General features: G+C 35.9%; 2 protein-coding genes across 2 annotated transcripts; one reads left to right on the top strand and one right to left on the bottom strand.

Moving 5' to 3' along the window:
* Positions 1–19,318: 19,318 nt before the first annotated feature.
* On the bottom strand, positions 19,319–63,941 carry CAPS2 (calcyphosine 2). Its single transcript, XM_080811371.1, has 17 exons — positions 63,839–63,941; positions 61,299–61,348; positions 59,339–59,384; positions 59,122–59,247; positions 56,623–56,796; positions 51,697–51,819; positions 48,776–48,843; positions 45,869–45,988; positions 41,550–41,624; positions 40,580–40,675; positions 40,398–40,491; positions 36,354–36,472; positions 34,847–34,923; positions 32,888–33,042; positions 29,322–29,441; positions 26,691–26,787; positions 19,319–20,836 (listed from the first exon to the last, which is right to left on the bottom strand). The coding sequence occupies exons 1-17, from the start codon at positions 63,917–63,919 to the stop codon at positions 20,661–20,663; spliced, it is 1,797 nt and encodes a 598-aa protein (XP_080667497.1). The 5' UTR covers positions 63,920–63,941; the 3' UTR covers positions 19,319–20,660.
* Positions 63,942–74,687: 10,746 nt separating this feature from the next.
* Positions 74,688–105,492, top strand: GLIPR1L1 (GLIPR1 like 1; the record flags this gene model as incomplete). The annotated part of the gene is made up of 5 exons (XM_080810209.1): positions 74,688–74,864; positions 91,133–91,378; positions 94,789–94,889; positions 103,688–103,760; positions 105,307–105,492. The coding sequence occupies 5 exons, from the start codon at positions 74,688–74,690 to the stop codon at positions 105,490–105,492; spliced, it is 783 nt and encodes a 260-aa protein (XP_080666335.1).
* Positions 105,493–108,884: the final 3,392 nt, after the last annotated feature.

Raw genomic sequence — 108,884 nt, 5'->3', positions numbered from 1 at the left:
TGGAGTAAATATAGGCAGGGTAAATATAATATGGCTATTTATATGCATCTATAGAGCATAGAAAACTAATTTATGGCAATAAAAATCAGAACATAGTGGTCAGCATGAAGCATGGGACAGGTGATCAACAGGAAGGGAGGAGCAAGGGACTTTCTCTGAAGATGAGCTAAACTATAGAATAATTGGGATGTTAGTCACATGGATTTACATATTTTCCAACTGATCAAATAGTACTCTTGACATCTGTACATTTCACTCTAGGTAAATTATAGCTCAATTTTAAAATTTTATGAAAACTATCTGCACTAAAATGAAATAGTTCAAAAAGAAAAAAGGAAAACAAATTGGAAAAAATTGCAACCTATGAATAGGTCAAAATCTTAACTATCAAACAATATTTGGGGATCGATAGGAAAAGGTCCTACCTTAGTAGAAAATTAAGGAAAAATAATATAAAGATGTATTTTTCCAAATAATAAAATAAAATAACAAAAAAGTACATGAAAAATAGTAAACTCCTTTAGTAACCAAAGAAATGTAATTTTAGATCATAGTGATATAATTTTTCACCTTTCACATGAGTTCTTTTATTAGAAATGTCGTAAAAGTTCATATACCAACACTTTCCCTATAGTGGACCCTCAAATAGTCAGGGAATGATTAAAATAATATTTGTTTAATTTAAAGAGTCTGCATTTTGAATTAAATAATATTGAATACCAAATTATACACATAATTTAAGTAAGAGGAATACATCTTAAAGGTAATAAAACAGATATCAAATTATATAGGAGGAAATTAAAACTAGCAGAAGTGTGAATTTCAGAGTTTTTGTTATGTTGGCAAGCAAGAATTCTTGTCTCCTCAAAAGTCCTTCTAGCTGGATTAAGGAAAAAATTGACATGACACAGATTAACAGGACAAAATAAAATTTAATAGATGTATGCATGGGGAATCCACATAGACATAGAAATTCCAAAGACAGTCAGGGGAAATGAGGTATATATGCCATTCTGAACTGAAGAGAACAAGGTAGGGGTCTGGGACTTCAGAAGAAAGGAACGTACTTCACAGGCAATAAGAAGAGGAGATGTTTGGTAATTAGATATTTACCCTACCATACAGATGGGTCACTCAGATAAAATTTATCTTTGTTAATAACCCTTATTCTGAGAAAGACTCCAAATCTAGGTGCTTCTGTGTGACTAAGGGAGGGACAAAAGTTTCTCTTGTGCCATAAGGACATTATGGAAAATACAGCTATAAAACTTTTTTTAATGAAATTAGTGAAGAAGGACATGAATAACAGAAGTTAAAATATGTTACAAAGACTGTCCATAACAGATCCCTGTATTTATTTTAATTTAGTTTGTAGTGAAGACATCAGTGTAAATAAAAATGAAAATGTGGACTATCCAGTTACTAATATTTAAACAATTGGGTTTACACATTGAAGAAAAATAGAATATGTGTGTGTGTGTGTCTATAAATTGCAGGAGAATTAATATTATAAAAGTAGTAGAAGAAATTATAAGTTAATATTGGTAAAGATATTTCCTAAGTAAAACCCAAAACCAAAGAAAAATATTGACAGATTCTATTTCTTTCTTTTTTTTTTTTAAGATTTTATTTATTCATTTGACAGACAGAGATCACAAGTAGGCAGAGAGAGAGGAGGAAGCAGGCCCCCTGCTGAGCAGAGAGCCCAATGCAGGGCTCGATCCCAGGACCCTGAGATCATGACCTGAGCCGAAGGCAGAGGCTTTAACCCACTGAGCCACCCAGGTGCCCTGACAGATCTATTTCTTACAAACTAAAGACTCCCTAAAACAAAATAAATCATAAATAAATTTAAAATTTCATCAAAGTTCTGGGAAAAATCTTCTACCATGTATTACTGGCCAAGATTACTATCCAGAATACACACACACACACACACACACACACACAGATCCTAAAGTTAATTTTAAAAAAATAGAAATAATGGACAGGATATATGCAGACAAGTCTCAAAGGATAATCACAAATATCTACACAAATATATACAAAAAGATGTTCAACCCGACTAGTTATAAGAAAAAAAGCAAATTAAAAGGAATTATTTTCATAAGTTTGACAAGAATTATAGTGATAACATTAGCCTTGACATAGAACTGAAGAATAGTACTTTTGTACATTCTTAGTGGGAATACAAATTGTAGAAACCATTCTGGAGAATGAGTTGACACTCTAACAAAATAAAATCATGCATCTCCTTTGACTCAGCAGTTCTACTTCTAAAAAACAATTCAAAAGAACTATCCACTAAAATACACAATGATTTCTTTGTTGTAGTACAATGATTTCTTTGTTGTAGTAGTGAAAATTGGAAACAGAAATATCCATCAATAAATTATTTATATTAAAGTGCCTGAGTGGCTCAGTGCGTTAAGCATCTGACTCTTGATTTCGCCTCAGGTCATGATCTCTGGGTCATGAGATCAAGCCCCTCATTGGGCTCCACACTGGGCATGGAGCTTGCTTAAGTTTCTCGCTCTTCTTCTCCCTCTATGCCTCTCCACCATCCCTCCTCCCTCTCTTAAAAAAATAATAATGTTGTAGTGTATTACATGGCTATTGGAATGAATGAGAGAGAATTTTGTGAATTTGTACAAACCCCAACCCTAACTCTATAAAAATGAAATTTATAAGATGCAAAAACTAAAAGTTGAAGTATCCATTTCCATCTGATAGAAATCCCAAAAAGAGAAAAATAAGTAAGTACATAGAGAAGGAAGAACTGAAGATACAGCAGAATAAATTTTTGTGACTAAAAAAAGATACATACCCTCAGTTGAGAAACCTCATAAAGTACAGAGCGGGATAGAAGAAAATAAACCAATACATATTTATATGTAGTACAGAAATAATTAAAAGCATTGGATACAAAGGGAAATTCTCAATATCTCTAGAGTAAAAACAGTACGCTTAAATTTGAATCATTGACCTAAGGTTTCTAAACAGTAACATGAGACGTAAAAAGACAAAAGACTAGCATATCATATAATGGATGAAGTATGGACTCTGTTGTAAACAGTGTTGAAATACTTGGTTGCAATATGGAAAACACAATGTACTATGTACTATGTGAAATAATGCTACATATTTTACACTGACACCCATAAGAAATTTATGGAGGGTGTGGATTAGAAAGATATAAAGCAAGCACAAAATAGACAAAAAGCACATGAGAATGGGACCATAGAGGGAGATGAAGGACACAAAACTATGAAAATGAATATTTGTCATACATTCACTGATAACGTACCAAGAAATATACATCAGTTTAATCAGTGCCCTTGAGATCCTCCTCAAATTACAATATTCAGCATGGGCAAGGCCATAGTGAAACAAGCATTCATGTATACTACTGCTAGATGATAACTTTTCTGGACCTAAACTCCAATCTGTGTTTTTGGAATATATAGTAACCTAGTCAGTTCCCGAATGCGTAATAACGGACAGGAGCAGTTTTACCACTCTTGACTAGCAAGGCCACTTTTAACCACCTCTGTCTTAACCTTTGTCTACTTTCTAAGATATTTCTATTTTATGCATCCAGCAGATCTTTACTGAGCTCTATTTACATACCACAAACTCTTAGAATTTATCCCTGTCCTGTATTGATCCCCCTTCCACTTCTCTGATTGCTCCATTATTTTATTTTTTAAAATTTTAATCTACCCCTAAACCTCATAATCACTAAAACTATACCATTCTATTTTTGTCTAAAATACTCTTTAGATTAATCCTCTATTCTCCTAGTTTCTTCATCTTGTCAGTTTACAAATCCAAATCTATTTTTTTAAATCTGGACATTGACACTTTCATATCATTCTACTACTTCAGACTCAAATATAAATCAATTGAATCTCATCATCTTCCCCCCAAAATCATCTCTAATTGCCAATTACTATTGTCTTTCCTGAACACTTAAAAGAAATTTCATATATTTGTTTTGTTCTTCTCTTCCCTTCCTCAATCATATCAATCAATTCCCATAAATCCATATTAGTTTCCTATTGCTATTGTAACAAATCACTACTAACTGGCTTAAAACAATACAAATTTATTATCTTACAGACCTGGAGGACAAAAGTCTGAAATGGGTCTTACTGGGCTAAAATAAAGGTGTCAGTGGGGCTGCATTCCTTGCTTCTTCTAGGGAAGAATCCTTCCTTTTTCTCCGTCCTTCCTTTTCTTTCCTTTTTCCTTTTTTCTTTCCCTTTCTTTCTCTCCTCTCCTCTCCTTCCTTCTGCCTTTTCTGTCTTCTAGAGGGTGACCACATTCCTAGGCTCATGGTCCCCTTCCATCTTCAAAGCCCACAAAGGTTGGTTGTCTTTTTTATGGTGCCATTTCTCTGGTTCTCTTTTTTTCTGTCTCCTTCCTCCTCGATGACTCTTGTGCACATACTGAACCCCCAGGATAAACCAGAATAATTTCCTGGTACAGCTGATTAGGTCCTCAACCATAATTTCCGCTTGCCATGTAGCAATCACAGGTTCTGGGGATTGGATTTGAATATCTTTGTGGACCCATTATTCTATCCACCACAAAATTCAATCCATATTAATTCAAATATCCACCCCCCTTTTTTATTTTCTCCATATTTCATTATTTCGGACCAATCCCCTGGAAAATCCTTTTCCTTCCAAACCCTTCTAGGATTCCCCACTAGGTATCTTGCCTGCATTCACACCAAGTCATGTTTTTAAGCATTTACCTGTACCATTATCCTAGTTCTTATGTCAAAATGTTCTTTTTCAGACTAGGTCACATCATCTTTAAGTATCCACCATAAACCCCCCCCTCCCCTCTCAAAACAGTTGTGAAATTGTCTAAGACAATTTAATCTATCTTTTTAAAAATCCAATAAATATTTGATGCTTAAATGATTGAATAAATTCAGACCTTGTTTAATAGATACAGAGACTTTATTGTACCTAGGAGAGAACAGTATCTTTTAAAAGTAAAAATTAAACAGTCCATCCTAGGGTTAGTATTTATTACCTTGTTATCACTACCCCTTCCCCTTCCCTGCCCACACTAGCAAACCACTGAGAATAGCCCCAAGTGTTACTTTGTCCTTTCCTGCTGGATTTAAACTCAATAATTCCAGGTTAAGCCTCATCTTGATACCCTCAAAAACCCAATTTGGCAATTTCTATTATCATCTGCCTGTACCCAGTGACTTTAGCAAACCTCCTTTCCTGAGGCCACTGCCTGTCTTTTTAGAAAGATTCCTTTTTCAGTTGCTCCAAACTCACAGTCTTTTCCAACTGGCTTGCACTCAGTTTCTTCTGGAAATGACTACCGGTCTTTCAGGCTACATAAAAAATATAATTCCTTAAATTCCAGAATTTCTCGTAAAACCTTTCTTTTATTTCACCATTCAAGGCCATAGCAGGCCAAATTACTGCTACATGGTTATTAATAAAATCATGATATTAGTTTATCTGAAGATAATTTGATCACTTTCACTGACAAGGAAGGCAGGGACTATAATTCAATATCCAATAACATTTGAAGAAGGAAGTATTTCTTCACAAAGCTTTCTGGATGAAAAGTGCTGTATAATTTCAAAATAACAGAATCATTTTGGCAACAGAGGAAATGAGCTTCAAGGATTCTGGGCTATGTCTTTCCTCTGATGCATTTTTAGAGATTTCCCTGAGGAAGAAAAGCCTTAGGTGGGGGGGAAACCAGTGTTGATGTAATTGTTGATTTAAAAAAATAAATAAATAGTTCTAACAAAGCAACCAGGATCTAAGACACTGTGAGTGGAAGAGCAAAACATTTGGGGGGACTTAAATGTTACGCGTGCTGAGGTGCCAAGTGCCGTTCAGCAATTCACACGTATTTGCTGTTGTCTAGAGGTTGAAGAGATGAACATCATGGAAACCAAATAGAGAAAAGGTAAACTCCTGTTTCGGGGTCTTAATTGGTTGTATCTGACCCAGAAGAAAGAACTATGGAGCCATAAAGTAAGTCATCTTGTCACTGTTTGAAGTAATTATAAGCTACTTCCTTTCCTCTGTTGAACAACCCAACTACCCTACCCCCACACCGCTCTTATCCATTGTCATGCAGGATTATTTCCGATGGATAATGAACTGTTCTGTGTCCCTAATCTTTCTCCCAGGACCTCTTCAAAGTTTTTCCACACAGATGAGAGTCTTCCAATGGAGCCAGAGGACTAAGCCAAAGCAGCATTTCATAAGTGTAAATTTTCTTTCACATACGCCGTGTTATCATTAACATGTGTATAAATTTTGCTTCCTACTTCAATTGTATCTGAGTTTGTATGAATGTAAGATGTATGAAATTGTTTACCAACCATTGAAAATTGATGATACTGGAAAACAGGCCTCGATTAGTTATGACTTTCAGTATCGTCATAAGACTCTTTCCTGGAAGTTATTTCTTTTCCCCCTGTCCAGGGGAATGTACATGTATATATTGAGAGATTGTGGAGGTAACATTCCCCCTGATTCCCTAATTCTACCTCCTGACCTCTACTTTTCCATCTGCCTATAAAATTTGATCTTCATTTGGGGTGCCTGGGTGGCTCAGTGGGTTAAAGCCTCTGCCTTCAGCTCAGGTCCTGATCCCAGGGTCCTGGGATTGAGCCCTGCATCAAGCCCTGCAGAGCTCTCTGCTCAGCGGGGAGCCTGCTTCCCTTCCTCTCTCTCTGCCTGCCTCTCTGCCTACTTGTGATCTCTATTTGTCAAACAAATAAATTAAAATCTTTAAAAAAAATTGATCTTCATTTAAGACTATTTATCTCATACCATGCTTGTTAAGCTCATTTTATTTACTGTAGACTTTCAGACCTGGCTCGGAGTCCTTTTCTACCATACTTCTACAATTCTTGGAGATTTCAGTGTTTACATAACAAACAAAAAAATCATATTCTAGTTTCAAATTTCCTAGACCTCTTTCACCTTACCCTTTCCTCCTCTGCACTGAAGCCCTTTTCCAAGGGATAGGCCTTTAAAAGGTCACTCACAACCTCAAAGTTCTGCATTCCAAACATCGTAAACAAATTCTTGGTTTTTAACCTCTCTCATCCTTTCCTTCCCATCAGATATGCACAAGAATCACGATTAACCCTCCAGTCTCAGCTCTCCCATTGCCTTTGAATTTATCAGTTTCATCCTAGTCTACTTCCTTTCTCGCTGACAAGGTCTTTCATCTGAAGTTCATCATCATCAGTTACCTCCTAAACATAAATCCTTGAGTAGTAAGAGCTACCCTTTTCTGTTTCTGCATTTTGGAAGTTAAGAATACTAGAGAAAAAGCCGTTAGTTCTTTGATCTTGCATGACTATGAATTCATGGTTTCCAAACTTGACTAAGACCTCAGCCTCATGTCAGTACTCTTGCTTGTCCAAATCAGTTCCCTCCAACTTCCCCTCAAAACCTATTCAGCCCTTGCTCCCCTCAAACCTCTTCTCCTCTCAGACTGGACTCCTTCATTCTCAGATTTCAGCCTCCTACTTCATACTTCAATCAAGAAAACAAAGGTTCTCTCCTCCAACTTCCTACATCCTTTCTCAGAAAATTCATTATCCATGTTAATAACTCAAGATCATTTTTATTGAAAGTGAAAAACAAAGTGCCTGTATTTATGTTATTCTCAATCATTTGAGAGGTCCTAACCCATTTAATGGCTTAGAACATGAAAATAGAGTAGATCTGGCCTGAATAACTACAGACAACAGGTGCTGTAGTCTATGTATTCCTGTCTCAGTGGGAGCCAGATGAAACATTACCTGGTTCTCCATTTATTATAAATTATATACATACTTTAAATTCTGACACAGTACAATTGGACTGCTAAAAATGCAAGCTCAAAGACTGTGCCACTTTCAAGATGAAAAAGATAGTGCATCTTTGATCACTGCAATGGAGAGAGAGCTGCTGAGACTTCATTCTTTGGAATTCACCTCTTCAGAGTCTCACTTTCATCAAGGCACTATCTGCTGGTATTGTTTACAGCTCAGGAACACCACAGTCGTTGTCTTGGAGGTCTGGGCTCTGCACCTACAAACTATCCAAACCAACTTCTTGCAACGTTTGAGAGAAAATAGTCAGCGAGACATTTGAAATTACCTTCCTCCAATAAAAGAACTCAGTGTCATTAATCTTCAAATGTAGACTTTCAGACCTGGCTCAGAGTCTTTTTCTACCATACTTCTACAATTCTTTATCACAAGCTGGAGAACTTGTGATTATTTAACGAATTGTTTGTACTTCCAGATTGAGAAGGTACAAAGCTAGTGCAGATGGCTTTGCTTTTGAAAAGACTTGTTGAAAACTGTAAGCTTTCAGCTAAGTTTCCAGTTTACCAAGCCTCAATATTTCTTTCCTTTCTGAAATATGAAGTACAACAGCCTTCTATAAGTAGAAAAAAGTTTAAGACAGCAGTATGTTCCATTTCATAGTTCTGAATTTTTTTCCAAAACTATATTTTCCCTTCATTTCCCCTGTATTTTCCCTTCAGAAGCAGTGCATTTACATTGACTAATCTGGATTACTTCATGAGTGGGAAATGCATCCTTCTTCAACTATCTGGCAGCCAGCAAAAACAACAGATTCCAGTGTGAGGCAAATTTTAGGTTTCACCTTCATAAAAAAACAAGGATTTGTCCAAAATATTGGCAGTTAGGGTAAAAGCTTATGTTGAGGTTCCCCCCAAAATGTTGGTTAAATCCTGTAGATCTTGACATTTTCCTGTATTCAACACAAAATGTTATTCTCAAGGCAACCTTCATCAACCCCAGCCCTTTTTTCTTCTGGTTGGGATTTTCGTTCTTATTCCAGGTAGACTTTCAACAGCTCAGATAGCTGGACTCATTCCACAATGCCAAGACCTATGCCCCCAGGTCCTTTACTAGGTAGGAGATGCAGCATCTGACCTCGAGATGGCTGAGCACAGAGGAGCCTGATAGGCTCCACACTGAGTCAGGTACCCAGCAGTTTAGCAGTGCCCCCAACAGACATCCAACTCTCCATTGGCACTGACATCTCCTCCTCAGCCTCATAGCCCCAGGTTCACACCTCTGCCCATGCCTACCCTCCTGCTGGCAGCAGCTCCTCCACCAGACTCAGAAACTGCTGGTCGCCTAGCCCCTCTGGGGCCACGCCATGCCGCCATGCCAGCAGAGGCTGAAGCAAACCTCTTTTTGTTCATCATATTTTTAATAACTGAAGTTAAAAATTATTCTCTATATTTCTTTTTTTATAGGACCCCATTTTCATTTCATAAGCAGATATCTTTTCTCTTATCCTTGATATTAACTATACTTTATTTTATTTCTTCTGTTCATTGATGGTCTTTGTTTTCATGTAAGTTTTTTTTTTCCTGTTTTTACCTCTCCTAAACTGTCTTTTCTTTTTTTTTTTTTTTAAGATATTATTTATTTATTTGACAGACAGAGATCACAAGTAGTCAGAGAGGCAGGCAGAGAGAGAGAGAGAGAGGAGGAAGCAGGCTCCCTGCGGAGCAGAGAGCCCGATGCAGGGCTGGATCCCAGGACCCTGGGATCATGACCCGAGCCGAAGGCAGAGGCCCTAACCCACTGAGCCACCCAGGTGCCCCTAAACTGTCTTTTCTTAAATGTCTAGTGATTCTTGGCTGCCCTTTCATTTGTGTAAGTGAGAAGCTAACTGGAAGAAGTGCATTGGTGTGTGTTGGTGGGTGGAGAGTATAAACCTGGCTGTCCAGGATTCTAGAACCTGGGCAGGAGAAGCTACCTGCTATTCTTGCATTTCAGTATGCAGATTTTTGCATCCTACTATTTTTAGCTCCTACACACACCCCCACCTTATCCTGTGCCTATTGTCTCTGAACCCAGATGTTCCTTGGATCAGTTTGTCGGACTAAGCGTGCTATTACTTATGACAGATGTGGGTGCGATAGTCTCCTGACTGCCCAGAAAGTTTAAGGGACCAGGGAAGTTCAATCATGTTGCCAAGTATACCTCATTCCATGTTCTCAGCATTCTGCCAAGCTAATCAGATCAATTCTTATAGGTATTCCATTTCCTGTAGGCGTCTGGAATCCTATTTCTTCTAGTCTGCTAAGACCATTAAATCTCCACCAGCTTGTTGTCTAACTTAAAAAGAAAAAATTCTTTCATCCACTATTCTTCTCTGATTATTTTAATGAAATTTTTCAGGGAAAACTGATGCACAAGGATGGATAATCTGCCAAGTTTAACTGAAAGGGCTCAATAGTTAACTGTTGATATTTCTAAAACATTAGACAATAAGGCTTTCAGTTTCCTCCCCAGGTATAAATCTGACCTAAAGTTTGTTACCTTAATGACAGTTAAAGAAGGGAGTTAAGCCTGCTCACCAGCCCCTTAACTCTCTTCCATACCTATCTTTTGTAGAAGTTGGACATGGGGCTCGATCCAAGGACCCTGAGATCATGACCTGAGCCAAAACCCAAAGTTGGTGGCTTTACCGAGTGTGCCATCCAGGGCACCCCTCCTCCTCCTCGACCTCTCTGGCTTCAACTCTGAGAAGCATTTTCCTCTGATTAGCCACCACCAAAATTGCCAGGACTTCCACAGTTCCTTATATTTTATAATGTGGTTTTTATTTTTATAATAAGACTGTTTCTCACATTAGACACATCATCACATGGGTGTAATGAGTCTGTCATTCATGTGTGCATCCCCTCAGTGGCTGGCACAGCACATGACATGTAGTAAGTACTCGATATGTATTTCTTGAAGGAAAGAACAAAGGAGAACTATGGACTTGCTTAAGGATAAAAAGCAATTAGGCTAAATACTTTCAATTAAGATTAGTGTTTATCTCTAGGTTCAGAATTAGCCAACCATAAGGAACACCAGTGAGACTCTTAATGAAGAAACTAGAATTCAATCATCTAATTGGAAAATAACACTGAAACAGAGACTGTACAAAATAATTGTTTCCGGAGCATGTGTGTGTGCATATTCCTTTTTTCCATTTTTCTGTAGGATAACTTCTTCTTACTGAGTTCTGAAGAAAATACGTCTCAGGACACACAACCAATAAGTCCTACCTTGAAGATGGGAGAAGAGAGCTTGCAAGGAAACAGAGGAAAATGGGGAAACATGAACAAGGCTCCATTGAGAAAAGATCTTTAGTATAAGGAAAGGACAGAATGACATATAAATATGCCATTTATAAGACAGAAGATCAAGATTCAAGAAAAATATGGAGAACAGCAATAATTTAAGAGAATACAGACATGGATATTATAACACTGATATCATACCTTAAAGTATATGAAGAAAACACCTGAATCATAGAGCAAAATTGATAATCAACATAATACAAAGTAGTAACAAATGATCAATCTGAAGTCAATACTGGGATATGTCCTAATAAAGCCTTAAGTTTCAAGAAAAAAAATTAAGAATTCTCTATACTTCAAAAGCAGAAGGAAAGTAAACAGATTACTATCAGGAAACCAAAGTCAAGAGTGCTTTTGACTACCAGACAGTGGAATAACATCTTCAAATGTCTTAAAGAGGAAGTGTATGATCCAAGGCTGCTCTGCCCTCAAGCTGTCCCTATTACATGGTGGCTACAGGAGTTTCTAAGAGATGCTAATTTCCAACAGCCTTTCCACTCCTACATCTTTCTTCAGAAAACAACAGAGTGTGGTACTTAGAACACTAGTAACTCAAGGCTTACAGAGAAATTTGAAGAAACATCTTTCAATGGCTCATAAACTACTCAGTTTAGTGGTATATAAATAATGAGGAACAGATCAAAGAATGGTCATTTAAAGGGGTCAAATGCAGGGGTACCTGGGTAGTGCAGTTGATTGACTCTTGGTTTCAGCTCAGGTAGTGATCTTATGGTTGAGAGATCGAGCCACATGTCAGACTCTGTGCTCAAGGTGGAGTCTGCTTAAGTCTCTCTCTCCTTCTGCCCCTCCCCCTGTACTTGCTCTCTTGTTCACTCTCTCTTGTGCAGGTGCACGTTCTCTCTCTCTCTCTAAAATAAATAAATAAATCTGTAAAGGGATAAAATAGAAATGCCCAGAAGGAAAGAAGTTGGTGTGGATTTTAAATAACTCCATTAATTTTTGGAACAAAATCATACTTTAAAAAATGTCAGTTCTTCATATAGCAATCATAAAGAATGTGACAGGAGAGAAAGGGAAAATAAGACATTTGATTTAATAATGATCCAAACGTATTGAGATGGCTGAAGCAGATATAATTTTATGGATTTTATCGGTCAACAAATATTTATTGTGTATTTATGTGTCAGACACAAAGCCAGGGACGTACTAGAAGATGAAAATAGAGTGACAGACAATTGGAAGTGTCTTTCGCCCTCTCAAGGCAGATATTAGTTGATATAAATGAATATGAGGGTCAAAGTGATACAAAGGATAAACAGGGCTATGGTCCCCAATATTTTCAGCATTAGAGATGAAACCTGAACGTGTGTTTTAAGTTGTTTACAAGAAATTTCAGAAACAGGAAAGCTACCTTCTGAAATATAAAAGGAAAATATAAATGGGAAATGCATCAAAATCCTACCCTCCCTCTGCCTTCCAGCCTTCATTGCCTTAGGTAACTAACTCCACTACAACTTAGTCAAGTGTCATCTTGCCTGGTTCTTCCCTAATTTTTATAGCACATATACAAATACACACCTGCATATGTGCGTGCGTGCGCACATGCACACACACACACACACACACCCCTAGAGTATTATTTCTATATCTGTCCATGCTGCCAATCACTTCTCACACCTAACAGTCACTGACTTCTTCAACTACAGTTTCTGGGACCATAAGGCTTCTTGAGAAAAGAAATCATGTTTTGTTCTACTTTGGACCGTCCGGGCCTAGGAAAACCCCTTTCTTCTCTGTCTCAGTAGAAACTCTCACAAGTCCCCTTTTCCACTTCAGGTGGGCCTATATCCATTACAATCTACTGAAACTCCCTCTAACACACACATGCACACATGCACAAACACACACACTACTCAAAGACAAGTGAGGTTCAGATCCTGAGTTAAGTTCTTGGCATTTCTGCTTCCAACCCTGGGATGGTAAAACAAAAAGCAAGTCTGTCTTCTTGGAATGAGGCTGAAGGTATCATTTATTCTTTTCTGCATCTTATACCAATAAGAACCAAACATAAATGATTATCTCTACAAGTTATCTTGATATCTCTGATATTCTCCGATATTCATCAAAGTCCTTGGTGAAACAGAAGGAATGGACAAATTCTTTCAGCAAGAAAATTATATGATACTTAATCTAAGACAGTGATAGATAAACTTGCTAATTGCCAGAACTAATACAATATAATGAGTAACTTTTGCAAGGGTGAAACAAATGTTCTGTGAAGCTTTGACTTTATATTAGACAGTCCAATTTCATTTATCTTTAATAAAGTATAACTTTGGTTTCTGTGTATCACTCATTCCATCAGATCACTTTCTTACACCCAACTCAGATCATACACTTTCTTCTTTAATGTCTCAAAATGATTTTATAAACTATGGGCCATATTAACTAAAGCTCCTGAATATTTGACAGAATGTTTTTAATATCCTTGCTTTATTCAAATTCTAATTAAGAATTTGTTGTACTGGGGCGCCTGGGTGACTCAGTGGGTTAAAGCTGCTGCCTTCGGCTCAGGTCATGATCCCAGTGTCCTGGGATTGAGCCCCGCATCGGGCTCTCTGCTCAGCAGGGAGCCTGCTTCCTCCCTTCTCTCTGCCTGCCTCTCTGCCTACTTGTGATCTGTCCGTCAAATAAATAAATAAAATCTTTAAAAAAAAAAAAAGAATTTGTTGTACTTACTATTAAAAAGTATATTAAAAAATAACCCCAAAACTTAGCAGCCTAAAGCAAGGTGGCTCTCATTCGGGGTTTGTCCTGTGAATATAGTGAGATGTTAGCTGGGGTTGTAATCAACCCCAGATGTCTCACTCACATGGTAGACAATTGATCCTAGTTAGTTACCAGCTGGAAGCTCAGATTTGTCTGCTGACCAGAGCACTTCATAAAGCCCCTCCACTTTGGCAGTCGCATATAGTCTGACTTTTTACTTAGTGGCTCAAGTCTTGCAACAAGCAATGAAGACACTTTATGGCTCATTTTTGCTTAGTCTGAGAAGTCATACAGCATCACTGCAGCCCCAATTTATTGTTGCAATCAAGTAACAAGTCACCTATACCCAACTAGAGAAGACATACACCCCACCTCTTGATGTGACGTCAAGTTCACTATGTAACAACACTTTATGGGATGAGATATTATTCCAGCCATCTTTGGAAAATACAATCTCTTATTGGATACAAGGCAATTGACTGTCTTAGTGTAGACACCAAAGATATTAAGAATGTTGTCTTATATCTCTATAGTCATAAATTATTAGTCTTCCACATGTACCATCTTCCAATTAATTCCAATAGCAATAAATTTTGTTACTAATCACTCTCTCAACCTGTCACCTTGCTACAAGCTTTGAAGGAAAAGAACTGATAGCCTTAATATAAGATTTTTATTTTCCTGCATGAGCGCTGATGAAGGAAGAGAACTCATCTCTCTTTAAAACAATGGTTCTTATGATGGCCATTTGGGATTAACCAGGAAAAAAAAAAAACAAAGAAAACTCTTCATTAATTTTTTATATCATGCAAAAAACACGGAGGAAATAAATGTATCATATATATGTTACATATGTCTGCTAGACTGTGCTAAGCAATATACCTAAATATATACCCACATCTACATCTCTAAGTATATCCATACTTATATCTATAGCCAATCAGTCTTTCAGTACTCAGTGACATTCAGTAGTTTCCCAAAGTCATACCTAATTTGTAGCAGAGTTCAACTTTTGAAATCAGTATTGGGTAACTTCAAAGCTTGTGCCCTATCCATATCATTTATGTTAAAATATTAACGTACATGCTTTTTCTTGATGTTATGGTCATTTTTATATATCCTCAAAATTACCTTTCCTTGACAACATACATTTTCTTAAGTTCTTCTCCACTAATCTCTTCAACCACTGAATAAGTGTGTAACTTTCATAAGTGAATATAATGATATCCTTGAATTCCAGTCACCTGTTCCATATTGGCTTTCTCATCATTTGAAATTCCTAGGAAACTCAACATACAGTTTTAAAGGTGAGAATCTTTTTATTTATACATAAACTTACTCAGCCATAGCTCAGAAATCCCATCCTAACTTGATAAAAGGAGTACTTAAACACAAGAGACTTTTGACTGTTTTCCCCTTGCATAAAATTTGTCACCAGATAGGTAATTTTTTAATTCAAATCCTTCCAAATAATGTTGCCTTGCTTAGATATCCAAAAACTACACAAATTAGCTCACGTAGGTTACTGAAGAAAGAAATCTGAAAATGTGTATCTGCTAATACATTTTTATAAGCTATACAATCAAATCTCCAAAATTTTTATCGTTTTGGTTTTTTTTTTTTTTTACAAAACATTGGAAATGCCATCTCAATAATATCGTAATAAATCATATGATTTCAGAGGGATGAATTATTATTACCTCCCTGAGACAACACAAAATGTACTTCCATGCTCCACCATGCCTACTTTATACCTGAGTTTTAACAATCATGAAGGAGGGGTGTTTAAATTTTTAGTCTATTACCTCAGGCATTGTGCCATGCCATATTTGGGTCTGTGATGTGATGTCTGATAGAGAATTGTAGCTGCAAACTGACAACTGTATTAGGAATAGCTAATTTAGTTGTGCACAATAGGGGTTTTTTTTAATGGCAGTTAACTGTGATTCCCCCTCGCCACAGCCCCCCAGCCAAAAATTTGAAGTGAGTGAGAATTAGCTACTCTTCCTAACCTTCCTAACTATAATGAAATAAATTTCAGACCAAATTCTGCCACACATACAGACATTTATTAAGCAAGAATTTCTGAGGCAGCTGGGTAGCTGTCACTTAAGCCTCCAAGTCTTGATTTCCACTCAGGTCATGATCTCAGGGTCATGGGATTCAGTCCCACCCTGAGCTCCATGCTCAGCATGGAGCCTGCTTAGGATTCTCTCTCTCCCTCCCCCTGCCCTTCCCCTGCTTACATCCCCATGCGCACGCTCTCTCTCGATCTCTTTCTCTCTCTCAAATAAAATATTTAACAAACAAAATGAGCATTTCTTAGCAAGGAGGCAGGAGGAGATGACACAACCTCATCTGTAAACTTAGTGAAATCCCAGCAGTTCGTCCCCTTGGGAACGCCAACCATCACAATGCACAAAAGATCCCTGGAAGCAGCAGCCCCAGAAGGGGAGGCACCTGGTTACTATACTGTTATAGTTGGGTAACCAGAAGTTCTAATCCACAGGGGTACACAAGACCATTTAGAGATTCAATGATACACTGTTTTTATGGATCAAACCCACTTGTGCTTAGGAGGCTTGTTCTGTAGGATCAAATACTGACTGAGTTCCAGCTAGCTGAAGTGAATATGGTAGCCCCTGGAGTGGTAAGGTCTTGTCGATAAAGTGCTAACTCAAACACCTCCAGTCTGTGCATTCTTTATTAGGGAAACTTACTGCCCCTGTAATTGAAGTTTGCACTAAAGTGCACATTCATACTGTTCAATAGTCTATGCTATAGTGTTTTAAAGCAACAATGTTAAACTGTAAGAACCATAACACTTGTTGCTCAAAATCATATTTACCCAGTTAGCAAATCTTGACTGAACACCTACCACTTGTCAGGCATCCTGCATTAGATACCAGGCTCGTAAAGTGAAGTAAGATATGGTCCTTACCCTTGAAAAGCTTACAAATCGTGGGAAAACATAAGCGAAGTAATAACTATAATATGAAGTGATAAATGCTGGATGAAAGGCTCACACAGGCTGCCTCTGAGATCCAAAGAAGGACAACTGTATCAGACTCAAGAGCTTTTCTGCATTAGCTTTCTAGAAGAGATGGTTCTTGAGCTAGTGTTAGAAAATCAGTAGGAGTTAACTTAGATGTATTAATGGAGGAAAGCATTTCAGACAGAAGCAGCAGAGCAGTTCTGAAGTCACAGAGGTTTGACACCTCACAATCCAGTCTAAAAACAAGAAGTAGCTCAGAATGGCTGGGGAGGGGGGATGAAGAGGGGGGCTGGGGAGGGGGACAAGGAGAGTGGAGTGTGGAGAGGGAGATGAGCTTAGGGAGACCAGATTATTTAGGTTTTATGTGTTAACGTGAGCAGTTTGAACTTCTCTAAAAGGTATGGGATATCATGGAAGGACTTAAGTAATGGAAGTACATTTTAGAAAAATCATTCTAATAGCAACGTGTAGGATGGGTTAAAGTGGGATTGGGGAGGAGGCAGAGTTGATGTGGGGATAATACACATGAAAGGTGGTAAGAGCTTGAGCAAAGGAATAGGCATTGAGAAGAGTGAAAGCAACGGATTCAAAAGTAAGATACCACAGGACTTGAGACAAAGTGGATATACAGCGTGTGAGAAAAATCTAAACTATTGAGAGCCTTGGAAATTTCATGGAATAGTGTCACACAGTAAATACCGTTGACCCTTGAGCAATAAGGATTTGATCTGTGCAGGTCTGCCTACACTCGGAATTTTTTTTATAAACACAGTCCTGAAAATGATTTTAATAACATTTTCTTTTCTCTAGCTTACTTTATTTTGAGAATGCAGTATATAATGTAACATACAAAATATGTGTTAGTTGACTATGTATGTTATTGGTGAGGATTCTGGTCAACAATAGGCTATTAGTACTTAAGTTCTGGGGGAGTCAAAAATTATAGGCAGATTTTCTACCGTACAGGGGATCAGCGACCTTACCTCCATGTTGTTTAATGGTCAACCATCTACATGACTGGCTAAATGAAATCAAGCTCAAAGGAACAGAAGCTGCACTATGACGCACTTATATATGAAGACATTAAAAAAATGTGTTTTCCTTAGAAGTTTATATAACCATAAAGTAAAAATGGAAGGTTATAACAGGACCTTTTCCTCATTATCAGATTCTAACACTTCCCTATCAACCCACTGAATTTTCATTGCCCTTCTCATGCTCAGCTTGTCATTTTGGTTCAGTTCCTTCTACTTCTTTAAATGCTTTAACTGCAGATGTTTGCCCTTGTTGGCCAACCTAGTAGTGACTACATTTTATCACAGTACATATTTTGTTTATTCAAGCATTATAAACCATAATCTCACATAGATATATATGCATGTTAAATAACCTGCAGTAAGCACAGCCTATTAAACACAATTCTCTCCTGAAGTAATTCACAACAAATTTGACTGGAAATCCAAAGTAATTAATAAAATGTGTTTCATAGCATCAAAATTATGTGTTATTTTTTTTTAAGATTTTTTTAAAAAGATTTTATGTATTCATTTGACAGACAGAGATCACAAGTAGGCAGAGAAGCAGGCAGAGAGAGAGGAGGAAGCAGGCTCCCTGCTGAGCAGAGAACCAGATGCGGGACTCGATCCCAGGACCCTGGGATCATGACCCGAGCCAAAAGCAGAGGCTTTAACCCACTGAGCCACCCAGGTGCCCTTATGTGTTATTTTAAGTGACTCTATGTGACTCTACAGTCACTGGTTCATTAAGTACATATGGTCATATACTATAAAATTTAAAAGAGGAACATACACTTTTATCTATATTATGCTCTAGTTGCTCCATTATTCAAATATATATTCTTTCCTAATTAAAATATAACTTAAAATTCCTAAATAGTATCCCTTGTTTTCTAATATAGTTTGAGTTGCCCCAAAAATTCTGTAAAGCATTATTTATAAGAATAGAGACACTAAAATTAATATGTAGAATTCAATAAATAGTATAGCTACTGGGAAAACAACTCTATACCACAAAGACCTCTTGAAGATCTAGAGAATGATAAAATATACTTAGCCATAAAATTCATGTAACATCACTACAACATATAATTTCATATTTAATATTTTAAAGTTAATCAAGAGATATTTTAGACTCCTAAAGACTGTTAAGCATAGAATTTCAAATGTCAGTTATTATGCTGTGGGTGTTTGAAAATGTAACTACGTAATTAAATGCTCCTCTATTAAACTGGGTACTAAATAATAGATTTTATTGTACCAAAATCAAAGAATGCAGACAATAAAGCAAATGCAGAATGATTTATTGTGCCACCAATTAAAATTTAACAAAATACACAAATAACATATTGAATATGTATTTTCTAACTCAACACTGAAATAAAGTGTAAAATAATGAGAAATTAACTATTCCTAAGCTCCTAAGTAGAGAAACTTTTTGCAAACACATATGAATATTCATATTAAGAAGGTGGAGGCTTATTCAAGAGTATGCTGTGACATTAACATGTTAAATCCCAGAAGAATCTTCCCTTTTTTCACAATATGACAGTCTATACATTTTCTGATTATATTCACAAGAAAATATGCTTAACAACATAAGACTGGAAAGGACAATTATAATACATCTAACCATTAAATAATATCTATTCAGAAGAAAATATGTTACTTGTTTAGTATAACAAAAAGAGATGTTTAGAATAACATACATTCATTTTAGGACACAAACATCCTTTTACATTTTGTTAAGAATTACTAAACTATCCCTGAGTCCATACATGGGATAATGCACTTTTTGAGATCTTTATTTAAAAATCTAAGAAAATATTTTCCCTCCCATTTTGTATTGTTTCTAGCTAACAGTAATTCTGTGTAGGTAATAAGGATTCCAGTTAAAAATAGAACAAAAGAACGAACAGAGCTGATCATTTGAATAATTACATCGTGTTCTACTGGACAAGCAACAGCACATAATTTAGAAGAATCCACAAGACAAGTCAGTATTTAAATAAGCATTTGAAGGGTAAGCCTCCATCATTCTAAATATTTATGCTACAGAAAACATCTATACCATGTGGAAAATTTCTCTTGCATATCCTCTAATTCTTTTAATGTTTTCAAATGTTTTAAACAAGCTGAACTATTTGAAGTCTTAGAGGCTTTGGACTCCATTCCAGTTCATCAAATTGAGAACGGTGGCAATCATATTTTGGGGAATGGGTAGCCAAAAAACAATGGACCAGTAACTTGGTTACTATATAGAAACTCTATAGTTTGATACAGATGTAACTTTCCTACGAAGCCTAATCTTAACAATGACCTTTATGGAGGGGAGAGGGATGGGGGGTTGGGTGAGCCTGGTGGTGGGTATTATGGAGGGCACGTATTGCATGGAGCACTGGGTGTGGTGCATAAACAATGAATTCTGGAACACACACACACACAAATAAAATAATTTTTTTTAAAATTGACCTTTAAAACACATCCAAGATAAGTAATGAACCAGCAAGATAGAGCTTTACACGCTTAGAGTCAGGCAAACACTCAGACATGCACATGACCAGATATATACCTCCCTTCAGCTCTTTTTCTGATTCCTCCTACCAGGCTCAACCTGTTTGAGAAAAAAAAAAAAAACAAAAGAAGTCCTAGAAAAATATATTCCAGGGTTTGACCACATTTTACATTCAATTCACCTCGCCTTTAGAAGGCTTAGTGCTGAAGACACACTCATTCTAAAAAAACTAAATCCCCCAAGGAGTACGTACAATATTAACAAAATCTTCATCATGTACTATCCCTATACTTAGACCTTCATAGTAATCTTCAAATTCGCCATAGGTCACTTCATCAGACTTGCTGCAGGCATCTTTTAATGTTTCTAGAAAAGATAATTCGATTTCTTCCTCTGTGGAATGGCCTGTAAGATAGTACCGACTGTGAAACAATCTCCTTAAAACACTAGTAAAATGACTGATGACGATAAAGAAATACTTAATCACCTTATGAAATCTTTTCAAGAATTTCAAATCTTATGTCAAACTACCCTCCAATTTATTCAAGTAAGTTTCTTGCATGAATCAGAATTTAATGGTGGGGCACCTGGGTGGCTCAGTGGGTTTAAAGCCTCTGCCTTCGGCTCGAGTCATGATCTCGGGGTCCTGGGATCGAGCCCCGCATCGGGCTCTCTGCTTGGCGGGGAGCCTGCTTCCCTTCCTCTCTCTCTCTCTGCCTGCCTCTCTGCCTACTTGTGATCTCTGTCAAATAAATAAAATCTTAAAAAATAAATAAATAAATAAATAATAAAAAAATTTTAAAAAGAATTTAATGGTGATGACTTCAATACACATTCAAGGCAACTTTTAAGCCTCTGATCAGATGTGTCTTATAGGTATAAACAAAATAAGAGTCACTACTGTAGATATTCTTTTATATCTTAATGTTTTAGAGGACTCAGCTTTATTCTCATTAGAAATGAGGAAAGAAGAAAACAAGTAAATAATTTCAAAGATTTATAGGCTGTTAACGCAGTAACCCAATGCGTGAAAAACATCCCTATATTCAGGCATTAGTTATTTTATGAATCAGTTACTCATAACTGCAGCTAGAAAATATTACCACAAATAAGATTCAAAGGCCTATGAAAATCTTTGCCGGAAGAATTTTCACCAGATTAAATCACTCTATTTTAATCTCTGACATTAAGTAGGCTATTTCCACTACATCATACTAAATATGATTAATTTCATTCTATAGGAAGATGCTACTGAGAATCAAAAATGTAAAAAAATATAATGCTTCAATTTGTTATTTAAAGAGAGAACATAACTGCTAAGTAAAATAAGTCAGTCAGAGAGACAAATACCATATGATTTTGTTCATATGTGGAATTTAAGAAATAAAACTGATGATCATAGGGGAAGGGAGTGAAAAATGAAATGAAAGAAAAAACAGAGAGGGAGGCAAACTGTAAGAGACTTAGCTATAAGGAACAAACTTGGGGCTGTAGAGGGGGGTGGGGGGCTGGGGTAACTGGGTGATGGGCATTAAGGAGGGAACGTGTTGTAATGAGCACTGGGTGTTGTATGCGACTGATGAGTCACTAAACTCTATCCTAAAACTAACAATACATTATATGTTAACTAACTTTAATTTAAATAAATAAATAAATAAAATCTAAAAGAAAGAAAATTACTCATTTGAACATGCTATACCCGTTAAGATTCCTAACCTTGCGTATTACTGAGATGATTGAGACATTGTAGTCTCCACCCAAGGATCGTGACTGAAAAGTACTTCTAAAAAGAATATTTCACTGAGCTTAATTTGGGAGAAGCAGGTCAATTTTAGCAAATCAGGAAGAATATATTAAACCTGGAAATTTTATATCTCTAGAATCACCCTTTCACAGCCATTTAAATTCAATTAAAATACTGTAAAAGTCCTTAAAACAAAACAAAACACAGGGACACCTGTGGCTCAGTTGGTTAAGCGTCTGCCTTCAGCTCAGGTCAGGATCTCCCAGCATCAGGCTCCTTACTCAGCAGGGACCCTGCTTCTCCCTCTCCCTCTGCTGCTCCCCCTGCTTGTACACTAGCTCTCTTTCTCTCTCTGACAAATAAATAAATAAAATCTTTAAAACAAAACAAAACAAAAAACCAAAGAGGCAACATAAAATATCTGATTCAGCCTTTTAATTCATTTGATTTTTTTTGATTCAGAAAGAGAACAATAAGTTATTTAATTAAGTAGCTTGGGTTATTTTGTGGTCTGTGAAAATGAAGGAGCTATCTCAGGTTCTACCCTACTCACATGGATCTATATCTATTCCCAGGATCCTAGCATGGAGGAGGAAAAAAGACATTCTTTAAGTTTTTAATAAAAGGAATTAAAAGATGAAAGGAAGCTACAAAATATGGTCAGATGATAATCAAAGAAAATAGAGACCCATATACAAAGGCAAAAAGTGTCAGAGAAATCTAAATGACCCTCTAAATCACTCTGAAGCCATGTTGCATTTTAAAATTACAAACTTAAATTGGGAATACCACCCACCCAGGTGGGCAAAATTAGGATAAGAGTTGGATCTTTTTCAAAAAGCAGAAGTTCTCTAAGGGACTTAGATAATAATTCATTGTTAAGGGCCTTTCAAATTAAAAAAAAATGCTTTAGACGTTTGCTGTCTTTTAAAAGTATGTGCAAAATAAAGAAAATGATTATTTTATTTTTAAAAAAGGCTGAATGAACAAGGACTGGATAATTATGCTCTGCAGAAATGGTAATATAAAACAACAGAGTGAATTTGTGATTGAGTGTTAGTCAAGGGTTAAAATTAACCAAAATCTAATATATATAAAAATATATACCTGTTGGCAAAAGAGATTTCCTCCTTTGTTTATCACCCATACTATTTTTTAATGAAAACATTTTTTATTTAAATTTTTGTTTCAAATACTCGAGAATTTTATACCTCCTCTGTATCACCATCCAAGAACTACTTACCTTTTATCATTTTTAACTAACCTTTCTTTCTGTTTACTTGGACACCATGAAGTATTTTATTTTATTTTTTTAAAAGACTTTATGTATTTATTTGTCAGAGAGACAGAGAGAGGGAGAGAGCACAAGCAGGGGGAGCAGCAGGCAGAGGGAGAAGAAGGCTCCTCCCCACTGAGCAGGGAGCCTGACATGGGACTCCATCCTGGGACCGAGGGATCATGACCTGAGCTAAAGGCAGATGCTTAACCAACTGAGCCACCCAGGTGTCCCACCATGAAGTATTTTAATAAACAATGATGATATCTCTACAGAGAAATACATTTGGGACATTTCATTTCTATTAAAGCTGAAAATACCTTTTTCTAATAAGTTATTTAAGTAAAGTAAAAAGAAAGTATTTTCTATAGTAAAATTGTGCTACAAAAGCCTTAATTTGAAATTAATTATAAATTGTAAATAATCTAGGGGCGCCTGGGTGGCTTAGTCAGTTGAGTGTCCAACTCTAGATTTGGCTCTGGTATGATCCTGGAGTCATGACAGGAATCCCGCATTGGGCTCCAAATTTGGAGGGAAGTCTGCTTCTCTCCTTCTCACTCTGTCCCTCCCTTTGCTCACTCTCTCTCTCTCTTTCTCAAATAGATAAATATTTTTTAATTGTAAATAATTTATATTCCAGAGATGGGCATGCGACTAGATTATAATTTGTATTGATAGGTAATATTTTTAAACTTTAAACTTTAAAAAACTAGAATGGGTGTTCTTCTTTTTAAGACTGCTTGTACCTACTAGCTTATCTTCCTTAATGTGAATGCAAAGATGAGATATGGAATTTTGGGTTTTTGGGTTTATCTTTTTTTTTTGAGGTGTTGGAATTTCTTAAACTAATGAAGGCTTATCCAACAAGAACAAAACCCTCACCAACAATTCAATGACATCTAACAAAACTAAAGCTGTTTTAGCAACTTAATTAAGATCGTTAGAAGGGAGAAAACAAAGAGAAAAACAATGTAGGATGTTGAAATCACCTAATTTTGAAATAAAACTATCTTGTTCTTATATTTAGCAAGCTAATTAAGGAAGAAAAGCTGAGAATGACATAGGTTTAAAGAAAAAGATATGCTAAATCCAATTCAATAATGCTAGAAATTTTCTAAGAGCAACTGCAGTTCATTTAAAGTCATTGATAAGCAAATTAAACTATTCTGACCTTAGACTATCAGAAATCGGGAAGCCAGTGATAGTTAGCTTTAATCTTTATAACAAATTGCTGTTTTTTTCACTTCATAATTAAAAGTAATAAATAAACCATTTACAAGGGTTAATGGTGATAAACAAAAGTAATTACAGGGTAACTTCTTTTAATAATAAAAATATCAAAGGAAAATTCTGGAATAGTATTCTATAAGAGTATTTAACAGTATATGATCAAAATCATATATTAGAAAGAAACTTCATAAGATATAAATTACAAATGGTCAAAAAATACAAAAATATGTTTAACCTTCCAAATAACCAGGGAAATGCAAATAAAATTTTTTTTTAGTCTATCAGATTGGCAAAATTCTGTGGTGTTGGGATGACAGTCAGGGAAATGAATTCTCCAACTAATGGCAATATAATCTGGTATAGCCATCTTATAATGCAATTTTAAGTATCAGTTAAAATTTGAAATGTAGATATTCTAGGTATTGAAATTACCACCCCATAGAAAATAGCAGAAAATGAGCCTAAGGAGTCACAAATAAGCATATTCATTGCTTCATTGTTTAGAAATTTAAAGTCTGCCAGTAGGAACCTAACTAGGTAAATTGTAGTGTACTGATTTTTAAAAAGAATAATATGCAGATTAAAAATAAGGTGGCTCAATACAGATTAATATGGCAAGAGCTCCAAAACATATTTTTGAATGTAAAAAGTAAACTACGTACCAAGTGTGTTTAGTGTACCTGTCATGCTAAAAAGAATATATATATATATATATATATATATATATACACACACAAGAAGTATTTGATATTTATAGCACCTATACAGCTATGAAAATTCATAGAGTAAGGACTGAAGTGTATATATATTAAATGATAACATTACCTCTATAGAGGAACGTGTGATGAAAAGAGGAGAGTCACTGTGGCCAAATACTTTCTTCATACTAAGAATGTATTAATAAATCAACTATATAAAAATTAAAGTCAGAAAAAATATAGTACGTAATGAATCTCTAAAATTACAGATCTTCCCTGACTTAACGATAAAGTTGTATCTGATAAACCCATTGTAAACTGAAACTGTCTTAAGCTGAAAATGCTCTCAATTCACCTAACCTAAAACACCATAGCTTAACCTAGCCCACCTTAGTCGTGCCCAGAACACTTACAATTAGCCTACACTTGGGCAAAATCACCTAAGGCAAAGCCCATTTTATAATATAGTATTGAGTATCTCATGTAATTTATCGAATATTGTATATATATGTATATATACTGTATATACATGTATGTATACATACACATATATAATAAAGTATTGAATATCTCATGTAATTTATTGAATACTGTACTGAAAGTGAAAAACAGAATAGCCATATGGGTATAGAATGATTACGTAAGTGTATAGGTTGTTGACCCTCCTGGTCACATGGCCAGCTGGGAGCTGCCTCTTGCTACCGCTGCCCAGCTTCACAAGAGAGTATCAAACTGTGAATGCTAGCCAGGGCGAAGATCAAAATGCAAAATTTGAAGTACAGTTTCTACTAAATGCACATTGTTTTAGTACTGTTGTAAAGTCAGAAAATTGTTAAGTCAAGCCATCCTAAATTGCCTGTATGTATTTGAGATATTTTCTAGATCCTCAAATTTTGATACACATATGTATGCCCGTTATATATATACCACCATTCCCAGAGAAAGACATTCACTTTCTGTCTTGAATCTTCAAGTATACGAAGATACAGTAAAACTAACCCAGAGAACTTGCACATGTAATTATCTGTCCTCTAAATCCATTCTGTCCTAACTCAAATTCCTCATGATCTCCTCAGTAAGAAATAAAAATTCAATCTCATTTCATAAGCATCAAAAAAAAAAAGCATAAACAATAGACCTCAGAATATTTAAATGATGAAGGTCAAATGGCTCTTATGTTTCTGGTTTAAAAAATAAGTGTTTATTTCCTCCCTTAATGGCCCCAAGTCTACACGGTAAGTTAATATAATTTAAGATTTTACTTTTATTAACATTTTAGAAATCTAATGCATTTTGACTCATAATAATTACCTGAAATTACTTGAGGATGCTTCTTTGCACAGTAACATTTTCTTATGTCTGTAATAGGCACACAGCCAGTTTTGTTGAAATCCAATTTCATGAAGGCCTAAATAAAGAAAAAAATGTTATTTTTTTCTATGAAATCATTAGACATGAGAACCCAATTTTCTATTCTGTAGGTTATCCTTAAGCTCTAAAAAGCCAGTTTAAAAGTACTGAACTGCTATAAGAAGGAAGTATTATGAATATAGGAAGTTACTGGAGCAAGATGTTAGGTAAACTGCACTCTCTGCCACCCTGACCTTGAGATAGTAAGCTAACCTCTGTTGCCCTAGCTTTTCTCTTCTCATATTGAAGAGTTGGGTAAAAGACCTTTCTGGTAACTTCCACCTCTAGGATTTATAAGAAACTGATAAATGGCCAAGACAAATTGCCAGGACCATTTTGATTAAAAAAGTGAACATGCAAATATTCATCACTAAATTCAATAAGAAAGTACCGTATTTTTTAAACAGCTTATGTTACTCTATTTCCTGAAATTTAACACCACCTTTTGATATGCCAGTTGTTTTACTGCTCTGCTAAATTCAATGCAATTTTTAGTACTGTAAAATAAAAAAATATTTTACGGGCAAGAGGAATGGGTATATAGAATACACAACCAACCCAAAGCAACAGCCCACATTTCCAAAAGAGTCAAAACTATAATCAAGTTTGTTTATTCACAATAATGTGTTCACAGAAATATGGTACCTTTTATGGGCTGAATCCCCCCCCCCCCATTATACATTGAAGCCCTAACTCCTCCCCTGCTCCAGTGCCTCAGAATACGACTGCTATTGTGGAGATAGGGCCTTTAAAGAGGTAATTTAAGTTAAAATAGATTTGCTAGGGTGGGCTGTAATCCAACATGGCCAGTGTCCTTACAAGAGGAGGAGATGAGGACACAGACGCAGACTGAAGGATGACCATGTGAGCATAGAGGGAAAAGACAGCCAGTCACAAGCGAAGGAGAGAAACCTCAGAAGATACCAAACCTGCTAACATCTTGATCTTGGATTTCAAGCCTCCACAACTGTGAGACAATACATTTCTGTTATTTAAATCACCCAGTCTGTAGTATTTGTTATGGCAGCCCTGGTGAACTAATACAGTACTTTATAACTCTACTTTTATCCTCTTTTCCTAGTATCAAGATTTATGAAGGAGATAACCCTCTAGCTTCTACTCCTGATACATCTGTCACCTGGACATGAAAAGTACAAATAAGAGCAAATTTATAAATTATTATGTGATTAATTCATTTAACATGAAGTTTTTATTGTGTCTTTTGGCCAGTAAAGATTTTGATATTTTCTATTTGAGATTTATACCTCATGTAATTGTTTATACTCTTCTATACACAAAAGCTTTGTTTCAATATTAGATACATACACACAGGTACATATTTGAAAGAGAAAGAAACTACATTGCTCAAAAGTATGCTCTAAAAATGGCCAGCAGAACCTGAGTAAGATGTAGTTTCCTATAAAAATCAGGGCCTCCTGGGGTGCCTGGATGGCTCAGTAGGTTAAGCCTCGATTCTTGATTTGGGCTCAGGTCATGATCTCAGGGCTGTGGATCAAGACTGTATTGGGCTCACTGGGGTGGAGCCTGCTTGAGATTCTCTCTCCTTCTCCCTCTGCCCCTTCCCTCACTCACACATGCCCAAGCATGCTTCTCTCTCTCTCTCTCTCTCTCTCTAAAATAAAGAAGAGAATCTTAAAAAAAAAAAAAAAATCAGGGCTCCTGTTTTTAATTCCAATTTAATAGTCATTTTAACCTTCATTTGAACAGCTAGCTAATATGCATATTATAAAAACCAGAGAAACATCTCTTAGTCATACTCCTAAGATAACATGTATTGAGCCTTGACACTAGAACAGCCACAATGCTAAGAATTTTACAAGTTTAGTCCTTATACCAACTCTATGAGACAAGAAACTAAGGCTCAGAGACATTTAATAATAGATAATCATATAACTAGTTATTTTTGGAGCCAGAAATTTATGGAACTAGTAATGTGTGAACCAAAATTTGATTTCAGATTTTATTTTCCTTTTAAAATCTGTTCCTAAAACAAGGGGACATCTCCGTAGCTCAGGGGTTAGAGCACTGGTCTTGTAAAGTCTGTTCCTAAAACAATTGCATAAATTATTTTGCTTTATCCTGGTAGATTTGTATATGTATGTGTTTGCCTGTATTTTACTAATTCCAAAATTTATTACAGGTGAAGGGATTTAAAACATGTTCAATAATAATCAATAAAGTTGTAAAATAATGAACCCAACACTCTACTAAAAGTAACTATTTCAGGGGTGCTTGCATGGCTCAGTCAGTTAAGCATCTGCCTTCTGCTCAGGTCATGGTCCTGGAGTCCTGTGATGGAGTCCCGCACCAGGTTCCTGGCTCAGCAGGAAATCTGCTTCTCCCTCTGCCCGCCCCCTCACCCCCCCCCCGCCCCCTCACTCCCCACCACCTCCCCCCCCTCCCCTGCTTGTGTACCCCTGCGCATGTGCATGCCTTCTCTCTCAAACAAATTACAAAAATTTTTAAAAACTTTTAAAAGTAACTATTTCAAAGATTATTTAACAAAATTACCTTTCGAACAAATGATTTCCTGTATTCATTCATTTCACCAATAATGGCACGTTTGAATTCTCCATAATCAACCTTGCCACTGTCATTGCCATTCAGAATTTGCCATGCAGACTCAAAATCCTAGACATATTCACAGAGACCACTGTTTCACCTTTTAGTTATATATGACCACAACAAAACTCATCCGAATACTATTTTGTTACTACTTTTGTAGCCCCAGGCAAAGAAGCAGGTTTAACAAGACAATTCCAAAAAGTTACATATAAGCCCAAGCAAAGGCACTAAGAAAACCATTTAAAGGAATTCTGTGGTGGACAGTTCTGTAAAATTCAGGGTCATTTAGGAGTATCAGTGTCACAAATTCTTATTTTAAGTTTGATTCCTTTCGATACAAAAATGCTCACCACTTACTGGAATTTGAACATTTAATTATTTTTAATGTATTATATATTTGACAATTAAAAATTCACTTCAGGTTCTATAGTGCTTGCAATTGGCATTAGGGCCACTAGTGGTATTTCTGCTAGTTGTCATGTTTCAAAGTGCAAAAGATCTAAATGGCTCCAATATTATCCCGCCATTCACACTGAAAGGTGTTATTTTGAGTAAATCCTTATGCCAGTTTGTTGATTTTACCATTGCCACTTACTTCTTTGCAAATGCACAATTTAATAGAATGTTCTAGTCACAGAGTTCCTAATAACAACAACAAAATAATGCAGATGGGGTTTTCTTAAACTCAGGTACATAAATATATTTTCAAAGTTTCGGTCAAGTTGTTAGCTTTAAACAAGATTGTAAATAAGACATCTAGCAAGGTGACTGACAAACAAGGGGACTCAAAAAAGTTCTACTTCCTCCTGCTTTTTTCAATTAAAATTCTAATAAAAACTCAATCTTAAGATGCCCTGCTTCCCCCAATTTTCAATAACCCCTAATTTGTCTGTCATAATGCCTAGCACATGACTAACTTTAAGTGTCTGTAGAATGCGCTCTTAAATTTAAAAATGAGCTTGACCTTTAAAATCTTACATAATACAGATAAAAGATGAATTTGCATGCCCAACTCATGGAATACTAGAATTAAAAGATACCGCTTGAAGCTTAAAAGAAATAATTTTCAAAAATGGAATAATTTACCAAAACGGGCAACAAATTCATGTAAGTCTTTCTAAGATATGGTACAGACTGGAAAATGATAATTCAGTTGAAAAAAACTGAGCTTAAATTTATTGATAGTATCTCTAATAAATTAAGCTACTTAGGGTGCATATCAATTTTTTAAATTTCAGATCAAAGAGAATGACTATGCCTTCCCCAAACTACTTCCACAATTAGACCCAGATTGGTGATTCTTGAGTTCTTATTTCTGCTTATCATTTCATGGGCAGTCTCTAGTGATAGTACAGGGGCAAAAGCAGGGAATATTATTTTTTAAATGGGTAAAAGGGAAGCTTACTCGTATTTTCATAATATATGTTTTCCCTATGCTAGAAGTCTTATATAATTATTTTCGTTTCTATTTCTGACTCCAGGGACAAAAATTTAGCAAATCAACCAAGAAAAGAAGTACTGGTTGATGCAGAAAGAATAAAAGACTGACCTAGATTATCTGGGCACTAGCTCTAACTCAGTTATTAATTACCTGTATGACTGTGGATAAAGACACCAAGGCTTCTAATTTTCTATTGCTGTTTTTACTATATTATTATTATTAAGAGGAAGAAATGAAGTTAGAGGATCTCTAATATGTATCACTAAGTGGGCCACAAGGTTAAACTCAGTAAAAAACACAAAGGACAGGTATGTGACAACAATGATAAACAACATCACACTGGCACAGAATTTTAGTTGAAAAGGCCTATTCCCATGTAATTTTCTCATCTGAGGTTCAAAGTAACTCTGACCACAGGTATTATCTGTAGATTGCCCAAGCAGAGCCTGTCAATCAGAAAAGTTAAAAAAGACCTATGCAAGATCACAGAGCTGAATTAGTGGGTCCAGAACTTGAATCTATATCTCCTAAGTTCAATTCCCAGTGTTCCTTCCACAAGTACACTACATCTTGTGACAAGACTATCTGAAGCAAGAGAGAACAATGCAAGAGAATCTCTGATCTGAAACCCTCAAGGTAGACATGTTTCAAATTTACTTTTAGAAAGAAACCCAAACTTCTTAGCATAGCATGCAAGGCTTCAAGATAATGGACCCCACCAGGCTTATTTCTCCCCATTTTTCTCTTTTCCTTCTTTCCATACATCTGTCCATGTTAACTATGCTGTTTCTTCAGCACTTGCCATATGCAAGGTTCCATTGGAGGTGTTAGACACAGCAGGAAACCAGAAGCACGTTGGTCCCCGTCCTAATGGATCTAACACTCTACTTGCCAGAAAAGCCAGAAAATACTTGTGAAGTGGTATGAAGAAAATAATATGATAAATGGTATAAGAGAGGACCAAGGATCAGATAGGCACTGCTTTAGACAGAAGTGTCAGTATAGTGCTTCCCATAGAGAAAGCCTAAATGATGGAAAATCCAGCCCTGCAAAGGTCTAGTGGAAGATTGCTCACCATACAGGGAACAGGATGTATAAAAGCTCTTGTTGCTTGTTGGGAAGCAGGGGGTTGCTTTTGGCCTTTTGCAATTCTTAAAACAGGCTACACGCCTCCTCCTCCCTTTCATGCCTTCCCATGTGCTTCCCCTTTGTGTGAAATATTCATTGTCTGACCCACGTTCTTCCCCCCTCCCCCTTGCCTGTTTAACTCCTCCTCATCCTTCAGAACTCAGCTCAGTTATGCCCTTCTCCAGGAATCCTACAATCTTCTCTCTTCTTCCCCATAACCTGGCCTGGAATAATCCCATGTGTTCTGTAAGCATTCTCTATTTAACACATATAGTCTTTCATAATCCTTCATCTTTCTTTTCTTCTAATTATGAAGACCTTAAGAGTATAGAGTATGCACTCTCAGAGCTTCAAACAATGCCTACTTATTAGGTTCTATTAAATTATGAGGGAAGAATGAATAATGAGATTAAAATTAACAAGACTTGTCACCTGATGACTAACACTGATTATGAAGCATAAAGAAAGAGACACGTGGGGGCACCTAGGTGGCTCAGTCGGTTAAGCACCCAACTCTTGATTTGGGCTCAGGTCATGATCTCAGGGGTTCAGCACACTGTGCAGACTTTGCTTGAGATTCAATCTCTCCTTCTGCCTGTTCCCTCACTCATTAAATAAATAAAAAAATAAATATGGGTGCCTGGGTGGCTCAGTGGGTTAAAGCCTCTGCCTTCGGCTCAGGTCATGATCCCAGTGACCTGGGATGGAGCCCCGAGTCGGGCTCTCTGCTCAGCGGGGAGCCTGCTTCCCTTCCTCTCTCTCTGTCTGCCTCTCTGTCTACTTGTGATCTCTGTCTGTCAAATAAATAAATAAAATCTTTTTAAAAAAAAAATAAATAAATAAAATCTTTTTTTTTAAAAAGACACACCTGAACTACTAAAATCCCATTAGAAGAGTAAATAATACCATTTAAGAATACTATGTCATTCATCACAGTACCTACATTTTCAGACACTTCTAAGTGAAATACTTGGAGAGTTTGCTTAAAATCTGCCTTATCTAAAAGTCCAGTTCCTTCTTTGTCCAATTGTTGAAGATATTTTGCCAATCCAGTAAAAATACGAACACCTCTTTTGTGTAGCTGTTCTTTTAGTGCATCTGTTTAAGAAGAAGAGAAACAGAAACCAGTTTTTTCTATACACAAATGTATCGGTTCTCTGATAGGAAAATTAAAGTTGATGTAAGTGGTATAAGGGATGTGAATATGCAACTAGATGGTATGTAGGACTGACAAAAGACCTTGAAAAATAGAATGCTTTTAGTCAAGAGTGTTACATACAAAATCGCATGTAAATATACTAGAACTATAGCACCACTGTGTGGTGAAAGTGTTACATAGAAAAATAAGGGATCACTTCATCAGCATGAAAATAATCTACATGTTACAAATAAAATCTGAGTTTTCACTTTCCAGACTTCCTCTTCATCTAATGATCTCGCACCTTTAATCTCTTTCCTCTTTGCTATAATTATAAAATTGACGCCAGGCAAGTCACTCAAAAATAATGAGTTCAAAATTTCTAAAATATCTGAAATCTTCAAATTGTAGCTTACATATTGAACAGCATCAAAGCTTTGCAGTGCTATCTTATACTTACACACTTAAAGCAGCCCCTTTTTTTAGGAATTTTAAGTTATATTCTCAAGCTTCTAGCATTCTCTTTGAAGGTCAGTAATTACACTTAACACAACTTATGCCATTTTTACTTAAGAAAATATAGTTAACTCTACTAAAGCAGTTATTAAATATAATAAAGAACAAATGTCAACAGTGGATTCAACAGTGACAAATATTGGGCTGACCGTGAAAAAACAGAGAAAATGATTTACTAACAATGACATCAAGAATATTGGGAGAGTTCAAACCCCAATCCCAGACAACTTTTAAATCTGTTTCTAGCCTTTTTACTCTCATATCATTTTTAAATGAAAAATCAGGATTTATCAAACTTTATAAATGATAAGTTGATTTCTATGATTATTTGTTTAATGTATGCCTCCCTCTTGACCATGAGAGTCTTCAAAGGAACTGTCTGTCTGAGCCTACTATCCTTCAGTGGTTATAAGACTGGATTCTAGAAACAAAAATCTATAACACATTTTCGCATCCAAAGCCTGCGTGTATATCATTTATTACCACAATAACTCAGGAAAGTTAATAAAATAGGTTATCCCCATTATAAAGATGAAGAAGAAGTGCAAGAGATTTACACAATGTAATTTGTCTATGAATGGCAGAGTCCAAACATCAACCTGGCTCCCAGGCTAGCATTTTTCTCTTTTAAAAGAGGTTGCCATAAATCACTTTGGGACATCACCTCATGCATAAGACAAATATTATATTACAAAATTACTTACATTTTATTCATTTCATGGAGAAAACCCATACTATCTAGTACTTTCTAAAATTCTTAAATTCATAAGTCATATAATACTAGTTAAACAAGATCACTAAAGTGGAAGACATCCTAAAACTATTTTCATTTTTTTTTCAAATTCATCTTCTTTATAAAAATATTTTTAAATGTGTAAATTCATAAAAAGAAGCAAATAAGAAATATAAATCAGTGGGTCACCTGCGTGGCTCAGTCATTAGGCGTCTGCCTTAGGCTCATGTCATGATCCCAGAGTCCTGGGATGGAGCCCCAAGCCCCGCATGGGAATCCCTGCTTAGCAAGAAGCCTGCTTCTCCCTCTCCCACTTCCCCCAGCTAGTGTTCCCTCTCTCACTGTGTCTCTGTCTGTCAAACAAAGAAATAAAATCTTAAAAAAATAAAGAAAAGAAATATAAATTAAGTGCCTTTGTTATAAAACTAAGAAATGTCTGGAAAATACTGCTTTACTGCTTGCAAAGAAAATTGTTGAAAATGAAAACTACTTGAGACAATAGTAATGATACATACCTTGAATGGCCTTTAAAATAAACCTATCGTTGGCTTCTTGACTGGTTAAATTATCCTCAGGCTCCAGAGAATCAGTTCTGTAATTGATATGTTCACAGTGATAAAAATGTATTCTTTTGCAATCTTGAGCACGGAAACTCTAAGCTCTTCCCGATTCTGGACTCGAAGAAACTCAAGAGTTGGAAGAGTGCTTAGAGATTCCCCAAGTCCCAGCTTCGCTGCTATAATTCCCAGAAAAATTAAATATACTAAATCAAGAGCTAATATCTTTAAACCTTCCCAGAACTACCTTTAAACATTACATTCATTTTGTAGCTATTTCAATGTTCTTTTAGAATGATTAAAACTATAAAATTTAAAAGCAGTTTTAACTTTGAAAGTACAAAATACAAAAATGTTATTTTAAAAAGACAGAAAAAAAACTGCATTCATTTGAGTACTACAGTAAATGAAAAAGAAACAGACATCCTTTAGCCAATTTATGGGATGTGGCCTCTAATATAGTACATGAATTATTGTCATTTTGAAATGCATACAGCACCAAGAAACACTCAGCAAGAACAGCATATATACACATATATTCTGTGATTTAAAAATATTTATATTTTATTGATTATATGTGATAATATATCATTACATTTTACTTACATAATTCATATGTAAATACGAATATACATAAAATATATATTATTTATATGTAAGGCTGTGATTGCTATGAATCAAAGCATTTTTAAATGACTTTGAATTTTTTTGAATCACAGAATACATATATTATAAAATACATACTAATAATATATATTGCAACTGATAATGTTCATACATATTATATATAATAAAATACATATAAATTAAATATGTTTTATAATATAGGTATTCATTTAAAAGCATTTTTCGGGGGGAACCTGTGTGGCCCAACTGATTAAGCATCTAACTCTCAAATTCGGCACAGATCATGATCTGAGAGTCTCTCTCCCTCTTCCTTTGACCCTCTCTTCCCCACCCCTAGCTTGCTCTCTCTCTCTAAAAAATATAAATTAATAAAAATTTAAAAATGAAAGCACTTTTGATTCATAGCATTATTTTTTCATTATGCATATCATCAATCAAGGAATACTATAATCATGTGAGAACCATCACATTTTTTAGTGCAAAAAATAAAAAGGCATTACACTAAAATGTGGGAAATGTTATAATATTGTACTATAGCTTACCTTTTAAAATTGACTGCTTTGGTGGCATTTGGCAAAATAAAGGTGTTATAGCACAGGCAAATTAATAACCTTTAACGTAAATGGAACACTTTTGATCTTTATTTAACTATTTCTACACATAAGATGTATTTGAGTACAATATAGAACATGAATTAGACAAATAAAGCTCTGTTTTGTTTTTCAAAAATATAAAGCTTAACTAAAGTCAAAATGCTTTAGGATAGAATATCATCTTACAATAATTAAAAATAGTGTTTTCACTTACTTTCAAAATGACAAATGCATATTTGACTTACTTGAGAGAATCCAAAGCTATCTGATCAATATTAGTGATCCGAAGTATAAGTAATATGTTTTCTTTTATGCTCTCTGGAAGACTGGAATGATCGGAACTCAAAAATGTCAAGTTTGCACCCTAAAGAAATTAACAAATGAATTCTTTAAACTAGAAAGTGTATGAAGAGTGAAATACAACTAACACTAATTTTAAAATTTCGATACTAATTTTAAAATTTTAAAAAATTTGATTCTGATTATATTTGATATGGTATACTTTTATACTGAAAAAAAAAGTATATTTAGAGAATATTTAGAAACCACACAGGCTTCAGCTAATAATATTGAAAAATAAAGGAAATTATTTCCCAATCAATCTCTCAATTAGAATGACATTAGATTTAACAATTGATGTGAAAAAAATAAGAACTCCAATTTTTTATGAGTCAGAGGAAGAAAGGACAAGTTATTTTAATTGAGATTATGACATCCCTGGGACACCTGGGTGGCTCAGTCAGTTAAGCGTCTGCCTTCGGCTCAGGTCATGATCCCAGGGTCCTGGGGTCGAGCCCTGCATCAGGCTCCCTGCTCAGTGGGGAGCCTGCTTCTCTTTCTCCCTCTGCCTGTTCATGCTCTCTCCTGCTCACTCTCTCTCTCAAATAAATAAAATCTTGGGGAAAAAAAAAGAAAAGAAATCATAACGCCTCTAAGTTCAGAAATAGAATTCCTGATTCACAGAAAGATGCACAGCAAATTGATGACCTAATAGATTCATGACCCTCTTACACCTGGTCTTTTGACAACAACCTTCACATAAATGTAAAACTAACTATAACCTAGTTGGAACAGCAAGGTTTTGGTGAAAACATTCTTATCAAAAAATCCCTAATCCAAAGTTATAAAGTGATTATTTTAATTTCTGAGTTGCCCAAATAAGTACGGACAAATAGGGACAAACACAAATTCAAAATAAGGGGCTGAATTACCTCTCTTGAAAATAAGGGGAGAGGTTTCTTTCCTCTCCTTTTTCCTGGAGCATTTACTTAAAAAAATTGTAATAACAATACTCTCTCCATTCTTTAAAATGTGTGTCAATTTTCTTGAAATGATTACATTATGTGATTAAGGAGACTATGTGAGAGGTATAGCAGGGTAGCGCCTGTGAGCATATGTACGTGTGCCCCGCCGTGTGTGTTAGGTGCGTCGAAGAGCTCTGAGTCGGTCCAAAGCAACAGGTACACGCTTGGGAGTGAACCTGTGGGTGCACTTTTATGCATAAGCGTCTGTGGGCTCATGCACATGTGTGGAGGAGTATTAATAATTAATAATTAATATTAATAATTAATGATTATATTATATATGATAATATATATTGTATATAATTAATAATAAATAATTAATAGCTAGCACTAAAATTTCTTGTAGGGAGTATCGGAGAAACACCGTGGTGGGGCATACAGAAGTGAAAAGAGAAGTTCCAGAGTAACAGCTGGAAGGCAGACAAGAACTGCCCCCACCTCCACAAAAAAAGAAAAATAAGCCAAGTATTTCTGCATAAAGAAATGGAAGATGGCGGGAAGAACAAGGGATGGGAGGTGTCAGAAAATGGGAGAGGAGGACCTATACCACAGGAAATGTTTAAGGGACATATTTTTAAAAATAAGAATGTCTAATAATAGGAGCGCCTGGGTGGTTCAGTGGGTTAAAGCCTCTGTCTTCGGCTCAGGTCATGGTCTCAGGGTCCTGGAATCGAGCCCCGCATCAGGCTCTCTGCTCAGCAGGGAGCCTACTTCCTTTCCTCTCTCTCTCTGCCTGCCTCTCTGCCTGCTTGTGATCTCTGTCAAATAAATAAAATCTTTAAAAAAAAATCTTTAAAAGAATGTCTAATAATAAATTATAAGCTGCGAACTCTGCTGCAGTATAAACCTCCCTCTATATTCCCTTCAAAATGTCTGCCACACAAAGGCTCATATGTATGGTGTTGGGGGGGTTTCCCTCTCTTCTTCTTCCCTATTTTTCTTCCTTCATCCTTCCATTCCATTCTCTATCCCTCCTCCCCTCACCCCTCTACCTCATTCTTTCTTGGAAATCATAAAAGGAAGCAGAGTTCTACACCGGGTTCAAGTAATACAGAACAGGTTAGTAAGAATAAGTCATAAACTATACTAAAATTTTCGAGCAGCAGTTCAGAGCTAGAGGTAACTTTAACGTTGGGATAGACACTAAACATTCTATAAACAGGTATGTGAAATGGGATTTGGAGCTGATTTTCTCTAGCTCTCAAGAGGCCAGCCAGAGTGACATATGTCTGGTATATAATCCAAGTTTAAGATGTAAAGTTCTTCCTCATCCCAACTCCTCATGTAACCAGTCACAACATATCTTGATTTTCCCTCCTGAAGACTTTATTTTTTTCTAAAGATTTTATTTATTATTTATTTGACAGACAGAGATCACAAGTAGGCAGAGAGAAAGGAAGGGAATCAGGCTCACTGACGAGCAGAGAACCCAATGTGGGGCTCAATCGCAGGACCCTGGGATCATGACCTGAGCTGGAGGCAAAGCCTTTAACCCACTGAGCCACCCAGGCACCCCCCTCCTGAAGACTTTAAAATTTTTTTCTAATTAGCTTCATAGCCACAGCCACTTGCCTAATTTAGGTTGCTATAACCTCCTTCCTAATTAATAGAATTCAATCCAATCTGGTTCTTTCTTTTAGTCCTCAATCCACTCCCCATTTGTAACCAGAGAGATCTTTCTTTCTAAATCACAAACCTGATGTCAGCTCCCCTCATTCCATCCACCTCTCATCTTTCAATAACTCCCCAATACGTTTTAGATGATTCTTTAATATAAGGCTACTCTTAATAAGCTCTGACTCATCTCTCTTTTTTTTTTAAGATTTTATTTATTTATCAGAGAGAGAGCGAGCGAGCACAGGCAGGGGGATGGGCAGAGGTAGAGGGAGAAGCAGGCTCCCTGCTGAGCAGGAAACCCCATATGGAACTTGATCCCAGGCCTGTGGAATCATGACCTGAGCCAAAGGCAGACATTTAACCAACTGAGCCACCCAGGCGTCCGAACTCTGACTCATTTCTTGCCAACTCTGACCTTGAACTAAAGTTCGGCCAGACTGAAGGACTTCCAAGTCTCCAACTAAGCCGAGCTCTTCCACGCTTCTGTTCTTTCAGTGAGCTGTCTCCTCCCTCTGGAAGCCATTTCCTATCCTCTCCTGTCTACCTATCCCAGCCTACCTAACGCCTTTTCTAGATCAGTATTAGGTGGCACTGTCTCCAGGAAGCTTTCTTCAACCCAACAAAACTGAATCATTGCCCCTCCTATTTGACTGTATTTCCCATTGGACGGTAAGCTCCCTGCAAGTAGGGAATTGATTTAACTTATTCACTGTTCTATCTCCAATGCTTGGCCTATGAGTAGATATTTGTTACATGGATGGTCACTGTGGATAGTGCTAAATTTTATTCATGAGATAATGTGAACATAATAATTTAAGAGCACTACACAAATTGTAGTATTACCTATGATCAACCCATTCGAGGGAATCCTTGTTCTACACCACAAGTCAGGAGTTGTGTGAGGTGGGGAAATCACAAGGCAGAGACGCTAACTATCAGATATGTGACAGCTCCAGAGGCCAAGGATCCCTCCATATAGAGAAGAACATGCATCTACAGGAGATAAGCCTGCATGATGTGGACCATTACTCCCAGGACTATTGAAATAGCCAATTACCCAGTGGTACAGCCTTATCAGGCCTTCAAAAGTACCAAGAGAAAGGCCCTCCCAAACTTCAATACTGCAGAATTGTGAGGGAGGGGTAGAGTGTTACAAGGAATTAATGTGATATGCTTACATTCAGACCACTGGAATCTGGACCTGGGAGGCAGAACCTCCTGGGGAAAGATCAACCATTAGCCCTGCTCTATAAGGAGTAGAGATAATAAATTGAAAACCAGAAACCCTGTTCTTTCTATCCCCCAACACCATCCCACAAAATTTGGTATCTGGCATTAAAACATTGTATACATATACACTTCACTTACAATATAAAAATCGCCAAGTTGGTATTGTTTTCCTTTTCTTCGTCCACACTGATGACTATAAATGTTTTTTTGAATAAAAGGAAGCACACTTGTTCTAGAAGTTAAATGACAAAAATGTGAAGTTATTCAGCTTCTCTCAGAAGTAATCATCTTGAGAGTTGTAACGATGTTTTAGGACATACCTATTTTTCCCAAATTGCCGATATTCATAAATTGTTAGGGACTGGTCATGAGCGAAAAAGAACCCAACCAGCTCTCTGCAGGCATCATGTCCATTTCTAGAAAAATAGAGTGATATTAAAGATTTTCAAACAAGGGTAATTTTCAAATTAAATAATAAACCAGCATTATGTATGTCAAAGAACAGCACAACTCCCTTCGATATGTGGCAATGAGTGAGAGTTATGGGAATCTACAGGGAAACATGGCACGGCTTGCTGAAGTGTCAGTTTAAGTAAGATCTGGATGGAGAAAAAGGCTTTACCTTACGGTGATAGGATATAGATACATTACAATGTAGATTAATATTTTGACATAGACTTTTAAGATAGAGTGAAAGACCTTAAAAAATGCTGACCTTGCAAAAAGCCACTGAAGGATAGATACTTATCTTTGTCAAAGAAAGTTTAAAATCACTGAACAAAAAACTTGATAACTTTTAAAAACATACTTCACCTTTAATACACATAAAGAACATAGTATTGTGTATGATTGGAAGTTTGTAACACAGAGATAACAGATTTGAGAATCATCTTCCTCCTCACTGTCCTTCATCTATCAATAATCTACTATTAATTTAAGCCCTTAAAAGAAAATCAAAGACAGCACCTTACATAAAGGTTAATTTTTAAATCATTTACCATCTTCTAGTAAGTACTACATGTCTTTAAAAAAGTCATTTCTAAGTTTTTTTTTGAAAGCCATTTCAAAATCACTTTTTAGCTAACTTCTAATTCAAATGCCTTATGTATAGGTTCATAGTTCCTATAATTGTTGTAACATATTAGTATATATTTCTAAAAACATTCATTCTAAATTCACATTTTGCATTTAAATGTGACAAACTTAATCAATCTCATTATTGTTATTTCTATTTGAAGAGAACATTGTTTTATAATCATAGGATTAAAAGTTTAATAAAATCACAATTACCTTGATATGATCCTACCATCAAATTGTACTTTATGAGAAAGCATGTTTTCAGTTAATGTAGAATGGGTTCTTATCCTGTTAAGAAATACATTTGTCAATAATGAGTTTAAAGTTTCCTATACTGGATATTGACGTAAATGATAAAGTACAAAAGAGGTTATGCTGATATGTTGAAATATAAAGAATGAAGATGAAGTGATAAACCTCTTTCTTTTTTAGAGTGCTAGCTAACTGAAGCAGACTCAGAGGAAAAAACCCCTGAGATATAGTGTATAATACCCACAATAACTTTTGTGTTGGAATGTATAGTATCCAAGTGCTACACAAGTAAACAGCACATTTGTAACGGGTCCTATTACAGTGCTACCAGGCAGCCATTTCTAACCCTGTTCTCCTTTGCCCCCCTCCAATCATCTAATTTGCTTTTCTAGCCTCTTTCCATTAGAGGTGACTAAGGGACAAAGTTCTGCCAATAATCTTCAAGGGAAGACTTTCTTTTGTCCTGATAAAAGAGTGGCATGGGAATAGTTCTTGCCTGTGAATGTGGCAGGGATATGATGCTCAGAGCCACGGTAGCCATCAGGCAACCATGTCAGAAAGGCCAATAAGATCTTGACGAAGACAGCCCAGAGCTGTGTCATCACTGAACCACTGAACTAAAACCAATGGCAGATGGTTTTATAGGAAAACAAATCCCAACTTGTTTAAGTCACTATCACTCAAATTTTCAGTCATGGGTAGGTGAAAACATGCTTTACCAAAATAACAGAATGGTGGAAAAGGCGCTAGATGAGGTTCTAGCCTCGAATAAGTCTAGCTATAAAGACCTCAGATCAGCTGTGTAAACTTCAGGTGGCACTGAATGATCTCACAGAGATTGCTAGTCCCAAAATTCTGTTTAATAATATGAAGTAAAACCCACAGGTCCACACTTCAGCATCCCATTACTAGGAAACTCCTTTATAATAAGAAATCTGAAGAATTGCTGACGTATCTTTACGCTCCTTCCCAAATAATTTTATGGCACTCCAATAAAGCTGCAGGTATAATGAAACTGTAATAACGTAAATAGTAAGTAAGTGTGTGGGTCATTGGGATCTTAAAAAGCAATACCTCTAAAATCAAGGTCTCTGAAAAATAAGCAGGATACAGACAACAAGAGCCTGTGGACCAAAGGAGTCTGTGAACACAGAGGGGAACCATGAAAGACTTGTCTTCTCAATTCAATTTAATCCATTAGTATTAATGTGTTTATTGAATGCTACTAAATGCCTGAAAAAACTGTAAATGCCAAGAAAATAACAGCAATAATAATAGCTACCATTTATTAAGAACTCCCTAGACACTAGTCATTATTAAAATCACTTTAATGCACATTGGTTCATTCAATGCTTACAGTAACTCCATGAAGTACTATTATCCCATCTTACAAATAAATTTTACAGTCATATAATTAGAGCATGACAGAGCCCAATCTTGCTCATAACCATTACGTTATATTGCTTCTCAAAGGTGAATAGAATTCAATTTAACAGTGATAGGTTGAAGTAATAGCTTCAAGGAGTCTACAGTCCCCTTGAAAAGATAAAAGAAGTAAATAAGACATTTACATTTTAAATGGAAAGTTCTGTGTGAGTGTAAGTAGTGTCAAACACTTCTCTCTACCCCAGCTTTTAACCAATACGAGAATAAGAATCAAACAAGATAAAGACCAAAATATGAATTTTTACTGCTCCTGGCGGGAATGCTAATTTGCAGCAACCACTTTGAAAAACTATTTGGCAGTATTTTTTAAAGCTGAACATATGCATACTAAATGGTTCAGCGATTCTACTTCTAAGTATGTCCTGAGCAGAAATGAGTATATGCGTTCACCAAAAAACACGCACCAAAGTTCATGGAAGCATCATTCTTTTTTTTTTTTTTTCCTTAAGATTTTATTTATTTATTTATTTGACAGACAGAGATCACAAGTAGGCAGAGAGGCAGGCAGAGAGAGAGGAGGAAGACAGGAGGAAGCTCTCTGCCAAGCAGAGAGCCCGATGCAGGGCTCGATCCCAGGACACCAGGATCATGACCTGAGCCAAAGGCAGAGGCTTTAATGCACTGAGCCACCCAGGCGCCCCTCAGGGAAGCATCATTCTTAAAAGGCCAAATGTTCATCAACTTCTGTGAATAAACTGTTGTATTTTGGGCGCCTGGGTGGCTCAGTGGGTTAAGCCGCTGCCTTCGGCTCAGGTCATGATCTCAGGGTCCTGGGATCGAGTCCCACATCGGGCTCTCTGCTCAGCGGGGAGCCTGTTTCCCCCTCTCTCTCTGCCTGCCTCTCTGCCTACTTGTGATCTCTCTCTGTCAAATAAATAAATAAAATCTTTAAAAAAAAAAAAAAACTGTTGTATTTTTATACCATGAAATAGTGTACGGCAATGAGAATAAAAGACAAAGACAAATGATAGGGATGAACTCATGAACATGTTGAAAGAAGTCAGGTACCAAGCGTCCAAATTTTGTGATGTGATTTCAGTAAGTTTATAACAAGGCAGTTACCATCCATGCTATCAGGACAGAAGGGCTAAGCTGGTGTGGTAGAGGAAGTGGACAGTAATTGGGCGGCAGCACAGGGAAGTCGCTGAGGTACTAGTAATGCTCTATTTCTTGATATAGGGACTAAGTATGTGAGTATCGTTCAGTTTGTGGACATTCCTATGCTGTACACTTAAAATGTATACACTTTGTGAACATATATTTTATTTCAATAAAAGCTTACTTTAAAAAAAGACATTTAGATGTGTTAGCTAAATGATAACCCTCTAGAGTTGTTCATATCCTACACCTCAGAACATGTAAATATGTTACAATTACATGGTACTGCAAAAGGGACTTTGCATATGTAATTCAAGACCTTGAGATAAGGGGATTATCTGGAATTATCCAGCTGGATTCAAAGCAATTGCAAGGGTCTTTATGAGAAGAAAGCAGAGGGATATGTTGACTATAGAAGAAGAATGTCAGAGGGGGTGCCTGGGTTGTTCAGTAGTTAAGTGTCTGGCTTCAGCTCAGATCATGATCACAGGGTCCTAGGATAGAGCCCTGTGATGGGCTCCCTGCTCAGTGGAGAGTCTGCTTCTCCCTCTGCCTGACGTTCCCCCTGCTTGTGCTCTCTCTCTCTCTCTCACTCTGTCTGACAAATAAATAAATAAAATCTTTAACAAAAAAAAAAAAAAATGAGCTGCTTAGTGAGAGTGGGTTTCCATTCACTGAGAAAGTTGAAGAAGTTGGACAACCAGTAATCAAATATGTTATAGAAGTGATTCAAGCTCTTGGTAGAAATTTGGTTCCAATGACCTTTAAAGTCCCATCATCTCTGAAATGCCCCTGTTCCTCCCTCTGCTCATGCTCTCGCTCTCTCACTTCCTCTCAAATAAATAAATAAAATCTTTAAAAAAAAAAAAAAAAGGATCAGAGTGATAAAACACAGCTGTTGCAGGGTTTGAACATGCAGGCAGGGGCCTTGAGCCAAGGAATAAAGGAAGCCTCTAGAAGTTGAAAGAGGCAAGGAAATAGATTCTCCCCTGAGGCCTCCAGAAGGAATGCAGCCCTGTCAACACCTTGATTTTAAGCATCTGACCTCCAGAACTGTAAGAGAATAAATTTGTGTTGTTTAAATATTGTTTGTGGTAATTTGTTACAACAACCATAGGAAATTGATACATGATATCTTTGAATATTTAAAGATATGGAAATAGTCTTCCAGAAAACAAGAATGAGACAAAAAAAAATAACGGTTCTAAGAACTTTTCTGCATTTACAGCAGTCTGAGAATATGAAAGAATTGCTGCAGAAACTGGTCGATCTTCTGTCTTTTTAATGCTGAGGCTAGCCATCAACTGCCAGTGAAGTTGTTGAGAAATTTAGGGGGACTGCACCCAAAAACTGTGAAAGTCCAAAGATTTTATAAGTTACAAAGTAAAAGGCAAAATAATAGTAATAATAACCCGTAAGCAATAATAATTTTGAATACGTGATTGGATTCAGTACATATAATTGTCTCCGTTACTATATCTGTATTTTCACATACATTATCTCCTAGGTCGTAACTGTTATTCCTAAATTACTAATAAAAAAGCTGGAGGGTAAAGTTTACCCTATGACTTAAAGTGGCAAAACTGAAATCTAAACTCCAAAACTCCACTTTCCTTTATATGGAAAAAAACAGAAATGAGCCAAAAAAATCTTTTCAGTTAGACATAAAAGTACATTTTTTAAAAATTCACTTATAAGTAGTATATCTTCATTTGGTGTAAGTAAAAGTTTCTTACTTAGTTTCATGTAGTGTTCTTTTCCTAAATCGAAGAGGTGCTGTCTTTGAATCTGGAAAGACAGGAGCGCTTTCTGGTCTCTCAGTGGTTAGGTTTTGTTCTGGATCACTGATTACAGCCCTATATAGGAGAACACAAAATCTGAGAACTCAGTATGATAATGCACTACTCTAGCATTCACATATTTATAAGCAACTGGAAAAGCTCATCTACAAACACAAATTCACACTACTGTCAGAATTATACATTTTCCAGATACTGAATGAATACATTTAATAATTTAAAAATACTGGCCACAAAAAAGTGAATATTCCTATCAAACTCTTTTTCCATAAGTGTTATCTAAAGATATATCGAAATTTTTGAAAGAACTCTGAGGTCCATGTCTCTCTTTTATTATTCTTTAAACAAATAGACACTGTGCTGGTGACTCCTGAATGAAGACATGAGGCAAAGTAAGTAAGCAACCATATGGATTTCTGGGGGGGAAAGCATTCCAAGCAGTGGGGAAAATGTATGCAAAACACCTAACACAGGAGTGAACCTGGTATGTTCCAGAACAGGAAGGAAGCTGAATGGCCGGAGCAGAACAGACAAGGAGAGAAGTAGGAAAAGTAGCCCAAGTTCTAATGGTGGGCAGATGATGTAGGGCTTGGGTAAGCTATATTACTGACCATAATTTTTTAGCACTCCTGATCCACTTCCTTGCTGTGACCTCATTATAGGTGTGCAGTACCAATTTCCCACGCTCTCGCTTTGAGCTTAGCCATTTGACTTGCTTTGCCCAATTATATATAGCTGGATGGCTCTACTGATGCCAACTAAACTAACTCATGTAAGTGTGGGTTGGCTGGGGATCTGTTCATCCAGCATAATCTTGACTAAGTGGCCCAGCTGCAGTTGCAGAGTCATGTTCTTCTTTAGGTCAGTGGGATAACCACGCTGTGTTCTTCTCACAAATATGGCAAAAGCTCAAAAGGTAAGTGGAAACACATAAGGCTTCTTAAGGCCTAAGCTCAGAACGGAGACCACTGCTTTGTTCATATATAACTGGCCAAAGTAAAAAGCAAGAGCCACTTGGCTAAGCCTAGCCTGGACAGTTGATCTGAAGATACAGAGTTCTATTTATTCACTGTAGTTTTAAGCTACTAGGTTTTGTCATAACACATAACCAATACACAGATTTTACTCTAAGATGGGAAATTACTGGAGGGTTTGATCTGCCTCACTTTTTAATAGATGTACTCTGGCCACTGGGTTAAGAATAGAGCAACAAAGGGCAAGTGCAAACACAATGAGTCCAGTTAGAAAGTGACTGAAATAATCCAGGAGAAAGAAGATGATGTGGTGAACAGGGATGATGGCAGCAGAAGGAGTAAATTTATTTTGATGGTAGAACCGAGAGTGACTGCTGAAAACTGAATATGGGATTTGAGAAAAAGAGAGGCATCAAAAGCATCACCAAGATTTTAGGTCTGAAAAACCTAAAGAATGGAGCTACGTTGGAGGAAAATCAAAGAGGATTTGGTCATGGGGGAAGGAGTGAAAGAACTTCCAGGAGCCCAGATTGGCAAATGTGATGTTGGTACCTCAAATCAAGGAAGCGTCAATGTATGAATGCTTTTTAAAGGCATGATACTGGATGAGATCACTTAGAAAGTCAATGTAGAAAAGTCTAAGAATGGAGCCCAATGTACTCCCATGTAATGAAAAGGAACCAGGGGTAGAGATTGAGAAGGAGCAGAAGGAGGAAAACCAGCTAAGTGTTGTGTGTAGGAAGCCAATGGGAAAGAAGAAAGTATTTCAAAGAGGAGAAAGTTTTCAGTAAGAGAGAGATACTGCTGATGGGTCAAGTAAATGAGAACGGAGAAATCACCATTAGTTGGGCAACATGGATGCCACGATGAGTTATCTTACGAGGATATACTGCAGTGGCACGGTGAGGGTAAAAACATCAACAAAATGAGTTCAAGAGATAACAGAAGAGGAACATTGAAGATTGTAAGTATAATTAATTATTTCAAGACAGTTGCTGAAAAACATGCATGTAGAATACCCTTCTGCCACCTAAATAATTTTTTTCAAAGCTAACCATAAATCTTACTTCTTCCTTGAAGACTTTCTAGACTATTTCAGCCTTTTTCTGAAATCCTACAATATTTACATATTATCATGCAATTTTTAGCACAGCAGGTAATTATGCTTTTCCCAGCTTCCTGAGAGTTATGAGACTTCAGGTTAAGTTTTAAATTTTTAACAGTCCCACAGTTCCCAAACTGTGTACCATGTCACTCCAGGGTGCCACAGGGAACTCACAGGGAATATGTGGGATATTTTTAATTTTTGAGGACAATACAGTGACACCTGATATTTGTTGGAGACTACACAACTATTAGCTTAAAGTAATTCACAGTTTCACCAAGATATCATGCTACACTCTTTCAGTGAGGTCAAACGTCTGCAGGGCTGGGTTTTCTACAGTTGCCATGATGAACAGCAAGTGCCATGTGGAATTGAAAGTGAAGTGACAGCATCCTCAACAATTCTAAGGTTGGAGAGATTGTGCCGTGCACCAGAAGGTGCATACAAGCAACTGTGGCTATTTAAGAATGAAGTAAAAATATTTTTCTTTTAATCTAGGCGTATTATTTTTTTGAAATGGCCATTAAGTTGTCATGAAGTAAATACTTAAGTTACTTAGAGAAAAATACTTAACAAAGACAACTGTTGGGTCTTTCTACTGGCTGAGGAATGCTGTAAAAACCCATCACTACAACATTGTGAGTGTAGTGAACGGAGAATGTGTGGGAACCTTGGAGTTAGCCACCTGTTGATTGACTACAGATAAAAAAAATTTAATGAAAACTTTCTGAGTGGTTTCTTTCACTCATTACTACTAACTCTCACCTAGATAAGTGGTCTATCATCACTTGCTCTGCCACAGTCTGTTTCTTCCTCTCTGCAGCCACCATTTCCTGAGAAGAGAAAATTTTAAAAATTTCATTATCCATAAAACAGAACAACACTGTAGTTAACACAAGGACCCTAAGAGATACGTTAAATTTCCAACTTTCTTCTTAAATAGAGATTACTATATCCATCATTAATAAAAACAAATTCCAATTATTTAATATGAAAATACGATGATTTATTTCCTAAAAAATAATGCACTTCAATTTCGGTAGAAATCATCAGAGATTTCCATGCACTGCCTCTGAATTTCACGAAGCCAGAACAGAGGAGGAGGAGACTATGATATCCCCTCCCTGACAGATGCCTTGTAAGAGGCACCTTTACATGCTCCAAGAAGAACACAAACATCAACAAAAAAAGAGTTTGTTCTAAAACTGTTCATAGTAGATGAAGCAAAAATTGAATTGGAATCCTTCAACCCTTTATCAAAAATCTAAAAATAAAAATCTTTCAAAAGCCTCCCATCATTAAAAGGATAATATTTTCTATGCATAATATCCATTGATCAACTTTTCTCAATTACTGGTTTGATTACATTATCTTCACACTGGTTTTTGCTTTTCCAACTCATTTGAAAATACTTTTACTACATTTTAGGTTATATCAAGTTGAAAAATTAGTAATCATTTAATTCCAATTAGATCATAATGTAACTATATTTACTAAAATGTTTCTTTTAAAGAGTAAATAAAAGATGTTAAAAAATTAAGGGGTCAAAATAAAGCTTGCTCTATTTTTACACTGTAAATTACTGTCATCTCCATCAATCACTCCAGTAAATGAAATCAACTACAATATTGTAGCATATGATAGAGACTTTGTAACCTTAAGGACAGCACTCTATTCAAAATGGACACAACATTCAAGTAAGAATGACTAAAGGTGTATCATAGAAACTCCTAAGAAACCTGGAAATTTGGGTGCAATTATTTAAATGTTAGTCTACAACTGAATTTGGCTTTTCGGGGGGAGGGGGTGGTTAGCAGAAATTAAGATACAGTTTACACATCCAAACATGCCCCATATAAATATAGCTCACGTCATTTAACATATAACTCCATCTGATGTTGTCTAGCTCATGACACTTTGTAACGATTTTTGTTTAGTAATAAATTTAAAACAGCAATTAAAAAGTTAAAAAACACATGGTAACTTACAGGCAGAGCAAAGTGTGTTTTATGTCTAAGGGTGATGAAGGTGAACACTGACTAAAATATGAAATTATATACAGAAAAGTTCAGCCAGAACATAGATGTAAAACCCAGAAGCGAGCAGAAGAGGTGAGATTAATGAATAGAGAGCCCATGCAGAAAGCCCACCTTAAGTGTTGACATTTATGGTGGTTTACTGCAGGAAAGGTTAGAACCACCCTCAGGCACATTGATTTTGAGGTCTGTGTAAACATAAAGCAGATTAGAAACGGAAGTCACACGAACACAAAGAATCTAATAATGTTGAAAAATGACAACAAACTAGAAGAGATAGATATGAAAACCAAAGTTTCACTACTTCTGGTGTTCAATTAAGTAGTTAAAAATTAAAGTAAAAAGTTTCCACCTAGAATTAAAAAATTAATCAGTACTAATTTCAAATGCATTGAAAGTTTATTCATATAAACATGTCCTTGAGAAAAAAAAAAAAAGATAAATATGTGCTACCACAATAAAGTAAAATACTTGATGCTGAATTTAGTGAATTAAAGTGATCGTAAGTACAAGAAATCCACTAACACCCAGATGGCTTTGGATGACACCAAGAACATTACCCAATGGGCCTTAAGTATCAATAAAATCCATTTCAAGTATAACTTCAGGAACATATCAAAATAAGCCTTATTTGGGAGACTATTTTGCCTTATAAAGTAGCTTTTAAAATTTTAGTATAATCATGGTAATATTCCTTATTCTATTAAACTTAAATATCTAAATAATAACAGACATAGAAAACAATGTTTATGTTTATGTTGTTTCAGTACAAAAACTAGAACAAATTAGCAACTTGAGCTATCCACAGAAAATCAGTCCATGATCCAGACACTGAATACACATTGCTGCCAACTGAGAACATATTAATTCTGGATGACTGTAATCCAAATAAAATATATATTGACTTTCCACTTGATGATAATGATAATATAGCCATCTAAAGCCACAATGCTTTATTATTATTGGCTATCTAAACCAGGGTTTCCCAACTTTTGAACCACCATGCACTGGCATTTCAACAATCCATTACAAATATGTCTAAGATCTTAATCATCTGGGGATGTCTGGGGTAAGCAGTGGACTCCAACTTGAAGCAGCTTGGTCTGATTGCTCCAGGATGCTATAGAAATGTAATTATCTATTTGTACCAGTTCTGGCCTAAGTGATACTCATCCAAAAATCTAGCTGATTTTGTAAAATACACAATTTAAAGTTAATATTGAGAATCTAGAGTTTTGTTTTCCTTTTTCTAAAAAAAAAAACAAAAAAAAATTATTTTATTCTTCCCCTTTCCCTTAATTTGCTGAAATTTCCCTAGTTTTATTAGCTTATCACTTTCAAAAAATAACTAGGTTACTTTAGGGGTCGGGGTGATGTTAAATAAACCCAGTGACAAAAATAGCAGCCAATTAACATTTAATAGTATAAACTAAATTTTTACAAACTCTCAAAGATTCAAGACTATTTCTCCACAGTAAATATACCAAACATCAACCATTTGTAAAAATGAGGACTCAATTTACATTAGTGAACATCCACCGCAGTCCAAATTCAATTGTTGCAATTATTTATTCAATTTAAGTCTGCAAAATCTTGGAGGGTAAATTAACTCAATGGCTTAACAAGTAAGTAAAGATCCAGTTAACTTACAGCATCAGATTTTTTCACACTACTTTGTGCATTGTAAAGGATGTCTGCATAACCCTGTTGTAAGAGGGCTTTCCTATCCAGAGTGGTAAGACCATCCACGATGGATTCTTCACCTTGTACACACTGTAAGTGAAAGCAACAAATGAATTCTTGAGAGTTTATACTTAGTTCACTTATTTAGCATATTTGTTTTTAACAAAATAGTGTATTAAATAACCTCTGAACACATCAATAGTTATTTGTGTACAACTGTGTATACATAACAATACATAACACTTAACAAGTTATTTGTGTATAACAGTACACGCTCTGATAATCAGATTGTCTATTTGAATGCAGTTCTTCCACCTTCTAGCTAGATGACCGCACTATGCCTCAGTTTACCCATGATAATGGGAATTAAAAGGGGAATTAATAATAGTAACTACTTCACACACACACACACAGAGATGAAATGTCCAACACTTATAAAAGTATCTGACACAAAATAAACATCAGATAAAAAGTAACAACAATCATAACTATTATTGCCCATTTGAGTCTTTGTAAACTTAATAAAAACGGGCATGTTCACTCCTTTGTAAAATGAAATTCAGAAGTACTAAGAGATGGATGTATCCTTTGAGGTAAAGGATCCTTTGAGATCCTAAAGATAAACACAAAAATTTTCTCTGAATATAAGGTGTACTTACATTCTTTTAACAACCACAACAAAAATGCCCTGGTAGGATAGCAACTGCTAAAAACTTAATGGATTTCAAGAGTTTTTCCTCCAGGGTTTATTCTTACTTTAGAGCTTTCTTATAAGGTCACATTCCATATTCATACTCTACTCTGTCTTCGTGACCTTTGATTGTTACATGAAATCTTATTATACATATGTTTATGAATTGTTGCCTGCCTCTACTGCTATAAGCTCCATGAGGGAGGGAACCTTGTCTGTCATTTTTATTTCAATATCCCTGATCCCAGAACAGGACCACACATAGTGAGCACAAGATAAATACTTATTCAACAAGCGAATAATGCATCTTGTATACGTTTTAACTATTGAAGGGCACCTGGGTGGCTCAGTTGGTTAAGGGTCTGCCTTTGACTCAGGTTATGATCTCAGAGTCCTGGGGTCGAGCCCCACTTCCGGCTCCCTGCCCAATAGGGAGCCTGCTTCTCTCTGTCCTGCTCACTCTGCTTGTGCTCTCTCATTGTCTCTCATGTCAAATAAATAAATAACATCTTTTTTTAAAAAATGTATTAACTATTGGGAAATCAATTTATGAGGATACTTTATAATTTTATTTATTTACCTCCTAATATATTTTTTCCTGAATAGTTTTTTATTTTAACGGTCACCAAAAAATGTTTAGCATTATATGAGGTAAATTAAGCAGATTAAATTAACAGATATGTTTAAGTACAAGCAAAGGTCTGCACTATGTTCTGGTTGGAAGAAGCTTTCAAAAGATTTTTATTTTGTTTCAGGTTGTTTTTATCCTTTTACAAAAGGAAAACAGTGACATTTCCACTCAGTATGTCAAATTTAACCTCCCCAACTCAGACTCAGACTTCCTTGTGGTCTCCCCCACACTTCCAATTTCTCAGGCCAAAAACCTTAGAGTCCTCCTCCATCATCCCTTTCTCCTAAGCCTACAACCAATCCATCAGCAAATATTCTCAGCAAATACTCTCAAATATTCAAAATCTTTCCAGAATCTGGCTTCTCATCATGACCACTTCTTATCCAAGTCTGCTGCCTCGGTCCAAGCCATCATCTTCATTCTTCATGCGGATTATTGTGACAGCCTCCTCAAACATCTTTCTGCTTCCAACTTCATCCTATTCTCTGTAAAACCCATCCTCAATGTAGCAAAGTAGCTTTCTGACTCAGAGTAAAAGGCAAGGTCCTCATGTAGTCTACAAGGTCCTGCAGATCCGCCTCCCAGCACCACCCTTAACTCTCTCTCCATCCCTCCCTTGCTCTTCCTCCTCTGACCACACTGTCCTCCTTGATATTTCTTAAATACTCCATGCCCCCTCCTACTTCATGACACTTAGAGTTTATCCTGAGTGACTGGTGCATTACCCTTTTCAGATGTGAGCTGAAACACTACCTAATGGTAAAGATCTTTCCTGGTGAACCTGTACAAACTGCAGTCCCAACTTAAGCCCTGGTCTTCCCAGCGCCTTTCCGTCCTTAGCATTTATCACCACCTGCCAGACTAAATGGTTTGCGTGACTGATTCATTCATTCATTCATTTTTTTCTCACTAAGTCCTTTCATTATGACATATACTCTGTGAGGGCAAAAATGTTTGCCTGTTTTATTCACTGACTTAGTATTTTCTATAAAATTAAAGTTTCATGATTTTCATGTTTTATTTAAAGATGCTTCATTATTTAAAATATAAATTTACATTTTAGGTAAGAATTTGACAACAAGAGATTCATTGGCTTTTTATACTAAATGGAAGGAAAACTCAACAAAGGAAATTTGCCATTCAGACAAGTGAGGGGAACTTTTACTTTACAGTTTGATTGATTATCTGTTGAGTGATATATCAGCTTGACTAGTTGGGGGTTACGGCCTTTGGTTATTGTCCTAGATCCTAAATATTTTTAACTTCAGCTTTTTAATTACTAAAAAGAATCAATTTTCATGTCGTTCCCTGCTTTGTAGAGGGTCTTACATTTTTGATATAAGGGAGCAATTCTATTTCCAAAGATTACTATTCCAGTATTAACTAATATAATTGTAATAGGATTTACTAATAGCTCATTTATACAGCAGTTTTGATTTTCATATGGTATATATCTAAAAAGACATCATATAAGTTGCTTGAACCCATTAAGTACAAAATTATTATGTATGGAAACCAGGGCCTTTTTGTAAAGCTATCAAGACATATGAAGTAATATTTACATACATTTTAAAATCTACATATGTAGATTTTAAAAGCCAAAGTAAAACATAATTTTTCCAGAAGAAAACATGAATATGCTGGCTTCTATAAAACCCTTTATTCATACAAAAAGTAGTCACCAATCATATAGCAAGCTTTACAAGCTTTATTCTTCCCTTAACCAAAAACAAACAAATACCTTCATTTGAAACTATGTCCAAGGAAAACAGTTTTACTTTAAAAAACTAAAGCACCTGGGTGGCTTAGTCAGTTAATCATCCAGCTCTTGATTCCCAGCTGGGTCATGATCTCAGGATTGTGAGATCAAGCCTCTCATCTTGCTCCTCACTGAATGTGGAGCATACTTCAGATTCTCTCTCTGTCTCTACCTCTGCCCCACCATCTGCCCACCAATCTCTCCTCACTCCCAGCCCCTCACCTGTGTGTGCACGTATGTGCACACATGCACCCTCTCACTTAAAAAAAAACAACAACACTTTAAACCATTTTGCGGAAGCAAATAAAACATGAGCTTATAGAAATCTTCGTTCTATTTTTCCCAACATCATTACAATGACTTAAATATCACATCATAGATCCTAGAGCTATCTGCCCAAATGCTAAAGGGCTATGAAATTATCCCATCTAGTATTACAGACATCAGATTATTATACTTGTGTGCATCTATTTGGATCTGGGAAATCTGTCCTAACATAAAAGAGACCAAATAATCCCATAACTTTTGTTACTCCTTCCACTGAACACCATGTGATAGAGTTAGTTCAGGATAGTTCATACACGGATTAAGTAAAACAGCTCATATGCCATACCTACTTATAAATTAATCAGTTCTTTTTACCTATAAAAAAAGTTAAGTAAATACAACAGCAAACTTCCCTGAAAATACATTATTCTTATTAAAAAATTCACTAAATAAAGAATTACATTCAACTATTTTCCCCCTTTACAGCCAGTGGTATCACAAAATATGTTTCCAAACCTTTCATTCTATCATTCAAGGTTGACCTTTACTATATGCTTATGAAAAGCCATTAAATTTATTATAGTGAGTTTGCTCTTATATTCATGATGAATTTACACCTAATTAACATTAAGTAAAAGCATGATTTTAGCAATTCATGTTAAAAAATATCTCTCGGGGCACCTGGGTGGCTCAGTAAGTTAAAGCCTCTGTCTTCGGCTCAGGTCATGATCCCAGGGTCCTGGGGTCGAGCCCCGCGTCGGGCTCTCTGCTCAGCAGTGAGCCTGCTTCCTCCTCTCTCTCTCTCTGCCTGCCTCTCTGCCTACTTGTGATCTCTGTCTATCAAATAAATAAATAAATAATCTTTAAAAAAAAAATCTCTCAACAAGAGCCAGAAGACAATCATGGAGTGACGACAGTTTTGGAATAAAACAGGGTCACTGAAACATCTGAAATCACTTTTCTACTTTAAAAGTTAGACTGTGAGGCAAACAGAGTTCAAGATAGCTGCATGAAAAACAGCTTTTTAATAATGCCTTATTTTCAATCCCAAGTCAAATGGAAAACTCCTTACACAGAGAAGATGACTAGGTCATATGGCTAGAGTTTTCACACTTGAAAATGATAATAATAAACTTTTAGAGTTGTTGTTAAAAACTAGTTAGGGTGCCTGGGTGGCTCAGCCATTTAAGTGTCTGCCTTTGGTTCAGGTCATGATCCCAGAGTCCTAGGATCCAGTCCTAAGAATCTGGGCTCCTTGCTCAGTGGGGAGCCTGTTTTTCCCTCTGCCTGCTGCTCCCCCAGCTTTTTCTCTCTCTCTGACAAATAAATAAATAAAATCTTAAAAAAAAAAAAAAGAAGAAGAAGAAGAAGAAACTAGTTAATGAAAGCAGAATATTTAAAAAGATAGTCCCTAGCACACAGAAATAAATGATAGCTACTATACTTACTATGACTAACAGCAAAACATACAAGACAAAAAGATTTCTGTAATACATGTAATTTTTTAAAAATTTCATCAGAACTTTATAAAGTCTCATACATTACCTTGTCATCTATCTTTTTTCTTGGAGATTGTCGTGTGATCTTTGATTTTGTCTTTTCTGCATTTCTCTGACTATACTGCTTATATCCTTCTTTCATTTCAGTTTCATATTGCTGATATTTTAGTTTATATTTGCTTGTTGGTGCTGGCAAGTTTTCAGGTATTATGTCTTGCTCCTAGATATAAAATAGGAAGTATGTTATCTCTCAGAAAAATCAAAATAATTATTAATTTTCCTTCTTAACAGTTAAGAGGTTTATCATTTATCTTAGCATGTATGCCTAAGAAATAGATCATTATGATCTATGTGCTAAACAGAAGTGATTTTTTTTTTTAATTTATTCGACTGAGAGCGAGCATAAGCAGGGGAAACAGCAGAGTGAGAGGGAGAAACAGGCTCCCCACTGAGCAGGGAAATATCTGTACTTTCCACTCAATTTTGCTATGAACCTAAAACCATTCGAAAAAGTAGTTCATTTAAAAAAAGAAAGAAAGAAAGACAGGATACAAAGATATGTAGCTTTAAAAAAAAAAAGATTTTATTGATTTGAGACAGAGTGAGCATGCGCACGAGTCAGGGGGAGGGGTAAAGGGAGAGGGAAAAGCAGGCTCCCTGCTCAGCAGGAAGCACTAGGCAGGGCTCAATCCCAGGACCCCAGGATCTTGACCTAAACCCAAGGCAGATGCTTAACTGACTGAGTCCCCCAGACACCCCCAGAGGTGATATTTAAAACATTTAGCTGGTCTAGCATCACTGAGCAATCGAAGCAGATGGGATTGCTCATAATGGGCAGTGGCCTTAAAAAGCAGGAAGCCTGCACCAGGTTTCCCTACTAAAGATCAGTCCTCGTTCTAAAATAATTTGGGAAGACAAAAATTAACTTTTCTTTCTTAAGAGTTTTAGATAAGCCTTCTATTCCTGCCCCAGAAAAACTCCACTGACAAGCATTTCTTCCAGAATACTTAAGGAATTAGAGATCAGGAACACTAAGTGCTGGTTGTCATTTGTAGAATTTCAGATATATCACATTCTGGTAGTATTTGGTTCCCTACCACATTCCCATGGGAGTAAGATAACAGAGCCAGTGGATAAGTGAAATCTAAAAAGAGTACTAAGCAAACACAATGACATATATATTGGCCCAAAGGGGGATAGCCACACCAAAGGAGGATGAAGCCAGCATGCCCCTTGAAAACTGTTGATAATATCCAAGCCTAACCTAGAGAAGGAGAAAACGAAGTTTCAGGGTGAAAACTGTAGCATGGTACAGACTAGGGTACTACCGGTGCAATTTATCCAAAATGAGACCAAGGAGAGCATGAATAGAACCAGCTAAGGGTGCCTGGGTGGTTCAGTTGGTTAAGCCTCTGAGTCTTTCCATTCAGGTCATGATCTCAGGGCCTTGAGATCAAGCCCTGCATCAGGCTCTGTGCTAGGCGTGAAGCCTGTTTAGGAGTCTCTCTCCCTCTCCCTCTGCCCCTCCCTTGTACCCCGTGCACACACTCTTTCTGTCTCTCAAAAAAAAAAAAATATATATATATATGTATATGTATATGCATACATATATATACACACATATATGTATATATGTGTCTGTGTATATATATATATATACACACACACACACACAAGTTTAAAAAAATAGAACCAGCTATAGGAGAAAGACTAACAAAGACAGAAAAGCAAGCCCTCCTCGTAGAACACTGGTTAGAACTTGTGTTCATAACACAAAATAAAACACTAAATATTGTTTGAAGTGTAAATATTGTACCAAGGAGATAGTTTGGAATAAGTATAGTTACTTATAGTTACTCCATAGCATACCAGTAGCCCAAAGTATGAGTTAATTTCCAAAAGACAAATCTTATGAAAAGCCATTAAATTTATTATGGTGAGTTTGCTCTTATACTCCTGATGAATTTACACCTAATTAACATTAAATAAAAGCATAACTTTAGCAATTCATGATGTGAAAAAATATCTCTCAACAAGACCCAGAAGACAATCATGGAGTGACGTCAGTTTTGGAATAAAATATGGTCACTGAAACATCTGAAATCACTTTTCTACTTTAAAAGTTAGACTGTGAGGCAAACAGGGTTCAAAACAGCTACCTCAAAAACAGCTAAAAATCAAAAGACAAAATCAAGCAAGATCTGATCTAATAATCTACCATATTTTTTAAATTCCTGGATTTCCTATTAGGATAAACCTGTACTTTACATTTTTAAATTACTATTTAAAAAGACATTTTTTAATTAGACATTTTTATGTCTAATGTCTAATTAGACATTAGACATTTTTTAAATACTATTCCTATGTGAAAAAAATGTAAAACGAAGTAGAATTATTTCACCAACATGATTGTTTGGGATCTTAACATATAAAATACTTAAACTGGACAAAACATGGACTGAACATAATAAAATTTCTGGACTAAATACAGTGCTTAAATGCCCATTATAATTCTGAAAGTTGGTAGTAAGAAATAAATACTAACCAGTTCATTTAGATGATGCTGGGTATGTGATATCTGACATGGTGTGACCCAACTAAGAGCAGAAGATGAATTTGGTGGGTTAAAATGAATATGCGCAGTACTAAGTGGAATATGTGAAAAATCATCCTGAAATAAAATTAAATAATACTTATTATACACTACATGCAATACTGTGTTCAAATGTTTATTATAGTAATAAATACCAGGTAAAAATTACCTCTTCATCAGAGTCAATGAGGCTTCCCAAATCAAGTCGTGGAACCCTGAAAGAAATAATCTATGTGCATCCCATAACTTTTTAAAATGAGGCTTTAATAGTTGCAAATCATATATGCTATAGCTTATATAAAAAGGTACACTAAGGATGCCTGGGTGGCTTAGTCGGTTAAGCATCTGCCTTCCGTTCAGGTCCTGATCCCAGGGTCCTGGAATCGGATCCCAGATCAGGCTCCTTGGTCAGTGGGGAGCCTGCAGATTCCCCCTCTCCCTTTGCTTGCCCCTCCCCCTGCTTGTGCATGCTCTCTCTCTCTCTCTTTCTCTGACAAATAAATAAATAAAATCTTAAAATAAATAAAAAGGTACACTAAAGCCAAAGGTGTGCCGTACCTACCAGCTGTGAAAGGCTTTTCTTAAATACTCAGCAGCTTTTGTGCTGGTTGTTAACAAAGCATTATTAAAAATAAAATTATAAAAAACTAAAAATAAATAAGTTATATTAAAAACAAAGGTAATAAATACTCAAAGTCATCACTTCTTAATGACTTTACCATACTTCATTATTGTCTATGTTCTAGAGGTTATGTACATGTATGGTATTTGTATGGTAATATAATGGTGTGTCTCTCTTTCCAAGTCATGCTCAGTGATACTATACACATAGCTTGGAATCAGCCACAGTGGTATTATTTACTCAAAAACTGGCAAATGCTATAAATTAGGAGCTGATTTATTATTTTTTGATCTCTTAGACTTAAAACAGTCATGGAGAAAATATTAACGGTTCAGATTAAACTTAAAACTGTATCGTATCTGTAACTGTCACATGGTGAATAACAAAAAACTGAGGAAATATTGTCCCAGTATCCTAAACTATTACAGAAGTCAACAAATAGATCACTCATATCACTTTACAATAAGTGAAAAAATCAACCAACATTCACATTGGAACTACACAGGTTCACAGACTGAAACCGTCAATTGGCTACAGATACCAGATTTCAGCAAGAAACAAAGAAAGCATTCTGTGAGGATCAATTGGCTATGTGGAATTTATAAAAAAGAGTTTATACATTTTGTTAGTATTTGTAAATTGCTTACCATATGTCCTCTGTATCAGTAAATTGGTAACCAACTTAAAATATACTTATTTATTTATAATTAACAAGTAAAATTTAAAATAAACTTATAACACACTTTCAGGAAACCAGCTGTTAAATATTTACCAGCACATGACTGACTGTCAGTATATACTGAGTATCTTGCATCAAGAGCTTGCACATACCTTGTACCCCCATTCTTTGGCTAGATGAGCACACAGGTATCTGTTATGTAGAACCACGTGAAATGGCTGATACTTGCCTATTTTTCATCGATAAAAATGCTAATTTCATATGGTCAAGCCTAACAAAGTACTAGGTTTTTAGGTTCTATTTTCTAATAAGCTCTGTAGTCTAAAATACTTGAAAGGATATAAAAGTCATAGCCTTTCAAATCTTAGAAGGCAAAAATGTAAAATATAAAAACATAAATTAATGTGGTCTAGTCCACAAATAAAATAATTTAAAGAAGACTGATAAAATTGTTATATCTGTCAAGATAAGATCAAAGCCACAGATATTTCCCATTAAATTCATTTAACTATCCCAGTTATCAAATCAAATTTTCACATATTTCTTTATTAAATTCATTTAACTGAGTTTTCTAAGTACGACAGGAGTTAAACCTTTTCAGGAAAACGTAAGAATATTAAATAAAATACAAAACAGAAGTATTACCCTCAATCCTATTAACCTACTTTAATTTTGGCATGGCAATTTTCAGGCCATCCATATCCACATCAATTTTTCTATGGTTCACAATCATAACTACATATCAAATTTTGTTTTCTTTTTTTACTTGTTAATATATTATAAATATTTACCCATTTAATTGTTCAAGTGTGAAGAAATGTGACTTACACAGGTAGACTAGGACTCTGGATTGCCCATGATCTGGGAGTCTGTCCTTGCTTTAATTAAAATAAGAAAAGATCAGTACATATATACCCTTTATTTATACTTTAAAAGATAAGCAATGAGTCAATGCAAGAAAGCTGATTACCATTTTCTCAGTAAATGCCATGTAAGAAATATTTATTAAGCCTCTCACTACTGTGCTTGAGACATAGGATGATAAGCAACACAGATCATCTTTATCCTCAGGGTGCTGTCGGCTGGGGAAGACATTCACTCAAACAATAATGTGAGAAAAAAAAACATGTGCTATGCCAGAGCAACTACATATAGCATTTTACCCAACAAGTCTAGGAAATTGAGGAAGCATTTTCAAAAACAAAAAAAGTAACCTTTAAATGGAACTCTGAAGGATGAGTAGGAGTTAGCCAGATAAAGACAGAGGGGAGAAAATTGCTTTAGCCAGGAGGAACAACTCATCCTGCACTGGCCCACACCCAGGAGTTAGCAGCTAAAAAGGCTGAAATCAGGAGTGTGAGAAAGTATTGGTGGCCAGAGCTATTACATAATACAAGTCAAAGACTTTGGACCTCATCCTGAAGGTAATGAGAAAACTGCAGGATTTAAGCAAAGAAGTGACAAATATATACATATACATTTGTAGATGTTCAGTCTCACTTCCAAAAAATTGTGCAAAGATATGAAAATTATAGTGAGCTCAGATACCATACAATAAATATATATAAGTCATAGAAAAATTTCAAGTTAATAAGGCCACTAAACAATTCATGCATCAACACTTCTGCCTTACTTCTGAAATGTTGTCTAACTGGTCATTTCTGTTGTACTGATAGCAAGTACAGAAATTACATTCAAGATTGAGCTTCATCATTCTAACTGATCATAAAAGAGAAAACAAATTCAATTCAGTATGAGCTTTAATATATGACATTAGTTTAAATATTATCCCAATAAAAAGTTAAAAATGTAGAAATGTAAAATCACGAAATGATCAGTTAATTGGAATATATATATTAAGTTGACCCTTGAGCAATGCTGAGGTTAAGGGTGCCAGCTACCTCCTCCATAGAGTCAAAAATCCACGTATAATTTTTAGCTCCCGTCAAACTTTAACTACTATTAGCCTACTGTTGACTGGTAACATAAACAGTTAATTGACACATATTTTGTATGTTATATGTACTATATACTGCATTCTTACAATAAAGTATGCTAGAGAAAATAAATGTTAAGAAAATCATAAGGAAGAGAAAAGACATTTGCAGTACTGTACTGTATTTATTTTAAAAAATCCACATAAAAGCGTGTAGTTCAAACCTGAGTTGTTTGGGGCACCAAGGTGCCCCAAAGATTTTCTTAATTGTATTTGGGAAACATCAGGGTAGATTAGGAAGAAAATCTAAATAGAATATAATTATAGTTGTCATAGTCATGGTCATCACCATGATCATCTCCCAGAAAATGTTTAACAGACTTAAAGACAGTCTTGAAGTCACAGACCTACCTGTTTCAGAATGAGAGTTACCTTTCTTAGCTAATTCTAACAAAACTGCACTACCCAATTCAGAAGAAAAATAAATTATAGCTTACAAATCCCTGGGCCAGAGGTCAGCAAACTATGGCTTAGTTCTGTTTTATAAATAGAGTTTTATTGGAACACAACTATTTATTTATTTATTTATTTATGAACTGTCTATGTGTTCTCATTACAACAGCTGAGTTAAGTGGTTGCAACAGAAACAACAGCCCATAAAGCCAAAAATATCTACTAGCTGCCCCTTTATTTAAAAAGCTGAGTATGGGGAACCTGGGTGGCTCAGACAGCTAAGTGTCTACCTGCTGCTCAGGTCATGATCTCAGGGTCCTGGGATCAAGCCCCACATCAGGCTCCCTGCTCAGTGGGGCATCTGCTTCTCTCTCTCCTGCTACTCTTCCCTCTGCTCACACCCTCTCTCTCTCGCCTTCTAATAAATAAATAAATAAATAAATAATTTTTTTTAAAAAAATGGCAAGGAAATACCTATCACTTTTATGTATTTCTAAACTAAAATTTATATATACCCAATTCTGTGGTGGGAACAGGGACAAAGCAGCTATAACTTCATACTTAATCAATGATATATATACACACAGTGGTGATATTATGAAGGTTATGAAGAATAAAAGTCTTAATAACAGAAGTTCTGATTCTCTTTCTACCTAGCTAATACAAAATGTATACTAATATTCTCTTCTTTCTACTATCCTTATTTCTTTTATTTTCTGCAGATATACATAGATAATCCTTTAAATAAGAATATGAAAACCATAATAATATGCTTGATTTTTTAAAATAAAACTAATTCAAGTAATGACCCACTTTCAGGTCATAATTATCTTCAATTTTGGCCACTCAATTCTTCAAATCCAGAAAATATGGATCCTAAATATTTGTGAGTATAAGTCGTCATAAAAACATGAAGAAAAGAGTCAGAAAATTATTTAATTAATCATCCTATGAAAGCAAAATTATATAGCACACATACTTGTAGCAGCTTCTTTCTTCCAGAGAACGGCTGAGTTTGATTTGTAAGAGAAGCAGCAATTCCTTTAACCTCTAAATCCATTCAAGTTCACGTCTGCAGTATACTTGGAAAAGAGTAAAAAACATACAAAATGATAACTCTTACTCTAATTTTAAGTAAGTCATGCAAACTACATAACACTACTTCATGGAAAGAAATCATGTAGTTAATCATTGTTGCTTCTTTCACCAAAATCAACTTTTTGTGGGTCAATTACATTATGTGGGACAACACTTATGAGGCAAATGCTAGTCTGAATAAGTTTCCTCTGAAGATGTCCATGTCCTAATCACCGGACCCTGTGAATATGTTTACATTACATGACAAAGAGGACTCTTCAGATGTGATTTACGTAAAGGATTTTGAGGTGTGGAAATTATCCTGGATTATCTAGAAGGCCCAGTGTAATTACCAAGGTCTGTATAAAAGGAGGAGCAAGATGATCAGAGTAAGAAAGAGAAGATATAAGAAGGAAAGCACAGGTCAGAAAGGAATGAAGATACTAGAAAGCTGGCTTTGAAAACAGAGGAAGAAGTCATGAGCATTCTCTGCAAGTTAGAAGAATGAATTTTCCCTTGGAGCTTCCTGAAGGAACCAGCCTTGCTGACATCTTGATTTTAGCCCCTGATTTGTAGCCCTGTCATTTGTACTTCTGACCTCCAGAACTGCAAAATAATGAGTTTATGTTGTTTCAGACCATGATGTTTGTAGTGATTTTTTACAGCAGTAATAGGAAACAAATGTTTGTACCTCCCTACCACAAAGTGATGTAAACTTTTTTTCCTTACTCTTTTCTTAAACTTTTATGAGTTTTGATTTTGCTGGAGTAAGCAAATGAAAAAATGTGTTATGCAAGCAGTAGTCTCTGATACAAAGAATAAAATAGAGTGGATGGTCCAATTAGAAATTATGAGGCAACTAGTAAAAATGCATGTAAAAGAATGCTGAAAATAATCAACTTGAACAAAAATGTACAAGTCAAAAATCAGGTGAATATCTCAGTGATACAAATTTTGAAGATTTTATTTTACACTTCAACCTTATATTACTGAGGATATGTTGTTTAACAATTCATACTTTCTTTTTCTATTATTAGACTTGGATTTATTTTAATAGTAAACTTTTTTTCTTACGTTTTAAGGAAAGATAGCACGGCATATTGTCAGCATAGAGTTAGATAGACTGACATTAAAATCCTCATTTTTGACACTTCCCTATAATGTAAGCCTGGGTAAAAACTTAATCTTTCAGAGCCAATTTTTCTAATATGTAAAATGAGTTTAATGTTAGCACCTTTCTCGACTTCCTGTATTAAGTGGAACATGATGATTATTCAATACATGGTAGCCATCACTGTTACTATTAAAATGTAGTTTTACTGCAGGCCCAATGAAATCCTGAAAGATATCCCAGTTCTTCACTAATTTATCTGTATGGCTCCCTCTACCCCATTTCCATAGCCCCCTCCCCTAAACCTCACACCCCAACACTAGATTTCTACTCCAAGTGTAATGTCAGGAAGACTTACCAACCAACAGTAGACATATTCTGAAAACATCACAAATTACTGGATTTAAAAATAATTTGACTTTTTTTCTGAGTTATCTTTCACAAAGAAACAACTTACTGAAGTTGTTATTGCTTTGGCTGGGGGGAGAGAAAGTTGTTGCTTGCTTTTAATCACATCACAAAAGCTGCTGTATTTGCCGTGATGGTTAGCACCCAACAAACCCAAGTTGAAACAGGGATGCTGAGCAATCAGCTAAGTGATTTTCTTCACACATCAACCACACAATTATTTACACCTTAGAAAGTACTGTAGCCATTTCAAATCACTATAGGTCACTTTAAATAATCATGATTCATTTGCAAATAACAAAAACAGCAAAATATAAATCCTCTTTCCAGGACCCCCTAGTCCCTGTACTTCCCCAAGCTTGACAGTCATTACTTTTCACTTGTAATTAACTCTTTTCGTGTCCCTAATAAACTATCAAGTCCACGAAGGTTGGTATCTCATGTCCTTAATATAGTAGATACTTAATAAATATTTTAGCCAATAAAGAAATTAATGCATAGTCAAATACCTGTACACATTTTAAACATATTCTCCGTTTCCTTTCTCTGAACCTAAATATGAAAGGACCACAGCCACATATAAATTCTATCCTCAAACAATAGATAAGGCATTCAAAGCATGACTGGTAGCTATTACCCTTCATGCTATACTGTAAGCGTCATAAAGGCAAGGACTATGGTTTGCTCACCTTGTATCTCAGCACTTAACAGAAAGCCTAGAAAACAGTAGGAACTTAATAAATATTTGTTAAGTAAGTAAATTCAGTCAACTCAGATATGAGTTATTTCAGAACTATGTAGCATACAAATGGTTCACTCCAGTATAACAGGAGTATTCAAAAGGCAACTGTCACATGTGGAACACTCCAGGATCTATAGAATTAGAGCTGTGAGGCTCCTGACACCTTATGTCAAAGAATTTGGACAGGACTGCAGAGATAAAAACAACTCAAACTTCTGACTTTCAAACTAAGGAATCTGAGACCCCAAAATGGGGACATTTGCTTTCCCAAATTATTTACCAGTTATCACTGAGCATGAATTTACACCAGTTTCAGACTTCTTTCTAATACTATACCCTTGCTTGCACAGATCATAAGAGAAGAATTAGCTGCAGAGACTCAAGAACACCAGAAACCTAAACATAGTGGCAAAAGAATCAGAATTTCAAATAAATGGCATGTGAGCGGATCTTTGGAATGCATACCAAAGTCTGTCCTTGTCCTATAGCACAGAATATACAGTTGGGGTATATTGGGAATAAAGGTGGTAGGAGCAGGGAAAAGCACTTCTGAATGGCTGTCTCCACCCAAACTGGTGCCAAGTGGTGAGATTTTACAGTTAGCATGTAATGAATATTGTTGACAAACAGATTGTTGACAAAATATTGTTGACAAAACAGATTCTTTGGTGCTACCAAAAAGAACTGAACTCATCCCCCACTTCCCTCCTTTTTTAAGGATGATTACTTCCGATTGCAATTATCACCACTTCTCTCTTGGTTAGTGATATTAGCGGCTATAATATGCTTACACCAAATCAGAACATAAAGGAAAGCGAAGAGTAAACTGATCCAATCCATCCCATAATCAAGGAGAGGGAAAAGATTTAGTATTTAACCTCTATGCAGGTAAGGACCAAGTTTATCTTGGGCCCCAGGTGATAACAGACCCAAGTATCCAAATGAACCTGATATCATTCTTAATCTCATAGTAATTGTCTGTACATCACTCCCCACGAAGTTAAGATTATACATCAAGGCACCTGCAAAGTACAAGTAATGCTGCGCCCTCTTCCTATCTTAGATTCGTGGATTGGGGTGGGACACACGGGATAGCCAACCTGACTCGACTCAATAAGCTGGGTAAAGAGCAGTTCCACAGTGGGAAGGATGAAAAGGGTACCAACTGGGGCAATTCTACCGAGAAACTCCTGAGACAGCTCCAGACAGGACAAGCTGGAAAGACACAGTTCCCGGTAGACTCCAGAAAGCCCAGGCCCGCGGCTGCAGGTTGCCTAGGAACAGGCGTCCCCACGCTGGGCCGCCAAACTGTCTCCCACTTCCAGGGAAGAGAAGATTGTTGGCCCAAATCTCTCGTTCCTTCCACACCACCTCCTGCCCCATGCTCTGTAGGGTCGTTCCTCCGCCAAACGGGACCGCACCAGAGAACTACCCTGCAAGTGTACTCACCGCAGGGCGGTGCTGAAATCCTTGCAGCGGCCTCTGAGCCTTACCCCCGACTAGTTCTGGGGCGCCTCTAAATCCCGGCGGGGATCTGGAAGAGGACTCATTCATCTGGGCTTCTGCTCAGAGAGAGAGCCAAAACCCGGCCCGGATCCAGACAGCTGTTGTATAATGCTTCATTTAACTGTGTTCTATTTAACATATTTTATATAGCATCTACCAAGAGTTTAGATTCCAGAGAGATGTTATGAGGGGAAGAATTGTGCTGTAATGTTCACTCTCAAGGAACCTGCAATTATTTAAAAAGACAAGACTGCTTTACAATATTATAGAGAGATATATAAATATAGATACATAGATATATAGATATATAGAGAAAAAAATTAAAATACCAATACAACAGAAAGGGAATAAGCCCAGTAATCAGGAAATTTCCATTTTATTCCTTGCTCTCCATGCAATGTCTTTGGTCATCAACTCCAAATCAATGAAAGGAAAGGTCTGGTTTGAGATATTTCTTGGGTTCCACTCCACCGTGATATGCCTGTAACCTTCCTGAATTGCACAGCCAACTGTAATACTCAAAGGAGAACCAAGACCCTCTGACACCTAATGCAGTTCTCCAACCACAAAATCGAGTTGTTTTTCTAATCTAGAGTGTCTTTTCAAAGTTAGCTCCCCTCAAAATGTATATATCTAAATTTGCAGGTTGGAGTCAGTTTTTGAGTAAAAACAGAAATACATTTGCAGTGAGTATAAGGAAATCACTCCTATTTCTTCCCTATATAAAATTCATCCACCCATTTTCCCCACACAGAAAGAAAAACAATATTAAACTGGAAAAATAAAGTAAAAATGAAACAAGAAACTCAACTTCAACTTTTAAAAAGTTTTTAAAGAACTGAAACAATTCTAGTGAGCAACCTACCTTGCCCATTCCACAGATAACTATTCAAGCAAGTAACATGAGGACATTTTCTTGTCCGTTTCTGGTACTTAAGCTTAGTACACCTAAATTGCTCCAGTATTTCTGAATATAGTTCTCTAAGCCTTTAGGAATACATTTTTTAAAAACATTGTCTTAAAACATCTATTACAAAAGCAGTAATATAGGATTATTATTGACTATATAGAAAGAGGAGAAAAACGTTTTCCTTCTACCCTTTGTGGTCTTCCTGCTGGTTTAAGAATGAAACTGACACAAGACAGACTACAGGGAAAGAGACAAGTCAGGTGCACACAGAGGCCCAATAATGAAATTGAGACTTAAAGAAATGACCAAAGCAGGCCGTTTTTATACTTTTCAGACAAAGAGACAATAAATCTGTGAGGAGTTGACAAAACAAAGAAAACTTTGGGACTTTAGTAAATTATTCTAAACAGAATTTGGGCTGGGATAGTATATTAGTGAAAAGTAACAAGTGTTGTTTATGCTGCCTTCTGGGCTCTAAATTTCCTCATTGGTGATAAGGTATAAAAGGTTATCTTTCAGCAGACCAGAGTGTTCTTTTTGCATTGGTCATTTCTTAAGTAACTTTTATTTAAAATAATCAGTTTAACAAAGTGGCACATTTTGGAGTGGCCTGCCTTTGGCCCCTATGTATAAATTGCATTTTTTTGCCCATTTTCAAAACAATCACAAAAGTTCTTTTGTTATTACAGCTAGTTAATTTCTTCATACATAAAACAATACTAAATTATCCACATGTTAACCTATATTATTTGCAGATCTAAAATAATTTGCATTTGAAGGTCATCAAACATCCGTTGAATACCTATTATCTGCAAATGCATCCAGTGTTAGAAAAAGAAAAGTACATAAGCCAACCTAGTATTTATTGTCTTTAAAATTGAGTCTAAAATAGTTGTGGATCATCTAGTATATATATGATGAATAAGATAATTTCTAAAGAAGCTTACAATTGTATACAATATTATTAGAAAGTTAAAGAGGGCTCATTTCCTCATTAATAAATATTTACTGAAGGCACAAGTGTTCAGTAGCTGTCCTAGGGGCTATAGACATAGCAATAAAGCAAATAAAAACCACTGTTTCAGTAAAGGTTAAAATCTGAGGTGACAAACATTGAATAAAATATCATCTCGGGTAGCAATTAATGTAAAGGAAAATACAACAGGTTACTGGATAGACACTGACAGAAAAAGATAACATTGTAGGATCACATATGGGTTTGCTGAAGGGAATTCTGCAGACAAAGGGAATAACAAGTGCAAAAAGCTTGGGGATAGAGCATCCTTGTCAAGCAGATGGATGTGGCTGAGGCCAGTGAGCCAGTGGAGAATGTGGACCAGGAGACAGAGATTAGCCATGGTCAGATTAAATCATGCCTTGTGGGCCAAACCTAGGATTTGGGATTTTATAAGTGTGACAGGAAATCATCAGAGGGTTTTGAAAAGAGGCGAGGCTGAGATATGGTGATTTATCATAAGAAATATATATTTGATCTTCCTCCCTGTTTCTGGCACAGAGCTACTAAAACCCTTGGAATTTTTCTAAATGCTAATAGCAATGAACCTTCTTGTGTTATTTTAGTGAGGTGACTCCTAGAAAGCACCTAAGGATGGAGGCTGGTGGCCAGTGAAGCCAAGCCTGTGATTAGAGTTGGAAGTTTCAGTCCCACCACCCTCAGGCCTCCCAGGAGGTGAAGAGGGGCCAGAGGTTGAATTAATCAATCATGGCCAAGGAGTTACTCAATCATGACTTTGTGGTGATGTCTCCAAAAGTACCTCCAAAGGACAAGGTTCCCAGAGCATTCTGCTTCCAGAGTGCAACATAGAAATTCTACCTGAGTTTCTAGCCTTCAGACTCAAGACTACAACATCAACTCTTATCCCAATCTTCAGCCTGTCAGCTTGCCATACAGATTTTAGGCTTGCCAGCTTCTACAATTGTAGGAGTCAATTTCTTGAAAATCTGTGTGTATGTACCCGTGTGTGTAAAAGGGAGTGGGGTGGGAATTTATGTCTATTAGTTCTGTTTCTCTGGATAACTCTAACACAGAGGAGATAAGAGAAAGAAACTAATAAAATATAGGATCATGAGGTGATTTAATGACAAAAGATCCCTTCTAATTGGAGGACTTTTTAAAAGGAACTAATGATTGGAGTCTGAAAAGATTCATTTATTAATTTGTTCATCAAATATTGAACTCTTTTGAGATGCTGGGTATACAGGAGTAAAAATAATAATAATAAGCAATCCCTACCTCATGGGGCTTACGTTCAAATGAAGGGAGAAATGAAAATGTAAATAAATTACATCTGATATGAGGATAAGAGCTATGGAAAAATATAGGGCAGAAAAAAGGACAATAGGAAGTGATAGGTGTAGGATGGGTAATGTAAAATACCACTCTGAGGTATTTTGAGAAGATGACTTTTGAGCAAATATTTGAAAGAGATGAGAAACTAACAATGTAGTTTTCTGGGAGAAAGAGTAGTAGGCAAAAGAAATGAGCAAATGCCCTGAGGTAGCAGCACCTTCACTTTTTTTTTCTTTTTTAAGATTTTATTTATTTATTTGACAGAGAGAGAGAGATCACAAGTAGGCAGAGAGGCAGGCAGAGAGAGAGAGGAGGAAGCAGTCTCCCCAGTGAGCAGAGAGCCCAATGCGGCCCCATCCCAGGACCCTGAGATCATGACCTGAGCCGAAGGCAGAGGCTTAACCCACTGAGCCACCCAGGTGCCCAGGACCTTCACTTTTTAAAGGAACAATAAAAGGGCCAGAGTATCTGGAGGAAAGAAAAGAAAGGGAAGGAAAATAGATGAGACCAGAAAAGGGTCTCCTTGGTTAGGGCCTTGAAGGAAATAGTGAGGATAGCCTTGGGATTTTGTTTTGACTGCTATAAGAAGCCATCAGTTGGAAGGTTTTGAGCAGAGGAGTGATCTGATTTATATTTAGTAGGATCATTTTGGACACTATGTTGAGAATTAGTATTTAATAGAATGAGGTCCTAGAAATGTTCAATAAATTATTTTCTCAATGCTCAAAAAATATTTTTAAAAATATTTTTTAGTAGTTATTCTTAAATGTATGCATCACTTAACAAAGTCAAAATTAGGGACGCCTGGGTGGCTCAGTGGGTTAAAGCCTCTGCCTTCAGCTCAGGTCATGATCCCAGGGTTCTGGGATTGAGCTCCACATCCGGCTCTCTGCTCGCTGGGGAGCCTGCTTCCTCCTCTCTTTCTCTACCTGCCTCTCTGCCTACTTGTAATCACTTTCTGTCAAATAAATAAAATCTTTAAGAAAAAAAAAAAAAGTCAAAATTACTCCATATTTCTACTCTTCCCCAGAAATCCAAGGACCTTAGAATAGTTCAACTATAATCACTAAGCTCTCCCATCTTCCACATGATTTTTGCCAAGTATTATAGTTCCAACCTGTATTTAAACTCCTTCTTCCTTGAACACTCTTTCTCCAGTAGCCACATACTTCCTTCTTGCATTCCCTTCAAGTATTTGTTAAAAAGTCACCTTCTCAAAGACATCCACACTGATCACCCTATTTGAAATCACAGTCTGCCACCCTCACCTCCACACCCACACCAGTGCTCCCAAACTCCTAAGCCTGATTCATTTTTTCCATAAATATTATCAGGTTTATCATGCTATAGAATTTATTTATCATGTTTGTCATTTATTCTCTCTCTCCTTTCACTAGAATTCCAGAAAGGCAGATTGCTTTGTTTTATTTCTTATGGTTGTAATCCCAAGCATCAGGAAAAACGCCTAAAACATACCAGACACTCAAAGTATTTAAGTGTGCTAAAGATTATATACAATCACTCTGACTGCTGTCTTGAGAATAAATTATAGAAGGTTAGGAGCAGGAGCAGGAAGCTTCACCAGGAAGCTATTGCAATTTTCTACCAAATCAAGGAGTGCCATTTCAAATGCTGAACAGTGGTCATGTTCTGAAAATATAAAGACAAAGACAAAAGAATTTGCAAAGAGACCAAAGCCTCCAAAGTTTGGGGCTTGAGCAATCAAAAGGATGAAGCTGTCATTAACTGAGATAGGGAAATTGTGGAAGGATCCAGATCAGGGTATAGGATATGAAAACCTCAGTTTGGACTGTGTAAATAATGTTAGAGTCACATAGATTATAATTCTCCATCAGCAGAGGCAGACAAATATTTTCTCCACGACTCAATAGAATTTCCATTAGGATCCTTGTATTTTCCCCCAATTTTATAATTTAATTTTCTGCTTTCCTTTTTTTTAAGATTTTGTTTTTCAGTAATCTCTACACCCAACATGGGGCTTGAACTCACAACCCCAAGATCAAGAGTCACATGCTCCACCGACTGAGACAGTGATGCACCCCCTAATTTTCCATTTTCTGTTTTAAAATGGTAACTAGTTGCACCAAACTTGTTTTTTAGTGACAAGATTTATTGACTAGGCTATTCAGTTGATATAAATAAGTATTTACTTAAATTAAATGGCATTGTAAACAACCTTAAATCTTCAAATAAAAGTATTCATTTGAAACACAGAAATACTGGAAAATGTCATTTAATGTCCCACAAAAAAATGCTGGTTTATTATTGTTAGGTCTGTAATCAAAGGAGCGAGACTGACACAAAGCGAAGGTCAAGCAAAGCTTTATTTCACGCCAAGCATCGAGAATCAAACCTACCGTTTGGGGCCGCCTCTTACAGAAAGAGCAACCCCTCCCAGCCTTACAGACTAACTTTTAAAGGGCAAAGGCCATGTGGTTGAGCCTGGCCACACACAGGTGGCCAACGAGATTGTAACACACAGAGAAAGTTGCATAGTCATGCTAGGTCACACACGGGTGGCCAATTGAATAACAATTCACCCTATAGTAGATATTTGAACTATCACCTTGGTCAGATTTGGCGCCCAAAAGGCAGGGCCCACACTCCTTGGTAGCTAGGGAGACAGTATGGGTGTTCCACTCATTGGATGTCTCCACCTGCCCTGACCCGCCCTTGTATTTGGGCTCTGTTACCTGGGACTGGTCCACCATATTTTACTGGTTTCCCGGACTTGCCTTTAAGTAAGTCCCCTGTTGCCGAGGCCGGGGGGGGGGGGGGGGGGTGGGGGGTGGGGGGGGGGGAGTGTCAGTTTAAGTTTTACTGTATAAACAACAAAATGGCTGTTCAACCAGAGATGGAGCCACTCTGGCTAAATAGGCTCTTACATTATTAAATAACAACTGATATAATGGATATAAAATATTAAACCAAATGAAGTTGGTTTGGATCGTAATGTAGGTAAAATAAGATCAAATGTACTCTGCTTTAGTCTTTAGAATGCCCACTAAAGTGATCCTTTCTCATAAGCTTACTTGGTTACTAACCAAACCTTAGGTTTGTTCCAAGTTCAGATATCAACTATGAGATTTTGTCCAGAGGAACTACTTGGCTACCCTTTCTATTTTTATCTTTCTAGGTAATCTGTCTCCAAATGAGAAACCAAACACAAACTATTAAATTATTAAGTGTTTGGCAAAGTAATAATCACACTATGTGGAATATACAAAATGTCTGTTCTTGCTTTATTACCAGTTTCTGGAGATATGGGCAGTATGATGCTGCAGTTTCTTTAAAACAATAAAACTATATATTCAGTCTGTGTAACTAATATACAGGGTTTTGTCCAGGCCTGGTCCGTTTTCAGCATCTAATACATGTTGCCTTTTTACGTAACACTGTGCCCTACGTCTGATCTGGATAGCAATTTAGCCCCCCCCCCCGCCCCCCCGCAGTGATTCTCGATTGGGTCCACGGAAAGCGCCCTGGATGGTTGAAACTGCACCAGAGGGCGACTCACGAAGCCCAGGGCTTTATGATGGGATAATCCTGCTCTTTGTCGTGCCTAGGGTTCTGGCCCCGCCCTCTGGGGGCAACTTGCTGAGCATCAGCGCACTGAGCTCGCTGAGCTCCAGCTTGTGCAGGAGGATGGATCCCTTAGAGAGAGTGGTCCCCAGGGGCCAAGGATGACAGGCTGGCCTAGCCGTTACTGTCCACACATTCAGAGCATCCTTTGCATCTCACCATGGTTCTGAGGAAAAAACTGAGTTGCTTGTGGACTTTAGGTCTCTGTCTGGTAGCCAGTAAATCGTCTGCTAAAGTCCCTGCTATCACAGACCAGCGTTTCAAAGACGAGTGCGTGGAGTCTCATAACGAGTTGCGAGGCAAAGTGTGGCCCCCCGCGGCTGACATGAAACACATGGTGAGACAGAACGGGTCTGGGATCTTTTCTCTCTATTTCATCCTAAGGTATCTCTGGGCGATAAATCTGATGGATTCATTTATATGAATTCAATCTGGGCTTTCACCAGGCAGTTAAGAATCACGTCTTAGCTGGGCTATCCTCCCGGGTAGTGATAGGAGTGGACGAAAAAAGGAAAACCTGAAGCTGTATATTGCCAAAGCTTAGCCCCCTTTGGGGGGGGGGGGGAGGCGGGGAGGCAGGTGGGGGTGGGAGGTGAGGGGTCCGGGAAGGGTGGTGTCTGGGAGTTGCTTGGATTTCATCACTAAGGCTTAATAAATGTACTTTGCAATTTCTCACAACTTTCCCGAACTCGCCCCCTTATTTTGGCTAGCACTTCCCAAACCACAAAACCAAGATACTTCATATAAAAGAAATAGCACAGTGATGGAGATTCTCTTGCCCACTTACCTGTTTTTACATTTTACAAACTCTAGGTTGTTGAAACAGTACTACAGGTGTAGTATTCATTTTTAAGAAATGTTCTGCAAGGATGTAAATAATGAAATCAACACTTGAATAATATCAGATTGCCATTTCCATGAAAAATAATAAATATGTGAAGTTTAATTCCAAAAACATTGAACTGATGGTGTCTTTTGCAGACTCCCATCATATAGACATTAAGCCAAAAAGAGTACTCTACTGAAGAATGACCATGAAAACACTGGACTATTAAAATAATCCATAGAATTCATAATTTTTAAATAAATGCTTGACTATAAATTTTTATCACAAGAAATTTCCCATGCATTTTTTCTTGCTTGTAGATATATCATTATGAAATTATGAACATAAATGTTGACAGCATAGTTTTGTTTATGTGCTATGCAGATGTTGCTACATTGTAAAACATACCTATTTCAGCTTTCTTCCTCTCTATCCAACAGAAAATAAAATGGAAGTATTATAAAATCACAACTCCGGCACTAAAGTTCAAAACTCTGCTATTCTGCTACATGGGAAAGCATTTTTTGAGGGGAAAGAGATTTCAACAATGTTTGGGAAACACTGGATTAAACAAAAATAAACTAATCTCTTTAGTGCAGAATTGTTAAAATATTTTAATATGTAATATGTACTTTAATCTCCAATAGGTTAACATGGTCAATGACATGGATTTGCTATACAGCATTTCCTCTGTATTTATTTGAATATCTTTTTTAAGGACTATCTTATGTCATTAAAATGCTATTTAAATATATGTACCCATTTGTGTGTATATGTAAATATATACATCCTATGTATATGTATGTAAATATATACACATGTACATATGCATATATGTGTGTAAATATATATACACTTTCTTTGTAAACACCTATAGATGTTATGTTCTCCAAAGGAAGCAACAAAAGGATATACATAATATTAATTTAAATTTAAATAACTAGCTGAAGGAGAGCGAAGGAAAGACCAGGGTGGAGAAGACATGAATGGAAACAGTCCTTGTTTGCATTTACCTTGTTTTATGTTTGTAAATGTGTAGAAGCTTTTGTTATTTTTGTACTCTACATTTTCTGATGCTCTCCATTTCTTTGTGCATGTCCATATTTCCACCTGGTATCATTTTCCTTCTGCCTAAATGACATTAACTTATACTTTGGTCTGTTGGTTTTAATCCTATCATTTTGTATATTATAAAAATCTTTGTTTCTCCTTACTCGTTTCTCTATCATGCAATTTTATTAACTGTACATTTTTTCCAGTTGAACTGAAAAATAATTGACATACATCATGGTATAAATTTAAGGCATACAGCATGAGGGTTTGCTTTACATATATTGTGAAATGATTGTCACGGTAGGTTCAGGTAACGTCCATCTTCTCATATAGACAATTACCAAAAGAAAAGAATGAAAGAAGAACAAAAATTTCTCCTTGTGATGAGAACTTCCAGGATTTACTCCGTTAACAACTTTCCTATATACCATATAGCAGGGTTAGTCATAATCATGATTGATGTGATGTGGGTCAAGAAGGAATGATCAAGAAAGAAACCTTGAAATATTTTCAGTGATAAAGCGGTTTTTATTAAAGCACAAGGCCAAACCCATAGGCAGAAAAAGCTGCACTGGGATTGTGAAGAGCAATTGATTATATACTTCTAAATTGGGGGAGCGGAGCTAAAGACAAAGGAAGTTTCCAATAGGGTTTGCATATGTTAAAGAGGATTTACAGGACCCTGGAGGTCTGGCTATTGTCAAGTTAAAGTTTTGCCTCCTCAAAGCATGACCATTAAAACTGTTGTGACGGGACGCCTGGGTGGCTCAGTTGGTTAAGCGGCTGCCTTCGGCTCAGGTCATGATCCCAGCGTCCTGGGATCGAGTCCCACATCGGGCTCCTTGCTCAGCAGGGAGCCTGCTTCTCCCTCTGCCTCTGCCTGCCTCTCTGCCTGCCTGTGCTCGCTCTTTCTGACAAATAAACAAATAAAATCTAAAAAAAAAAAAAACTGTTGTGAGTAGGGCACCTGGGTAGCTCAGTCTTCTGCCTTATGTTCAGGTCCTGATCTCAGGGTCATGGGATTGAGCCCCAGGTAGCAGCTCCCTGATCATTGGGGAGCCTGCTTCAGCCTCTGCCTCTGTTCCTCCCCCAGCTTGTGCGTGCTCTCGCGCGCTCTCTCTCTCTCAAATAAATAAAATCTTTTAAAAAATAAACATAAAACAGTTGTGAGTTTTTTAAGGAATATCATACTCTGTCTCAAATATTCATCAATGGGCTACAGGTTGTAAGGAAAATTTAATTTTATCTGCATTTCTTTGGTTTTCATTCTCATCAACCATGTTGTACATTATATGGATAGCACTTGATTTATAACTGGGAATTTGTACCTAAAGCTTTGTACCTAAAGCTATCTAAAGCTTTCAATCTCCTTAATTTTTGCTAGACATTATCACTATGTGTAGAATTCTAAACTGAACTTTAAAGATGTTACCACAGTGTCTTCTATCTTCTCATACATTATTTGTGATGAGAAATCTGCTGGACCATTTTCTTGGTTCCAAGGTATATCATATGCATTTTTCCTTTGGCAGCTTTTAAGAATTTCTCTTTATCCTTAATTTGGAGCAATCTGATGTGCCCTGGTATCACATTGTTCATGTTTCCTGGGGTCCACTGAACTTTTTGAATCTGCAGATTTTAACCAAAAGAGAAAAATTTGAGCTGTTTTCTACTAAAATATTAGAGACTCCAATTACATGTACATTATACTGTTTGAAGTTTTCCACAGTTCACTGATGCTCTTTTCATTATTTTTTTTTCTCAGTCTTGCTTTCCCTACTAATTTTAACATCTGTGTCAGTCCTGGTTTGATTTTCATTAATTGATTTTTCTTCTCATTTCGAGTTGGTTGTATTTTCTTGCATCTCTGTATGCAGATAATTTCTTCGTTTCTTTTTTTTTTAAAGATTTTATTTATTTATTTGACAGACAGAGATCATAAGTAGGCAGAGAGACAGGCGGGGGGGGGGGGGGAAGCAGGCTCCCTGCTGAGCAGAGAGCCCGCTGCGGGGCTCGATCCCAGGACCCTTGGGATCATGACCTGAGCCGAAGGCCGAGGCTTAACCCACTGAGCCACCCAGGTGCCCCTGCAGATAATTTCTCATCAGATGCCAGATACTGATAATTTTACTTTGTTGGGTGATGGTTATTTTTGTATTTCTGTAAATACTCTGGACTTTTTTCCTGTCATGTATTCATGTTACTGGCATTTTGATCCATTTGAGTCTTGTTTTTAAGATTTGTTGGGCAGGAAAAAAATCAATGGTTTAGGATAGGAATAAATATCTCCCACACTGAAGCCAAGTTCCTTTTGAGTACTCTACACAATTCCCAAAATTATGAGGTTTTCCAGTCTGGCTAGTGAAAAGAGGCACTATTCCCCAGACTAAGTGAACATTAGGTAATATTTCTCTTGTCTTTTTGAGCGATTTCCCTGACCATGGATAGGTTCCTCAAATACATGGGCTTATCAGTACTCTGCTAAATACTCAAGCAGGACCCTCTGAACATCTTTGGAATTCTCTCTCCATGCAGGTCTCTCTTTCCTGGTACTTCTTTGTGGCCTGAAAATTCTCTCACAGCACTAACATGAGGATTACTTTTTTAGTTTCCCTAATCTCAGGGAGCACTGGCTTTTTTTGCCTGGTGTTATGCCTGCTGACATCTGCTTTTGCACATATTTTTTTTCAAGTGGGAAGGTAAATCTGGTCTTGGTGACTCCATCCTGCAGAAACAGAAGTGTTAACTGTGGACTAAATCTTCAACAGGAGATTCTCCTGTCTTCTACTACTGATCACCCAGAAAAACTAAGCACCTCATTTCTCATGTCAATTTCTATATTTATCAGGGGACACTTGGCTGGCTCAGTTGGTAGAGCATGTGGCTGTTAATCTTGGGGTTATTAGTTCAAGCCCCACATTGGATACAGAGATTATTATTTAAGCTTAAAAAAATTTTTTTTCTATATTTATCAGAAAATAGTAGACTACGATGTTATGTTAACAAATAAACCCTGAAAGCTTGCAGGTCTTTTTTTTTTTTAACTTTTTTATTGATATATAACATTGTATTAAAGTGTACAACATGATTTGATATATGTATATATGGTGAAATGATTACAAGTTTAGTTAACGTCCATTACCTCACAGTTACAATTTCTTTTTCTTATGATCAGAATGTTTAAGATCTAATTGCTTAGCAACTTTCAAATATATACTACAGTATGGTTAGGTATAGTCACATCATTATGGTTTAAAATACATCCCCAGAACTTATTTGCCTTAAACCTGGAAGTTCGCACCTTTTGACCTCCTTCACCAATTTCACCCACCCCCATCTCCACCAACCACCAATATGTTCTCTGTATCTATGAGTTTTTTTTATTTAGATTCCACATATAAGTGAGATCATATAGTATTTGTCTTTCACTATCTGACTCATTTCACTTAGTATTAATCTTTAAAGAATATAGGTTTAGTGTATCCCTCACATAAAGTCCAATACTGGTTGGACCATTCTCCACTTCCCCTCTTCTTCATGCAATGCCATCGGCTGTTTATATCTTGGTTCCATCATGCCAACACATGTTTTTCAGAGTCACCATTGAGAAAGCTAGAAGATTATGTAGGTATTTGTATAATCAGACCTGAAGGTGATACATGTCGTTCCCACTCCTATCCCTCTGGGCAGAATTAGTCTGATAACCCTAACATGGTTGCATTAAATGTCTCAAGCACAGACTGCTTTTATGGTCATCAGGTACTTACTTATTTATTATTAATTTATTTATTTATTCTTCCCTCCCAGAAATAGAACAATTCTAGGCCTCCGCCAAAGGATAAAGTCCAATATCTTGTTCAGTTACTGAAGCAAAGTCTTAATATCTCTGAGTGGTAGGCAAAACCCAACAAGGTTGGTTGTGGATACTCTTGACCTAGTGACTATGTCTGTCCTCCACACAAACAATATTCAATAGCAACACAAGACAAGACCACCACACCAAATACGTCTATTCAGAATGTGGGAGAATGGGAGCCACAAAGTAACCATTAGTTCAGAATGATTCTGCAATCTTTAGATAGGAATGAAGACCTACTATAATGGAGTCCAGAAATTTTTTTTTTTATTGGAGGAGGCAGGAGTTCCCTTGTTTGTTATTTTCTGTGGCACCTATATTCTCCCTCTAAATTGTTCTTCATCTGTCATCCTTGGCCAACTTGAATTGGGCATTGGGAAATATGCCATCTTTGAGCCAGAGCCTTTTCAGGTTGCTTTCTGTCCATGGTCATTTAAAGTACCAATAGTCATTTAAAGTACCCAACATTCACAGGTTTTCTCATAACAGGTTTCCGGTATCTTTGGAAATATATCTGTCTCAAAAACTCTGAAGGTCTTTCAGCTGCATGTCTCCAACCAGTTCCAAATACCAATACCCACACTTAAAGACCAGTTAGAGAAATTTTCAAGTCTTTTCTTAGTTTTTCTCACCGTGGTGCTTTTCTTGTTCAGCTTAATGCCAGTTTTCTTGAAACATGAGTTTTGGGGAAATGGATACACTCAATCTGTTCATTTGCTGTGGCACTTTTTAATCAATTAAGAAGATTTCCTTGGAGTCCTATACTTCATCTCTTTGTCCAGAGCTTTTCTAATCACATGAAAGATTTAGGACATGTGTCTCAAAGACTTTTTAATATCTCATATCTTATTATATACTACATAGAAGCAATTTCTTTTCCAATTCTCAAAAGCCCCACATTTTTTTTTTAAGATTTTATTTATTTATTTGATAGGGAAAGAGCACAAGCAGGGGAGTAGCAGGCAGAGGAAAAGGGAGATGAGACTCCTTGCTGAGCAGGGAGCCTGATGAGGGACTCAATTCCAGAACCCTGGGAACATGACCTTAACTGAAGGCATACACTTAACTGAGCTACCCAGGTGCCCCAAAAGCCCCACATTTCTTGATTCTGGCTTTTATTTCTGCTTCCAAACTTGTAGTTATTTTACTCATAAAATAATTTTGTTGAACAAACAATAAAACCAACAAACACTATTGCTTTGTTTTCCACTCTCTGCTTTGAGCTTCAAGTTCAATGGACTCATGGTCTCCCTCCTGAGTTATAGACCACATTTTTTCAGATCTTTTGGCCATGAATCAGATGGATTCCTGCCCATGACATAAGCTGTGTACTGTTTGCCAGCTAACTATTAAATTGCCCATATGATTCAGACAAGTTTTCCATCATTTGTGGGCAAAAGGAAGAAAAAAAATGGAAGCCTACAGTCTCATTGTTTGCTCAATAATTAAATCTTTATTTAGTAAAGATTGTGTGGTTTCAGGGATTTCACCTAACTTGTTCAGATCTGGATTTGATCAGAATAATTTTGATCATTTTCACTGATGTTAGCAGTAACCAAATTTTCATTTCTTCTGAAATAATCAAAACTCTATTAAAATTAAAAGGCAAAGTTATAATGGGTGAATTACAATTTTAAGTATTTTTTTAAATATGTTTTAGTTTAAGTCTTCTTGTATATTTTTATAAATAAAAAATTATTCACCATTCTGGTGTTCATGTCCATCTAGTGATCATTTTATAATACATCATGTGTGTAGCAGTGGAGGGTAATATGTGATGTCCTATAAAATCTGGGCCCGGAGCAGGGATCCTTCTTACCTAGGTCTCAGGGTGGCTTGAGTTTAGATTTTTATTATGGCTTCACTCTACTTCTAGAACTAAGTTTTATGAGGCTAGGTTAGGCTTGGCTGTGGTATAAAATAAATCCTGAAATGTCAATGGCTTAACAAAGTTTAATGCTTTACTGGCACAGGTTGTAGAAAAGGTGAATTAGGATTCAGCCTCTCTTGGGAGTACAAAGGGAGAGCTCCCTACCCCAGCTAGATCATTGACAGGCAGTATGACAAGAGTTCCCAAAGTCATTCATTGGATAATTGCTTTACCAATTTAAAGAATAAATATCTACTGATTCTCTTGCTATTCTAAAGTAAGAGGTTTAGTATCATCTTATTTCCTTCTCATTTCTTCCCCATATTTTTATTGAATTAACATGACTTTTATATTCAGATTGCTGGGGGGGTTTTTTGTTGTTTTTTTTTTAAGGATTTTATTTATTTGACAGACAGAGATCACAAGTAGCAGAGAGAGGAGGAAACAGGCTCCATGCTGAGCAGAGAGCCTGATGTGGGGCTCAATCCCAGGACCCCAGGATCATGACCTGAGCCAAAGCCAGAGGCTTTAACCCATTGAGCCACCCAGGCACCCCCAGATTGCTGTTCTTAACTGCAAATGTTTGTTATGCTAGCAGTGACTAATAACAACACAAATAAATTTTAATGTAGCAAGTGTTGGTGAGGTTATAAAGAAACTGGATACCCACTGATGGTGGGTATGTAAAATTGTGCTGCAGCTATGGGAAACAATATGGAGATTACCCAAGAAATTATACTAGAACTAGATTACCCAAGAAATTATACTAGAACAACCATAAAATCCAGAAATTTCACTTCTAGGTATATACCCCAAAAAACTGAAATCAGGGTCTCGAAGAGATATCTACACTTTGATGTTCAGTGCAGCACTAGATACAGAAACAATCCAAGGATCCATCAACAGATGACTGGGGAAGGAAAATGTGACATATACGTGCAATGGGATATTATTTAGCCTTAAGAAAAGGAAATTTTGCCATCTGTGAAATAAGTCAGTCACAGAAGGACAGATCTGCTGCATGATTCCACATTTGAAGTATCTAAAATAGTCAAATTCATAGAAGCAGAAAATTCAATAGTGCTTGTCAGAGGCTGGGAGGTGATATGATAGAGGTATTGGGGAATGGGGAATTGTTACTCAAAAGGTATAAAGTTTCAGTTATGTAAGATGAATAAGTTTTCGAGATCTGCCTTATAGCATAGTGCCTATAGTTTACAATATGGTATGGGGCACTTAAAATCTTTGAAGAAGGTAGATTCATGTTAAATACTCTTAACACAAAAACAACACCAAGGGGACATAAGGAAATTCTAGGAGGTGTTGGTCATATCTATTACCTGGATTATGGTGATGGTATCATGGGTGTTTGCATATGTCCAAACTCATCAAATTGTACACATTAAATATGTAAAGTTCTTTCTATATCAATGATACCTCAATAAATCTGATTTCAGTATTATTTTTGTTTTTTGCATCATTTCTTATAATCCTTTCAGGAATTTTGAACATTGACAATTATACTATTTTTATTACTCACCATAATTCTTTTTATATTATCCATTTATAGCATAAATTCTGCAGTAGCATACTGACATATCCCAGCATCCTCCTGCCCTCAACGCTATGCACAATATACTGCTTCTTGCCGTACATAGCACAAATAGAAACATCATGATTATACAAGGATTTTTTTTTAGAGATAGTGCAAAAACTCTCCATCACATGAAACCATTACAATTCTCTTTGTTTTTGGTTTATATTTTGAAGAATTTCTTAGTAGGTTTTCTTATTCCTCCTCATGTAGAGGAGCTTCGGTGATATGGATGTAATTCATAATATAAGGATTTTTTTTTAAAGATTTTATTTATTTATTTGAGAGAGAATGAGTGAGAGAGAGCTTGAGAGAGGAGAAGGTCAGAGGGAGAAGCAGACTCCCCAAGGAGCTGGGGGCCCGATGCGGGACTCGATCCTGGAAGTCCGGGATCATGACCTGAGCCGAAGGCAGTCGCTCAACCAACTGAGCCACCCAGGCGCCCGGGATCATGACCTGAGCCGAAGGCAGTCGCTCAACCAACTGAGCCACCCAGGCGCCCACTATATAAGGATTTTTTATCAGAAATGCTTGCAGAAGGGCACCTGGGTGGCTCAGTGGCTTAAAGCCTCTGCCTTCGATTCAGGTCATGACCCCAGGGTCCTGGGATCGAGCCCCGCATTGGGCTCTCTGCTCAACAGGGATCCTGCTTCCCCCTCTCTCTCTGCCTGCCTCTCTGCCTCCTTGTGATCTCTGTCTGTCAAATAAATAAACAAAATCTTTTAAAAAAAATGTTTGCAGAGTGTACTGGAGGTTTAGGTCAGGCAGAAGACAGGTGATTGGGCTCTTTAAAAGTTATGTCTTTAAGAATATCAAATTCTTCTATTAACAAGTTAAGGCAGAATATTACTCGATAAAATTTTTCCTGAACAGCTGAAGACTTAATAGCAATTAAGTGTTAGGTGAAAGTATTGCCAGATCTAAGGGGACATTAGAATACTTTTTTTTCTAGAAAGATGTTTAATTATGTTATTCAATTAGGGGAAAAAATATATAGTCCCTTGCATTCTAAAATGCAAATAAATTTTTTAAATTATACATACACTTAGATAATTATACATATCATGTGTGTTTGAACTGGCTTGAAATACATGTTTTAAATGCATATAATTCCTTAGCTATCAAGTATTAATTCCTATTATTTTAAAGCCACTCTGTTCACCACTTATAATATTAAGACTAAGTCTTAATTAGAATGAGAGAGTAATTTTCTCTTGTACCATACTTTGGAGAGGGGTTGATTTGATACAAGCTCTTCTACATGAAAACTATTGCCGCTTCCAGTCGGCGAACGGGAGAAGAATTAGGCGCAAACAAGTCAGCTGCAGGAGATTGGGAGCAGGGGACAACAGTCAAGAAGACTGCTGCCCTGAGCAACTCCTCAGTCTCGCTTTATTAGATAGAAACAGTAACCAACAGAAGGGTCGATGAAGGTCAAACGTTAGTCATATGCCATGTAGATAAACAAGAAGGAGGGCAGAATATGTCTGTACAAGTAGTATAAAGTGTATAGTTGAACAAGCACATTCAAAGGACTTATCTAAGTAGCCACAGGTGCTCTCCGGGGGGAAAGGGGAGATAACGGAAAAATGAAGCAGGCGGTGTTCCGCCCTGAGTGGGCCGGGCATCCCCAACTGCTCAGCTTCAAGGCCGTATATCATTCTCTTCCCCAGAGGCCTGTTGCAGTATCTGTTTTTCTTAAGGCTGTATCTAAAGGTGCTTGGTAACTAGTAAAATTTCCCGGGGGTTATATTTTAAGTAATACATTGTTCTGAGGGGCAGTTGCAAACTATGTTTTGTTTTGTTTTATTATATTAGTCACAACACAGTACCTTATTAGTTTTTGATGTTGTGTTCCATGATTCATTATTTACATATAACACCCAGTCTCCTTATAACACATGCCCTCCTTAATACCCATCACTGGGCTAATACATCCCCTCATCCCCCTCCCAACTAGAACTATGTTTTAACTAACATACATATTTTTAATATATACCAGATTTAAGGGTGCCTGGGTGCTCAGTTGTTTAAATGTCTGACTTTTGGTTTCAGCTCAAGTCATGATCTCAGGTCATGTGATGGAGCCTTGAATAGGGCTTCACTCTGAGCATGGAGTCAGCTTGAGACACTCTCCCTCTCTCTCTCTGCCCCCCACTTCGAGTGCTCTCTTTCTCTCTCTCTCTCTCTCAAATAAATAAATAAAATCTTAACAAATATATAAATAAAATACATACCAGATTTAAGCTTTTTTTTTTTTGCTTTTAAAATGAAGAAACCTTCCAATGATTCAGGTGAAAGACTAGGATTCTCACAGGCATTAAGAGGAGTTAGGAGAAAACAATTTCAATGTCATCAAATTTTTCATCCAAATCCACAGAAACCCAAGGGAAGTAGCACAACATTTTCAATTTTAATTTCAAAGAATAATCAACCAAAAATCCTACCCAAAGAAAATATACTTCAGGGATTAAGATGAAATTAAATTTTAGTTGAATCTTTAGATTCAGCTAAAATAGGTTGTCATGGGGTGCCTGGGTGGCTCAGTGGGTTAAAGTCTCTGCCTTCGGCTCGGGTCATGATCTCAGGGTCCTGTGATCAAGCCCCATATCGGGCTCTCTGCTCAGTGGGGAGCCTGTTTCCCCACCTCTCTCTCTGCCTGCCTCTCTGCCTACTTGTGATCTCTGTCTGTAAATAAATAAATAAAATCTTTAAAAAAATAAAATAAAATAAAATAAAGTAAGTTGTCATAAGCAGGTCCACTCTAAAAGAATAACTAAGAAAATTTCTTCCAACACTAAGACAATGATGGAACAAGACTCTCAGAATATCAGGGATGAAGAAAGAACAAGGCAAAAAGTAAAAATATGGGTAAATACAGGGGCGCCTGGGTGGTTCAGTGGGTTAAGCCTCTGCCTTCAGCTCAGGTCATGATCTCAGGGTCCTGGGATCGAGCCCTGCATCGGGCTCTTTGCTCATGGGGAAGCCTGCTTCCCCCTCTCTCTATGCCTGCTTCTCTGTCTACTTGTGATCTCTCTCTCTCTCTCTGTGTCAAATAAATAAATAAAATCTTTTAAAAAAATATATGGGTAAATATAACAAAGTGTTTTTCCATTATGTTTTCTAAATTATGTCAATTTTTTTATTTTATAATATTGTTTGACATGGTTCTTAATATATGTACAAGAAATATTTAAAGCAATTAATATTGGTGGAGTGCATGGTAAAGGAACAAAATGGAAGTAATATTTCTATACTTTAGTCAAATTGGTAAAATGCTGACACCAGTAGTTTGCAATAAGTTACATAAATTACGTACTATCTATAGCAACCACTAAAACACACACACACACACACACACACACACACACACTACTAATAAAACACTATGGATAAATCAAAGTAGAATCCTAAATAGTGTTCAAGAAGCTCACAGGAAGGCAGGAAAAGTTAAATAGGAATGAAAAACAAAGAGAGAGGGGGCCTGGGTGACTCAGTTGGTTAAGCAACTGCCTTTAGTTCGGGTCATGCTGCTGGAGTCCCAGGATTGAGTCCTACATCAGACTCCCTGCTCAGCGGGGAGACTCTTTCTCCTGCTGACCTCTCTCCTCTCATGCTGTCTCTCTCTCATTCTCTCTCTCTCAAATGAATAAATAAAACCTTTTTAAAAAAGAAAAAAAGGATAATAAAAATAAACAATAAAATGGTAGGATTTTGCTTTAACTTATCAATAAGTACATTAAATGTAAATGGTATAAATCACATCAATTTAAAAACAATATCAGAATAGGAGCACCTGGGTGGCTCAGTGGGTTAAAGCCTCTGCCTTCAGCTCAGGTCACGATCTCGGGGTCCTGGGATCGAGTCCCACATCAGGCTCTCTGCTCAGCGGGGAGCCTGCTTCACCCTCTCTCTCTCTCTGCCTGTCTCTCTGCCTACTTGCTATCTCTCTCTCTCTGTCACATAAATAAATAAAATCTTTAAAAAAAGATATTAAAAATATATCAGAATGGATTTAAAAGAAAAAAAAAAAAACATGAGCAAACAATATGCTATAACCAAGAAACTCACTTCAAATATAATGATATAGGTAGATTGAAAGCAAAAGGTTAGAGAAAGACATGTCATATAAACGTTAATCAAAAGAAAGCAGGAGTGGCTTTATTAATATCAGATACAGTAGTTTTCAGAGCAAAGAAAAACAGAACAATATTACATAATGATACAACAATCCATCAAAGAAATTTTAATAAAAAGATCGTATGCTCCAAACAACAGACCTTTAGAATATAGGAAGGAAAAACAGTAGAACTGAAAGAAGAAATAGAAAAGTATCCAATTACAAAGGGATATTTCAACACTCTGCTCAAGAAGCAGACAGAAAATTAGCAAGAAGAACTTAATACCATTAACCAACTAGAATCTAACTACATTTATAGAACACTCCACTCAGCAACTAAGTAATACACATTTTTATGAAGTGCCTGTGGAATATTAACCAAGATTGAACATATCTTGAACCATAAAATGAAAACAACAAATTTAAGACAACTGAAATTATATAAAGTATGTCCTCAGAACACAATGAAATCAAACCAGAAATCTATAGCACAACGAAAATAAATTCTTTAGGGGCACCAGGGTGGTTCAGTGGGTTAAGCCTCTGCCTTCGGCTCAGGTCATGATCTCAGGGTCCTGGGATGGAGCCCCACATCAGGCTCTCTGCTCAGCGGGGAGCCTGCTTCCCCTCTCTATCTCTCTCTCTGCCTGCCTCTCTGCCTACTTGTGATCTCTGTCAAATAAATAAATAAATAAAATCTTTAAAAATAAATAAATAAAATAAAAATAAAATCTTTAAAAATAAATAAATAAATTTATTTATTTATTTTATAAATAAAATCTTTAAAAATAAATAAATAAATTCTTTAAACACTTGGAAATTAAACACACATAAATAATCCATGGGTCAAAGAGGAAATCTCAAGGAAAATTTCAAAATATATACTGAAAATACAATATATACTCAAGAGGATGTAGAAAACCTGTATCTGTCATACTTTGCTGGTGGGGAATGTAAAATGTAAAATGTTGCAGCCACTCTAATTTGGTCCTTTTATTCTAAAAAAACACATGTACACTTACCATATGACACAACAATTATCTTCTTATGGCACTTTTTCTTTTTCCTTTTTTCCCAGAAAAAGGAAAACTTAACTGCTACACAAAAACCTGTTCCCACGTGTTCATTGCAGCTTTATTTGTAATAACCTAAACTGGTAAACATCAAAATTTCCATCAATAGGTGAAGGTTAAACAAATTGTGGTATACCCATACTGTGAAATACACTCAGCAATAAGAAGGAATAAACTACAAAAACATGGAACATTATGGACAGATCTCAATGGAATTATGCTGAGTGAAAAAAAGCCAATCTCAAAATGGTCATATTGTGACTGTTTATACAACATTCTTGAAAGGACAAAATTATAGAGATGATGAACACATTAATGATTGCCAGTAATTAGGGATAAGATGGGGGAGTGAGTATGACTTTAAAGCATTAGTAAGAGGGATCATCATGGTGATAGAACAGTTTATTCTGTATCTTGACTGTGGGTGTGATTATTTCAATTTACACATGTGATAAAACTGCATAAAACTACACACATACACACATGAATGCATGTAAAACTACCAAAATGCTAAGGTCTGTTGATTGTACCAATGTGAATTTCTTCATTTTTTTAAAGATTTTATTTATTTATTTGACAGAGAGAGAGAGACCACAAGTAGGCAGAGAGGCAGATGGGGGGCGGGGGGGGGGAAGCAGGCCCCCTGCTGAGCAGAGAGCCCAATGCGGGGCTTGATCCCAGGACCCTGAGATTATGACCTGAGCCGAAGGCAGAGGCTTAACCCATTGAGCCACCCAGGTGCCCCAGTTTCTTCATTTTGATATCATTTTATAGTTACTTAGAACACTATCAGTGGGGAAACCAGACAAAGTTTGCACAGGACCTCTGTGTACTATTTTTGTAAACTCTTGTGTATCTAAAATTAATTTGGAATAAAAATATTTTAAAAAATCATCTTGCGAGGGGCTGGCCCAGATCCTGGAGTTGTAAGTTTAAGCCCCACATTGGGCATAGAGCTTACTTAAATTTAAAAAATTATCTTGCCAATAATACCTACATTAAGACATTGCCACTCTTGTAAAAAGCTGATTCTGGACTCTATTCTGTTTCACTGGGATATTTGTCTATCCATATCTTGTACCAATACCACAATGTCTTTATGTAGATTTGTGATGTCTTGATATCTGGTACAGTAAGTCCTCTAGCCTTGCTTTACTTTTTATAGATTGTCTTAGGTATTGATGATTCTTTGAACTTCCATATAAATTTTGAAATCAATTTCCACCCCTCAAAAAAGCTACTTGGATTTTTTTAGAAATGAATTAAATTATCAATATCCAATCCTTTACCTATATTAAATCTTCCAGTTCATAAATATTTTACATCTATCCATTTAAGTCTTTACAAATCAATCTTAGTGATGTTTTGTACTTTTTAGGGTAGAGATTTTTTATATAATTTATTGGATTTATTCTTATATATTTGTTACGTTTGAAATTATTTGTTTCTGAAATATATATGGAAACACAATTTTGTATATTTTCCTGATATCCGGAAACTGATAATTTCACTTTTTTCCTGTAGTTTTATTTGTGTGTTTATTTGAATTTTCTACATACCTAGTCTTGTTATCTATGAATAATGCTAGATTCCAGTCATTTTACATTTTATGTCTTTTTTTTATGTATTTATAGCTCACATATTTTATTACACCACCTAACTTCCTATATTATTTTAAATAGAAATAATGAGACATCTTGTTTCCCAATCTTGGGGGAAAGCTTTCAATATTTCACCATTATATTTGTGCCTGTTAATAGTGTTTTTTGTTTGTGTTTTGGTTTGGGTAGATATTCTCAATCAAATTAAGGAAATTCTATTCCTGTGTGCCAAGAGGCATTTTCCCTTTTTACTTACAAATGGGTACTTATCTTGCACTTATGGTATATTTGCATGACCTGAATTACTAGACTGTGAACCCTTGACTTAATTTAAATCACATTCGAATATATTTTTTGAGTGCCTCTAGTGTGCTAGGCCATCTGCAAGGTATTGGAAATTCATATAAACTGTCATAGAGTGGGTATTAAATGTTTCTGAAGTAGACTAAAAAGTAGACTAAAAAAATGACTAACTGTAAACATAATACCAAAATATACCAAAATATATATATATTATTAAAACAAATTTAAACAAAATTGGATTGCAATCATTAGAATAGCTTTAATCTAAGCAAATGTGCATAACTCAATTTAAATTGTTTTATCTTTCAGAGTTGGGATGATGGTTTAGCAAAGGTTGCTAAAGCATGGGCAAACAAGTGCAGATTTGAACACAACTCCTGTTTATCAATACCATATGGATGCTATCCAAATTATAAATTTATTGGAGAAAACATCTGGTTCGGTGGATTACACATATTTTCACCAAAATCTGCTATTATTGCTTGGTTTAATGAAACTGCATTTTATGATTATGATAACCTATCATGTTCCAAAGTTTGTGGCCATTATACACAGGTAAATATTTGACATTTTGTTGATTAGTTCTTATTTATGCACCTTTTAACAAAAGACAAATTTTTAAGCATTTTCTTTCGAGTTTCCTTTGAGTATCTAAAAAAGCACTTTCATTTGGAAGATATTTATACTGGGAATAGGTTTCTATATGCTGGAATTTTTGGTTTGTTTGTTTCTTTTGTTTGTTTGTCTTGTTTTTCTGGACTTTAAAAATCTTACTCCACTGTCATCTCATCTGCATTGTTTCCAACAAGAAATCTACTACAATCTTTTCTTTATTCCTTTGTACTTTATGTGTCTTTTGCTCTTTTACAATTCTTCCTTTATTACAAGTCGTGAGCAATTTCATAATAATGCACTGCAGTTTTCTTCATGCTTTTTCTGCTGCAGTTTACTGGGCTTCTTGGGACAGTGGGTCTACAGTTTAAGTCAAATATTGAGAAACGTTTGCCATTATTTCTTCAAATATTTCTGTCATTCTCACTTGCTACTCCCTTCCCAGAGTTGTTACTCATGTAGAAGGCCACTTGAAGTTTTCCATAGTTGACTGATGTTCTCTTTTCTCTTTTCCTGATTTTTTTCTTTTGTGACTAAATTCACATTCATTTAAAATAAATGCTTTATTTTTAAGTTCATTAATTAATAAATAACTGTATCCTGTATGATTAATCTTTCATCTAGGATTTTAATCATATGGAATATAGTTATAATCATTATTTTGATTTTTTCCTTCCTAATTCTAGCATCTAGGTTAGTTGTGGGTTAGTTTCAATGGACTGATTTTCCCTCTTCATTATGGTCCATATTTTCTTGCTTCTTATCATGCTGCTGGGTAAATTTATTATATTCCCAAATTTATAAATTTTGCTTTGTTGAATGATGGATTTATTTATATATCTCTAAATATTCTTTTTTTTTTTTTAAAGATTTTATTTATTTATTTGACAGACAGAGATCACAAGTAGGCAGAGAGGCAGGCAGAGAGAGAGGAGGAAGCAGGTTCCCCGCTGAGCAGAGAGCCCAATGCGGGGCTCGATCCCAGGACTCCGAGATCATGACCTGAGCTGAAGGCAGAGGCTTAAACCACTGAGCCACCCAGGCGCCCCATATATCTCTAAATATTCTTGAACGGTCTTGTGGGATACAGTTATATTATCTAAAATTTTTTTAAATTTTTTTGGTTCTTATAAAGCAAGACTCTTGTGCATACTCTACCAATTCCCCAGAAATTGGTATTTTCCAGTATGGCTAGTAGGAACAGCCTCGAATCCTGGGTCTGTTTAAGTCTTCACATCCTTCCTCTAGTTTTTATAGGTGGTTCTTTCCCAGACCTCGAGTAGTTTCTTCACATACATTCTGATTAATGCTCTGCTGAATTGATGATAATGACTTTCTATAGATCTCTACAGTTGTATCACAGTGAAATTTTCACCTCCCCACTACTGTATTCTCTAAACTCCTGCCTCCTCGGTCTCCCCAAACTCTCAGCTATGCCTCTCAACTGTGTGAATCCATCAAGCATCTGCTGGTTTCCCCAGATGCTTCCTTCCCCCCACCCCGCCCAGCCATGTCGTGAAAACTTTCTCAAAGCAATAATCTGGGACAATTGTATAGCCGGATCCTTTCCCCTCAACTCACAAAGGCCATTATCCTTTTCAAGATACTGGTGTCCAGTAACTTTATTTCACATTATTTCCCCAAGTATTCTCATTATTTTGGTGGGAATTTTTGCTGAGAAGTCGAAGTTGTTTTTAAGCTAAACCAGGCTTAAAAATGGCACTGAACTCCTAGGAAGCTCAATTTAAGCAATAAAAAGGGCTTTCTTCTCCAAACTTACTCATCTATATAAGATGTATTAGTATATAGTGACTTAAAGCAAGTCCTTTTTATCAGAGCCCTGAACAAAGAGATTAGCAACTTCCATGCTCCCCTTCTATTCATTCCTTGCCCAACAAGAGGACACTATAAATCTGGAAACCCTTCTCAGGATAGATGTCTGCAAAGAATATGGTTTGGCTACTGCTAGGAAAATCAAAAGAATGGAATCCAAATATTAGGTGTACTGATAACAAGCAGAATGTAATATCCCTAATATGACATCAAGACTAATTCAAAAGCCTTTATATAATCCTTCATCTCTCTTTTGCTTCAAGTCAAAAGGAACCTGTTTCCAAATACTCCTCCGCTATCATTGCAACATCAGAATTGTAAGCTCACTTCACACTGGCTAATTTACATATATGCTTAAATAATTAGGAATGAGTTCATTCTTTCTACTTGTTCAGCAACTACATCTTGCTTAATGTTCTAAACAAAATGAGCTAAAAATTTCCTGCATTTACTATTTGCCGGCATTCATATTGAAGTTACAACCAATGTTCATGTTGTCACATCTAGTCCCTTTAATGAAAGTAATACATTTAAACCTACACATAGTCAATATTTACTTTTACTATTCTCAAAGCCAAAACAGAATAATAATAACTTAGATATATTAAGCAAATAGAATTTCATGGAGTAGCCATATACTCATGAACCAAATTTTAAAACAGGATTTCTTGGAAAATATATATACTTGCAGTTGTATGGCATATTAACTTTTTGAAACATCCGAAAGAAAAAGGATCTTTTAAGAATCAAGCTTAACCTCACTCTACTAAGTAGGAAACTAGCTCACAACTGATGTCAATCTCTTAAGCCACACACATGGTTAGAAGCAAAACTCATCTCTTCTCTCTTACTCTTCTCTCATCTCTTACCATTATTAAAGAAACAGTAATCTTTTTCACTCTTTTCTCTCTCTCCCCTGTCTAGTTTTCCATAGGAGTCATCCTCCTTTTGATAACTTTGCTATTCTTTGCAACTAGACAAAAATAAAGATATACCATCTCTGTGGCAAGTGTGTTTTGCAGAAGACTCGTTACGTTCTTAATCTCTATCCTTATCTGTCTCTTGTTTACTTAACAAAGGTAAGAATATGGTTAAGACCACAAAATTTAAAACGTGATCATAAGTGAAGTAAAATTTTTCTGAGAAAAAGAAATAAAAGTTTTTATTATTTTCATTTATAGTCTGACTTTAATATCATTTATATAATATGCCCATGGAGGAAATTAAAATACATTTCATAAGTCATCTAGAAAAAAAACATAATTTTGTTTTTATGTTATATCTTCCTTTCAATTTATGAGAACTAACAGTGAGGAAAGCCTACTTAGATAGGCCTCAGGAAAATAGCCTTAACAAAATAATTGTTTTAAAATTAATATTAAAAATTAAGAAAATAAACAGAGTAAATAGTTATGTGCATTCATTTTTGGTAGCATGACAAAGATTATACCTGCTCCCATAATGCATTGTTTGTATAAATTTGTTTTGCATATTTTATTTTAAAATTCTTTTCCTTATAGGTAGTTTGGGCCAATTCATATAAAGTTGGTTGTGCAGTAACAACATGTCCTGAATTTGAGGGATATGAAGCTGCAATGTTCGTATGCAACTATGGACCTGCGTAAGTTATTTTGCTATTAAAAATATTTTAACTTAAAATACATGTTAAGAATTGTTCTCAAAATAGAATAGAACCTTATACTAAAGGGACAAGTATATTTTTAATAAATTTGAAGTCTCTCTCTGTAACGCTACTCAAAAAATACATTAAAATAGAAGGTGGTGAGAGAACATTACCTTATATAAAAAATTATTCCTATTATGAAATACTTAAATTTGAGAATGAAAATTATGGAAGCTGTTTAACTTAAAATAAGAGAATATAAAATACATTGCCCCAGTAATATCTAAATACTTGGAACACAAAATAGGTTGGCAGATGCTTCTCTAATATGACGTAATCGAGATGAGTAAATAATTGAGAATGGCAGTGAAATGCACATTCTTCTAAGAAAAGAATATCATAATTTTTAATTGCCATGCTGATAATTGCATATCTAAATGGAAATACAACATGAGACTAATGGGAGTCCCCAAAAACGAAATTCTGGAACTCTAAGCCCAATAGATCCATACAAGGAAGAAAATAAAAATCAGTTAATAGTCCAACTCTTTTAACAACCAAAATTTTTTTAAAAAATGTACAAAAGTTAAAAACACAGGCAAAGAATAAAATATACATAATTTGCAAAAAGAATCTGAGATATGCCAAAATGGTTATGGAGAAGTACAAATGTGTATATCTCTGTATTTTCTTTGGTTGCCTCTCAATCAGTAACAAAAACAAAAATGACAAATGCATAACTTTAAAATTTCAGGCAAAGTACAGTTTTTATAAATACCAGAGAAATTGCAGAACTACTGAACACATACTTATTACCATCCAAAATAGAATATATAAGGAAAAATAATCCTAAAAAGATAAAAGAGCACTGTTATCTGTGAGATAAATTTAGGCAGAATTGATTTCCTGGAAGAGGCAAGGCCAGAAAAATATTTTAAGAAATATGGCCCAAAACTTTCCAAGCTTAAGGAAAATTATAAACTCACAGAACAAGAAGGCTAACAAATCCCAAGACACAAGAAACATCAAGAAAACTGCACCAACTCACCTTATAATAAAATATTTCAGGGGGCACCCGGGTGGCTCAGTTGGTTAAGCAACTGCCTTTGGCTCAGGTCATGATCCTGGAGTCCTGGGATTGAGTTCTGCATCGGACTGCCTGCTTAGTGGAGGAGTCTGCTTCTCCCTCTGACCCTCGCCCCTCTCATGCTATCTCTCTCTCTCTCTCATTCTCTCTCAAATAAATAAAATCTTTAAAAAAATTTTTTTCAAAAAGAGTAATAATGAGAAAATCTTAAAAGCTGCTGGAGAACTAAGACACATTACATACAGAGGGACAAAGATAAGGATGACAGTAGATTTCTCAGTGGAAATAATGTCAGAGAGAAAACAGCAATATCTTTAAATACTGGAAGAAAAAAAAAACTGTCCACTGAGAATTCTATATCTTTTGAAAATATATTTTAAAATTAAAAGAATAGATTTTTTCAAACCACTGGAAATGTTAACTACATGAGGAATATATAGGATGTTTTTCTTATTATTTAATTCTTTTCCAAGGATAATTGTTTAACCAAAGATAATAGCAATGCATTGTGAGAGTCACAACTACATAAAATTAAAATATGTGATAACTATAGCATAAAGGCCAAAAGAGAAAAATCTCAGTATATTAAGGTTCTTTTACTCTGTTAAGTGTCGTAATTTAAATTGACTGTGATAAGTAAAAGATGCATATTATAGGCTCCAACTACTTAAATAATAAAATTAGTTATAGCAAAGGCATCAACAAAGCAGGTAAAACTAGATTTTAAAAAATATTCATTTGGGGCACCTGGGTGGCTCAGTGGGTTAAGCCTCTGCCTTTGGCTCAGGTCATGATCTCAGGGTCCTGGGATCAAGCCCCGCATGTGGCTCTCTACTCAGCAGGGAACCTATTTCTCCCCTTCTCTCTCTGCCTGCTTCTTTGCCTACCTATGATCTCTGTCAAATAAATAAATAAAATCTTAAAAAAAAAATTCACTTAATCCAAAGAAAGGCAGAAAAAAGAAAAAGGGGAACAGATGAGAACAGAGGAGATGACTAGAATAAATAAGATGATAACCTCAAATCTAACTATATCAATAATCACATCAGGGGTGCCTGCTGACTCTTTCAGACACTTTCAGCTCAGATCATGATATCACATTCATGAGATCAAGACCTACCTTGGGCTCTACACTCAGCATGGAGTCTGCTTGAGATTCACTCTCTCCCTCTCCCTTTGCCCCTCCCCCCCACACACATTCACTATCTCTCTCTCTCTCAAAATAAATAAATAAAATATTTTTTAAAATAATAACATCAAATTTAAATGATACAAACACCAAGAGAAAAGGCAGAGATTCCAAGATTAGATAAGAAATCAAGAACCAATTATATGCTGTCTACAAAAGCACACTTTATTTTTTTGTGATTTTATTTTTAAGTAATCTTCATACCCAATGTGGGGCTCAAACTCACAACCCTGAGATCAAGAGTCACAAACTCCACTGACTGAGCCAGCCATGTGCCCCTACACAAACACAGTTTAAATATAAAGACAGAAATAATGAAAAATCAACCACAAGAAAAAAATATGTAAAGAACATAAGTACATGGAGGTTAAATAACATGCTATTAAACAATGAATGGGTCAACCAAGAAATCAAAGGAGAAATATAAAAAAATACATGAAGACAAATGAAAACACAGTAGTCCCAAATCTTTGGGATACAGCAAAAGCTCTTCTAAGAGGGAAGTTTATAGAAAGACAAGCCTACTTTGAGAAGCAAGAAAAATCTCAAATAAACACCTTAACCTAACACCTAAAAGAACTCAAAAAGGAAAACACAACTCAAAACCAGCAAAAGAAAGGAAATAATAAAGATTAGAGCAGAAATAAATAAAATAGAAACTAAAAACCAAAACAAAACAAAAGACCCAATAGAACAAATCAATGAAACCAGAAGCTGGTTCTTTGAAAAGATAAACAAAATTGATAGACCTTTGACCAGACTCAAAAAAAAAAAGAAAGGAAGGAAGAAAGACTCAAATAAACAAAATCATAAATGAAAGAGGAGAAATAACTGATACCACCAAAATACAAAGGATTATAAGACAATATTATGAGAATTATATACCAACAAATTAGACAACCTAGAAGAAATGGATAAATTCCTAGAAACATATAGCCCACCAAAACTGAAGCAGAAAAAAATAGAAAATTTGAACAGACTGATTACCAGTCATGAAATTCAACCAGTAATCAAAAACTCCCAAGCAACAAAAGTTCAGAACCAGATAGCTTCACAGGCAAATTCTACCAAACATTCAAAGAAGAGTTAAAACCTAGTCTTCTCAAACTATTCCAAAAAAAGAGAAGGAAAACTTCCAAATGCATTCTATGAGACTATTACCTTGATACCAAAACCCGATAACAAAACCACAAAAAAAGAGAACTATGAGCCAATAACTCTGATGAACATAGATTCAAAAATTCTCAACAAAATATTAGCAAACTGAATCTAACAATACATTTAAAAAAGCATTCACCACAATAAAGTGGGATTTATTCCTGAGATACAAAGGTGATTCGGTATTCACAAATCAATATACATGTGTCACATGAGTAAGAGAAAAGATAAAAAACATGATTGTTTCAATAGTTGCAGAAAAAGTATTTGCAAAGTACAACATCCATTCATGATTTAAAAAAAAAAAAAAACCCTCAACAAAGTTGGTTCAGAGGGAACATACCTCAACATAATAAAGGTCATATGTGAAAAACCCACAGCAAACATCATACTCAATGGTAAAAGGAAAACTGTGAGCTTTTCTCCTAAAATCAAGAATAAGACAAGGATGTCCACTCTCAACACTTTATTCAACATAATACTGGAAGTCCTAGACACAGCAATCAGATAAGAAAAAGAAATAAAAGGCTTCCAAATAGGTGAGGAAAAAGTAAAACTTTAACTATTTTCAGATAACATGACACTATACATAGAAAACCCTAAACTCCACCAAAAAACTACTAGAACTGATAAATGAATTCAGTAAGGTTGCAGTATACCAAATCAATGTACAAAAATCTGTTGCATTTCTATACACTAATAATGAAGTAGCAGAAAAAGAAATCAACATTGACAACAATCCTATTTACAGAAACACGAAAAATAGTAAGGGGCACCTGGGTGGCTCAGTTGGTTAAACATCCAACTCTTGATCTCAGCTCTGGACTTATTCTCAGGGTCATATGTTCAACGCCATGTTGAGCTTAAAAATAATACAATAATAATAAAAGCATCCAGGAACTTAACCAAGGAGATGAAAGACTATAAAACATTGATTAAAGAAACAGAGACCACAAAGAAATGGAAAGACATTCCATTTCATGGATTGGAAGAACAAATATTGCTAAAATGACTATGCTACCCAAATCAATCTACAGGTCTGATGTAGTCATTATCCAATACCAACAGCATCTTTTACAGAGTTAGAACAAATAACCCTAAAGTTTGTACAGAATTACAGAAGACCTCAAATAGCCAAAGCAATCTTGAAAAAGAAGAACAAAACTGGAAGTATCACAATCCCAGATTTTAAGATCTACTACAAAGCTATAGTAATAAAAACAGTATGGTACTGGCACAAAAAGACACAGAAGAGGGAGCCCAAAGTAAACCCAAAATTATATAGTCAATTAATCTTTGACAACAAAGCAAGAATATGCAATGGGAAAAGTGTCTTCAATCAGTGGTGTTGGGAAAACTGGACAGCTACATGTAAATGAATGAAACTGGACCACTTTCTTACACCATACACAAAAATAAGCTCAAAATGGATTAGGGACCTAAATGTGAGACCCGAAACCATAAAAATCGTAGAAGGGAGCACAGGGAGTAATTTTTCTGACCTCGGCCATAGCAACATTTTTCTAGATATGTCTCCTAAGGCGAGAGAAACAAAAGTAAAAATAAACTATTGGGACCATATCAAAATAAACAGCTTCAGCACAGTCAAGGAAACAATAAAACTAAAAGACAACCTAATGAATGGGAGAAGGTATTTGCAAATGATGTATCTAATGAAGGGTTAATATCCAAAATGTATAAAGAACTTACACAATGCAACACACACACAAAACCAAAAATGGGTCAAAGGAAAAAAAATGGGTCAAAGATAGGAACAGGCATTTCTCCAAAGGAAGACAGACATGTGGCCAACACACCCATGAAAAGATGCTTAACATCACTTATCACCAGGGAAATGAAAATCAAAACCACAATGAGATATTACCTCACACTTGTCAGAATGGCTAAAATCAAAAACTCATGAAACAAATAGTGTTGGTTAGGATGTGGAAAAAAAAGAACCCTCATATGCTATTGGAGGGAATATAAACTTGTATAGTCACTGTGGAAAACAGCATGGAGGTTCCTCAAAAAATTAAAAATGGAATTACCATATAATCCAGTTATTCCAATACTGACTCTTGATTTTGTCTCAGGTCATGATCTCAGGGTTGTGAGAGAGACCTGCATCACGTTCCACACTGAGCATGAAGTCTGCTTAAGGTTCTCTCACTCTCTCTCCGCCCTTCCTCCAAGACTCATGTGTGTCTCATGTGTGTTTTCTCTTTTCTCTTACAAAAAAAATAAATAAAAAAGACAGTAGGGTTAATCAATCAAGAGGCAACCTGGTGAAATGGAAAAAATCCTCCAAGGACACAAATTGCAAAGGATAAATGAAATAAGGAAAACCATAGAGCAGTATCTCCTGTGATATATGTATAAAAATCCTAAACAAAATTTAGCATTTGAATCCATCAATATAGTAAAAGGCTAAGACACCTTTTTAAATGGAGTTTATTCCAGGAATATAGAGGTGGTTTAACATTCTAAATACATCAATCAATGTAATTTACCGCCTTAATCAACACAAAAATGAAGATCACATGATCATCTCAATAGATTGAGAAAAAGCTAAACATTCATTCCTGATATAAGCTCTTAGAAAACTGGGAATAGAAGGGAACTTCTTAAACCTAATAAAGGACAACTGTGAAAAATCTATATGTAATATTATACCAATAGTAATAAAAATTTCTCTGAAGTACTAGGGAGTAAATATATTAAGCTTTGCATGCCATATATATTGTTACCTTCATCTTTGCTTTTATTTTGTTTTAAAGACCCCATTAAAAATATTTAAAAAATTATTTGCTTGCAGACTGCATAGAAGCAGGCCAGGCTTGGCCTATGGGCCATACTTTGCTGACTTCTAGCCTATAAGTCTATATTAAAAAAAAAAAAAAATCTGTGAAAATTCTTCCAAAACTAGTAAGTGAACTTATCAATTTTCAGGACACAAGATCAATATATAAAACTCAATTACATGTCCATATACTAGCAATAAATAATCATAAATTAAATTTAAAAACAATACCATTTATAACAGCATGAAAAAATACAAATTATCTAGGAATAAACCTGGCAGAAAACATGAAAGACTTCTACACTGAAAACTATACAATATTCATGACAGAAATTAACAAAGATACAAATAATTGGAGAGATTATATGCTGTTAATGAATTAAGACTCAATATTGTCAAGACATAATTTTTACTGAATTGATCTATAGATTCAAAATAATTCCAATGAGAATTCCAGATTTTTTATTGTAGAAATTGACAAACTGATCATAAATTTCATATGGAAGTGAAAAGGACTTTTAATAGCCAAATCAACTCTGAAAAAAAATTTTTTGAAGGGCTAACACTATTATTTATTTATTTATTTATTTATTTTGAGAGGAGAGAGAGAGCACAAGCAGGGAGAAGAAGCATAGGGAGAGGGAGAAGCAGACTCCCTGCTGAGCAGGGAGCCCAACGCCCAGTCCCAGGACCCTGAGATCATGACATGAGCTGAAGACAGTTGCTTAACTGACTGACCCACCCAGATGCCCCAGAAGGGCTAACACTATTGTTTTCAAGAATTATTAATGCTAGAGTAATCACAACAACTGATCTACAGTTAAACAAATAGATCAGTGGAACAGAATGTGGAGTCCAGAAATAAACCTATACATGGTGGTCTACATATGTTCAACTAATTTTCCCAAAAAGCACAAAAGCAATGCAGTGGGGAAAAAAAATTTTTTTTAAGATTTTATTTATTTATTTGACAGACAGAGATCACAAGTAGGCAGATAGGAAGGCAGAGAGAGAGAGGAGGAAGCAGGCTCCCCGCTGGGCAGAAGGCCCAATGCGGGGCTCGATCCCAGGACCCTGGGATTATGACCTGAGACGAAGGCAGAGGCTTTAACCCACTGAGCCACTCAGGCGCCCCAGAAAAAAATTTTTTTAATAAATGGTGCTGGTACTGTTTGTCATTCATATATAAAAAGCAAAAGCAAACTCGGGTCTATACAACATACAACCTATAATAATTAACTCAAAATGGATCATAAACCTAAATGTAAAACCCAAAATTGTAAAACTATTGGAAGAAAACACAGATGAAATCTTTGTGAACTTAAAATAGCCAGATTTTTTTAGCTAACACATCAAAACCATGACCCATAAAAGAAATAATTTGAATTTCATTAAAATTTAAAATTAATGCTATTCAAAGACCCTGGTAAGAGAATAAAAATCAACCTACTGTAGACTAGAAGAAAGTCTTTGTAAAGCTTATCTAATAAAGGGCTTATATCAAGAATATAGGATGAACTCTCACAATTCAATATTAGAAAAACTTAAAACTCAGGTTTTTTTTTTTTAATGGACAAAAGATTAACAAAGAAGACATGCAGATGGCAAATAAGCACATGAAAAAATGCTCAACATCATTAATCATTAGGGAAACACAAATTAAAACCACAATGAAAGTCATTACACAATTAGAATGTTAAAGACTGGCCAATCCAAGCCCTGACAAGGAAGTGAAGCAACCAGAATTCTCAACACTCTGGTAGCCATATAAAGTGTTACAACAACTTTGTAAAAACTGTGTGGAAGTTACTTAAGAAGTAAAATATGCATCTACCATATGATCTATTCATTCCTTTTATCCAAGGAAATGTAGGTCCATGTTAGGTCCATGTAAAGACTTATATATGAAAATTAAAAATGTGCATAGTAACTGTATTTGGAATAAACCAAATGTCCATCAACAAATGAATAAATTGCCACATATTTGTAATGGAATACTACTCGTGTTATTAATGTTTTTCTTTGTGTACTCTAGGTAATTAACACTTTTTAAAACCTTCCACAGATACAGAGATGGGTAGGAAAAGCAGTTTGTTAAAATGTATCAACTTATTTTATTGAAAAGCAGGCATAATAGCTACCAAGTCTTATTGATACATCACCAAGAGAACTAGATAAGAACTATGGTATTGAACATAAAGCATATGTTTCTCCTTGCAATTTAAATTTTATTTATTGTATTTACAAAATCAAGTGATAATCATAGTGTTTACAGTAAAAATTTTGTGACTATCAACATGCATAATTACATTGGGTTCACATCTAATTTGTATTTTACAGAATATTCAAGAATATAACTGCCACATGGATTAGGGACATCCTGTAAACAGTTTTAATGGCTACTTTTTACCAAAAAAAAAGAAGCATAAAATTGGGACCAAAGTTATTTTTCCTTTTAAACATTCATGAGTGAGTGAACAAAACAACTTGCATAAATTCATGCACAACATTAGAGAAATTAATAGTCATTTGGCTAATCAATTATTCTCTTTTTACAGAGGAAATTATCCAAATCAGCCTCCTTACACTAAAGGAATATCCTGCTCTTTGTGTGCAGAAGAAGAAACTTGTGTAAAGAGCCTCTGCCGTAAGCAAAAAGGAAAAAAAAATCATAACATTCTATTTGGAGACCAGTTTCCATAAATTAATTGTATTTTAAAATTTGGATCCTCAAATATATAAGGAATTACTGACAATATTCCTCTTTGCTGTTATATGGTGATATAAATCATTTGTCATAAATTACCATATTTAAACTCAGATGATCCCTCCCTACTTCACTGATCATTTTTCCTCTCAAGCTTAAGGACAGACAGGAGTAAGGTATAACTGTGATCCAGTTTGCTACTATACTCAAAATATCTGTTCATTGAAATGTTTATTTGTATTTGCTCTCAATCACCTCTGCTTATTAGTTATTTTCAAAATAGTGACTCAAATAGAAGTAATACATTAATCAATGTGCAAATTAATTGTGATTTAAAGCTAATATGTTTCTCTTCCATTTTCAGTCTTTTGGTTCTCAGAACAAAGATTTTTTTTAAAGATAAGTGCATAAATTCTTGAGTGAAATAGCAAAGAGAGGAGATGTAAACTGAAAACTGTAAAAAAAAAAAAAAAAGAAGAAGATGATGATGATGATGATGATTTGGTGCCATGAGAGAAAACAGACACAAAAATAATGCATATTAAATGATTTCATTTATATAAAGTTCAAATATTGGGCAAAACTAATCTACACTTGGAGTCAGGATAGTGGTTACCTTTAGCGACCCAAAAGGAGTTAATTAAATAGAGTAGGATACAAGAAGGTCTTTCTAAACCTATGCTATGTTTACCTACATGTGTTCACTTTGTAATAATTTATCAATCTTTCCATTTATGAGGCATGTATACTTTCATATTGATATTTACTTCAGTTAAACAACAAATTAGAAGTATTAGAATAATTTTAAATTTCATTCAAAGCAGTTTAAGAAATAAATTCATTGTATATCTCCTATTTGCAAACTAATGTTTTTTAGCTAAAGGGACATAAAGATAACAATGATACACTTTTTTTTTTTTTTTACCTTCCCCTTCCTGCCCAGTATCCAAGCCACTGTCATTTCTTGCCTGAGCTAGTAATCTTCCACTTCTCTTCCTTCTCCAAACTGTTTTACAGAAAGAAAATCCAGGTCAAATTAAAATTCCTCAATTGCTTCTTACTCCAGTTAAAGAAAAATATGATTCTATTCCAAGGCCAGTAAGTCCAGTTATGATCACTCTGGCTCTTGCTTTTCTCCCCTACCATTTTTGTTGCTGTTGTTGGTATCCTCCCTTTGACACACTAAGTTCCATGATTACCAGCCTCAAACACTCCAAACTCTTTCTGCTATCTCCAGCATCTCGATCACCTGTGGGTCTGTTTCTAGTTTCAAGATTGTTTTGTTTTCTCTTGGTTTTGGTAACATGCTCTGTTTCTTGGTGTGGAGAATTATCTTTAAAGATGGCCACTAATGATTCCTCCCCTCCTTTACACATATGCCACTCTTCCCAAAAAAGTGGAGACTATTTCTCCTCCTCCTCCTCCTGAAAGAAGTCTTGATATTATGCCAGTTCTGGCCCTACCCTTTAGAAGAGACTTGCAGCTTCTGCTTTTGCTCTGTTGGAAGCCTCCCAGAATTTCAGTTCCACACTCTCCTACTGGAGAGGTCACATGGAGAAAGGCCTTGGAACAGGAGAGGTCAATTTTCTATTTCAACCCCCAACCGAGCTCCAGCTAAATGCAAATATGTCATTGAGTCCTGAAGACACTACATAGAGCAGAGTAATTGTCTTGTAGAGCCAGCCAATCCAGATAATTGTAAGAAATAATAATAAATCTTTATTGTTTTAAGCCGTTGTTCTGGAAGTTTGTGTCACAGCAGTATACTGCAAAAACACTTGATGTATGCCTAATAAGTGCCTATTAAGCATCTAACAACATGTGTAAAACAAAATGTAGGGAGTTCTACCTTTTCCTCTGCTGAACAGAGTCAAGGTTGTTCACCTTAATCCAAACACAGATTAGTCAACCCTGGGTTAGAATTCATGCAAGTCTTGGTCTACCTCTGTCTCTGTTCCAAGGGCATAGACTTCCAGGGCTTTCCACTGAGAGACTAATGTGTTCACTGTTGCCTTTCCCTAAGAGGTTCTGAATTCTAATCTGTATTACTTTAGCATTCTGAAATTACTAAGAAATCTGCTTTGCTTTCCAGATGCTTTCAACCCAGGATTTTAGCCTCCTGTTCCTCATAGCTTCAAAATTAAACAAATAATTTGAGGGCAAAATGACCATCTTGGACTCATTCTTCCACCTTTACCTTTCACCAGGATCTTGAACTCAATTCTCCAATTTTCTCTATCTAGTCTTAGAAGCCCAGCAAATGCTCCAATGGTTTCTGTTTACCCAAAATCAGCCTCTGCCCGAGCAAAACCTAAATTTTCAGCCCTAGACCTGGGCCCAAGATTAAATGAAATGGCTCCCGGGGTGGGAATCAGCTTTCATAATGTCAGCCCATTGTCTATGGATCTCCAGCTTTGAAATCCTGACCCTCTAGTTTTCGTTGCTTTAGGAAATCTCTGGGTTTCTTAAACATCATTTTGTTGTACTTTATCTGGATTTTCTACTTTTACTTAATGAGGACTTTTTCTGTCATGAGCTTCTCCATCCCAAGATTCAAGCAGTTATCAACAATGGATCTCCAAGACAGCACCACACAAGCTGCAAAGGTTACAATAAGCTTTGCTACCTGGTAGGAGGTGTTCTCCCAATTTATTTCTCTTCTAATTGTTCAGAAATCACTCAGCTCTTCCTCAACCTTTGCTCTTGCAATTAACCACAGGATAAGTTTATTAGTTCCACAGAGGACCTTGAAATTTTGGTTAGAATTACATGTTAATATATTTGTAAAGAATTAACATCTTTGGGATGCCTGGGTGGCTCAGTCAGTGAAGTATCTGCCTTCAGCTCAGGTCATGATCTCAGGGTCCTGGAATCAAGCCCCACATCAGGCTCCCTTGCTCAGTAGTAAGTCTGCTTCTCCTTCTCCTCCCTGCTCCTGTTCTCTCTCATTATCTCTGTCTCTGTCTCTGTCTCTGTCTCTCTCCATTAAATAAGTAAGGAAGTAAGTACATACATAAATAAATATTAACATCTTTGCTGTGGTATGGTTCCACTTATCTAAGTCCTATGACTTTTGATTTGTGCCTTTCCTCTTTTTTGTTGTTCAGTGTTTATATAAAGCCAATTTTTAGTTTTGTTGACTTCCTTTTTGAAAGATGGGAGCAGATTAACAAGAGACTTTCTCCCCTTACTTTTCTGTAAGGAAACTTTATTTTTTCCTGATAACTATTATATCTAAAGCCTAAAATTATGTTCAATACATAGTACACACTCAAAGAGTTAATAAATGAATTGAATTAAATGAATTCTTAATAAACTGCAGGATCTTGTTAAATAGAGGGAAAAAATTTAATGATGGAAAGACATAGAGCAAAATTTGGAGCAGGAGCCACACCAGAAATAAATGAGATATTTAATGGAGGGCTCTGGGTACCAAAAAGTCAACATGAGGGAATTACATTCTTTTTCACAGAATTTAAATGTACATGGCAGAATGCCACAAGTAAAATCAACTACTTTATTTAGTTTTGTCAATTTTAGTATTTTTTTCCCTTCAACATGAAAGCTTATCTAGAAATATCTGTTGACATGACTTTCTGGCAGAGGGCATTATATAGATTTTTAAGCACTGTGGAATTTGGGGAGGAAGCTTTCATTTTAAGTCAAACTAAGTTTAAAGCCAAACTAAGTTTCCTAAGTTTATTATCTTATTTAAAAAACCAGAAAAGCAAGTGAATGCCCTTAATTCTATAATTTTTTTTTTTTTTTGTCTATCTTAGGTAATAAAGAGCTTGATGAATCTGAAAGTACGTATCAAACTATTTCAATATTGATTCAATTACTTCCTCCCCTTGCAACTAAATGGAGCTTTTAACTGTTGTGTTTTATTGACAGACTATCCAGATTGGAATCCACAGGGGAGAGCACCTCAGCAGATATCATGTAACCCATTGTGCCTACTTTCTGTTCTTCTGAGACTATTTTAATTATCAGTTATATATAAGAAAAGTTCTCAAATGTGACAATAAACAGTTTATGGCTAAACATAAAACTCTCATCAGTTTAATTCTTTAAAACTTCTACACTCTTGTCTGTTACCTAAATTTAATGTCTGATTTTAACAAAAGATGTATTGAGTATAGAAGGGTAGCAGTAAAAAAAGAGAAAAATTAAGGTTTCTCTTTTTCTTTAATACAATTTTACATTGCATCAAGAGTCCCACTCTCTAGTTTTCTAGATTGTCTTTTTTTTTTATTTTTTTTTAAGATTTTATTTCTTTATTTGACAGAGAGAGATCACAAGTAGGCAGAGAGGCAGGCAGAGAGACAGAGGAGGAAGCAGACTCTCTGCTGAGGAAAGCCTGATGCAGGGGCTCGATCCCAGGACCATTAGGTCATGACCTGAGCCGAAGGCAGCAGCTTAACCCACTGAGTCACCCAGGCGCCCTAGATTGTCATTTTAATTATAGGACACTTAAAGAACATTTCAGATATTGGGCATTCTCCTTATATTCCAGTAGTTTCCTTTAAGAATACCATTAACATTATTCAGAAACAAAATGTTATTAAGGAAAGTTTCAGGTAGCATATAATGTCATACGATAGTTGGAGAAATGGATGGGAAAAGATTAAATTGATTGATTTAATTGATTTAATTAATTTAATTGATTAAAGGGAAATCAATTAAATTTTAAACCTCTGAAAGGTAAATGTATGTTCTTTTAGGAGATTTTATTTTTAAATGTGACCTTATAAAATAAGAGGATACAGACAGTATAACTTTTAAAACCTACACAATTGTGGTATAGTTAACAACACCTCTACAAACCAAAGAATCAGTCAATTCTGCCATTTCTTTTGTCTGAAGACAAAAAAGCAGAAACAAAAACAAAAAAGAAATGAAAGTATTCAATTAATTCAGTTTCAAAAATCAGTTATGTTGAATTGTTTACTTCAATGGGCTAAATTATCTAGATCTTTTTCTTCTCAACTAAAGCAATCACCAACCTCCTCAGATATAAATATTAAAAATCATTTTAAATATATTTT

This window comes from Martes martes, assembly GCF_963455335.1.
Source record: "Martes martes genome assembly, chromosome: 8".
NCBI lineage: Eukaryota > Metazoa > Chordata > Mammalia > Carnivora > Mustelidae > Martes > Martes martes.
Note: the sequence above shows the minus strand (reverse complement) of the source record. Positions and strands in the feature narration are given on the sequence as shown.

What these genes read in the sequence shown, in the direction of transcription:
- CAPS2 (XM_080811371.1), bottom strand. Translation starts at nt 63,919, where the DNA reads ATGGATTTAGAGGTTAAAGGAATTGCTGCTTCTCTTACAAATCAAACT. An exon ending in CGGCAATTTGGGAAAAATAG is followed by an intron (nt 40,492 to 40,579) that starts GTATGTCCTAAA and finishes TTTAACTTCTAG; the next exon opens with AACAAGTGTGCTTCCTTTTA. An exon ending in AACTTGGCGATTTTTATATT is followed by an intron (nt 36,473 to 40,397) that starts GTAAGTGAAGTG and finishes TAATTTCTTTAG; the next exon opens with GGTGCAAACTTGACATTTTT.